Source organism: Perna viridis, chromosome 15 (assembly GCF_037379345.1).
Source record: "Perna viridis isolate PV_CMFRI_1.1 ecotype Kerala chromosome 15, ASM3737934v1, whole genome shotgun sequence".
NCBI lineage: Eukaryota > Metazoa > Mollusca > Bivalvia > Mytilida > Mytilidae > Perna > Perna viridis.
The window spans coordinates 6,075,602-6,198,120 of NC_142459.1; the positions used below are offsets into that span (position 1 = coordinate 6,075,602).

Sequence of the window (122,519 nt, forward strand, 5' to 3'; positions counted from 1 at the left end):
ATGCGTTTTTAGAGTATGTAAAAACAACTGCATCAAAACAGATCAACTGGTCCCAATTAGCCAAACAATACCAGGTATCATGTAATGGAAAAGCTGTAAATAATGGAGGTCAGGTCTTAAAAAAATATGCATATGATCAAGGAATTGACATCTCAAAGTTTAACCAACACCCACGAGTAAGTGGCAGAGAGTATAAGCAAAGAATTAGAAATTAAAAAAAAAAAAAAAAAATGCATAAACTACCTGTCCCATCAAGAAGATCGATCAAATTTTAAAAAAAATTCTAAAAAAGAAAATCCAAGACAACACCTATGATATTGGAGTGAACATTGCACCAAAAGCTGTTCAGCAAAACAAAATTGGGCCAGATGGCAACATAACAACAACAACTGTTCAAGTACCAGCCAGAAAAATTTCACTCAGAAAAATATTTACAAGAGAAATCAGGAGATTAAAACAATTAGGTGTTGTACGACAAAAAACCGATCGCACATTATTCTTTAAACTATGGCATGATCACTCTGCAGTATTAAATCACTCATATGTTAGTTTCATGGTAAGCTTATTATATGAAACCAGCACTTTTTTAACAAATGAGGAGTATAAAACAAGTTATCCACAAGGACAACCAGTTGATGTCCAAACAGCAGTCGAGCGACCTAACCTATACATTTTTGGCCAGTCAGGTAAGCATATAAATATACAATGAAAGTAAAAAAATTACCACTGATAAGATGACCAAGTATTCAAACAAAGTAAGCTCCATGTACAATCATACCAACACATATAAAAGAACAGCGTTCCAATGTCCCCCAAAAAAGTGCGGAAAACTTTAAATTCACTGAAATTTTCTATGTCCAAGAGCCATAACTTCCGTTAAAATCATTCAACAGTAACCAAAGTTGAACTTAATCTGAAACGCTTCATAATGGGGCCAAATACTAAAAACAAACTTGTTTGGTAAAAGCATTACATAAATAAGTGTGGAAAACGCGGACGGACGGGCAGGTCACAAGTAATAAAATGAGAAATGACTATATATGGTACACTCCTCGACACATTTACGTTTCCACTATAAATGCTCACCAAAATGAATGCTTCTATCGTGCGTTTAAACAAACGTTCCTATCAAAAGACGAAAATAATAATATTTACATATAATGTAGACAGAAAAAAATAAAAAATTAAAGTAATGAAATTATATAAATTAATAATAGCAAAAAATATAAAAATAACAGTTAAATCAAGGAAATAATCAAAGCACAAAAATAAACAAATGCTTCTATCTTGCCTTTTAAACGTACGCTCCCAGCATGCATTTGAACGAATGCTTCTATCGTGTGTTTAAACGAATGCAAAACTGAACTGTTTATCATAAGTTTATAATAACAAACATTGAAGTTGGGCAATTGTTTGCTATTTGGTATTATGAACAATCCGGAAAGTTGAAAATTATAAAATAACATTTGGACATTTACTGCCTGCCTGACCAAACATTTAGCTACACATATATTTTATAAGCATTAAGGTCCATCAACCATTAAATACAACCATGCTACATGGAGAATAGGAATATGTGCGAGCTTTCAACTGTAATGGTATTAATGCTGACAATCGAAAAAGTTTCCCCTTTTACATGCATTGACATTTAAATGTCATTGTCTTAAAAAAAAACAAAAAAGTAAACAAATTAGGAAAAATAAAAAGGTTTGCATAACCACTGATCATACACATAGGTTTTGTAGCATGTTCACTAGTATATGTTTGTTTGTTTGTTTGTTGGGGTTTAACGTCCGAGCAGCAATATTTCAGCTATATTCAGACGATGAACATGAAATGGATGATAAAATGAACATGAAATGAAAAAAAAAAAGGATGGGACACAAGGATAATAGGGTCGACAAACTTCGATTGCCACTGGAAAAAGGGGGTGGGTGGATAAGATCGGGCAATTTAGCCTCCTGTGGCGGAGCGCAAAGGTTCCTACTCCTATCGAATACCACAGCATTTTTCTTTAACGTGCGAGGAACGTGGCATCTTTCCCAACACGGGGCACCACTATGGTTTGTGGTCAGGTTTTCCGTATTATAGCCTCACAACCCCAGCATGCAACATGCCAGGGGTACCCCATTCCACCACCTGGGGCACACATCCCAGTTGCTCTGTGGGCAGAGCGCCTATCCCCCGGCTAGGTTTCTGAGCACTATTTAGTCGCCTTATACGACAAGCTTAGCGCTGCTGCAGGCCTATTCTTTTAACACCCGGACCTGCACGGGGCTGTTCACTAGTAGAAAAAAAATGAAACATTGTTCTTTACATTATTTCAAATAAGTCTCTGAGGGCAGTTATACAAATTATACTTTAATTTGAAATCCTATTGAATATACATGTAGACTTACAGCAATAGAATATACTACTGAGTAGTGTTCCCAGTTAGCCTACAATAGGAACACCATTAAATAATGTTCCCGATTTTCCGTTTGTTTGTTTGTTGGGGTTTAATGTGCGAGCAGCAATATTTCAGTTATATTCAGACGATGAACATGAAATTGATGATAAAATGAACATGAAATGATGATGAAATGAAAAAGGGATGGGACACAAGGACAATGGGGTCGACAAATTTTGATTGTCACTGGAAATAGGGAGAGGCTGGTAGGGTCAGGCAATTTAGCCTCCTGTGGCGGAGCCCTATTGTTCCTACCCCGGGAGAATACCACAGTAGGGTTTTTTAACGTGCGAGGAACGTGGCATCTTTCCCAACACGGTGCACCACTATGGTTTGCGGTCAGGTTTTCCGTATTATAGCCTGACAACCCCAGTATGTAACACACCAGGGGTACCCCATTCCACCACCTGGGGCACACATCCCAGTTGCTCTGTAGGCAGAGCGCCTAGCGGCTAGCGTTTCTGGGCACTATTTAGTCGCCTTTTGCGACAAACTTAGCGCTGCTGCAAGCCTATTCTTTTAACACCCGGACCTCCACGGGGAATTATCCAAAGAGATATTGAAGGCAAATTTGTAATGGTTCAGATTATATACACAAGAGATTACACATTTTATGGTCTAAACATTTTTTGAAAATGTCCATAGCTTCATTCAATCAATCTGTTTGGATATGGCAATAAACTTGTTCATTGGAATATATACTCCACTACAAACTTGGGACTATGGACTAGGTGCACCGGTAGGGTAAGCATACTCAAGTGATATTTCTGATATTCTTGAGCGGATATTTTCGCAAATTTCGAACGAGAGATAGCAAAATATGTGTGGACAATATTAAAAAAAGAACAATTCAGTGATAAATTGTAATATTGACCCGTTCCTTATTAGATTTTCCAATTGGGACTTTTATAAAAACAATAACTTGTTTGTTTGTTTGTTTGTTTGTTAGGGTTTAGCGTCCGAGCAGCAATATTTCAGCTATATTCAGTTTGCTTGTTTGTTTCTTGGGGTTTAACGTCCGAGCAGGAATATTTCAGCTATATTCAGACAATGAACATGCAATGGATGATAAAATGAACATGAAATGAAAAAAAAAGGATGGGTCACAAGGATAATAGGGTCGACAAATTTTGATTGTCAATGGAAAAAGGGGGGATGGGTAAGGTCGGGCAATTTAGCCTACTGTGGCGGAGCGCAAAGGTTCCTACTCCTATCAAATGCCATAGCAGGGTTCTTTAACGTGCGAGGAACGTGGCATCTTTCCAAACACGGTGCACCACTATGGTTTGCGGTCAGGTTTTCCGTATTATAGCCTGACAACCCCAACATGTAACACGCCAGGGGTACCCCATTCCACCACCTGGGGCACACATCCCAGTTGCTCTGTGGGCAGAGCGCCTAGCCCCCAGCTAGGTTTCTGAGCACTATTTAAGTGCCTTATACGACAAGCTTAGCGCTGCTGCAGGCCTATTCTTTTAACACCCGGACCTGCACGGCGCAGCTATATTCAGACGATGAACATGAAATGGATGATAAAATGAACATGAAATGAAAATATGGGTGGGACACAAGTATAATAGGGTCAACAAATTTTGATTGCCACTAGAAAAAGGGGGAAGGGTAAGGTCGGGCAATTTAGTCTCCTGTGGCTGAACGCAAAAGTTCCTACTCCTATTAAATACCACAGCAGGGTTTTTTTAACGTGCGAGGAACGTGACATTTTTCCCATCACGGTGCACCACTACGGTTTGCGGTCAGGCGTTCCGTATTATAGCCTGACAACCCCAGCATGTAACACACCAGGGGTACCCCATTCCACCACCTGGGGCACACAACCCAGTTGCTCTGTGGGCAGAGCGCCTAGCCCCCTGCTAAGTTTCTGGGCACTATTTAGTCGCCTACAAAACTAGATTAAGACAAAGACATGGTTTGAAAGATCATATCTATCTTCTTAAATACAGAAACCAAAAGAGAATACCGTATAGCGGGTTATTTTCGCGGGGGTAAATTTTCGCGGTTTCTGTATCAAAAAGTGTGGAAAAAATTTTTGCGGGTTTTATTTTCGCGGTTCGTGAATTTGCAACAAAATATTTTTGCGGTAAGTGTGTTGTGTACATATATTTTTTGTTGCATTTTTGTAGGAAATAAAAAAAAGATGTATCATTGCAAAAACGGAAATGTTCAGTACTAAAAGGAAATTGTTTTAAGTACGAAACACTAAAAGATAAAATATTTTATTGAATGACAAGAAAGACAAAGTCAGAATAAAACATATACAGATAATACGGTATTAAAATAAAATCAAATCATTTTGAGCATGACATCCTAGCAAGTGGTAGTTCGTCCTCGAATTCGTCCTCGAGAAGGTCACCCAAGACAACACTAATTCCGGTTTCTCGGAATCCACTTCGGACAATCTCCGGATTGTTTTTGATATGTTGAAACATCTTAACCAGCCATTTTGCGGAAAGCGGTTTTAATCTGCTAAGTGACAAATCCACAGGATTAATGATTTCCTCGTCTATTTGTTCCTTTTTATCTAATTGTTTGACGATTTCATTTGTTTGTTTGTTTGTTTGTTTGTTGGGGTTTAACGTCCGAGCAGCAATATTTCAGCTATATTCAGACAATGAACATGAAATGGATGATAAAATGAACATGAAATGAGAAAAAGAAAGGATGGGTCACAAGGATAATAGGGTCGACAAATTTTGATTACCACTGGAAAAAGGGGGAGATGGGTAAGGTCGGGCAATTTAGCCTCCTGTGGCGGAGCGCAAAGGTTCTTACTCCTATCGAATACAACAGCAGGGTTCTTTAACGTGCGAGGAACGTGGCTTCTTTCCCAACACGGTGCACCACTATGGTTTGCGGTCAGGTTTTCCGTATTATAGCCTGACAACCCCAGCATGTAACACGCCAGGGGTACCCCATTCCACCACCTGGGGCACACATCCCAGTTGCTCTGTGGGCAGAGCGCCTAGCCCCCGGCTAGGTTTCTGAGCACTATTTAGTCGCCTTATACGACAAGCTTAGCGCTGCTGCAGGCCTATTCTTTTAACACCCGGACCTGCACGGGGGCGATTTAATTTTAGTACCATTGTTCGAAAGAACCACGCATGTGATTTTTTACAGCCTTCTGTACACTAACATCCATGGGCTGCAGTCTGTCAGTACAGCAAGCTGGAACAAAGACTATTTTTTATATGTTTCTCCTCTAGGAAATCGAGAAAATCCTCTCCCATTTGGGCTTTGAATACATCAAAAATACATAGAGCCTTTTGATTTACTGACAAATTCTCTTTTCGTTGTATTTTTCGTATGTACGGCACAATAATGTTTTTTGCATAGTCCATTTGTGTATCAGAATTTGCCCAATGATTTTCGGAATGGGTTATGTCCCAGTCAGACGGGAATTTATAAACAGGGTGACACTTGTCAGTTTTACCTCCGTATATTATCTGGGGTGGTAGAAATTCACCTAAAAGGGAAGGTAATAGTAAGGAGTTAGGTCTATTTGTAAATATACTTTAAATGATATTTAAATGGACGAAATTATGTTTACATAGCCGTCTATCTATATCTACCGTTAGGAAATATGGAAAGTCCCCTTGCTATTTAGTTGAAAATGTGTATTCCGATAGATGGATATTTTCGCGGGATTTATTTTCGCGATTTCCGTCGCACCGCGAAAATAAGCGAAAATAAAACCACCGCGAAAATAACCCGCTATATGATACAACCGGTTTCTGATTTTTAACTATCCCTTCTTTTGACAGTGTGACAGCAGTATAGGTATTGCTCCTGACATAATTTCCTATTTACACATTTTATGTACCGCCAATAGTAAAGAAAACAGAAGAATACACAAGAACAACCAAAGAATAAGATATGCAGATAAATTACTATTTAATCAACAAATCACCAAAAGACAAAATGAACATAAACTGTTTGTTTGTTTGTTGGTTGGGGTTTAACGTCCGAGCAGCAATATTTCAGCTATATTCAGACGATGAACATGAAATGATAATGAAACGAAAGAGGGATGGGACACAAAGATAATGGGGTCGACAAATTTTGATTGTCACTGGAAATAGGGAGAGATGGGTAGGGTCGGGCAATTTAGCCTCCTGTGGCGGAGCCTTATGGTTCCTACTCCGGGAGAATACCACAGTAGGGTTCTTTAACGTGCGAGGAACGTGGCATTTTTCCCAACAAGGTGCAGCACTATGGTTTGCGGTCAGGTTTTCCGTATTATAGCCTGACAACCCCAGTATGTAACACACCAGGGGACCCCATTCCACCACCTGGGGGACACAACCCAGTTGCTCTGTGGGCAGAGCCACCTAGCCCCCGGGACCCGTGCAGGTGCGGTTGTCAAAAGAATAGGGCTGCAGCAGCGCTAAGCTTGCCGTAAAAGGCGACTAAATAGTGCTCAGAATCTTAGCCTTAAAAGGTTCTGAGCACTATTTAGTCGCCTTTTACGGCAAGCTTAGCGCTGCTGCAGGCCTATTCTTTTAACACCCAGACCTGCACGGGGCTGAATGTTATGGGGATACATGTGGTAAGTAGAAGATTTTATGTAAGCCTTTTATGTTTCACCCTACGGGTGCACCTGGTCCATGCTCCGAGTTTGTAGTGGAGTCAGAGTTGCTCATTTGCTTTTGTTACTTTGTATGTATGATTGTAGTTACTTTGTGTTCTTTGTTGTGTATGTCTGTTTTCCATGTCTGGTCTTCGTCCCTAGATTGCATTCTTTTGATTACCGCTATAACCGTGGTTTCCTTGATTACTCTTTCAATCAATGAACTATTGAATGTCATATTCTGTTCAACATTCGAATTCTATGGCAATTCTTATCTACATCTTCTACAGAACAGGGGTCTGATGCATCATGATCGCAGTCGTTACCTTAGTAAATATACCCCTTCCCTCGTAGGGAAAGCCTATATTGACATCAGTTTTAAAAAGGACTAAAATATAACTCATTAAATTTGTCTCCTTTACCTTTATATTACCTCGTCATGTACGCATAATTTTCTGGTAGGGAACAATGTTTTAGAAATACTTATATCTTGAAATGTGAAAAAGTTCTATATCTAAACCAAGACTTTACGTATGATATTCATACATTTTTGTAAGTTAAGTGCTAGTCTCTGTAAGAATCAGGCATGGTATGAAAGTTTAATTTGACTATTTGTGCGTTCAGAAACAAGACAAAACTTGCTATATGATTTTGGTAGATTGAGTTATAATTTCATTAAAATGCACTGAAAATAAACATTTCATAGTTCTATCATAATACTGAAAAATAGTTGAGCAAATTTAGAAATGAAAAGATCAAGTAATGATCTATTCTAATGGGAGAAGCATCCTTGAAAGAAATTTTCGGTGAGTTTGACATGCATATTTCTGATTTTTTCCATTTTGCAAGATTCTTACATCAACTGACCTTCAGAAAGTATCATTCTTGAATATACTGCTAGAAAGACTTTTCGTTTATTGAGCTTTACTACATTATCTATCGATATGAACCTGTATTTCGAATCTTTTTAATGTAAGTTATCAGATCTACCATACCCTGAAAGCATTTCAATATTATTGACTTTTTTTTCTTTTACTCCAAACTTTGTCCATTTAAATGTATTTATTCTATTGATCAATCAAAATAAAATACCTTGCACGGCACTAGGAGTTCTATAATACATGGATAAAAATATTAAATTCTTGTATAAAAAAAGAGTTATTTTAAATTGTTATTTTCACTTTTGATGACAGTATCTAGTTTTTTTACAAACAATAAACATCACACATGACGAAGTTGATATTCCATCTATACATTAAATGATTTTTAAATTAACTCATTTACATGTAAGTAAGCTTTTAACTTTTTCTTTCAAAGCCACACATCGAACATACGGACAGCATTATATATATATTTAAACTAGTTGATTCCTGTTTTTCTTTTGTTCTTTCTTGAACTACGAAACGATATTCCAATATTGATGGATTGATAGTTTGGGTTTTACGCCCAAGCAGCAATATTTCAGCTATATTTAAGTGATGAACTTGAAATGGATGATACAATGAACATGAAAGTATGATGCAATAAAAAGCGGAGTTGGACACAAGGATAATAGGGTCGACAAATTTTGATTGCCATTAGAAATTGGTAGAGTGGGTAGGGTCGGGCAATTTAGCCTCCTGTGGCGGAACCCTGTTTCTACTCCGGGAGAATACAACAGAAGGGTTCTTTAACCTTCGAGGAATGTAGCATCTTTCAACGGTTTGCTTTCAGGTTTTCCGTATCATGCCAGGGGTTCCCCATTCCATCACCTTGGGCACACAACCCAGATGCTCTGTGGGCAGAGCGCCCTAGCCCTAGTGAAGGATTTTGAACAATATTTAGTTGCCGTTTACACCAAGCTTAGCGCTGCTGCGGGCCTATTCGTATGACACCCGGACCCGCACGGGGCCCATATTTTTTAAACATTGTGTTTTTGATTCATCTTAATGGCGACAACAATAAGAAACTAATTCTAATCATGTTCCACTTAATTGTGAATTTCATATGGACCGGGCATTAAAACTAACACGTTTTAGGCGTACAAAAAATGTACAAAAGTTCTTTTCTACCGAAAATAAGGATATACAGGCGATAGTTTATTATGGCGGTTTTCTGTCAAAATCGGCATGGTTTTTTTTTGTGTGTTTAAATATGGTACATTTCGAGTTTTACGTGTTCCAGTTTTGCGTTTACTATACAGTCGAATCAACCTAATAGCTATCATTGTTCACTTCGATAAACCAACGGTCAGTTTAATTGCTATGTAAACATCGATTATTATGTTAATTGATTATCTCCAATTTCAAGATAGGTGAACATCCATGTGGATAATTGTAATTGTGGTCCGGCTAGGATGACCATTGTTGTCTTATTTCAATCAAATAGCCATAAGTATAATTAGTAACAGTTATTTTTTTCGCCAATAAATTTGTCAAAGCTGAAATTGATTACCGTGATAACATTTTGTGATGACTGTCGCATTGGCAATCATACCACATCTCCTTTCTATATATTGTTACACCTTAAGTAAAGTAGTGTCATAGCCAATAAAAAGTTTTATGAATTATAGATAAGAACCAAGTTTATACTTTCAATGATTTTAAATTACTTTTCATTCAAAGTTATTTAATTGTAGGAGTTTGCATTGGGTTTCCGAGTTATGCGAAATTTATGGACGAAATATAGGGGGAGTGACGCGGAAGATAAGTCGATATATCTGCAATACATTGCTTATCGCAGTTTTCTCCGTTTCATTACTTATATTTTACCGGTACACTTGTCCGCACGTGTTCGTATACACATAAGCATTAAACTTTCTCAATACGGACGAAACATACAATATAACTTAACAAACATTGCAATATCCAGGCTTAGACCTATAATACCAGTCCATGAAAATTTGGACACAGCCTATAAGGTGATTCATGGTGAAAATTACACTTTAACATCCCACTAAAATCAACCAAATCACACAAAATTGAAATTTCGTGTACAATTTACGTAAATTTCATCTCGAAAGCGCAACCTCCAAATGAAAAACTAAGACTGGATACATGATCGATAACAGTCTTTAAAGAAGAATTAAACTAATTTCCGTGTTTTTTTTTTACATACATGAATCACCTCCTGTCTGATTGTAATAAAGTCTGCTACTTAAATATGGCTATGTTGGTAAACTTGTAAGAAGTTCTTTTTTTATCATACAAAACAAGGTTAATCAATATGTACTGCAATAGGAATACAAGAACTTCCATTATGACACATTTTTTTCTGCTTTTAAATGCTGTTCCTGAAATGAAAACTATGGTTTGTTTGTTGGGGTTTAACGTCCGAGCGAGCAGCAATATTTCAGCTATATTCAGACCATGAACATGACATTGATGATAAAATGAACATGAAATGATGAAATGAAAAAAAGATGGGACACAAAGATAATGGGGTCGACAAATTTTGATTGCCACTGGACATAGGGAGAGATGATTAAGGTCGGGCAATTTAGCCTCCTGTGGCGGAGCCCTATGGTTCCTACTCCGGGAGAATACTACAGTAGGATTCTTTAACGTGCGAAGAACGTGGCATCTTTCCCAACATGGTGCACCACTATAGTTTGCGGTCAGGTTTTCCGTATTATAGCCTGACAACCCCAGCATGTAACGCACCAGTGGTACCCATTCCACCACCTGGGGCACTCATCCCAGTTGCTCTGTGGGCAGAGCGCCCTAGCCCCCGGCTAGGGTTATAAGCACTATTTAGTCGCCTTTTAGGATAAGCTTAGTGCTGCTGCAGGTCTATTCTTTTGACACCCGGACCTGCACGGGACTCCATTCTTGTTTGGCATGATGGTAATAATTATTAGCATATGACATACTGAATCTTACAGTATGCATTTTGAATAATTGCTTTGAGTATACTTCAACGGTAATAGAACTATTATTAAGTTTTAACACTTTACGTTTGTAATTTAAACTAAAATGTCTGCATACGTAATGAGACAAATTGAATATCATTACCTTACATTATATAACCTCAACAGGAGGGTGAGTTTATAATCAATAGATTTCTGCCGTGTTCTGCCGTTCATCAAATACCAAAATTCAGATATCAAATTCAATTCTTAAAACCCCTTAAATATATATTTAGTCTGATTGGAAAAAAGCAGGCAGGGATGTTCATAAGAAAACGCAATTAAACAAGATTTCAATATCAGACAAGAAATAATAAAAATTGGATATTTTTTAACCGTGGCACACTTCGACCCCTTATTACCCCAAATCTATATGAGATATCTGAAATATAATTAAGCATCGTACATATGGATTTCATTAGGAATCTAATATACCTTCAAAACCGTTCAATTCTGACAAAAAACACCATTTAAAAGGAATTTTAAAACATGAACACATTGCCAACAAATTAACTAAAATCAGAATTACAATAATTTATATCTATAAGTCGTATTTTAACACCGATTGTTTGGGTATAGACAGACCTTCAGCTATCCCAGGTTAAATTTGCATTTGAACAAATATTGAGTGATTGATTGGCTAGTGAGGTTTAACACCCGAGCAACAACATTTCAACTATATTCAAGCGATGAATATGAAATGATGAAAAATGGAATAGGACACAAGGATATCAGGGACGACAAATATTCGATTGCCACTAGATAAAGGGAGGGATTGGTAGGGTCGGGCAATTTAGACTCCTGTGGCGGAGTGCAAATGTTCCTCCTAACGAATACCACAGCAGGGTTCTTGAACGTGCGAGGACCCTGGCATCTTTCCCAACATGATGCACCACTATGGTTTGTGGTCAGGTATTCCGTATTATAGCCTGACGAACCATTCCACCAGCTGGGGCACACAACCAAGTTGCTCTGTGGACAGAGCGCCCTAGTCCCCGCCCAGGGTACTGAGCACTACTTAGTCACTTTTTACAAGCTTGGTGCTGCTGCGGGCACATTCTTTTGACACCCTGACCAGTAGGGGACCTGACATCCACGGAAACATCGCCTGCACAGGATTACGCGGAATCGATGCGATGCTGCAAATTTGCGATAGAAGTTTAACCACTTCCTCAGCAGGTTTCGAACGCTCCGACATATTTGGAAACACCACCTGCACTAAGTTCAACGCTATAGACACTAGAAATAAAGCTTTCAATTATCGAGTGATACTTCCTCGTTTGTTTGTTTTTTGTTTGTTGGAGTTTAACGCCCGAGTAGCAACATTTCAGCTATATTCAGGCGATAAAATAAATAAATAAATAAATTTAGAACGTGAATATTAGAACATGTATCTGGATAGCTTTTTACGATAGGACAACCTTTGATGGTATCGGGTAAAAATGTAAATGATCTGCAAGTGTATGAAGATACACCTACTTTAACTGATACATATATAAGAAGTAAAATGGGATGTGGAAATTCTACTATGTGCGTTACTTTACAGATACCTATCATGCACGGCGAAGATCTACAACCCCGTGCAGGTCCGGGTGTTAAAAGAATAGGCCTGCAGCAGCGCTAAACTTGTCGTAAAAGGCGCCTAAATAGTGCTCAGAACCCTAGCCAGGGGCTAGAGCGTTTTGCTCACAGAGCAACTGGGATGTGTGCCCCAGGTGGTGGAATGGGGTACCCCTGGCGTGTTACATGCTGGGTTGTCAGGCTATAATGCGGAAAACCTGATCGCAAACCATAGTGGTGCACCGTGTTGGGAAAGATGCCACGTTCCTCGCACGTTAAAAAACCCTACTGTGATATTCTCCCGGTGTAGGAACCATAGGGCTCCGCCACAGGAGGCTAAATTGCCCGACCTACCCACCTCTACCTATTTCCAGTGGCAATCAAAATTTGTGGACCCAATTGTCCTTGTGTCCCATCCCTTTTTCATTTCATGTTCATTTTATCATCAATTTCATGTTCATGGTCTGAATATAGCTGAAATACTGCTGCTCGGACGTTAAACCCCAACGAAGAAACAAACGAAGATCGACATAGTATGTATAGAATAAGGCATGTTCATTTCCTCGACGAAAACTCTAGTAGATGTATATACGATTAATTCAGCGTTCTTAAGTAACTATGGTATGTATTAAATATCAAATTCATAATGACTTGGTCGATGAGTTTTACGTTCGGACAAACTTTCTGAATCACTAGCCTGGAACTCGTGATATTTGTTATGAAATTTCTCATAGACTAAGGATAACAAGCGTATTAGGCCTGGGCAGCAGTACGGAAATCGTGATGTTAGTAAACAGTTTCAGCAATTTTCGACTCGTATTTACGTTTTCATGTGTAGTTCTTTTTCTAACTATAGTGATAGCAGCAGGTATGTACATGGGAAGTAAAATGTTGAAAAAACTAATAATAATGGAATACAAACATTCGTGTTAACTAATTAAAATTGCGGTTTCCAACAATATGCAAATGTGTCTTCTACCACTCCGATGTAGTATGGGTATATTTTTTTACACTTCTACAACATTTGCTGGGATTGATTGATTGATTGTTGGGGTTTAACGTCCGAGCAGCAATATTTCAGCTATATTCAGACGATCAACATAAAATGTATGAAAAAAATGGACATGAAATGAAAAATGCGCTGGGACACAAGGATGGTAGGGTCGAGAATTTTTCATTGCCACAAGTCAAAAGGGGGGATGGGTAGGGTCAGGCAATTCAGCCTACTGTGGCGGAGCGCAAAGGTTCCTGCTCCTATCGAATACCACAGCAGGGTACTTTTACGTGCAAGGATCGTGGCAACTTCCGCAACACGGTGCACCACTATAGAATGCGGTCAGGTTTTCCGTATTATAGCCTGACAACCCCAGTGTGTAACACGCCAGTGGAACTCCATTCCACCAACTGGGGCACACACACCCCAGTTGCTCTGTGGGCAGAGCGCCTAGCCTCCTGCTAGGTTTCTGTGCACTATTTAGTCGCCTTTTACGACAAGCTTAGCGCTGCTGCTGCAGGCCTATTCTTTTGACACCCAGACCTGCACGGGGCACATTTGCTAGGATATAAAATTCTTTAAGATTATTACCTTCTGTTGGTCATTAAACTTTTGTATGTGGTAGTTAATGAACCGAATCATAAATATATTAACTGATTTGTGAACGAGATTTTCAAATTATAGAACAAAATGAAAATGTTTGTTTGTTTGTTTGTTGTGGTTTAACGTCCGAACATCAATATTTCAGCTATATTCAGACGATGAACATGAAATAAAAAAGGGATAGGACACAAGGACAATGGGGTCGGCAAATTTTGATTGCCTCTGGAAATAGGGAGAGGTGGGTAGGGTCGGGCAATTCAGTCTCCTTCTCCGAGAGAATACCACAGTAGGGTTCTTTAACGTGCGGGAACGCGACATCTTTCCCAACACGGTGCACCACTATGGTTTGCGGTCAGATTTTTCGTATTATAGCCTGACAACCCCAGCATGTAACACGCCAGGGGTACCCCATTCCACCACCTGGGGCACACAACCGACCTAGCCCCGGCTAGGGTTCTGAGCACTATTTAGTCGCCTTTCACGAGAAACTTGGCGCCCCGTGTAGGCCCGGTGTTAAAAGAATAGGCCTGCAGCAGCGCTAAGCTTGTCGTACAAGGCGACTAAATAGTGCTAAGGACCCTAGCCCCCGGCTAGGATCCTGAGCACTATTTAGTTGCCACTATGGTTTTCGGTCAGGTTTTCCGTATTATGGCCTGACTATACCAGCATTTAACATGCCATGGATACCCCATACCACCAGCTGGGGCACACAACCCAATTGCTCAATGGGCAGAGCGCTCTAGCCCCTGGCCAGGGTTCTTAGCACTTTTTAGTTGCATTTGAGAACAAGTTTAGCGCTTATTGATTTGCTTCTTGATTGCTTACATAAAAATGCCTTGACGTATCTATTGTATATCATTGCAGACGATAGCACCAAAAGCAAGTCGAGAGAAGCTGATATCAAAACAAAAGGGGGACCTGAAAATGAACCGGGAAACAAATCGGAAAGTGAACCCGTGAACAAAGCAGAAAATGAATCGGAAAACAAACCACAAAGTGAATCCGAGAACAAACCAGAAAATCAACCAGAGAACAAACCCGAAAGTGATGCCGAGAACAACCCAGAAAATGAACCGGAAAACAAACCCGAAAGTGAAGCCGAGAACAAAACAGAAAATGAACCAAAGAATAAAACTGAAAGTGAAACCGAGAACAAACCAGAAAATGAACCAGAGGACAATCCCGAAAGTGAAGCCGAGAACAACCCAGAAAATGAACCGGAAAACAAACCCGATGGTGAACCCAAGAACAAACCAGAAAATGAACCAGAGAACAAACCCGAAAGTAAAACCGAGAACAAACCAGAAAATGAACCAGAGAACAAACCCGAAAGTGAAACCGAGAACAACCCAGAAAATGAACCAGAGAACAAACCTGAAAGTGAAACAGAAAACAAACCAGAAAACGAACCAGAAAAAGAAACCGAGAACAAAACAGAAAATGAACCTGAGAACAAACCAGAAAATGAACCTGAGAACAAACCAGAAAATGAACCAGAGAACAAACCCGAAAGTGAAGCCGAGAACAAACCAGAAAATGAACCGGAAAACAAACCCGAAAGTGAAGCCGAGAACAAACCAGAAAATGAACCAGAGAACAAACCAGAAAATGAACCAGAGAACAAACCCGAAAGCGAAGCAGAGAACAACCCAGAAAATGAACCGGAAAACAAACCCGAAAGTGAAACCGAGAACAAACCAGAAAATGAACCTGAGAACAAACCCGAAAGTGAAGCCGAGAACAACCCAGATAATGAACCGGAACACAAACCCGAATGTGAAGCCGAGAACAAACCAGAAAATGAACCGGAGAACAAACCTGAGAGTAAAACCGAAAACAAACCAGAAAATGAACCAGAGAACAAACCCGAAAGTGAAACCGAATACAAACCAGAGAATGAGTCAATGAACAATCAGAAGAGTGGATCGAAAAGAATAACACAAGATGAGTTCTATTTTAGCCAAGGGTATGTTTTGTAAAGAATTTGATTGCCATATATCAGATTTATCACAGATTTTTTTTTTTTAAATAAAAATAATTCAATAAATGAATCGATTGGAAAAATTAAAAAACAAAATTAAGTCTTAAAATCACGAAAGATATCAGTTGAGCCAAACACGTTTATACCAAAAATGTTGACAATTCAGTTCCACCTGAAACTCTTTATTTATTAAAATAACTAGATATTGTTTGAGTAAATTTTCTGTAAATTTTTCTATCTAATTGCATTGATATACATGCAAATTCACGATCAACCGTGAAGGAAGCGGGTGGATTTGCGAGCAATAAGACACAGTTTAACCAACCATTTCAATCGGAAATGCCTGTACCCAAGTCAGGACAATTACCAATAGCTTGATAACTCAGCTTTTGTAATACTATATATGTTATTCATTTTGACCATTTTATACCGTTTATTAGCGCGGAAATTTTCTCCTTACAGCTTATAATAGCAATTTTGTACTTTTTGTGTGATAATATGAAACACGTATCATAACTATACTAGAAATATATAAGGAAATCTCTTTTCAGAGAGAAGCTTGCCATCGTAGCAGTTACATCAGTTATGACGGTGTCAAATATAGTACTAATTTTCGTAGTGTGTAGGCAGTTTGTCTGTATAAGGTACAACAAAGGTACGTATAGTATCATTATGTCTAGTTGTTTGTTTGTTTGTTGGGGTTTAACGTCCGAGCAGCAATATTTCAGCTATATTCAGACAATGAACATGAAATGGATGATAAAATGAACATGAAATAAAAAAAAGGATGGGTCACAAGGATAATAGGGTCGACAAATTTTGATTGCCACTGGTAAAAGGGGGATGGGCAAGGTCGGGCAATTTAGCCTCCTGTGGCGGAGCGCAGAGGTTCCTACTCCTATCTAATACCACAGCAGGGTTCTTTAACGTGCGAGGAACGTGGCATCTTTCCCAACACGGTGCACCACTATGGTTTGCGGTCAGGTTTTCCGTATTATAGCCTGACAACCCCAGCATGTAACACGCCAGGGGTACCCCATTCCACCACCTGGGGCACACATCCCTGTTGTTCTGTGGGCAGAGCGCCTAGCCCCCGGCTAGGTTTCTGACCACTATTTAGTCGCCTTTTACGACAAGCTTAGCGCTGCTGCAGGCCTATTCTTTTAACACCCGGCCCTGCACGGGGATGTCTAGTTGTAAATGAACGTTCATTTGTTTGTTTGTTTGTTTGGGTTTAACGTCCGAGCAGCAATATTTCAGCTATATTCAGACAATGAACATGAAATGGATGATAAAATGAACATGAAATGATAAAAAAAGGATGGGTCACAAGGACAACAGGGTCGACAAATTTTGATTGCCGCTAGAAAAAAGGGGGTGGGTGGATAAGGTCGGGCAATTTAGCCTCCTGTTGCGCAGCGCAAAGGTTCCTACTCCTATCGAATACCACAGCAGGTTTCTTTAACGTGCGAGGAACGTGGCATCTTTCCCAACACGGTGCACAACTATGGTTTGCGGTCGGGTTTTCCGTATCATAGCCTGACAACCCCAGCATGTAACACGCCAGGGGTACCCCATTCCACCACCTGGGGCAACATCCCAGTTGCTCTGTGGGCAGAGCGCCTAACCCCTTGCTAGGATTCTGAGCACTATTTAGTCGCCTTTTACGACAAGCTTAGCGCTGCTGCAGTCCTATTCTTTTGACACCTGGACCTGCACGGGGCGTAGAGGGGATAGGGTCAGGCAATTAAGCCTCCTGTGGCGGGCTGAACAGTTCCTACTATTATCGAATTAAAGAGCAGGGTATTTTAACGTGCTAGGAACGTGACATCTTTCCAAACACGTTCCACCACAATGGTCAGGTTTTCCATGTTGTGGCCTGACGATCCAAGCATGTAGTTTGCTAGGGGTACCCAATTCCACCACCTGGGGCACAAACCCCAGTTACTCGGTGGGCAGAGCGCGTTAGCTCCGACCAGGGTCCTGAGCGTTACGTAGTCGCTTTTCATGTCCGTTTTATCATCCCATGAATATAGCTGAAATATTGCTGCTTGGTCGTTAAACCCCAACAATCAATCAATCATAGTCGCTTTTCACGATAAACTTAGTTCTGCTGCGGGCCAAATCTTTTGACATTCGGACCTTTTCGGGACGTTAGATATAATGTAAGATTTTCACAAAATAACAGACCTGAATACACTTAAAGCTATATAGCATAAGTAGACCGAAAAGATTAATTGATTAATTATTGGGGTTTAACGTCCTAGCAGCAATATTTCATGTATATTCAGACGATGAACATGGATGGGACACAAGGACAATAGGGTCGACAAATTTTGATTGCCACTAGAAAAAGGGAACTGGGATGGATAAGTGTCGGGTAATTTAGCCTCCTGTGACGGACCGCAAAGGTTCCTATTCCTGTCGAATACCACAGCAGGGTTCTTGAACATGCAAGGAACGTGGCCTCTTTCCCTACACAGTGCACCACAATGGTTTGCGGTCAGGTGACCCGTGCAGGTCCGGGTGTCAAAAGAATAAGCCTGCAGCAGCGCTAAGCTTGTCGTAAAAGGCGACTAAATAGTGCTCAGAACCCTAGGCGGGGGCTATGGCGCTCTGGCCACAGAGCAACTGGGAAGTGTGCATCAGGTGGTGAAATTCGGTACCTGTTTGTTTGTTTGTTTGTTTGTTGGGGTTTACCGTCCTAGCAGCAATATTTCAGCTATATTCAGACGATGAACATAACATTGAGGATAAAATGAACATGAAAATATGATCAAATGAAAAAGGGATGGGACAAAAGGACAATGGGGTCGACAAACTTTGATTGCCACTGGAAATAGGGAGAGGTGGGTAGGGTCGGGCAATTTAGCCTCCTGTGGCGGAGCCCTATGGTTGCTACTACAGTAGGGTTCTTTAACGTGCGAGGAACATGGCATCTTTCCCAACACGGTGCACCACTATGGTTTGTGGTCAGGTTTTCCGTATTATAGCCTGACAACCCCAGCATGTAACAAGCCAGGGGTACCCCATTCAACCACCCGGGCACACATCCCAGTTACTCTGTGGGCCCCCGGCTAGGGTTCTGAGCACTATTTAGTCGCCTTTTACGACAAGCTTAGCGCTGCTGTAGGCCTATTCTTTCAACACTCGGACCTGCACGGGTGGGCACAGCTCCTAGCCCCCAGCTAGGTTCCCGGGCACCATTTAATCGCCTTTTACGACAAGCTTAGCGCTGCTGCAGGCCTATTCTTTTGACACCCGGACCTGTCACTCTACCATAAGCCGTCTGAAATTTCGTTTGTTGACAAATTGAATGTTTTGGAATTTATTATTTATTATTATTATTTATTATTTATTATTTTTTTTTGGCAGGAAAATTTTCGGACATAATACCGTAGGAGACAAAGGAAACAAGTCAAAACAGACATTTACACTGGACTAATTAGACATTAGTTATATTTTGTGAAGCCTTAAAAATGACACATCGCATGTAAACATCAAGATAAGATTTATTGTGATATTTAACATGGGTCTTATTCTATCATATTTATTTATAAGCAAATTCTTCCACTTTATTTACCATTGATAACCGTCTGATATCGATGACATTTATATTAACAAAGAGCAAGTAACAAATATCGACTCCTGTCTTACTGCCATCGTCATTGCTAACTAATAGATTTCAGAATGATCTTATAATTTATGGCAAGATTTAATTCAGAATTGTCCGGATTTTTCAACAAATACTTGTATAGATACCGGATTGAAGTTTGGGTACAGTTCACTATTCATTATTCACTGTTGAAAAGTAGACTAGTTTACTATTCATTTTTCATAACTTTGAAGTTCGATAAAATTGTTGATGATGGTAATGGTGGTAAGAAAATTTTCTGATGGATGGATGGATGTGGAAACCAAATTAACTTTAAACCGTAACATTTGTTCACTTAAGTCATATGTTTGGTTTATACGGGAGATAAATGATTCCAGAAGAGGGTCAGGGATCGATTTCCCCATTCTTTACCACTTGCTAAAAAAAGACAAGCGCTGATTTTTTTCTACTTGCTAAAATAAATTTTCACTTGCTAATTTTTTTAATATGTAATTAAATAATTTAAACAGCTAAAATACAACAAACAAATATTCGTTAGGGCCATAAGGTACAGTTCGGAAGTTTGACAGATTTGCTGGTGTATGATTTTTGTCAAACCGGCGATGGGCCTTGTTGCGTTCTTCGATCGCTTTGTCGCACTCATCAGTAAACCATGGTTTACTAGGCCTTTTTGGATTTGTCGAGGTTTTAGGCATTGTTTTATTAGCAATTGATGTCAGTCTTTCATTAAATAATAAAATGGGATCTTCAACATCCTTCATCGTTTCTAATCGTAATTCTTCAAGACAGTGGGCTTCAAATGAAGCCCAATCTGCTTTCTCAAGTTTAAAACGAGGTTGACGTTCCTCCGTTTTGGAGGATAAATGCTCCAAAATAATTGGAAAATGATCACTCCCGCACAAGTCATCATGAACTCGCCATGTAAACTCTGAAAGTACGAGAGGATCACATATGCTTAAATCAATAGAAGAATACGATCCATTTCCTGAAAAAAGGAACGTTGAAGATCCGTCATTAAATATGCACAAATCTTCTTGCTGAAGGAGCTCCTCAACTTTTTTACCTTTATCATTCGTATGATTACTTCCCCATAAAGGATTATGAGCATTAAAGTCACCCAAAATAATAAATGGTTTGGCAACTGTTTAACCAAATCAACTAATTTATTTCTGCACAAAATTAAATTTGGGGAAATGTAAATGGAACAAACGGTTATGGTTTTATTCAAAGATAACGGAACGGCCTCTGCTTGTAGATCGGTAGTTAAAGGAACTGAACTATGTATTACTCTGTCCCTAATAAAAATGGTAGATCCACCAGCAGCTCGTTCATTTGCCTCAGCAAATGTACTATACATTGTATATCCTTTTACGGAAATTTGATCTGTTTCTTTTAAATGAGTCTCCTGGAGACATAATGCAACTGGTAAAATATACTGAACAAGAAGAGTTAATTCCAAAATATTAGCCTTTAAACCTCGACAGTTCCATTGAAGTAATTTGGCCATTTTTATAGGTGACGAATGGGGGATATTTTCTCTGACTTGGATCCGCGACCACGACTCGATGACTTTCTAGTACGAGTGCCACCATTAAGGTCAATTCGAATTGACTGAGCGCACTGCTTCTTGTATTTTTTCATGGCAACAGGATCTGTTTGGTCAATCTGATCAAGGTCGGGACCCAGCCAGTTTTCACTTGGACAACGTGCATGATCTGTTGTTTCCATGTCAGACTCGGAATCCGAGTCCGACACCACAGGCGACACAATCTGTCGCCTAGATTAGATTTCTCCAAGTCCTCCACACGGACGTTTTTGGGGGTTGGACATTCTTCTGTTGAGATTTGGAAGACGATGACTGTTGTGATGATGGAGATGATTTTGAAGATGATCCGGAATTTTGGGATGACTGAGTCTGGGAACATTCCTCTAAACATTTTTTGGATGGTTTCATTATTTTGGTGGATACCTCAGTAGGCAGTTTGGCAAGACCATTGATATCCTCTTTCCAACTCATGATCGTCTGCACCTCAACAGTCGAGGACAGACAAGCACGCTTTGCAACACTAGCATAAGATGTTTTGCCAGATGGAAGAAAATAGTTGGAAAGGGACCACTTCTGGCGAGCTTCACTATATGAAATTTTGTTTTCAGTTTTTATCTTTAAAATATCTTTTTCTTTCTTATAAAGAGGGCAGTCTTTAGATGATGACATGTGAGCTTCCTCACAGTTTCTGCATTTCAGATCTTTTTTGCAGTCGATTCCCTCGTGTCCTTCTTCAGAGCATCGGAAGCAAAACAGTTTTCCTCTACACTGGCTCTTTCCATACCCAAACTTCTGGCATTTAAAACACCGAAGTGGGTTAGGAATATACAGACTGACAGCTATCCTGTATGGACCAATGTAGACATGAGATGGCACTGAAGTGGAACTAAATGTTAACAGGATTGTTCTCATTGGTGTGGTTGCATCTGCACGTCGAGAAGTAAACCTTTTCACTGACTTAACGCCTTGTGATTTCAGCTCCTCACAGATCTCTTCATCAGTCAAGGCGTCGAGGTCTCGACCTCGGTATTTAAGGACACCCTGTGACTGATTTAGTGACTTGTGTGCAGATGAAACCACATCAAGGTCACCAATCCTGGTTAATTTTAACAAATTTGATGATTGGCCAGGTCTGAGGCATTCAATTAAAATTTCTGATCTTATTTTCTTTGTATCTTTAACATCACCAGCTACACCCTTGATAGTTTTCTGTATTAAAAAATGAGAAAGGTCATTAACATTTTTGTCTTTATCTTTTGCAGAAATTACAATAAATCTTGGCCAGTTTTTATCACTTTCGTCAGAAGAATTGCAGACATCACTTTTTCGTTTTTTTTTAATAAGAAACATTGGACTCCCCGTTGTTTTTTGTCGCCATGTTAAGTTTTTATAAGTTCCATCGTCTCTATTCCCCACCCGCCACCGAGTGCCAACACGGGCGATGCTAGGACTCTACGGATTTCCATCAGATAGCACCAGGGATTCCAGAGACGACATACTCGAACAGAGCGTATCTATCAATGGCGCATATACAGCGTACTACTCGATGGACACATGAGCCACCGCCTTCTTCATTTGCCATTTGTAGGCTTTTGATTGTTTGTTTGTTTGTGGGGGTTTAACGTCCGAGCAGCAATATTTCAGCTATATTCAGACAATGAATATGAAATGGATGATATAATGAACATGAAATGAAAAAAAAAGGATGGGTCACAAGGATAATAGGGTCGACAAATTTTGATTGCCACTGGAAAAAGGGGGGATAGGTAAGATCGGGAAATTTAGCCTCCTGTGGCGGAGCGCAAAGGTTCCTACTCCTATCGAATACCACAGCAGGGTTCTTTAACGTGCGAGGAACGTGGCATCTTTCCCAACACCGTGCACCATTATGGTTTGCGGTCAGGTTTTCCGTATTATAGCCTGACAACCCAAGCATGTAACACGCCAGGAGTACCCAATTCCACCACCTGGGGCACACATCCCAGTTGCTCTGTGGGCAGAGCGTCTAGCCCCCGGCTAGGTTTCTGAGCACTATTTAGTCGCCTTATACGACAAGCTTAGCGCTGCTGCAGGCCTATTCTTTTATCACCCGGACCTGCACGGGGGGTAAGCTTTTGAAAATCTTAGAAACACTGGATTAAACAAAATGCCATCAGTAAAGCAGGTGGACAAATGAAGGGCATGGCGTGACCAGCCGATTGATCGAACCGGGTTCATCCGATCTCCCGTTTAGATGACCTAAGAGCCGAGTAGCATATACAGCCGTATCCTCGATCATCCAGCCATCGATGACACGGGGGTTACGTCTCGACTGGAGTCTAGATACGACCTTCATCCACTAGGACCTCCTCGCCCACCAATAACTCACGGGTTGCAACTCACGGCAAACAAGTAGGTGAACCCACTTTTTATTTTAAACACCGGGCCCACGGTCAATGTTCGGATCGCTTTAGTCTGGCCTCTAACCTTTGACCTTTCCAACATGGGTAACCCTACCAGGAGAAAAAACTCCAGCTGGCATGGGATCACTGAGGCACGCAAGCCCCCCTACCACGACAAGGATAGCGATCTATAGGGGGGATGAGGAAATGAAAAATGGGATGGGACACAAGGACAAAGGGGTCGACAAATTTTGGTTGCCACTGGAAATAGGGAGAGGTAGGTAGGGTCGCTTGTCGTAAAAGGCGACTAAATAGTGCTCAGAAACCTAGCCGGGGGCACACATCGCAGTTGCTCTGTGGGCAGAGCGCCTAGCTCCCGGCTAGGTCTCTGAGCACTATTTAGTCGCCTTTTACGACAAGCTTAGCGCTGCTGCAGGCCTATTCTTTTGACACCCGGACCTGCACGGGGCAATATATTATTTGTTATTTTAATATATTATTTATTTATTATATTATATGTTCATTGTCTGAATATAGCTGAAATATTGCTGCTCGGACGTTAAACCCCAACAAACAAACAAACAAACGTATTTTTGAAAAATTAGTCATTACTTGACCACATTAACCGTTAAACTAACTCTTCACTGTTACTGTATGTTTCCAATGGGAATTAAATTTGATTAACTTTCTATGATTCTTTCCGACCAAAACCTGTATTGTATGTTGTTGTGTATGCTGAAGTAGTTATAGCAGATCTTCATTTTTGCATTATAAATCGGGAAATTCATAGCATATCCGGATACAATTTCGGCTTTTCATTTTCATGGAATACCCAGTGAAATACCAATTCATGATTCATTGATTGTGATAGGACATGAGGAAAATGGTGTCAAAGAGTAATCAAGGGAACCGAGATTCTAGCGAAAATCAAAAGAATGTAATCCAGGGACAACCATTAGACTTCGTACGAATAGGCTTTTGGAACAAGGTTATGTTACTACAAGATTGAAGAAATCTCTACAGCAGTTTAATGGTCGTCATCATTGGTCAGTACAATGTATCCATCTGCACCATGAGAACCGTGTTGTTCAACATGTCATAGTTTTCTTTCTTCTTTTGTCTATCCCGGACTTGACTTATATAAGCAACTCGGCGGATGTTTCTTGAAAAGTAGGGGACGCTTACCATATCGATGCACATGGTTCATGCTCCCAACTTTAAGTGCATCTCAACTTGCGTATTTACTTTTGTTTTATTTGTACGTATTATTTTTTTTATTTTATGTTCTTTGTTGTGGGTGTCTGAATTCCCTGTCTGGTATTGGTCCCTGGGTTGCGTTCCTTTGCTTTCTTTTAACATTTGGTTTCCCTTGATTACTCTTTCAAAAATTTCTCTGATTATAAACATTGGATGTAATGTATTTTGCTGACAAAAAACAAAGTTGTTTTGGGCTTTGTCTGGTACGACAACATACTTGTCATGTATAGTAGACAATGTTTTTGCTACATCATTGGCCCCGTGCAGGTCCGGGTGTTAAAAGAATAGGCCTGCAGCAGCGCTAAGCTTGTCGTAAAAGGCGACTAGATAGTGCTCAGAACCCTAGCCAGGGGCTAGGGCGCTCTACCCACAGAGCAACTGGGATGTGTGCCCCAGGTGGTTGAATGGGGTATCCCTGGCGTGTTACATGCTGGGGTTGTCAGGCTGTAATACGGAAAACCTGACCGCAAACCATAGTGGTGCACCGTGTTGGGAAAGATGCCACGTTCCTCGCACGTTACAGAACCCTACTGTGGTATTCGATAGGAGTATGAACCATAGGGCTCCGCCACAGGAGGCTAATTTGCCCGACCCTACCCATCTCTCCCTATTTCCAGTGGCAATGAAAATTTGTCGACCCCATTATCCTTGTGTCCCATCCCGTTTTCATTTCATCATCATTTCATGTTCATTTTATCATCAATTTCATGTTCACCGTCTGAATATAGTTGAAATATTGCTGCTCGGACGTTAAACCCCAACAAAGAAACAAACAACCTCTGTTTCGGAGATTGAGATATTTCATGCAATTTAGGACGATTTGATTAATCTTACAGGCTCCGCTTTGTTCTGGTCGAATACGCTGAATTGATGGATTTTATACGAGGATTATATTAGTCACCTCGCCCCGTGCAGGTCCGGGTGTAGAAAGAATAGGCCTGCAGCAGCGCTAAGCTTGTCGTATAAGGAGACTAAATAGTGCTCAGAAACTTAGCCGGGGGCTAGGCGCTCTGCCCACAGAGCAACTGGGATGTGTGCCCCAGGTGGTGGAATGGGGTACGCCTGGCATGTTACATGCTGGGGTTGTCAGGCTATAATACGGAAAACCTGATCGCAAACCATAGTGGTGCACCGTGTTGGGAAAGATGCCACGTTCCTCGCACGTTAAAGAACCCTGCTGTGGTATTCGATAGGAGTAGGAACCTTTGCGCTCCGCCACAGGAGGCTAAATTGCCCGACCTTACCCATCCCCCCTTTTTCCAGTGGCAATAAAAAATTGTCGACCCTATTATCCTTGTGACCCATCCTTTTTTATCATTTCATGTTCATTTTATCATCCATTTCATGTTCATTGTCTGAATATAGCTGAAATATTGCTACTCGGACGTTAAACCCCAACAAACAAACAAACAAGCAAACATATTAGCCACCTCACTCAGACACTTAATTCTGATTCTGTGCCAACCAATAGTCAATGTGCAGTTTGATTGAATGAGAAGCAGAGAATACTTATTTTAAAGTCTTTAATATGACGACCAGAGTTTGAGCAAATAACCAATAGACTTGTGATAGTACAATATATATGTTTACTTGACCATGCAAGCTTTCCCATATGTGTCTAGGTTTGCATCATCACATTTTTGTTGTTTGTTTATTATCAAACAGTATTTTGCAGGTTTTGTAAGCAGATGTAATTCATGGCGATGTAGGCAAAAAGGGGAAACGACGTCCAGGCGCTTTAACTTTTGAGGATGGTAAGTGATGTTAAAAAAATTGGTGTATGTCAAAGAATTGGAATTATAAAAATCAGGAGTCATTAAAACTTGTATCATACAGAAAACAGGGGAAAAAAACATGAAAAAGTATTCACTAACGTTATTGGACGATATAACATATTTAAAGGAAAATTTAATTTAATATTGATATAATCTTATCTGGCAAACAAAAAAAAAGATATCATTAAGAGTGACAAAATTCCGTGTTTCCGGTAATATCTTTTTCAAAATTAAGGTCGATAGTTAGGTTTTTCTTCAATTAGGGTTTTTATTTTGATTGATTGCTGACGTTTAACGCCCGAACGGCAATATTTCAGCTATATTCAGGCAATGAACATGGAATGATGATGATTAATGAAAAATGGGATGGGACACTTGGATAATAGAATCGATAAATTTTGATTGCCACTAGAAATAGGGTGAGTTGGGTAGGGTCGGGCAATTTAGCCTCCTGTGGCGGAGCCATATGGTTCCTACTCCGGGAGAATACCACAGTAGGGATCCTTAACGTGCGAGGAACGTGGCATCTTTCCCAACACGGTGCATCACTATGGTTTGCGGTCAGGCTTTTCGTATTATAGCCTGACAACCCCAGCATGTAACACGCCAGGGGTACCCCATTCCACCAACTGGGGCACACATCCCAGTGTGGTCCTCTTTGATTTCATCTGGCAGAAACCCTGAAGGTGCCTGGTTCCCAGAATAAATAATAATAGTAATAACAGCTCACATATTTAATATAAAGTCCTCTCTTTCTAAGAACTGACCATTTCTCTCTAAGAAACAATACTAAACTAACGTTTAAATGAAGTATCTCCAGAAACTACAAAAGAACAACACACGACAGACAAATAAAAAAATACAAAGTAAATACAAATAAAACACAGAAGAATGAACACAAATAAAACTCCTAAACACCTATGGTACTCTTGAAAGGTAAATGTAAACATGTAGAAGGATTGAGATTGTTGCCTGTTTAACATCCAGTCGCAAATATGATGACGAAAACAAGTTGAAAAAAATCAATAATAAATATAAAGTACAAATAGAGAGGAAAGGAATCGACCAAAATTACAACTGCCCTTTAAAAATGGACAAACGGGTAAGGGCGGCAAACTGTGCTTTCTATAGCGGCTCATGGGAACTTATTTCGAAAAATCACTGCAACTGGGGGTCTTTAACGTGTGTTAAGTGTGGCACTTTCCACACACGTTGGTCCTTTTTAAATGTTATAGTCGATCTAAATGATGGTATTATAGTATATTTTTACTGTAAGGTATATTTTAAACAGAAAAATATTGATATTCTAATTACTGATAATGTGTTATGACTTACTATGTACGTGTATCTTGTATTAAGTATACGATTGTGTAACCCCCGAAAATAGTTATCACAGAAACAGTACAGGTGATCGATATTTATTTTAAATATTTAACTTTATATTATAACTTGTTTGCCTTTTTATAATTTGAGAAAAGAATTAGAAGTCATAAACACCAGAACTTAAAAAATGTAAAGTGTTTATTAGTTTATTATCTAAAACGTTGTAAAAGTTAGAAACTCTGTCAACAAAGGATTAATGTCAGCTATGACGTAAACAAGCTGGAGCCGTATTTGATAAGGCCAAATATTCTATATTAGGGAAATTTCCTTTGTAATATAAACGTACCGTTTTCCATACTGTCCTTTTTAAAAATAATATCATATGAAATACAATAAGGCCCGTAGCAACGCTAAGCCTTGCGTAAAAGACGACTAAATTGTGATCAGAACCCTGGCCGGGGAAAATGCCTATTTCCTCGCACGTTTAAAAACTGCTGTGGTATACGATAGGACTAGGAACGTTTGCGTTCCGCCACTGGAGGCTTAATTGCCCAACAATACCACTCCCTATTTCCAGTGGCAATCAAAATTCGTGCCCAAAGTAGATGTAATAAAATTACCCGACAACTAGCCTGCAATCTGCTTTTTTAAATGAAGATTAAACTCGGACATTATGTAAAATTAAATGACGTTTTCTTCTACAAAATGATCGCTTTATTTCGATTTTGGACCATTTACAATACCCATCATATATTTACAAATATATATATATATTTATCAAATATTTACAAATGAAGGTTGATAATAAAGTACTGAACTGATAAAATCAAAAGGAATAGTCTAAAGGGATATGATAAGTGGAAATATCAGGGCAAAAAATAGAACATCGGAAAACCACTGCAGTGGTCCTGGCTTAGTACAGGCATTTCAAAATGAGAAATTGGTTAAACCAGTTGTATAACGCGCTAAACCTGCCGGTATATTATTTTCGATATATGTTAACAGTAATGGATAGCATCAAATTGCCACCAGTCAGTAACTTATAACAGTTATAACAAACTATAACGGCTGGATATAACTAATCATTCCGCTTTACCTCAATATTTCTAGCCCCGTGCGGCTCCGGGTGTCAAAAGAATAAGCCCACAGTAGCGCTAAACTTGTCGTAAAAGGCAACTGAATAGTGCTCAAAACCGTGGCCGGAATCTCTGCCCACAATGCAACTGGGTTGTGTGCTCAAGGTGGTGGAATGGGGTACCCCTTGCATATTACATGCTGGGGTCGTCAATCAATCAATTTGTTTTGTTTGTTGGGGTTTAACGTCCAAGCAGCAATATTTCAGCTATATTCAGACGACCCATGCAGGTCCGGGTGTCAAAAGAATAGGCCTGCAGCAGCGCTAAGCATGTTGTAAAAGGCGACAAAATAGTGCTCAGTATCCTTGCCCACAGAGCACCGTGTTGGGAAAGATGCCACGTTCCTCGCACGTTATACAACCTTGCTGTGGTATTCGATAGGAGTAGGAACCATAGGGCTCCGCCACAGGAGGCTTAATTGCCCGACACTTCCCACCTCTCCCTCTTTCCAGTGGCAATCAAAATTTCTCGACCCCATTATCCTTGTGTCCCATCCCATTTTTCATTACATCATCATTTAATATTCATTTTATCATCCACTTCATGTTCATCGCCTGAATTTAGCTGAAATATTGCTGCTCGGGCGTTAAACCCCAACAAACAAACAAACAAACGTCAATCAATCTCAATACTTCTAAAATCGTCAGTTCGAATCTTTGACCAAGTTAAAACATACTTGTATAGACCATCATCATTTACTTAGTTCCATTTGTTTACTTATTGCTGCATTACTGCTATGGCAATTAAAAGCTTTGCACAAGAATTTCAGGATTACAACAATGTATACATATGTTGATGTGTTTATCATTCTCTTCAACCTACAATCCTTTTAATATTTAAAATATTAAATCTCCCAAAATAACCATCTATTTCATTTTTAATAACTGTTTTTTTCTGTCAATTGAAATTTAAAAAAAACAGATGAATTAACTTATTAATTACATGGCCATTAAAAATATAGGTAAACAGTTAAAATACAAGTAACGGATACATTGTTTTAATAATTTTAATGTTATTGCTTTACTGATAGTCAGAGAATCGATATATATAGATGAATAGGAACTGTTTCATCCGTTATACATTTACTGGTTGCAAAGCGAGAATCGATCGAATTATTTCATAGTCTTACGCTAGAATAAAACGATTTATTTAGGCATAATAAACACAAAACCACAAGGGTAATATTTTCTTGTAGATTGAATTAAAGATACTGCGATTTCACTTAAAGTGCAAGTGTAAATATGACATTAAAATATAAAATTAAAATACACACGAATTTTCGCTCTTTTTGGGAAAATACCTATGATAAATCTGGTGCGAATGTTTGAAATGATACATGATATCTGATACAAAAGGGTCGGTGTTGATATATTTAACTTTACAAAAGTGATCGAAGAACCGAAAGAAAAGAAAACGGAGTGAAAATTTCCCGTTATACACAAATACATGATCTGATTAAGTGATTGGATTGTTTCTACAAAAAAGAAATATATCGCGACCAATGTACATGACAGAGTAATCAAGGGAACCAAGGTTCTAGCGGTAACCGAAAGAATGTAATCTAGGGACAAAGACTAGACATGGAAAACAGACATACACAACAAAGAACATAAAATAACTAAAATAATACAAAGTAACAAAAGCAAATGAGCAACTAACACTCCACTTAAAACTGGGAGCATGGAACAGGTGCACCGATAGGGTAGGTGTCCTCTTCTTTCTAGAAACACCCGCCAAGTTCCTCATAAAAGTCCGGGAGAGTCGAAAGAGGAAAGGAAAACTATGGCACGTTGAACCAATCAGTTTTAATGACGCAGATGGATACACCGTTAAGATCCACGAGGTCATGATGACGACCATATAACATCTGTAGTGATGACTTCAATCTTGTAGCAACATAACCCTGTTCCAGATGCCTACTTCTTAGATTGATTGATTGATTGTTGGGGTTTAACGTTTTGATTTTTGGCAATCAAAATTTGTCGACCCTATTATCCTTGTGACCCATCCTTTTTTTTCGTTTCATGTTCATTCTATCATCCATTTCATGTTCATTCTCTGAATATAGCTGAAATATTGCTGCTCGGACGTTAAACCCCAACAACAACAAACAGAATAGATTAATCCTACGAGGAGGAATGACCCGGCCAGCGAAATCTATATTTTTATATAGCCTAGCTGGCCGAGTGGTCTAGGGCGCTGACTTAGTGCAAGCGATGTTGCCATAGATGTCAAAGCGGTACGAGTTCGAGTCCCGCGGAAGGAACGACCAAAAATTTGCTTCGCAAATTTGACAGTTCTAACATCGTTTGGAATTTTTCAGACCTTTCTATATGTATATATATATACATATATATATATATATATATATATAGCTGTATCTGAATATAGCTGAAATATTGCTGCTCGGACGTTAAACCCCAACAAACAAACAAACAGACAGAACTTTCGAATTTTTCAGGGTCCACATTGAGTTAATACCACTACAGGAGTAACAAGTGTTGTGGTAGAACTGCAGGCCCTCTTTGACAGCTGTGAGCTTAGAAGTTAAGAGTTTTGAAAGAGGTTTGGTGGTACATTTTGCAGATCCAGCTGTGTAACGTTGTTTGTATGGATTCTTGTGGAGTTTAGGAATCCAGTACATAGACGGTAAACCACAATCATCGTCTCGCAACTATGAAACGAAGAAACTAGAAAAGTGTTCAGTGTGATTCAAAATTAACGATTAAAGAAATACACACTTCGTTAAAAAAAGAAAAACAAATAGCTGAAATTTAAATACATAAACGCCCCGTGCAGGTCCGGGTGTCAAAAGAATAGGCCTGCAGCAGCGCTAAGCTTGTCGTAAAAGGCGACTAAATAGTGCTCAGAAACCTAGCCGGGGGCTAGGCGCTCTGCCCACAGAGCAACTGGGATGTGTGCCCCAGGTGGTGGAATGGGGTACCCCCTGGCGTGTTACATGCTGGGGTTGTCAGGCTATAATACGGAAAACCTGACCGCAAACCATAGTGGTGCACCGTGTTGGGAAAGATGCCACATTCCTCGCACGTTAAAGAACCCTGCTGTGGTATTCGATAGGAGTAGGAACCTTTGCGCTCCGCCACAGGAGGCTAAATTGCCCGACCTTACCCATCCCTTCCTTTTGCTAGTGGCAATCAAAATTTGTCGACCCTATTGTCAATGTGTCCCATCCCGTTTTTCATTTCATCATCATTTCATGTTCATTTTATCATCCATTTCATGTTCAACGTCTGCATATAGCTGAAATATTGCTGCTCGGACGTTAAACCCCAACAATCAATCAATCAATCATTAAATACATAAACCAAATGTTAAATACGATTTTACTATTGTTTTAGTAAATAATTATGATGCTTTACACTGACGATCCATTTTTCTCAACCGGTTTATAATGATGAGACTAGTTGATTTCTGTGTCGTTTAATTAAAAAAGGACAATTTTGTCACCACGAACAACAGTTATAATTTTTCAAAGAAGGTTTTAACTTTAATCCTTTTAGAAATGGTTTTGCATCAGTATTCAAGCAAATCAAAATAGAGGCTCTTAAGAGCCTGAATTGCTCACCAGACTTGATAAAAAAACATTTTATTTTATGTAAAAGCGGCCATGTTTCTTTTTGTTTTTTTTTTTTATAAAAAATTCTAACACCCATACCTTAGTAATAATCACATCGATTTTCATAGAATTCTGTATATTCTGAGGAGAAAAGTTTTGAAAGTAATTACACTAAATATAGAGGGAAAAATGTCTTAAAGGCAATAACTCTGACATGGCTTAACAGATTTACAGGAACAATTTACAACAAATAAATTTCATCATACTTAACACTTTCACACCCCATGTCAGAATTTGGCTTAAACAAATGGTTAAAGAGATAAATGCAAAAACTGTCTGACCCCTATCATGCGCTATTTTAGTAACGGCGGCTATTTTTCAATGGATAAAAAATCCGTTCATTTGTGCTATGCAGAATACTCTAAGGAAAATTAACACCAAGTCCGGTTTTTATTTGTACAGTTTTGTCAGATGAGACGATTTTTGAAAGTACAAACAATGAAAATACCAAGACAACGTCGAAAAGGGCAATGACTCAACAGATAAATCTCATCATGCTTAACACTTTTTCTCTGTCAGATTTTGGTTAAAATCAGTTAATGGTGTTGAGATATATGCAAAAATAATTATGTTCCTATGTTCTATGTTTGAAAGAAATAACATTTAAATAACAAAAACAAATCAGAAAATGGGCAATAACTCATACATATTTTCGCGGACACCAAGTGATGGTCTTTCGGGCCAGGTGAGCGAAAAACAAGTTGGACGAGAAGTTTCTTGGGTTCATAATATCTTAGTCTTATAATATTATCGACACCGTCTTCAATTGACATGAACAATAAGGAGAAATAAAATAGTACAGTATTAAATATACATGTAAACCACACAGACATTCAATCTTTTTGACTAAGTGTGGAAAAGTACTATGGAAACATTAAGACGATTCCCATATTCAGTATTGTTAGCAATAGTCACTTCAGTAACTCACATTCACTGTCATGTGTCACGTGACTGTTAATGAATGAAAACCTCTATCAGGTATGCAGCGCTAGCTTTTGTACTTGCGAAATATGTATTGGATATGGTATGTGTTACCAATTATCTTGGTTTACATTCGTAAGTATATATATAAAAAACAAGCGTCTTAACCTCTTTGACCGCTTATGGTTAGAAATAATGTGAAAGTAGTAAAAATGTTGTCTGTAAGTAAATCATGAAATATTAGATCGTCAATCGAAAGCAAAATGTTCCGGATCCAAAATTTCATTTGATATTTTTTAAGGTATAAAAGATATACAGATGTAAAGCCTACTGAACGTTTTTAAATAAATGAAAATGTAAAAAAAAACAGTTATATAGATATGTTTATAACTATGAATAATTTAATTTCTATTTAATTTTAGGTCAAATCTACACATCCAATTTTGAACTACTAACAGGCTTCTACAATTGGAATAATGGGAAACAAGAGTGTTTGAATAGGGGGATGCAATACGTCATGATTAAAGATGAAGCCAAAATGATAGAAGTCGAGACGTATATGCTAGGCTTATCAACGTAAGTTTTACATGCTTTTTTTCTCTGCAGGGATATATAAGAACTGTGGTGCAAGTGGCATGGCGGGCTATAGGAATTTTAATCAAGATATGATTAGGAACATTTTTAAAGTTTTTTTTTACATTAAAGTCTTAATTAATCTGTGTTTAGAATAGAACTTTCTTAGTGTAATATGAAAACGAGGAAGGGAATACAAATTTACTTAATTTGATTTATGCCATTTTATGATATGCAATAACACCTGCTTAACCTAGTACCCCCAAATATCCCACAGCATTGGAAAAATTTCATTATCAGTCAAACTAATGGCTAAAATAATGTTAGTATTAAATATAAAGGTTACCTAATTCATGTATCAAATTATGACGTCTTATGATAGAAAAGAGCATTGCCGAGAGCCCAGAATGATGCAAACCAATGTCATACAAATACGTGATGGGGCAAATTTATATGACGGATGCTGGATGAAGACATATGCTGACGCTGCTGCATAATGAAAGCCTCATAGGGAAATATAACTTTTTTACTCTAAAAAGTTAAGGAGATATAGAACTGGCTCGATTATTGGTTAAACATTCTCTCTCATTCATGATAGCTAGTTTATACTTCATATTTCAATTTGAAAAAAGTAATCAAGGGAACCAAGGTTATAGCGGTAATCAAAAGAATGCAATCCAGGGACAAAGACCAGACATGGAAACAGACATACACAACAAAGAACATAAAGTAACTGGGAGCGTGGACCAGGTATTAATGATAGAATGATTAATTGGAAGTAGTGATTAACCATAATATGATCACGATTGTCGAAGAAAGCCCAGATTTTGTAAGTGCACGATATAAATGTTCAGGCGTTTCTGGCACAAGTAATTTAATTAGCACTCCAGATAAGAATCATGCAAAATGTGATTAATGGTTGGAAATATTTACTTCTATATTTGAGTTGTAGTTAACAGAAGTTAACATGGGGTTTTTTCATATAACCCGCTTCTAAGAAGATAAAAAATATATAAAATGCACTGTAGAATTCAAAATTAAGGTACATAACTCTATACATGACACTGAAATACAATAGAATCTATTAGTTTTCAATGTGAATTATATCCTAAGAGCAGACAGATTGGAATGAATAATTATACATTTCACCACATAGACCTATAACACAACTTAATAACAAAAAATAAAATGTAAAGCCTTTTTCAGGGTGTATCACATACTATGGAATTTCCTCGATTCTTACAAAGACTACTACTAAAATTTTGTTATTCAAGATATCAAATTCAATTATTCCAATTATATTTATTGCAAAATTCAATATGCTGCACAAGTGTTAACCTCCTATCAGCAAAACTAATTTAATAAATATGAAGATCCAAACCCAAAAATTAATTTCATAATAGAAGTACTCAAAACCCAAATTATAGAAATATGATGTCAAATCCATCTCCGAGAAGTTCTACCATGTGCATTTCAAGGTGTGAAGCCTCAATGTTTTAAGTTGTTTTGGAAATTTGTAATACTACAAATTTTAATAATTATAATAAATAAAATCTTATATATTTTGGGGTCAGACAAGTCTGAAGTCACGGTTGGTGAATACCCCCTATTTACAACAAACATTTTTCCGATATTGTTTTGCTACTTTGATTATAATTGTTTTTTTTTAGTTTTTTTTTTAAATTTGATATTCATGTTGAGACATTGGTGCAGAAGAAAGTCCAAGATTGAAATTGCCGAATATCAATTTACATGTGAAAAAATTAAGTAGGATAATTCGATAAATCACTTTTTTGTATAAACAAACTACACAATTTATTAGCTAGTGATAGATTTTTCTTCAGCTTAGTTTGTTTTGAATTGAAATGACCTTAAATGTTTAGCTGACCATGATGCTTTGATGAGACTAATCTTTATATATATATATATATATATTTCTCCTCGTAGGATTAATCTAGGGCTGTAACTTAGTACACGATGTATGGTAGTACGGGACAGTTCATCTAGATGTTATTATGTAGGATATATATATATATATATATATATATATATATAGCCTAGCTGGCCGAGTGGTCTAGGGCTGGACTTTGTGCAGGCGGTGTTGCCATAGATGTCACAGCAGTACGAGTTCGAGTCCCGCGGAGGGAACGACAAAAATTTGCTTCGCAAACTTGACAGTTCTAACATCGTTGGGGATTTTTCAGACCCTTCTATAAGTTTACGTTATCTTCCCTGTATCAATTTGATCCGATGGAGCAGTGTAGTGAATAGAGTCGTCACATTCTGAGACGTTGTATGTATATATATATATCTCACTGTAACATAAATGCTGATTCAATAAACCGTAGTTTGCCTTTATAGAAAAGAAGAATACAATGACATTCTGACCAAATCTATGGCATAGTGGCGATACTTCAACGATCTGTGTTGAGAATATTTTAAGTAAAACTTCAGTTACAAGTTAAGTCTTGCAGCAAATTTACCATGTTCTTATACTTCTTTGAAGCAAGTTCAGCATTTATCAAACATCGAAGGACTCTCGTTTAACATATTTTACATTAAGAAGTTTAAATGTAAGGAAAATAAGGTAACAACAAAATTTCCGAACACTTATCCAATCCATATTCAAGTCAAGTCCAAAAAGGATCTGCCAAAATTGATATTACATCACCCCAAAAGCTGGCACCGCAAGAATTTTGCAATACAGGCATTTTAAGCGAAATGGTAGGTTTAATCTAGGATTTACAGACCTACATTTACAAATTTATCTTTCCCTTTCCATTGCGGCCTAAATATACAGGTGGTGATTAAATAGCATTTGCATGTCATATTTGGTACAACAGTGGTCATATCAGTACAAAGAATCAAAGAAATCTGAGTAGATAGTACGTGCTATAGCGTAGCGAAGCAATTGTGAGATATAAAAACCATATGCAAGAGATAAGTATGCATTGTTGCACAGGTAATGATAATTTATAATTTTAAAACTAAAGTCGTCTTTTTTATCATAAATGTTATTACTGTCATGACCACTATGGTCAAATTCGAGGTGTAGGTTCAAGAGGATGCCGAATATGCTGTTTCTGCTGTAGTCCCCTTTATCGCAAGCTCTGGTGGATAAATTGAAGTTAACATTTTACCAAAAGATGGGTTGTTAATTGACAATATATCATCAATACAACTGTATGTGAAATTAAAGAATTTAGCATGTCATCTTTTTTTATTTTTATTCTTTACGAGATTTTGAAGAAATTCAGTTCCGAATGATTACAAGGAGAGGAGCACAGTTAGTGCAAATTGGAATGCCAACCTGTCACTATCTTATCAATGAGGAAATAAGCATGTTACAAACCTATTTTTTTCTGTGTAACACACTACCCTTCTGAGATATTTTAGACAAGTAGGTAGATTTGTAACTTTAAACAACATAATTTCTCGAAACAGTAAAAGGATTCTAGTTAATACCTTCTGATATTTTAAAATTACAAATATTATTGATAAGTCACGCTACAGAGCAGTGAAACGAAGAAGAACATGATGAGACGTGTATCGTTAAATTGATACTATATCCTACTCAACTGACCTATACTACCATGTATTCAGTTTCAATCACTTACGAGGAGGAATCATCCGGTCAGTGGTCTCACCCTATATATATATATAAGCAATATAAAGTGGAAAACTTGAGTCACATTTTAAAGAAATATTTTAAAAGCAAAAACATACTAACCTTTCAGGCATGTTTAAACTTGAATATGTTTTAGACCAAGCAACACCTGGATGGGTTTGTATTGGGAGCCTATCCCGTATGAGTTATATTGGGTCGACGGGTCTCTCCTGGGTGGTTACTCAAAATGGGATAACGATGGACAGGAACCAGATTGTATGGAAGGAAGTCAAGACAAAAAGGTACAGATCTGTTCAGCCTACGATGAAAACTGTGTGCGACTTTGGTTGTCCGGTGGCCAATTATATTGGAAAACAAGACGATGTTCGAGTTCCTATCGTGTCCTGTGCGAAACTCGTAAGATTGTTTTTTTTTGTTTTGTTTTGTTTTTTTTTTTTATAATAAATACATCCAAATTTTTGGTGATTGTTTTGTTCCTAGTGACTTCGAATGTTTCTTTCGTCTTGATTGTGTGTGTTTAATTTTTTTGTTTTGTTTTAAAATGTTTGTTCGCATTTTGTTTCATTTTTTTAGCTCACCTGATCCAAAGGATTATCTGAGCCATTACCATCACTACTACACACAGTTCAATGAAACTTGTTAGAATTGAACCTAAAGTCCTCTTGAAAAAGTTTTCGATTTTTAATCAGTCAAAATATTACCGCTGTTACGTAAGATGGTTCATTGGTGTCCGACACCAATTTTTGCCAATATTTTAGAAAACGTAACAGTAGAAAACTAAAATGAGAGGATTTTTTTATCCTTGATAAACGGGACTATTTTTTTGTTGAAGAACGATCGATATTGCTAACAGTGGAACATCATTTTGATTTTTATTTGTTTTCAATTGGTTCGCTTAAAAAAAAATTTTCCGCAATGACAAGGGCATGCTGGGTCGATATAAATTCCATAATGAGACTGATTCAACAAAAAAAAAAAAATTATCGGTTTCATCTATTGATAATATTGTTATTTTTTTGGTTATTTAACCCCATGCAGGTCCGGTTGTCAAAAGAATATGCCTGCAGCAGCGCTAAGCTTGTCGTAAAAGGCGACTAAATAGTGCTCAGAACTCTAGCCCTCTGCCCACAGAGAAACTGGGTTGTGTGCCCCAAGTGGTGGAATGGGGTACCCCTGGCGTGTTGCATGTTGGGGTTGTCAGGCTATGATACGGAAAACCTGACCGTAAACCATAGTGGTGCACCGTGTTGGGAAAGATGCCACGTTCCGCACACGTTAAAGAAGCCAACTGTGGTATTCTCCCGGAGTAGGAGAACCACAGAGCTCCGCCACAGGAGGCTAAATTGCCGACCCAACCCACGTCTCCCAATTTCCAGTGGCAATCAAAATTTCTCGACCCAATTATCCTTGTGTCCCATCCCATTTTTCATTTAATCATCATTTCATGTTCATTGTATCATCTACTTAATGTTCGTTGCCTGAATATAGCTGAAATATTGCTCCTTGGGTGTTACACCACAACAAATAAACAAACAAATAATATATTGCCCCGTGCAGGTCCGGGTGATAAAAGAATAGGCCTGCAGCAGCGCTAAGCTTGTCGTATAAGGCGATTAAATAGTGCTCAGAAACCTAGCCGGGGGCTAGACGCTCTGCCCACAGAGCAACTGGGATGTGTGCCCCAGGTGGTGGAATTGGGTACCCCTGGCATGTTACATGCTTGGGTTGTCAGGCTATAATACGGAAAACCTGACCGCAAACCATAATGGTGCACGGTGTTGGGAAAGATGCCACGTTCCTCGCACGTTAAAGAACCCTGCTGTGGTATTCGATAGGAGTAGGAACCTTTGCGCTCCGCCACAGGAGGCTAAATTTCCCGATCTTACCTATCCCCCCTTTTTCCAGTGGCAATCAAAATTTGTCGACCCTATTATCCTTGTGACCCATCCTTTTTTTTTCATTTCATGTTCATTTTATCGTCCATTTCATGTTCATTGTCTGAATATAGCTGAAATATTGCTGCTCGAACGTTAAACCCCAACAAACAAACAAACAATTGTTATTTAAGATTCTCTATTTTCTGTGTTTTTTCATCACTTAAGCGACAACAGAACCACCCACAACGCCAAATGTTCGGAGCACATTGTCCTTAGAAACAACTATGGACGAAGAAAGTACAACGAAGTTTTTATTCAAATCTACGACGGGGGATTTTGTTACATTACTATTAAATGGTAAGTCTCATTTTAAAGTTTCAATGCTAAACACTGTTGGTATTTAAAAAATCATGTACTATTTATGAAGGCTATTAATTTAGAGACGTATATTAGAAATTATTATCGTCTGAATATAGCTGAAATATTGCTGCTCGGACGTTAAACCCCAACAAACAAACAAACAAACATAGAAATTATTGTTTAGGTATTTTAAGGCTTTTATTGTTATTCTGCACCCTTTTCTCGACATATCACCGCATGACGATGAACTTTCGTTCTCATTATGTTGTATCTTAACAACTTCGTCATGTAACTTTACGTAAAGTTCTCTCTTCTTTGTCGAATCGCGAGCTTGTGTACCTTATTATTATACTAAATATAAATATAAAGTTTTTTTTCTTCAGAATCTATGTCGACATTTTCCTTAGAGACGGAAGCATCAACCTTTGTTTGCCACAATACGGTCACACTAAACTCTAATTGCGTCTGTACAGGGGACTACAATAGTACATATATTTATGATGCGTATTTATATAGAGTACCATGGAAGACCACAAAGTCTTACTACCGTAGTTTGAATTCAGCCTACGATAACCGTTTATCTGCCAAAGTAATGGGCGTATCAGGAGGAATTATTATAGCAGCCATGTTTCTGTGCGTTGTCGTGCTTGATATGACTCATTTAAATTCACGATTGCGTAAGATTGAGAAACGTGGGCGGCGACGAAAGACTAAAATCAAGCCAAAACAAGACCCTGATCTGTCGCTAGAGGACATGTCATAACACACCGTTATTTGTGCAGACTAGTATTTCAGAAATTAAATTACAAGAAAACAATAATTAATGCATTATCATATTTGTCAACTCTCTTAATGTCATTTAACTTACTTTTATGGGTGTAATTTCTGTATTCTATTGTACATAGGAAAACCGGGTTGTGGGTATTTCATATTAGGCTATGGAATAAGGACTGGGGGTTTGAATAGGGCAAAAGGGGAATTAGTTTTAAAAAAAAATTAAAATATATATTGATTTTGATAGAAAATTATTGTTTTAATGTCGAAGCATCTTAAACTATGAAATTTAAAGTTCAAAATGTAACAATACATTAATGAAAACTACCATGGGGTTTGATGCAGAATTGAGATTTTTCTAAGGGGTATTGGAAACGGGATGATGGTAAATGGAGTAGAAGGGTACTTTACCTTTCAAGAGCTGCAATAAAGAATCTTGACATAAAACATTACTTCAATTAACACTCGTAATTTGGAACAACCCATGTATATAAAATGTTATACTGTGGAAGTTTTTAAATTCTTGGATACAAATTTTCGTGGATTCTTGCATTCGAGGTTTTGAGGTTGTCAGTATACACATCAATGGAAATCTCCTTTTCGTTGGAAACAAAATTTCGTGGTATGGCCACCCCACAAAACCACGAAAATTGGTACCCGCACGAATAATAGTAACCAGAAATTAACATGTATTTTTTTCATATAAATCTTGTTCATTGGAGATAAAAGAAATATAGAATTTAATGTAGAATTCAAAAGTAAGGGAGATAACTCTGCAAATACTTAAATACAATATAAACTTTTTGATGTTTTATGTGGATTATCTTCTAACAGCTAATAGACCTATAAAGCAACTTAATAACAAAAAATAAAAATTTGCAGCCTTTTCTGACATGTATCACATTTTACAGAGTTTGCATCTTAGTTAATCAAGGGATGATCAGTTTACTACCTGCTGCTATCGTTATAGTATTTTGGAAAATAGTTTATTCTATAGTTTCGTTTTGTGTAAACACATGCAAGTAACATGACAACAATCAAATCAAGTTTTTTGTTCACTTCTATGGTTGGTTAGGTGCCCTGAAAATAAAGCAAAAGAAAATTATAACAGTCAGTGTTTGGATTTAGGTGGCAATATATTAACCAAAAAAAAAAATAAATAAATAAAAACAGACATCATCTGTGTTTTGGTTGCAATGACATGAAAATTAAGCAATAAAAACATTTTTTACAACAGTTATCATCAGCGTTTGGTTTTAAATACCTGAAAATAAAGCAATTAAAAAACTGAAATAATAGTCACAATCAGTGTGTGTTTGGGTAAAGGTGGTCTTAGTCAGTGTTTGGGTTCAGGTGAAAACCATAATAACGTTGAAAGAATGATAAAAAATCCTGATATTTGTACCAAATAGCAGCTCACTGCATGATACAATATTATGTGCAGTCCTTAGCGAGAAAATGAAAGTACAGTATCCAAAGCCGATTTCTCTGCGGTGACGAATGTTGACTTGTGTATAACCAATTTATGAAATATAGCAACTTTCGATATCAACAGTGTGACGGGATAAGTTAAGTACACTTTTATGTTTGTTTGTTGGGGTTTAACGTCCGAGCAGCAATATTTCAGCTATATTCAGACAATGAACATGAAATGGACGATAAAATGAACATGAAATGAAAAAAAAAAGGATGGGTCACAAGGATAATAGGGTCGACAAATTTTGATTGCCACTGGAAAAAGGGGGGATGGGTAAGGTCGGGCAATTAAGCCTCCTATGGCGGAGCGCAACGGTTCCTACTCCTATCGAATACCACAGCAGGATTCTTTAACGTGCGAGGAACGTGGCATCTTTCCCAACACGGTGCACCACTATGGTTTGCGGTCAGGTTTTCCGTATTATAGCCTGACAACCCCAGCATGTAACACGCCAGGGGTACCCCATTCCACCACCTGGGGCACACATTCCAGTTGCTCTGTGGGCAGAGCGCCTAGCCCCCGGCTAGGTTTCTGAGCACTATTTTGTCGCCTTTTACGACAAGCTTAGCGCTGCTGCAGGCCTATTCTTTTGACACCCGGACCTGCACGGGGCCACATTATTTATAAACCGTAAACATTATTTTTTCAGAAGTACTGTTTGATTTTAATCAAACCATTTACAAATGATGTTTTTGAAATGATATAACGTGGCCTAAAGTTTCAAATTGGAATGAATCATGTCTCGACCAGAAAACTGATGGTAGCTGGTTCGGAAAAGTTTCAATGTACCTGCTTATTCTCATAGAGCAGCTCTTCAGTGAGTAGTCCAGATTGTGGAAAGTAAGCCAAGAAATAACTTTCCCTGTTCCAGCAGGATATTGTCCTTGTTTGTATGGCCCATTGAGGTTAGTGTGCTGACAGCTATAGTACCACCAGCCACCTTCTGACATTTCAGCACAGTTCATACCGTTTAGAGCATCATTGTCTCTGTCATATGTTGAAAACTGATGTCCGTTGTGAACCAGAAAACTGTCGCCTACATAAAAGAAGAAACAGAAAGTCAGGGTTCTTTAAGTACATAGTTTTCCACAAGCTCATTGACTGATACTTGAAATTTCTGGTTGTTGATTACTCGTCGGGTTTTTCTAGAAACGTACAAGACTCTTACCCTACCGGTACACCAGGTCCATGATTCAAATTTTAGTGGCGGCCGTGTTGCCTATGTACTTTTGTTACTTTGTGTTATTTTAGTTTCTTTGTTTTCCTTGTCTAGTCTTTGTTCCTGGAGTACATTCTGTTGATTTCCGGTAAAATCTTGATTTCCCTTTATTACTGTCAACAATCTGATCGGTAAATATATGGAAAGGATTTGAGTGAAACATCTAATCCGGAAGTATATGCGCACTGTAGTATGTATAGCGCATTATAACAAGGTGAAGTAACCTGCGTTTCCAACGTCATCAAAGGAATCCACCGTCAATGTATAATTTGTTGATTCACACCCCACATTGAACACATAGTATCTAGCCGATGCTGTACAGTTCTCCCAATCTTCCAAATACACTTCTAGGATGTACGAATCCTGTGCCGTCAACAAACAGATATTATCATTCCCTGTAAGACGATTAGATGAATGTACACTAAAATTAAGACAAATATCACATGAAAACCAAGGAAAAAGAAAGTCCCAGGTGTTTAAACACTATTTCACTCATTCTGTTCAGCGAAAAGGAAAACTCAGTCTAATAAAACAAGTTTTAACGAAGAAATCTACCTTATGGCGACCGGACATGTAATTTCATTTATGCATAGGGTTTCTTTTAAATTTCCTGTGATTGGAGGAAAATGTATTTTCAAGCGAACCCGGTATAGCATGTCATCATACAAATTTGATTTAAATACAACATCATCGGCCAGCCTTCAAAAACTTTACAAGCACTGTACAGTTACCTTTCGAAGTGCCCCGTGCAGGTCCGGGTGTTAAAAGTATAGACCTGCAGCAGCGCCAAGCTTGTCGTAAAAGGCGACTAAATAGTGCTCAGAACCCTAGCCGGGGGCTAGGGCGCTCTGCCAACAGAGCAAATGGGATGTGTGCCCCAGGTGGTGGAATGGGGTACCCCTGGGGTTGTCAGGCTATAATAAGGAAAACCTGACCGCAAACCATAGTGGTGCACCGTGTTGGGAGAGATGCCACGTTCCTCGCAAGTTAAAGAACCCTACTGTGGTATTCTCCCGGAGTAGGAACCACAAGGCTCCGCCACAGGTAACAAAATTGCCCGACCCTACCTACCTCTCCCTTTTTCCAGTGACAATCAAAAATTGTCGACCCCATTGTCCTTGTGTCCCATCCCTTTTTCTTTTCATCATCATTTCATGTTCATCGTCTGAATGTAACTGAAATATTGCTGCTCGGACGTTAAACAAACAAACAAAGTTATACAAATGAATTTCATTAACTGAATATATTAATGGTGCTCTGCCCACAGAGCAACTGGGATGTGTGCCCCAGGTGGTGGAATGGGGAAACCCCTGGGGTGTTACATGCTGGGGTTGTCAGGCTATAATACGGAAAATCTGACCGCAATTTTTGATTTCAACTCGAAATAGGGAGAGATGGGTAGGGTCGGGCAATTTAGCCTCCTGTGGCGGCGCCCTATGGTTCCTACTCCGGAAGAATACCACAGCAGGGTTCTTTAACGTGCGAGGAACGTGGCATCTTTCCCAACACGGTGCACCACTATGGTTTGCGGTCAGGTTTTCCGTATTATAGCCTGACAACCCCAGCATGTAACACGCCAGGGGTTTCCCCATTCCACCACCTGGGGCACATTTCCCAGTTGCTCTGTGGGCAGAGCGCCTAGCCCCCGGCTAGGGTTCTGAGCACTATTTAGTCGCCTTATACGACAAGCTTAGTGCTGCTGCAGACCTATTCTTTTAACACCCGGACCTGCACGGGTTCCCGGAGTAGGAACAATTGGGCTCCGCCACAGGAGGCTAAATTGCCCGACCCTACCCACCTCTTCCTATTTCCAGTGGCAATCAAACTTTGTCGACCCCATTGTCCTTGTGTCCCATCCCTTTTTCATTTCATCATCATTTCATGTTCATTTTATTATCAATTTCATGTTCATCATCTGAATATAGCTGAAATAGTGCTGCTCGGACATTAAACCCCAACAAACAAACTAACTTATTTTATTTGGGATTCCCGCGATTTATTTCTTAATTTCATAATGAGAGAAGGTTTAGTATACCATTTTAGCCTAGTTTGAACATTTGTAGCACATGGCATTTTATGGATAGTCAGGTTTAGTTACGATGTGCATTGATATTTTGATAGATTAGGTAAGGTTACAAACTTAGTCATTGTACAAAAACATCTCATTTTACATCACTACCTACCAATCCAGTAGTTACCGACAACATCTCCAAAACCAATTTTATACTCCGACCAGCTCCTATAAAAATCCACAGAAGCATCTATGCGACTCTGTATGACCTAATAATTAGATGTTTGATTATTGATGTGTATATACAAGTTAAACAACGAATAAGCAGACCAGGATGAGTTTGTTTAAATATGTTAATAAGTTAAGTGTGTTTTATATGTTTTGAAAAATAACATTCTGCCAATGAAATTGGTCGTAGACGTCCCATTCTAGAGCTCTGAAAATAAGACCATTTTAGTCTCATTACTGCACATTCATCATAAAAACTATCAAGAAATGGATTAATAGAAGACGTAAGCTGAAGATAAAAATCAAATTAATATAAATAGTTTCCAGACTATTTGAAATCCTTTTCATTTTATTATTGTGTAAAAAACAATATTAACCGCACTAACGCGTACCTCAGCGAAATCACCCGCTATTTTTGTAAAAGTTTCAACCGTTCAAAAATTATGCATAAAGTAACATAATGCGTTGTATTTCTAGGTTGTCCAAGGAAATCTATGTTAAACAATGACATTCTTCTAAAGAAAATCAACGATGTATTTTCTGTGACGTCAAAGTTATGGTATAACAAAAAAATCCTTATGTTAGACCATGGTTTTTTTTAAAAGTGCACAGATTTAAATAGTAATGTAATCCAGGGATAACAACCGATAGTGAAAACAGACACACAGAACAAATAATATTAATAACCAAAATAATACGTGAACGAAAATGAAAGTAAATGAGCAACTCTAACTCGATTAAAAACTTGGAGTATGGATCAAGTGCACCAGTAGGGAAGAAGAAATTTCAACCGAGTTGCTCATACAAAAGTCAAGTCCGGGGTAAACAAAAGAAGAAAGGAATACTACCTTAAACAAATCGATTCTAATGGTGCAGTTGGATAAACCGTACCGATCAACGAGTTCATGATGACGACCATAAAACTTCTGCTGTGATGACTCCATTCTTCAAGCAATATAACTCTGTTCCAAGAGCCTTTCTACAAGAATTCACGCGTGGTACAAAAGTCTGCGTAGTTACGGCGGCAAGCACTGGCAAAACTTATGAGTTGTGATATGATTTTGTTTGTTGGGGTTTAACGTCCGAGTAGCAATATTTCAGCTATATGCAGACGATGAACATGAAATTGATGATAAAATGAACATAAAATGGAAAAAAAAAATGATGGGACAAAAGGACGATAGGGTCGAAAAACTTCGATTGCCACTGGAAAAAAGGGGAGGGTGAGTAAGGTCTGGCAATTTAGCCTCCTGTGGCGGGGCGCAAAGGTTCCTACTCCTATCGAATACCACAGCAGGGTTCTTTAACGTGCGAGGAACGTGGCATCTTTCCCAACACGATGCACCACTATGGTTTGCGGTCAGGTTTTCCGTATTATAGCCTGACAACCCTAGCATGTAACATGCCAGGGGTACCCCATTCCACCACCTGGGGCACACATCCCAGTTGCTCTGTGGGCAGAGCGCCTAGCCCCCGGCTAGGTTTCTGAGCACTATTTAGTCGCCTTTTACGACAAGGTTAGCGCTGCTGCAGGCCTATTCTTTGAACACCCGGACCTGCACGGGGCAGTTGTGATATGAAAACTCCATACGCGTTTGCTGAAGTGATGTTGCCACAAAAGAAAAGGAAAATTGACAATACGGAATGAAATGTCATCGTAATTATTGTATAGTTTGGACTTTAGTTTTCCTTTACCAACGATCTCTAAGTATAGGTCAAGATGTGAGGCTGTAGAGAAGCACAATTTGTTCCCAAAGAATGCCGACCGTTTGTTTAAAAAATCGTCCACCACACTTTTTGGATTTTAAGATCAAAAGAAAATTTCATATTGATGTAACAATGTATTGATATTGTATTCAGATCAGAAGTGGAAATTATGAAGATTGATTGATTGATTGATTGTTGGGGTTTAACGTCCAATCAGCAATATTTCAGCTATAGTCAGACGTTGATAAAATGAACATGAAATGATGATGTGATTAAAAAAAGAGAAGGGACACAAGAAAATGGGGTCGACAAATTTTGATTGCCACTAAAAATAGGGAGAGATGGGTAAAGTCGGACAATTTAGTCTCCTGTGGCGGAGCGCAAGGGTTCCTGCTCCTATCGAATTCCAAAGTAGAGTTCTTTCACGTGCGAGGAACGTGGCATCTTTCCCAACACGATTCACCACTATGGTTAGCGCTGCTGCAGGCCTATTTTTTAACACCCGTACCTGCACGGGGCGAAATTATGAAGAAGATAAGACAAAAATACTGATGTAAATTAACATAAATCTTTTGTGGAAGTTTAAGGACTGTTGAATGTGCAAAAATATTTCCTTAAATGATGAGAAATGTTGTTGTTTTTCTTTTTTGTCCGTTTGGTTTTTTTTGTTTATTTTTTAAACGTGCGTAATGAACAACAAACTTACCCACTGCATTAACGGAAGTCATTTAAAAGCATAAACGCTTGATAGTAGCACAAACCTACATTTTTTTTAGAAATGTAAAAAAAAAAGTTCACACAGGATTCGAGTTTCCTATTTGGATAGACTTACTGTCCAAGGACCCCACAAAGGATCAGTGTATTCGCAGTAGACACTGATACCATTTGTTCCTGTCGGGTATATTGTATGAACACCACTCTCTGACATCGGAATCTCGGCACAGTCTTTAGGTTTACCCATAACTCGATCAGTAGTAGGACTCAATGACGGGGTTGGCGATTCTACAAAACGGAACTGCTTTATTTAGTTTAAAGTGAGCAATACTTAACGAAAAATATCCAAAATATACGCAATTAAATGTATAAAATAGCGAAATATATTAAATATACTTGTTTTGGAGCAGGATATAGATGGATGCATTTTTGTAAAATTTTGACAGGATATAATTACTTTTTCCCAACATGATTTGATTAAAAAAAAGAAATGAATTGATTTGTCGTTATTTCTTTTTCTTTGGGTTTTTCACTTGGTTGTGTATGACAAGGTATTTGAACTTACTGCATGTAGATACTTATGTATGCATGCACAAACATAATTCTAAAATCCAAGGCCAAACACTATGAGACTACAAAGATAGTGCATAATTGGAGCTAGAAAACTGTAAGCAGAGCTCACTAGTTGATACCTCTGCTTTCCTCAAAGGAAACTTTAAAGGAGGTAGACCCAGGGTAAGGAACATAACTCATGAAATCAGTGATATATTTCTATATCACATTCAATTTCATTAAAGTCTGTCAAGCTTTCATTTGAAACAGAATGGAATCTCTCCAAGTTACATTGATGTTCACATGAGATTGATGTAAAATGCTGAATACAAACGTTCCAATGATTTGTTTGTTTGTTTGTTTGTTGGGGTTTAACGTCCCAGCAGCAATATTTCAGCTATATTCAGACGATGAAAATGAAATGGATGATTAAATGAACATGAAGTGAAAAAAAGGATGGGACACAAGGATAATAGGGTCGACAAATTTTGATTGCCACTTGAAAAAGGGGGGTTGGGTAAGGTCGGGCAATTTAGCCTCCTGTGGCGGAGCACAAAGGTTCCTACTCCTATCGAATACCACAGCAGGGTTCTTTAACGTGCGAGGAACGTGGCATTTTTCCCAACACGGTGCACCACTATGGTTTGCGGTCAGGTTTTCCGTATTATAGCCTGACAACCCCAGCATGTAACACGCCAGGGGTACCCCATTCCACCACCTGGGGCACACATCCCAGTTGCTCTGTGGGCAGAGCGCCTAGCCCCCGGCTAGGTTTCTGAGCACTATTTAGTCGCCTTTTACGACAAGCTTAGCGCTGCTGCAGGCCTATTCTTTTAACACCCGGACCTGCACGGGGCCCAATGATTTGTAAGAGTTGTTTCCCTTACCATAGGTCTACCTCTTTAAAGGAACTCCAAAACTTCGGATAGAACAACATAGAATGTGCATAATGGTATCATGTGATAACGAATTTTTGAAAGTGTAATCAAGGGAAACCAGATGTTAAAAGAAATTAAAGGAACGCAACCCAGGGACAAATACCAGACAGGGAATTCAGACACCCACAACAAAGAACATACAATAAAAAAAATAATACGTACAAATAAAACAAAAGTAAATACGCAAGTTGAGATGCGCTTAAAGTTGGGAGCATGAACCAGGTGCATCGATATGGTAAGGTCCCCTACTTTTCAAGAAACATCCGCCGAGTTGCTTATATAAGTCAAGTCCGGGGTAGACAAAAGAAGAAAGAAAACTATGACATGTTGAACAACACGGTTCTCATGGTGCAGATGGATACATTGTACTGACCAATGATGACGACCATTAAACTGCTGTAGAGATTTCTTCAATCTTGTAGTAACATAACCTTGTTCCAAATCACAATCAATTAATCATGAATTGGTATTTCACCGGGTATTCCATGAAAATGAAAAGCCGAAATTGTATCCGGATATGCTATGAATTTCCCGATTAATAATGCAAAAATGAAGATCTGCTATAACTACTATTCAGCATACATAATAACATACAATACAGGTTTTGGTCGGAAAAAATCATAGAAAGTAAATCAAATTTAATTCCCATTGGAAACTGAAAAAAAAACGAATCGGAATTCGACACATACAGTAACAGTGAAGAGTTAGTTTAACGGTTAATGTGGTCAAGTAATGACTATCTTTTTCAAAAATACGTATGAGTAATAACGACTTCGGATAAAGTACGAATTGAAATCATTTCTTAAGGTAAATCGTGTCCGCATTCCCTCCTCATGATATCATGGTTGCCATGACTTCGGTTGGATTTACACGCGATATAATTTTGCCTCTCGTGTGGACCTTTCTTGTTTGTTTTGTTTGTTTGTTTGTTGGGGTTTAACGTCCGAGCAGCAATATTTCAGCTATATTCAGACAATGAACATGAAATGGATGACAAAATGAACATGAAATGAAACAAAAAGGATGGGTCACAAGGATAATAGTGTCGACAAATTTTTGATTGCCACTGGAAAAAGGGGGGATGGGTAAGTTCGGGCAATTTAGCCTCCTGTGGCGGAGCCCAAAGGTTCCTACTCCTATCGAATACCACAGCAGGATTCTTTAACGTGCGAGGAACGTGGCATCTTTCCCAACACGGTGCACCACTATGGTTTGCGGTCAGGTTTTCCGTATTATAGCCTGACAACCCCACCATGTAACACGCCAGGGGTACCCCATTCCACCACCTGGGGCACACATCCCAGTTGCTCTGTGGGCAGAGCGCCTAGCTCCCGGCTAGGTTTCTGAGCACTATTTAGTCGTCTTATACGACAAGCTTAGCGCTGCTGTAGGCCTATTCTTTTGACACCCGGACCTGCTCGGGGCTGGACCTTTCTTGAAAATGTTTGGACAAATCTCTCTTAAATCAAACCGAATTAACATCTAATTATTGACAATAAAAATACATTTCCCCAGATTATTCTTGATGGCGGGGATTTCACATTCACTGGTCATTTTGATTTTTTTATACGCATATGAATATATATATTTTAAGCGTACACCAATGTTATGTTTTTCCATCTTATCTTCGAATTCGATCCGTGCAGGTCCGCGTGTCAACGGAATAGGCCTTCAGCAGCGCTAAGCTTGTCGGAAAAGGCGGCTAAATAGTGCTCAGAACCTTAGACGGCGCTAGGGCGTTTTGCCCACAGAGCAACTGGGTTGTGTGCTCCTGGTTGTAGAATGGGGTACCCCTTGTGTGTTACATGCTGGGGTTGTCAGGCTATAACACGGAAAACCACAGCGGTGCACCCTGTTGGGAAAGATGCCACGTTCCTCGCACGGTAAAGAACCCTAGTGTGGTATTCCCCCGGAGTAGGAACCATAGGTCTCCGCTACATGAAGCTAAATTGCCCGACCCTATCCACCTCTCCCTATTTCCAGTGGCAATCAAAATTTGTCGACCCCTTTGTCCTTGTGTCCCATCCCATTTTTCATTTCCTCATCATTTCATGTTCATTGTATCATCCACTTCATGTTCATCGCCTTAATATAACTGAACTATTACTGCTCGGGCATTAAACCCCAACAAACAAAAACAATACATATTCGAATTCTCGGTCCAAATTGTTTTGTTTCAAATTTTTTTTTGTGGACAATTTCGGAATATTTTTTCTGAAAGTTTTACAATTTCTTTTAATATAATTTGTTGACAAACAAAATTCAGTCATTTCGATTGCCGTCGAACTTTTTAGTCAGTAGTCAATGTGGCATAAAATGATAAGTCAATGTCATTTTTTTTTGTAATCCGCTAGGGTCAGTCAGTTATGTCATTAAATTTTCTCAAATTTTCTTTTGTCAAATTTTTACTTTCCCGCCAATTTGAATATAAACAATTAATTTGTAAGAAAAATAACTTTCAACAGGATTTCGGAATAGAAGTGCACAGGTTTTAGTCTAATAACAAAACAAAATAGAAAATCGCCTTAATAATTGCAAACATTGTGTTACTGGATTATAGTAAAACCAACGTTATGAATTAATTGGAGAAGTTGTTTCGTGATACGATAATGATCGTACTAATAGCTAACACTGGCAGGTTACAAAAAACTTCTAGACTAAATGTTACTCAAATTAGAATGGTGCGTTTTTTTATATGAAATAGTTTATAGATGTTAATACATTACTATGGAGTTGATCGGTTCCATAATTGTTCTTATTACCCTCCGTTGGCATGTACATAATTGGTATTGAAACTAAACAATCTGAAACCCGAGCCCTTGATTTTGGGTTGTAAACGTAATTGATAGACGAGATATTCCTGGGTTAGGGGGGCATAATTCTTGCAAATCATTGGCACGTTTAATTAAACCATTTTAAGTAAATATAATTCAAGAAAGAATCTAAGTAACTGCTTAATTCCACCCTGTTTCAAATGAATGTTTGACAGGCTCTGATGCAATTGAATATAATAAAAACATATCATTGAATTCAAGAGTTATGACCATTAGCCTAGGTCTGCCTCCTTAAAAACGACATTTGTCTTTCTTTATTTCGAAAGTAATGAATGATTTTGAATTGATCGGATTGATTAAACTTAGGAATTTTGTTTCTGTTTTGTCGGGTTTAAGATGTATATATACCATTAGATATAGGACAAACTTTCCGTCCGGGATGCGCGCTAGAATTCTAACAAATAGGGTTATGTTGTACAAGATTGAAGTCATCACTACAGAAGTTTTATGGTCGTCATCATGAACTCGTGGATCGTTACGGTGTATCCTTCTGCGCCATGAAAACTTATTTGTTCAACGTGTTATTGTTTTACTTTCCTCTTACGTCTAACCCGGACTTGACCTTTTATGAGCAATTCGGCGGGTGTTTCCAGAGAAGCGGAGGACGCTTACCCTACCGGTGCACCTGGTCCATGCTCCCAGTTTTTTAGTTGAGTCCGAGTTGCTCGTTTGTTTTTGTTGCTTTGTGTGAATGATTTAGTTACTTTGTGTTCTTTGTTGTGTATGTCTGTTTACCCTGACCGGTCTTTGTCCCAGGATTGCGTTCTTTTGGTACCGCTATAACCTTGGTTCCCTTGATTACTCTTTCTTAAGATAAGATTTATTATAATGCAATAATTATGCAAGAAGGTTTTTCATGTGCACAACATTTCGGAGACGATTCACAATTGTGCACGTATGAATATATCGGTCAAGTAAATTTGCATAACAATAAAAACAAATGGCTGACATAATTAGCAACGAGGATTATGACATCGCAGTTATTTAATGTAAAATGACGGATTATCTGTTAAAAGTAACAGAAATGCAAAAATAAAAGTATAAATTGATGTAAAAATCTATTGCATTATGTAAATATGTGTAAAAGTGACAAAGAAAACGACGAAAACTGTAAAATATAGTGACTGCTCTGTGATCACATGATGCGATCACCGGTTTAATGGATCGGTTTGATGAATCGATGACTGATCGAAAACAGAACGGCGATCGATGACCGATCGCGATTTTTATTGCATGGATCGGTTCATTATTGATTAATTTTATTGTTGGGGTTTAACGCTCGAGCAGCAATATTTCAGCTGTATTCAGGCAATGAACATGAAATGGATGATACAATGAACATGAATGATGATGAAATGAAACAAGGGATGGGACACAAGGATAATAGGGTATACAAATTTTGATTTCCACTAGAAAAAAGGGGATGGGTAAGGTCGGACAATTTAGCTTCCTGTGGCGGAGCGCAAAGGTTCCTACTCCTAACGAGACCCGTGCAGGTCCGGGTGTTAAAAGAATAGGCCTACAGCAGCGCTAAACTTGTCTAAAAAGGCGACTAAATAGTGCTCAGAAACCTAGCCGGGGGCTAGGGCGCTTTGCCCACAGAGCAACTGGGATGTGTGCCCCAGGTGGTGGAATGGGGTACCCCTGGTGTGTTACATGCTGGGGTTGTCAGGCTATAATACGGAAAACCTGACCGCAAACCATAGTGGTGCACCGTGTTGGGAAAGATGCCACGTTCCTCGCACGTTAAAAAACCCTACTGTGGTATTCTCCCGAAGTAGGAACCATTGGGCTCCGCCACAGGAGGCTAAATTGCCCGACCATACCCACCTCTCCCTATTTCCAGTGGCAATCAAAATTTGTCGACCCCATTGTCCTTGTGTCCCACCCGTTTTTCATTTCATCATTTTATGTTCATTTTATCATCAATTTCATGTTCATTGTCTGAATATAGCTGAAATATTGCTGCTCGGACGTTAAACCCCAACAAACAAACAAACAAACCTACTCTTAACGAATACCACAGCAGGGTTCTTTAACGTGCGAGGAACATGGCATATTTCCCAACACGGTGCACCACTATGGTTTGCGGTCAGGTTTTCCGTATTATCGCTTGACAACCCCAGCATGTAACACGTCAGGGATATCCCATTCCACCACCTGGGGCACACATCCCAGTTGCTCTGTGGGCAAAGCGCCCTAGCCCCCGGCTAGGTTTCTGAGCACTATTTAGTCGTCTTATACGACAAGCTTAGCGCTGCTACAGACCTATTCTTTTAATACCCGGACCTGCATGGGAATGGATCGGTTCAGGTGCTGTAACTTTGTATCAGGTAGTTCATTTGACCGCATAAAGCTACATCTTAAAAATAACAATCGCTGTATTCAGAGGTCAGCCCGCTACGATTTTTCTATAGAGGCTTTTGTAAAGTACATTAAATGCATAATCTTCGTTTTCATTACCTGCATTTGCGGGATGCTGTGCATCTGTCTTAACCATTGTTATCCATTCGGCATCTGGAACAATACGAAGCTCACACAAAGGAGATAAATCTAAATGACATTCTCCAGTTTCTTCAGTCCTATGATAACTAGCGAGACAGCACTGGTTGTTTGTAAAACATCTGCAGGCACAATCTAACTCAGACCTTGACTGTATAGTGACGACATCATCCAATGTACTTTTAATTTTAAAGTTGATAATGATGTCCACATACACCGACGAAAACGAAACAGTTGTTGACAGCGTCATTAACACAACAATTGACGGTAATATCGCTCTTATCATCACTGATCTGAAACCGGAGTCGTCTACGTTAAAGCTCTGTTTTATGCAATAAATTATATCGTAGACAAGTCACAGAAAACGCAAAACCTAATCAATCAACACATGAGTCGCTTAATGATAATTACATGAATACAGGTGTAGTTAAAATATGATATAACCGAAATAAGATGCAGCCGAAATTCCTGTAAAATTAACGAATATTTTGTTCAGTGGAATTCGAAAAGAGTTGGTGTAATTCAATTCACCCTGACTTCTGAATTATTTAACGTTACCGTCTAGGATCCCTTCAATGCACATTTTGACTCGGTTATAACTCAGAAAATCAGCAAAAACATGCTGTTATTCGAAAATATACAAAGTACAAAAAAGTAATGTAATTCTTCCTTGCCGTCTGCACAATGCAAACAAGTCGGTGGTCTTTAGATTACATAGAGCAGTGCTTCATTATACAATCATATTATTGAACAAAAAATAATTTGCTACTATTTTTCAAATGTTTGTTTTTCCTAACTAGAAAGACCAAAATACAAATATTAGCTGGACTTGTGAATTCAATATTTATTAAGTAGCACTCCAGATAAGCACCATGCAAACTGTGATTCATGGTTGGAAAGCCTACATATTTTTATTTTTGATGTTTTGCTTGAATTGCCATACTAAACAGAAGTTAACATTCAGTTTTTCATATAACCCGGCCCCGTGCAGGTCCGGGTGTCAAAAGAATAGACCTGCAGCAGCGCTAAGCTTGTCGTAAAAGGCGACTAAATAGTGCTCAGAACCCTAGCCAGGGGGCTAGGGCGCTCTGCCCACAGAGCAACTAGGATGTGTGCCCCAGGTGGTAGAATGGGGTACCCCTGGTGTGTTACATGCTGGGGTTGTCAGGCTATAATACGGAAAACCTGACCGCAAACCATAGTACTGCACCTTGTTGGGAAAGATGCCACGTTCCTCACACGTTAAAGAACCCTACTGTGGTATTCTCCCGGAGTAGGAACCACAGGGCTGCGTCACAGGAGGCTAAATTGCCTGACCCTACCCACCTCTCCCTATTTCCAGTGGCAATCAAAATTTGTCTACCCCATTGTCCTTGTGTCCCATCCCTTTTTCATTTTATCATCATTTCATGTTCATTTTATTATCAATTTCATGTTCATCGTCTGAATATAGCTGAAATATTGCTGCTCGGACGTAAAACCCCAACAAACAAACATCATATAACCCGTGTTCTTAGGAGATAAAAATTGTATTGAATGCACTATAGATTTCAAAATTATGGGAGATAACTCTGTAAATGACACTCAAATACAATAGAATCTGTTGGGATTGCAACGTTGATTATCTTCAACAGAGCAGACAGATTGGAATGTGAATAATGAGTATGGAATTCACTGGTAATTAAAAACAAGGTCCAATTTGTACCGTTATTTAAACATTGGTCAACACTGTAAGACTATTGACACCGATATTGCACAAAGCCTGTGCAAGATCTGTCATCCGGTCTTTCTCTGGGTGCTTAGACTTCCACTTCTGTAGCACTTTTCTGTTGATGTGGACAAATTTATTCCTATCATACCTCATTTGTAGCTAGAATGACGCTGGTTGGCCTAGATTTATGGACAATAGAAGGCTTTCATCTATTATCTTGCTACAGAATCAATGACTGTCCGTAACAGGTTTTTCTAACATTGACATGGACACAGCTTGAAAATAAATCAAAGTTTCTGAAATAATTGCAGTCCACCTTTGTAGGGTCAATACAGTTAGAAGGCACTAAAATGTGATTCATGAGTAAAAAGCCAGTATATTTTCATTTTTCATATTTTGCTTGAATTGCCATACTAAACAGAAATTAATATTCAGTTTTTCATATATCCCGTGTTCTTAGGAGATAAAAATTATAAAGAATGCACTGTATATTTTAAATTTAAGGGAGATAACTCTGTAAATGACACTCAAATACAAAAGAATCTATTGGATTTTCAATGTTGATTATCTCCTAAGAGCAGGTAGATTGAAATGAATAATTACACATTTCATAATATAGACCCATAAAACAACTTAACTACAAAAATAAAAATATGTAGCCTTTTTTAGGGTGTATCGCATTTGTCAGATTTTGCATGATTCTTACTACTGTGCAAGTAGTAAAGACTACCACTTTACAACTTGAAAACAAAAAGAACAATTCGGTACACTTGTTATACAAAAGCACTTGAACCAAATAAACCTTCGATTTTCTATCTTTTCAAAGAACACATTTTTTTCGAAGTGAACGATCAAGTATTTCCGATAGATTGAGATGATGTCCTTGGAAAACACAGGCAATGGCTGACACATGCCATATTTATATTTTGTTTTCATTCATAAGAGATAAAAGACTCATGAATGAATTTAATTTTGTAATTTTTGAATTAAAACTTGATATAAGTTTAATAATTAAGATATGGACTTTGGACTTTCTTTTTACAACAAATACGAAGCTCACACAAGGGAGATAAATCTAAATGACATTCTCCAGTTCTTTTTACACAAATTTTACTTGGAATCTTTTGAGGTCACCTCGGAAGCGGATATTAATTAACAAACCAATTGAGTATAAATAAATATTTACTATTCATGTGAAGCATTCAATTTGTCGTTATTGGCTATTATGAGTTTAAATATTTCAACAATAATATTGAATTACCAAGCATTGATCATAATTGTTATTAAAGAACCCTGCTGTGGTATTCGATAAGAGAAGGAACCTTTGCGCTCCGCCACAGGAGGCTAAATTGCCCGACCTTACCCATCCCTCCTATTTTCTAGTGGCAATCAAAATTTGTCGACCCTACTGTCCTTGTGTCCCATCCCGTTTTTCATTTCATCATCATTTCATGTTCATTTTATCATCCGTTTCATGTTCATCGTCTGAATATAGCTGAAATATTGTTGCTCGGACGCTAAACCCCAACAATCAATCAATCAACTATTATGAGTTTAAATATTTCAACAATAATATTGAATTACCAAGCATTGATCATAATCAGACTAAGTATTCGGATATGATCTTAGAATAAATCAAGAAACATATTACTTTAACTTTTAATCGAAATCCAACGCAAATGATTTATGAGACCCTCCCAAGTCTATTACGAACTGGAAACAAAAAAATTACAAACAATAAAAAAGTTCCTCATTGTTTCGCTTCAGGAAAATTAAGAATGAGTTAAAATTGCAATATTGGCTTTTTTTCACATCTAAAAGTTTTATATCATTCCAATAGGTAAAACGTTCCTCGCACGTTAAAGAACCCTGCTGTGGTATTCGATAGGAGTAGGAGCCTTTGCGCTCCGCCACAGGAGGCTAAATTGCCCGACCTTACCCATCCCCCTTTTTCTAGTGGCAATAAAAATTTGTCGACCCTGTTGTCCTTGTGACCCATCCCTTTTTTTATCATTTCATGTTCAATTTATCATCCATTTCATGTTCATTGTCTGAATATAGCTGAGATATTGCTGCTCGGACGTTAAACCCCAACAAACAAACAAACCAATAGGTAAATATCATTTATTTATCTATACTTCCATTTTATTGTTGACTAAAATATTTATGTTAAAGGATGTTAATGTTCAGTAATGTCAAAACGTGGTCAATTATTGGGCAAATACAAAACTTCGCGTGAAACATGCTTTATCATAGCGTTGTCGTCTGGTACCATCCTGTGTGATTCTATTTGTGATTTATATTACTAGATTAGAGAAACGCATTTAAATAAAAATTGCGGCTTGTCCCACTGTACGTTTGACCGGTCACAATATCCTGAGATACTTAACAAAATATACACAAAATAGACCAAATACTAAGATTCAATTCGTAATCAAAACGTACTAACTAGTAGTGTTCATGCCTTGTTTTGAAGTGCAGAACAATCAAAGTGTATTACATCATCATATCAAGCCAGAATATATCAAAAAACAGAAAGTTTGTTACAAATCAAATTGAACTATTTATTGATACCATGCCACGAGGTGACCAACTCGATGTTTTTTTTTATTTGGCTGAAAATATTACTTAACCTTATCTTTATGGGACTTGAAAACTGTAAAAAAATCAAGAAAATTCATTTATCCATTCTCAAATTATCATCTGGAAAGCGTCAGGGAACGGGAACAGACAGACAGTCGGACAGGCACATTTGTGGGGTATATAACTTAAAGACATTTGCATATGTGTAGCTGAAGTCAACAAAGGACTTCATTTGTAGATTCCCTTTATACGTTAATTAGTTTTCCTGTTGAAAAAGCTATATGAAAAATTTAGGTCAGGCTTTTTCGTTGTAGAGCAGAAAGATACCTTCACAACACAAAAGTACTTTATTAGGGATATAAAGATAAAAAGAGTCCATAGCTGCCCGTCCCTATGGTATTTGTAGCAACACATTCATAGCGACCAACATTCTCAGGCACAAAGTGTTTCAGTATTAATGTATTCCCGCTAATTTGTGCATTTGTAGGTAATGGTCCATCCTGAAAGGAAAACAATTGGAGTACAAATAACCAAAACAAAAGAAACAAAAAAGGAAAAAAAATAATTGTCAGTACGTTGGACAGATAAATGTACAAACGTTAAGATCACGTTACATTGAACAAAGTAAAAGACATTGAAGCCTGAGTGCTGTTTAAATACTGACTTAGTCGGATGATTATATAAAATATTCAGACACGATGGTCTGGTACTAGCTAAGCAATAGATACAAGTAAAATCAATAGATTAAAAATTCCATGAAGAAAATAAAGATAAAATGAACAATCAGAACACACATGAGAGTATGGACCAAATGAAACGGCAGGATAAGCTTCTTTTGTTTTGTTAGATCACCTACCAGTTGTTAAATCCGGCTTAAAACGAATGAGAAGGAAGAGAACTACAACACTGCGGACAATTCTGTTCACGTGGTTGAAGTGGTAAGATAAATTACGGTTAGGATTAGAGAATATCGACCGTAAATTTTCACGTGTGTAAACATATTCTTGTACTTATAGCTTATTTGTGAGAAATCACAACGACACAAATAATCTGAATACAAGACATCTCAGAGTGTTATTATGTTTTGAAAATACACTTACCCTGAATTTGAACGAATAAGACGGCGAAGGTGATCCGACAGCAAAACAAGCCACACGCACGGTATCCCCATAATGTATAGCGGCTGGAGTCTTGTTGACATGCATCACTATTGGGCTGGAAACTACAATAAATTTCAAAATATGGGGCATCTTATGTGACATGATGCAAACAAACTTCGCGTATAAAGGTAATTCAACATTGCCATCCTTTTTTCATAACCAATTCGATGTAATTAAGTAGCAGTCTTTCTAAAAATCAGACAGAAGGTGATTCACGCATGTCAAAAACACACCGAATTCAGTTTTAATTCTTGTTCAGATACAGTCATTGACCACATAGCCGGTTTAAGTTTTTCATTTGGTTGTTGCGCATTTGAGATAAAAAAAAATATATAGATTGTATATGAAATTGGTACTTTGCAAGAGTTATCGTTCTTGATTTGGTTCCATTTGGTTGATTTTGGTTGGAAAGGAATGTATGATTTTCTCAAAAGTGCAGATCTGCATACAGAAATAATCATTGTTACGTAAAAATATTACATATGTAGACTAAAAACCATTGTCTGATCGGTGGGTTTTTCTACATCATGAATCAGTTTACCATTGGCGGTATCTAAATTTTATTCTGGTACTTAAAGTTCGAACTTGATAGTTATTTTATGACCCTCAATAAGTGAGCTGTAAAAAAGATCTTTCAACATCTTTTAAAATTGTCATTTAGAAACCATCATGAGATGGACAAACAGACAAACTGAATGACACACAACCGTTCGGAGGACAAAATATAACACATTGATCCTTCGTTTGGCTGGGTATAAAAAGTAACAAGGCTATTTAATTGTATCCCCTTTACTTTTGAGTTGTTAATATTCTTTTGAATGTTTATTTCTTGTCTTGTGATCTTGTTCACTAACCCCATACTTCAAACAACCACTGAAGTGATTGAAATTCTGATCTTTATGCGGAAGTTTTCAAAAATTTTCAACGCAATTTAAAAAAAATATATTACTTTATCGCTATTAGTCAAAAACTAAGTATACATCGGTTCAGTGATTAAATACAAACTTACATGTACCAATCATACATATTGAACATGTTGCTATGCTTTACATGTGTTTCAAGGTGCTACATTCATCAGCAGCATTAGAGTCAAACAATTAGGAAAGTCTAAATCCAAAAACCAAACGTATACAAAGTACTCACAACCCAAATTATCAAAATAGGAAGCCATTTTATGGTATGGTTTAATTATTTGCACTTAAAAGTATATCCTTAAGACAAATATCTATTATCTAAAAAATTTGCGTATTTTGTTCATCTTAAAAACTGTGTTCACCTGTAGTTGGCAAAGCTGATGAAGATGGCAAAAATGAAACATTGTTCGTTGATGTCTTGATTTGTAGTGTCGTCTGTTGGCCAGGAGTTTTAGAAGATGTTCCGGTTGTTCCTAATGAAGTTGTCGTCTGTTGTGGGAGTGTTTTAGGCGATGTCCTTGTTGTTGTCGGTGAAGTACCTGATTGTGTCGACGTTGTCCCGACAGTCGATGAAGCATTGCACTTATAGTTACAAACGTTGTCATCACAACAAAGAGGACAAGATGTTGTAGACATTGGACAGAGCTACAACATGGAGTTCATCAAGTATATTTGGCATTTTCAATTATCCTCAATATGTGTTTATATAAAACATTATCCCTCAGTTTCAGCGTTTATTTTCCAGGGCTTGAAATTAACACATTATTTTGGTTTCATTTATAATTGCTGTACTTGATATCAAATTGTTTGTTTGTTTGTTTGTTGTGGTTTAACATCCGAGCAGCAATATTTCAGCTATATTCAGACGATGAACATAAAATTGATGATAAAATGATCATGAAATGATGATGAAATGGAAAAGGGATGGGACACCAGGACAATGGGGTCGACAAATTTTGATTGCCACTGGAAATAGGGAGACTTGGGTAGGGTCGGGCAATTTAGCCTCCTGTGGCGGAGCCCTATGGTTCCTACTCCGGGAGAATACCACAGTAGGATTCTTTAACGTGCGAGGAATGTGGCATCTTTCCCAACACGGTGCGCCACTATGGCTTGCGGTCAGGTTTTCTGTATTATAGCCTGAAAACCCCAGCATGTAACACGCCAGGGGTACCCCATTCAACCACCTGGGGCACACATCCCAGTTGCTCTGTGGGCGCAGTGCCTAGCCCCCAGCATAATAACAATATATTTAAGTTAAACAACTGGGCTGTGTCGTTTAGGTGGTGGAATGGCATCCCTGGCATGCTACATGCTGAGGTCGTCAGGCCATAATACAGAAAACCTGACCGCAAACTATAGTGGTGCACCGTAATTGAAAAAAATCATCGTTTTTCGCAAGTTAAATTAACCTGCTCTGGTGGTCAACAGGAGAAGACTCGTCAGCTTCGCAACTGAAGGCTAAATTGCCCGACCCTACTTACCTCTCCCAATTAATAATGGCAATCGAAACTCATCGCCCCTATTATCAAGGGTCCAATCCCATCATCATTTCATGTTCATTTTATTATCCATTTTATGTTCATCGCCCGGATATAGCAGACAAATTACTGCTTAGGCGTTAAACACATATCAATCAATCAATCCTTTAGTTTACGTTGAAAATTGTTACCTTTTTATCAAGACAACCAAGCTTCCATTTCTTTACTCCTAAAAGATTCTTTGTTTCTTGTACGGAACAAAGCTACAAGATAATTTGCATATTAGTTATTTATTTCTTCAACCAATCTGACATAATCTATTTGATGGAGTATTTAAGGGAACCAAGACTCTAGCAGAAATCACAAGAATGTAACCCAGTGACAAAGACCAGACATAGAAAGCAGACAACCATTCAAAAAAAACATAGAGAAATTAAAAAAAAAGATACATACAAAGTAACAAAAGTAAATGAGCAACTCGGACTTCACTAAAAACTATGAGCATGAATCAGGTAGGGTGAGCGTCCTCTGCCTTTCTACAAACACCCGCCGAGTTGCTCATAAAAAGCAAGTTTAGGGTAGACGAAAGAGAAAGGAAATATAATACGTTGAACCAATCAGCTTTCATGAATATGCAAAATAAACAGGAAATCAATCAAGTGAATATGGAACTACAAGAGTACGATATAATCACACTTGGTCATACTTTCCATATCATAATCCTGTGGTATGTTTATGCAGATCATTTTAAAAACTCATAGAGAAAATTGTTTGAAATATTCGTACATTAAATACAAATTATACACCCACTTAACCAGTCATAAACAGGAATCAAACCATATTGCTTAATTTCTTTGTGGACATCCGCGATTAAACCAACCACATTGTACAAACGAATAGTGATGTTAATTTAGATACAAAAATACCTGTAATTGAATTGCAAATTTCGATATTTCGGCATGTTGTACACGTGTTTCATGATTGATTGATTGATTCTTATCTTTTAATGCCGTTTCGGCGACTAGGGCCATATCACGGCAAGAACATTGAATGAAATGGAAATATTAAAAGCAAGATCAAAGTCTCTTCATAAAATAATGAAATTAAAACAAGCAGCTATGTACATATAAAAAGGTACATAAAAGGTGAACCTAAGACATAAAATACTTATAGAAACATAACTTCGATAAAACATTTAAAATATTGAAAAACTAAGGAAGGTATCAAATTTAGATTTTATTAAATAAACCGATGTCCCGCAAGAAATCGATGATGTTTTTAGATGAAACGGTCTTGAACAAATCAAACATATTGGCGCAGTCAAAATAATTTTGCCTGGTGTTGGCAAAATCCACACAATTTAGAAGAACATGTTTGATAGAGAAAGGGCAATCACATGGGATACACTCAGGTGGAGGATCACCAACAAGCAAATGGCCACACGTGTTTCAAGTAATAGTCTCTTAACAGTAGCAATAAAATCAAATATATAGGAAGATGTAAGTCCAAACAAATTGTATACCAGAAGCTCAAAACCAAACCTATCGAAAAAAGGCAAATCCATCAACGAGAGTTCTACTGTGTGTAATAGAAAAAATGTTTCAGTGTTTTAGATCTATAGAAATAATTACCCAATTGTTACTGAAGTAAAGAACGAACCTGAGTCCCGTTGCATACAGTAAGTGTTTTACATTGATCTGGACTACTTGCACTGACACATTCAAAACAAAACTTCGATCCGGTAGGTAGTTGTGGAGCTGGAATTTATAATATGAATGGAATTTCTTGTTAACTACTTGGAAGTCTTGTCGTTTACTCTGGTATTAATGCAAATATTTATCAATTGTAGTTGTCAGAATGCAGATCAAGCCGCATTCTTAATCAACAGATTGTGTTTTGATACATATTCCTTTACTCTTATTGATTTTCTTGTTTATGGGGTACCCCTGGCGTGTTACATGCTGGTGTTGTCGGGCTATAATACGGAAAACATGACAGCAAACCATAGTGGTGCACCGTGTTGGGAAAGATGCCACTTTCTTCGCACGTTTCAAGATATCTGCTGTGGTATTCGATAGGAGTAGGAACCTTTGCCCTCCGCCACAGGTGGCTAAATTGCCCGGTCCTACTCATCCCGCTATTTTTCTAGGGCAATCAAAATTTGTCAACCCTATTATCCTTGTGTCCAATCCCACATTTCATAACATCATCATTTCATGTTCATCTTATCTTCCATTTCATGTTCATCGCCTGAATAAAGTTGAAATATTGCTGCTCGGGCGTTAAACCCCTATAATTAATCAATCAATTTTGTTTATTGTAAGTTCTTAATTGAATGTGCATTCTGGTAATCGGAAGATGGTTTTTTGATACATGTTTCTCTCTTTTAATTAATATTGTTGTTTATTGTAAATTCAGGGCTCTGAGCACTATTTAGTCGCCTTTTACGACAAGCTTAGTGCTGCTTCAGAATAGGCCTGCAGCAGCACTAAGCTTGTCGTTTGTTGGGGTTTAACGTCCGAGCAGCAATATTTCAGCTATACTGAGACGATGAACATGAAATGGATGATAAAATGAACATGAAATGATGATGAAATGAAAAAAGGGATGGGACACAAGGATAATGGGGTCGACAAATTTTGATTGCCACTGGAAATAGGGAGAGGTTGGTAGAGGTCGGGCAATTTAGCCTCCTGTGGCGGAGCCCCATGGTTCCTACTCCGGGAGAATACCACAGTAGGGTTCTTTAACGTGCGAGGAACGTGGCAACTTTCCCAACACGGTGCACAAGTATGGTTTGCGGTCAGATTTTCCGTATTATAGCCTGACAACCCCAGCATGTAACACGCCAGGGGTACCCCATTCAACCACCAGGGGCACACATCCCAGTTGCTCTGTGGGCAGAGCGCCTTAGCCCCCGGCTAGGGTTCTGAGCACTATTTAGTCGCCTTATACGACAAGCTTAGCGCTGCTGCAGGCCTATTCTTTTAACACCCGGACCTGCACGGGGACTAAGCTTGTCGTAAAAGGCGACTAAATAGTGCTCAAAACCCTAGCCGGGTATAGCTGAAATATTGCTGCTCGGACGTTAGACCCCAAGAAACAAACAAAACAAACAATATTTCAAATTCAGTATTTACAAAGGGAACTGGTAAATGGTGTTGATTATTTCAAGAAGGCAAATAAAGATATTTTGTGTCATGTATAAACGTCTAGTGACATCATATGTCAAGAATTAATTGTGCATATAGGACATGAGAAGATGGATGAGAAATCAAGGATTCAAATAAAAATTAAAGAAAGATGTAATCGTAGAATAACGACTAAACAAAGAAAACAGACAGAGAAAGAACATTAAATAACAAGAAATAACAAAGATACAATGAGAAAAAATGATTTTTTTAAATACTAAAACCAATGGCAATTTCATCCTCTGCTATTTTAGAAACATCTGCCGAATTGCACACTTTCTATTTGTATGTTTAAAAACATTTTTAAACATGCAATATCTTTTGAATTATGTTTTTCTTGTACACGACGCACCTTCTTGTAAGCAACTAATAAGGCAAAATTGATTTAATCAAATTCAAAAGTAATGAAAGAGTAATCAAGGGAAACAAAGTTATAGCGGTAATCAAAAGAATGTAATCCAGGGACAATGACCAGACATGGAAAACAGACATACACAACAAAGAACATAAAGTAACTAAAATCATACATACAAAGTAACAAAAGCAAATGAGCAACTCGGACTCCACTAAAAACTTGGAGCAAGAACCAGGTGCACTGGTAGGGTAAGCGTCGTCTGCTAGAGTGGACACGGACATTGGTGCATTAACATGATATAGATGTTGGGCGGCAGGGAACAAACAATACCTACGTGACTGTCCACATCCGCCGAGGTTACATATACTGTTAGGTAAAGAGTCACAACATTCCTCACAAGTAACAGTATCACTTCTCTTGCCAAAAGCACTGGCAACCTTACATAGCTTAAAGTAAATATAAATAAATATCAAGACATCTGTATAACTTAACTACATAAACAATGATTTTTTTTTATAATGCAGTAAACTTTAACTTACACGAAACTACTTTTCAATGTAATTTAAACAATGCAGTAAATTTTCAGAATGGAAATTACTTGAGGTGGTTCCGATATAATAAGTGACTTTTTTGATGTCTACAATTTGGCAGATGTTTTGTGAGAAAGTAGGATACACCTACCCTGCAGGTACACATAGTCCATACAGAAGATATTTAGTTTGACTCTTGATCTCGGGAACATATTTTCTTGTTAGGATATGTTATGTTTTGTATGACGTTCGGATTTATCATGACCTCAAAAAATAAAATCATAGATCATATTTTATTTGAGTTTAATATTTAGTCATGTCACTATTTGACTATTGTGCTCATTGAACACATTTCAATATTAATTGTAAGTATTTGTAAGAATGAGGAAAAATGGGCAAAAATCAGAAACATGCATGTCAAAACCCACCGATCTCACAATAACATATCACTCAAGGATGCTTTCTCTATTTGAAAAGACCATTAGTTGATCTCTGCATTACTGCCTTTGCTCAGAATTTTTTCAATAGAATGTTAGAAAAAATAGCTTTTTGACAGATATCTGCCTTGAAATGTTCATTTACAGTGCATTGCATTAAAATTGTAAATCAATGGTCCAGCATGATATGAAAATCTTGTCTGTTTGCTTTGATTCTGATGGTGGAAATTGTCAAATTACGCTATCAAAGTGATGTTTGTTTTATACTATGTGTCACCTACTGCCTGATTCTTATAGTGACTGACACTTCATTATCAATGCGTTACAGCTAGTAGGACACCATCATAATTGTGTTATCATAATTGGTGCTTACAATAACCGGTCAGTCAATTACTCTTTTATTTAAGGCCTAGGGTAAGGCACATAACTCATGAAATCAGTGATATGTTTGTATCATATTCAATTTCATCAAAGCCTCTCAAGCTTTCGTTTGAAGCAAAATAAAATGAATCCAAGTTAATTAGATACTTACATAAGATTGATGTAAAATTCTAAATACAAACGCCCCGTGCAGGTCCGGGTGTCAAACGAATAGGCCTGCAGCAGCGCTAAGCTTGTCGTATAAGGCGACTAAATAGTGCTCAGAAACCTAGCCGGGGGCTAGGCGCTCTGCCCACAGAGCAACTGGGATGTGTGCCCCAGGTGGTGGAATGGGGTACCCCTGGCGTGTTACATGCTGGGGTTGTCAGGCTATAATACGGAAAACCTGACCGCAAACCACAGTGGTGCACCGTGTTGCAATCAAAATTTGTCGATCCTATTATCCTTGTGTCCCATCCTTTTTTTTCATTTCATGTTCATTTTGTCATCCATTTCATGTTCATTGTCTGAATATAGCTGAAATATTGCTGCCCGGACGTTAAACCCCAACAAACAAACAAACAAACAAACTGAATACAAACGTTTCAATTTTTTAAGAGTTGTTTTCTTTACCCTAGGTCTACCCCCTTAATGTTTGGCCTACCTGCTTATCTTTGCAACCTTGATCAAACAGCACTATTCCATCATTTGTTATATACTGCTCTACGTAACAAGTCTGCAATAATCAACAAAAATAATCTCAACGGGGAACAATTGCAGAATCTTGTGTATTTTACATTGGAATGGATGAACACTAAAAAAAATAATTCATAAAAACAAGTGAATTAAAACCATATTGTAATTATAGGTCTTCCATATGACTTAACATAAAAAGCTTTTATATAACTTAGGAAAACATGTCTCCATGGCAACTAAAAAGTGCTCAGAACCCTGACCGGGTGACCCGGACTAAGGCGCTCTGCCAGCAGATCAACATTGTTGTGTGCCCAAGAAGCTGGAATGGGGTTACCATAGTATCAACCTTACACGGAAAACCTGACCGCAAACCATAGTTGTGCACAGTGTTGGGAAATGCCACGTTAAAGAACCCTGCTGTGATATTCAAGTAGGAACCTTGGTGGCCCGCCACAGGAGACTAAATTGCTCTCTCCCTATTTCCAGAGGCAATTAAAACTCACACGCATTAAAACGCATTAATATATCTTACAATTTTCCTGCGTAAAAATGTAATCAATTAATCAGTTTGTTTGAGAGGTATTGCACACGTCTGTGTCGTAAATTAGACGGTTCATACGATCCAGGCTTTTCATAAGCTGATGTGTCAATGTTTTTTTTTATTACTTCCGCTGTCCTTATGGTTTCTGTAATATCGTTTTCGGTTACTTTATGACTCGTTCTTATTGTATGTCAATGTGTTTATATTTTTAGATGGTTTTGTATTTTTTAGCCTTGATAACTTATAAATACCTCATGGGCTCCACATCGTGTGACGATTGGACAATCATTTGGGTTTGAAATTCCTTTACATTCAACACAAAGTGTGTTGGCAGCTAAGAAAAGTATAAAGTACTATTTCTAGTATTAAAAGTATACTGTTATATTAAAAGAACGAATGTGTTTATTTAAAAATTCTAGCAATAGGATTATTCGTTAATAGTGCATCGAATAGTATTTTGACAGACAGTACAGTAGATGTTTAAAAATGGAATTATTGACTTGTAAATTAACATTTTTCAATGGCAAAACGTGGCATTAACTTGGAAAAGATGCATTGGAAATTGGGAGCGATTAAAGTTCTTTCCAAGTCATGATCTTGGATATATACACACAAATTAGACCATCAACATATTTATTAAAATGAATTATCAACATCCTGACAGTTCTCCATTTTACAACTTTCAAATCGCATTTTTTCATTTTCTTACAGTTAAGAGAGTAAAATGTGGTAATTGTGTACATATATTTTTGGTAATTTTAAATGATCTTTTTAAAAACTTTCACAGGTAAAGGATTCTATGGAAATAATTGAAAGTGCCAAAAAATGTGCAGGGAGTACATATTCTCAAACTGTAAATGCATAAAGGAAATATTTTCTATTTTGTCAATCCAATAAACTTCAAAACTCTGCCAGGGAGTAAGTGTCGTAAAATATGAATTTGGTCTGTGCAAAAAACCAATCCAAATCATATCATGTTTTTTGGGGGGTTGAACAGAATATATTGAGAAGTATGTATTGTATACAAGCGTTTCAGATGATTTCTGTCTATTATTCAATAAAAAAAATATTGGCAACTTTATATATGCATGTGTATGTCATACATCGTGACTTTGATGGAACTCTAAACAAGTACCACAAACCAATTAAAACAGTTCTTGTTAAGTCATTGAACGTTGAATTAGAGTAGTAAAGAACTACCTCGTGAACTATGATCGGTAACTTTTATTTTTTTATCGTACATTATTGACAAAATGATTTGTATAGTTGGCCGTCTTTTCCATTTCTTTTTTGCAAGAGGTTGTAAAAATATTGCTGAACATTACTTAATATGTATCAACATTTACTCACATATATAGCTTGGAAACAAAATAAAAAATCCTGAAAAGTAAAGTATCTAATTGAATGTGTTCCTATTAACCAACACTGTGTTACATATTCTAGACGATGATAATAGTACCTATACATATGACAAGCAAACCAGTATCAAACCCATGACTGATTATTTGGTTGGTTATTTGATAATGGTTTAAGACCTAGAGTAAGGGCCATTACTCTTGAAATCAGTGATATGTTTTTATCATATTCAATTTCATCAAAGCCTATTTAGCCTTTATTTGAAACAGAATGAAATCAGTCAAGTTACTCCGATGTTTACATGAGATTGGTGTAAAATGCTGAATACAAACGTTCCGATGAATTGTGGCACAGAAACGGTTCCAATTTATAGCATGCTTACCGAGATCACCAAAGCGGTCATATACACTTTAAAGAGACAGAGTGTCCATGAAACAAAACAAGTAGAATCAATAACCATGGTATTACTATCTTATCGTACATATCTTCTGACCGTACATTAAATTGGGCTCTAAAAATTGATGGTATATCAAATAAGATAAATTCGAATCAAATTTACTTAGAGAACCGAGTTAGTTACGTCTGTTAAAATAGGAATCTAGAATACATCTATAATGGATTAGGCAGGTCCATTTTAAAACGTCAAAATAGATCATCACACTTAAGGTTTTGTTTACATACCTATTACTAAAGTGGTCATTCTGTCTTATCACCTTCAACCTTATCGGTTGTTATAATTATACCTCATAACCCTTTATAGATGTTTAGGCCATGTGCGATCACTAAATTAGATGTTGAAATATTGTATTCTCATAGTAGATACAAGTCCATTTGAAATTCATGCAAACAATGGATCAAAAAATTTTTATTTCGTTTTACAAGTTGAGGAATCGATTGTTGTTAAGAGTAGTTTAATTTAGTACTTGTCTAAGCAGTAAACATTTAAATAAATTAATTGTGTAAAAAGTTAAATTGTGACAAATATCTAGTTCTACAGGTTAAAAGTCATAAAATAGGAGATTTTGCATTGTGGTGCAGCGTTTCGATTAACCGGATGTTAACAAAAAAATTAAGATCGGTCTTCGCATTTCAATACGTTCTACATTGGAAATTCCGGAAAAGAAACTGAAATTAGAACCAGACTTACAAACTCTATACATGCTAGTTGCAGAGGTCGTTATAACCTTGAACAACACAAAGTAACGAACAAATATAAAAATCCATAAAATAATAAATGCAACGTTCGGTATTGTAATCTAGTTATTTCACAAAGTGTTTGCCTGGTGTTGATCAATACGTTTGATTTATTTATCATAAATGTATAACGAGAATGGATACGGTGAATATATGCTGCAGTACGCCAAGTCCATGTTATAGTCTATTTAAGAGGATGTCCATGTAAAATGATATGGCACAGGGTAAAAAATATCATTTGTATATCAAATAGTGTAACCTTTTTTTTTTTAATCGACAATGAATGGCTTAGAAAATTATTGTAAAATTTCCAAACAAACAACAACCTATTTTTTTTTCAAATTAAAGAGTTATCTCCCTTCCTTCAATTAATTTCAGTGCTTTTGATGTAATTTACTCCTCTTTTATCATTGCAGTTAATAAAAAAAAATTATTAAATTTTGAGAAATAATGCATTTGTGATGTAAAATATGACATTTTTTTTTAAACAATAGACGGGTCCAAAATTATACTTGTCAAATTGGGTACCACTTCACTTTAGATCGAAAAATAAACACGATAGGTATGTTGTACTGTCTGTGTGAGACAGTATTGATAATCAAATCCTAGACATTGGAAAAGTGGCTGAAATGTGGATGGGAATCAGTACCAAGCACGGGATAGTGCACCTCAAATTAGGCAAACATAAGGAGTAGAAAGAGATATAATAATTTTCTTAAGGAGAAAGTCACTTTAAAATTCAGAGCCATCTTGTGTAAGTTTCAAGATATTTTGTTGATGGAAAAACTTATATAAAAAACCTTATATGGAGATATATGGAGTCGACCAAAAATACACAATTATTTGCAAGATGACATCAATAACCTTTCCACTTAAGTTTAAGCTTTTCTCTATGAAATTACTCTTCTATTGTGCAGGTTTTATAGAATTCGTCAATATAATAGAAATGTTCACCAAATAACGCCATATGTGTCCGTCAACACAGTAATACTATATTTCAAGAGTTTGTGAGAATATTATCGCCCATGAAAGAAGATGCATCATGAACAAGAGAGGACCTCTTAGACAAAATGTCATCAAATATTGATATAAGTTTTGTCCATTATGTGAAAATGTGTTGCAAAAAGGTGTTGTAATTTTTATTTTCAAATACAAAATAAATGTTGCGGATATAAATAAATATCAAATTTTCGTGGTTTTGTCGATCTTATTTGGCCCCGTGCAGGTCCGGGTGTTAAAAGAATAGGCCTGCAGCAGCGCTAAGCTTGTTGTAAAAAGCGACTAAATAGTGCTCAGAACCCTAGCCGGGGACTAGGGCGCTCTGCCCACAGAGCAACTGGAATGTGTGCCTCAGGTGGTGGAATGGGGTACCTCTGAAGTGTTACATGCTAGGGTTGTCAGGCTATAATACGGAAAACCTGACCGCAAACCATAGTGGTGCACCGTATTGGGAAAGATGCCACGTTCCTCGCACGTTAAAGAACCCTACTGTGGTATTGTTCCGGAGTAGGAACCATAGAGCTCCGCCACAGGAGGCTAAATTGCCCGACCTTACCCATTTCTCCCTATTTCCAGTGGCAATTAAAATTTGCCGACCCTATTGTCCTTGTGTCCCATCCCTTTTTCATTTCATTATCATTTCATGTTCATCTTGTCATCCATTTCATGTTCATCGTCTGAATATAGCTGAAATATTGCTGCTCGGACGTTAAACCCCAACAAACAAACAATCAAACGATCTTATTTGATCACGAATGCGATGGAAATTTAAAAGTAGCTGCTACTCTTTGCCTAAATCTGTGGTCTTTTTCACAAAAAAAGTCGTAGGGGTAAAATTAGTCGGACTTTTATTTACGATGACGTCATAACTTACTACTTACTTTACTCTTACGATTCTTGTGAAAGGGATCTCTGGTTATTTTGTTTATTTTTCCTGTAATATTGGTGATGCCATTAACATCGACCAGTCCACAGTTCGAGAATCAAATAATCACAAATAAATCAATGTTTTGTTTACCAATTCATTCGTTGGACTAATATCAATTTTAAATTAAATTATCAGGAAGTTTTGTTTTCTTTGTGAGCGGGTTTTTTTTTCAGAAAATCATGGTTTTGGCCAGTTAATACTTTAAAAATCGCTGTTGAGAAGGCCAACTGCCAATAACCAGATTTGTTTGGAAAATGAGAAACATTCCTTGAACAACAAGGAAGAAACTATCCTAATCCGATTATTTCAAAGTTTTCTTAACATAAGGTAACATTATCTTAATCGTAGAAAATGTATTTGTTAACTTCAGGAAAACTTCAAGAAATCGGACATGTGTTGCCTTTGAATAACTTAAAAGTATTTTCGTGTTCAAAAATTGGTCTCCATGGTACAAAAATGTTATTTCATTGTTTAAATATAGAAATGGGCATCTGCATTTATCATAGCTAACTACTGGAGAAAAATGCAAATCTCAAATGGGGCGTTCGTATGGGATCATGAAAATGAAGAATGAGAAAATATGTTTGAAAAGTTTTTTTTTCCAACTAAATAAAATGTTTGTTTGTTTGTTGGGGTTTAACGTCCGAGCAGCAATATTTCAGCTATATTCAGACAATGAACATGAAATGGATGATAAAATGAACATGAAATGAAAAAAAAGGATGGGACACAAGGACAATAGAGTCGACAAACTTTGATTGCCACTGGAAAAAGGGGGGATGGGTAAGGTCGGGCAACTTAGCCTCCTGTGGCGGAGCGCAGAGGTTCCTACCCCTATCGAATACGACAGCAGGGTTCTTTAACGTGCGAGGAACGTGGCATCTTTCCCAACACGGTGCACCACTATGGTTTGCGGTCAGGTTTTCCGTATTATAGCCTGACAACCCCAGCATGTAACACGCCAGGGGTACCCCATTCCACCACCTGGGGCACACATCCCAGTTGCTCTGTGGGCAGAGCACCTAGCCCCCGGCTAGGTTTCTGAGCACTGTTTATTCGCCTTATACGACAAGCTTAGTGCTGCTGCAGGCCTATTCTTTTAACACCCGGGCCTGCACGGGACGCCATAATATGAGACTTAACTGTTATTTGTGAATACAGGCCCTGGATTACAAAAGTGATTACTATCTTCGTTTTCGTGGAAACCCACAAGGAGTATGACACCGATTTCCACTTTTCTGTGATTTCGTTCGTCGAAATTTCTGTAGCTATCAATGTTCGATTGCCTTGGGTATGTTTTACTTCTATTTCCATATTCCGAAAGCCATTTTCTTGCTGCTTTTAACTAAAGTAGAAAAATATGCTGGTAAAATATACGGCGTCTGAAAATATATTTGACGTGCCGATATCATTTGAATGGGGATGTGGTAGGATGTAACAAGCTTTACAACAACACCAATTCAGTATTTTTAGTTTTTTTGCATAATGTAACATCGGTTAAATCGTAGGAGTTTTTTTTATGTGTACAACTCCATTACAAAATGAAATCAGTGTTTTAACATACGGTAATGTTGTAGTGTTTTTGTACTTCCTTAATACGAACCTGTTTTTTTCTATAAAATATTGTGTTTCCTGGTGTACATTTATAAAATTGAACGGCAGTCTTATGATGAAGTCCTTTGTAATAGCTAGTATTACAACTGTATGTATTGTAAACCTTGCATCTGGTTACGGATATTATACAAGGTAAGACAGAAAGAAGTTGGTTCGGTAAAGGCAAAATTTGGCTTCTAAAACAAAGACACTTTTATGTTGTTTCTCTAGCTCTTTGATGTGTTTTATAGTTGATTTGATTGGTTTATGGTACTACCAAGAAATCAGTTTTAATCAAATTTTCAAAAATGCCCAGCCCCGTGCAGGTCCGGGTGTTAAAAGAATAAACCTGCAGCAGCGCTAAGCTTGTCGTAAAAGGCGACTAAACAGTGCTCAGAAACCTAGCCGGGGGCTAGGCGCTCTGCCCACAGAGCAACTGGGATGTGTGCCCCAGGTGGTGGTATGTGGTACCCCTGGCGTGTTACATGCTGGGGTTGTCAGGCTATAATACGGAAAACCTGACCGCAAACCATAGTGGTGCACCGTGTTGGGAAAGATGCCACGTTCCTCGCACGTTAAAGAACCCTGCTGTGGTATTCGATAGGAGTAGGAACCTTTGCGCTCCGCCACAGGAGGCTTAATTTCCCGACCTTACCCATCCCCCCTTTTTCCAGTGGCAATCAAAATTTGTCGACCCTATTATCCTTGTGACCCATCCTTTCTTTTTTTCATTTCATGTTCATTTTATCATCCATTTCATGTTCATTGTCTGAATATAGCTGAAATATTACTGCTCGGACGTTAAACCCCAACAAACAAACAAAACAAAAATGCCCAACATTGTTAGGCCAAAGGGGTTCTAACCGAACCTCCTCCTCTCTAGGTAAACTTCAAAGGGTTTTGTAATATCGAGATACCACATTCACCGAATATGACATAAGCAACTAGGCATTTAGGAATCCAAAGTCTTAATAATGTGATATCGTACATATGCATTGTTACCATTTCATTGCTAATTATAGGATCCGGGTGTTGGAATAGACCGGAAGTAAACATAACCGTGTCATAATATGTGACAATGAGCATTTAAAAAATCTAGATTTTGATAAATACTTCGTTTAAATGGCTGAGTTTTTGTTTGTTTGTTTGTTGGGGTTTAACGTCCGAGCAGCAATTTTTCAGCTATATTCAGACAATGAACATGAAATGGATGATAAAATGAACATGAAATGGAAAAAAAAAAGGATGGGTCACAAGGATAGTAGGGTCGACAAATTTTGATTGCCACTGGAAAAAGGGGGGATGGGTAAGATCGGGCAATTTAGCCTCCTGTGGCGGAGCGCAAAGGTTCCTACTCCTATCGAATACCACAGCAGGGTTCTTTAACGTGCGAGGAACGTGGAATCTTTCCCAACACGGTGCACCACTATGGTTTGCGGTCAGGTTTTCCGTATTATAGCCTGACAACCCCAGCATGTAACACGCCAGGGGTACCCCATTCCACCACCTGGGGCACACATCCTAGTTGCTCTGTGGGCAGAGCGCCTAGCCCCCGGCTAGGATTCTGAGCACTATTTATTCGCCTTATACGACAAGCTTAGCGCTGCTGCAGGCCTATTCTTTTAACACCCGGACCTGCACGGGGCTTAAATGGCTGAGAGAAGACCGTGTAACCAAAGACGGAAGTAGGCTAATTTGTATTAAGAGAGCCACATTAAATGTACGATTGATTGCTATTTACCGCCAAGGCAGCAATATTTCAGCTATATCCGGGCAATGAACTTGGGATGGATGATAAAATTAACATGAAATAATATAGGATAGGACATGATGATAAAGAGTGGACGATTTTCGTTTGGGTCGGGCAATTTTGCCTCCTGTAGCGATGAAAGGGGCTTCTTATTCTATCGAACACCACCGCAGGGTTTTTATAACGCGCGAGGGACGAAACATCTTACTCATTAGGGTGCTCCACTATGGTATGCGGTCAGGCTTTCGGTAATGTCGTAACGACCCCAGCATGTAGCATATCATTGGAACCCCATTCCAACAGCTAGGGCACGCAACCTAGTTGCTCCTGGCTAGGGTTCTGAGATCTGTTTAGTGGCTTTCTACGACAAGCTTATCGCTGCTGTAGGCTTTTTCATTTGACACCCGGACCTGCACGGGGCCATTAAATAAACGTACAAGATCCAATCTGCAAAGGTCTTTCATTGGGGGTCTTTAGGGCTGTTAGTTACTTTTTTTGTTTCCATCCCTTATACATATTTCTTATATATATTTTATATATATAATTAAAACTGATTTCTATTTGCACTTGTTCACGGCCTTACAGTGACTTACTATAGCCAAAGCCCATCTAATTAGATGTTTATTTTCAATTTATTATTAATCCCCAAGATAATGTGGTAAAAGTATTGTATTGGAAAACAAGGCTGCGAACTATCATGATGTATCAAAATGATAATATAAGGGAGACAACTCAAAGTATTTGTTTAACCAAACAATTTTATTGCTCGTGAAGTAAATCAAAACGACGATCAACTAATCTTTGTACTTTTTTTCTCAAATAATTAATAATTAAGCCAGGTCTATGCGATTGGTTATGAAATATTTGCGATCAACTAATCAATTAGTAATGAACACAAAGAACACACAGATAGGGAATATACTTCTTTAATATCTTATGAACTTCGTACTTATACCATATTCCAACCCCCTCCCCCCCTCATTGCTTACTACCTATACCCCATACAATCCACATTGTAAATTTCTAATCAAATATTTATATTATCCAATTAAAATTTTTTTCAACATTTTAGCTTACTTTTTAGTTAAATTTAATAAAGGAGACTAAAAAGTGCCCAGAACCTTAGCCGGGGGCTTAGGCGCTCTGCCCACAGAGCAACTGGGATGTGTGCGCCAGGTGGTCGAATGGGGTACCCCTGGCGTGTTACATGCTGGGGTTGTCAGGCTATAATACCGAAAACCTGACCGCAAACCATAGTGTTGGGAAAGATGTCACGTTCCTCGCACATTAAAGAACCCTGCTGTGGTATTCGATAGTAGGAACCTTTGCGCTCCGCCACAGGAGGCTAAATTGCCCGACCTTGCCCATCCTCCCTTTTTCTAGTGGCAATCAAAGTTTGTCGATCCTGTTGTACCTGTTTTCCATCCTTTTTTTTTCATTTCATGTTCATTGTCTGAATATAGCTGCAATATTGCTGCTCGGACGTTAAACCCCAATAAACAAACAAAAGTTAAATTTAATACACTTGGCGTCCTTCGTCTATTACAACTTTTCAAAATTTGGTAATAATGTTTATTATTGTATCCTGCATAGAACTGATGTCGGGATTTTCGATCCGTCAAAACACATGGCCGCTGTTACTAAAAATTGAGCATAAGGGTCAGACGGTGGGTTTTCGCATATATCTCCAAAACCAGTTGGTTAGATCAAATTCTAACTGGATGAAAGTGTTCAACATGATATGATCTATCTGAGGTACAATTTTGGTTTTGATCTGTGATACCATGTTTGAGTTATTGCATTTTTTAAATTTTTTTTTGTTATTTTTAATGTTAATTCTTTCAAAAATATACTGACACTACTTGATCAATTGGAATCAAACTTGGTATGAATTTTCCTTAATGTATCCTGCATAGAACTAATGTGGGCATTTCTGATCCGTCGAAAAACAGCGTCGCCGTTGCTAAAAAATAGAACAAAGGGGTAAGACAATAGTTTTTTTGCATATATCTCCAAAACCGTTAGCCATAATCTTTCTATTGTTGAAATGATCCTTATCATAAGGTCTACATAAGTCTCCAAGGGATGACAGTTGTCTGGCGACTCCATGTAAGGGGTGAAAAATGACTTTTTTTTTTACATTTTTCAGCCATTATGTTGGATAAGGCCTACAAAAGTTTGCGGGAACTACTCCTTGCTTGAATTATTGCCCCTGAAAGGTAAAAAAATATGTTTTAAGCATTTTTCAGCCAATATCTTAAAAACTGTAATAGAATGAAACTTTCTATTGATGAAATGATTCTTATAATAAGTCTCACTTAAGTCTTCTTTGAGTCAAAATTGTCAGACAACTCCTTGTTTGAGTTCTTGCCCTTAAAAGGCAAAAAAATAATTAGGTGAGCGATTTTGACTCCTGGGAGCCTCTTGTTTTATCTTCATATGTACCTTTATTTTGGTCTTTGTGCGTAAGGTCATGAAGAAAAATACATTTTGAACCAACCATGTGCCGATATCTAAAAAGTTTTTAAGTAGGAGAAAAGTTTTTTCATTGAACTGGTGATTCTGTTGAACAACGTTTACATAAATTAAAGTTTTTGTCATAGTCTCGATGCTTTAGCCGTGTCTGTGTTTGACATGCACAATTCTCTCTAGACGCTGCAGCTAACCCTAACATAAAATGCAAGAATCTTGCAAAGTCGGAAAAAAGTGAATGATTTTCGATTAACAAACGACGTAAAATTTGAATTTTGTCCGAGAGTATCGTTTTGTCTGCAGCTGCAAGTAAAAGAGAAAATGAACATTTGCCGCTTCCTTGAGCTAGACAAAATACGTGAATAAGTCAGTTTTGTTTATTGTAATTTAAAACCTTCTGCTGATCAGCATTTAGAAACATTGGGTAATGTACTTGGGAGGAAAAATTAATAACTTGGTGTGTCTCCTCGCACGTGTAATATGGATTAAGTTTCCATGTACCTTTCCAGGAATGATGACACCAGTGAAGAAACAGATGGCACTTCTCTCAAAACAGGGTTTATGGCTGTTATTGTACCGGATTCTAATATTAAGATTTTCAAGGGCCATATTATTAAATTCGACAGGGTAGTCACGAATATTGGAAATTGCTTTAGTAAAATAACAGGGGTATTCACAGCACCTGAGGAAGGTGAATACCAGTTTGAAGCAAGTTTCATAACGGGCAGCTATGGCAGAAATTTTACTCATATTAATCTCATGAAAAATAACCAGGTTATTTGTAGAGCTTTTGGAACATATTATGCTAAACATGCAACAAGCTCTCTGCAAGCTGTTCTGAAGTTGAAGAAAGGTGATAAGGTATACCTAAAGAATAACTCCAAAAAGAAAGTGTCGTATGTATGGGGAAATATGAATAGCATGTTTTCAGGACATATGGTGTAGGCCGAACAAGGACTGTTAGCAAAATAAAGCATGACATATTGACGTTTTGTGTATTTTTTTCAAAGTTACAGGTTTGTAGTTAAATACAAATACTCTGGAATAAAAGTTGTGTAACAAATAATTCAGATGCATATGCTCTAATGATGAATTGTAGGAATATAAATGTAAGATCCAATTATTAGTTTAAGGCTGTAGCTAATACTAAATTTATTAGACTCGTTTTAATTTCTTGAAATTATATTCAGTGCTTTACGTTGATAAAAGAAGCAGAATATATAATTTTTAATACATTTTAGCCACATGTGTTATGGGATTAGTTTCAATATACATATAGTGGCTTCATCAACACAATTTTTTATCATTTAGGTGCTTTGAGTTTTATGTCAGAATGTCACAAAATATTTTTTTTTGCAGATTTTTTCAGAGTGTTTTCCCTTAGGTGTTGTGTACCCTCTTGAAAAACAAACTGGTTCGTAATTTATTTTCGTCCAATACAGCTGTTGGAAAATAAAAATATAGCATTTTCACTTTAAACTATTCAAAACAAATGTAATCATTTTGCAAAAAGTTTAACAATGAGTATCATTGATGCTTTTCATTAAAACAGTAAATGAACTTAACCAAACTTGCATTATGATGTTGATTTGGAGTCAACATCACAAGTATTACCATGAATTAAATTATTCTTTTTATAGTAAATCGTCCCGAGAATCATATCATTCCCAATACCACCATTTCTTACAATAAATAAAAAAATAATAATCGCTTCCGTTTAGAAACCGCAAAAAATAAATGAAATAAGTCATTTGTCGTTTTGGCAAAAAAGGACCTAACATTTGAACAACGTAGTTAATCTTCTTCAGTTAGGTACAACTCTGCCTTAAAACCAGGCAAAAGTTCAGGATTATAAATCATAAATCTATGCATATATTTATCTCAGCAATCTATTGATTGGAATCCTTCAGTTGGTCTCATAGAAATTATATTCGACATCAAAAGAGCAAAGGAAGTTGGTTAATGGAGATATTGACACTTACGACTCGGATACCTTCCACTATATAGAAAAGTGCGGGAAAAATTCCAGCCAGATTTTTGCACTATGACCATTTATAAATTATTTCACGATAAAGCAGATACAATGAAATGAAAGCAGGAAGAATTGTTTTAGGACATAACAATATAATATGTTTGAATGGGTTCATAGATCATCTTTACTTATGACAGAGCCATACTTAACTAATTTGGCGAGAATAATTTCAAAACCAAAACTTGAACAGAAGAACAATTGTGTGAATACAAAGTTCAATCATTGTCATACCATTTAACATAAGTTATTATATTCAGTATTTACACCATAAGCAATTTGAAGTTTTTTAAGTCAAGAAAAAAAGTAAAATGCGCCTGCCAAATTAAAAAAAAAAACAAAAAAAAAAAAAAACAGTCAAACATTAAAATTCCAGTCCAATGTTTTAATGATTATAAACAACTAATGATTGCTACTTTGGCGTCACTTGCTTGCTGTACTAATTTTTGTACCCAAAGTTTTAGGAGTTTCTCAAAATGAAAATGTAATTGGTTTATTTAATTTACATTTGTTTTCTGCATTTCATGATAAAAATGCAAATTCTTATAAATATCAAACTTACATGTACATGTACGTTAACAATCTAATAGTAATGATAAACCTAAGTCTCATGTTACAATCCTAGAACTATGCAGTCAAATATAACGGACTAATTAGCTGATGTCTGTTTAACGTCCGTTCAAAAATATTCATATTAAGTCTTCTTGGTTGCTGAGTATTGCGTCAAGTCTATTATTAAAATCCATAAGACCCAAACTAAGAAACAGTCTCTGAATATGAGCACCGGGGTACATATCATAGAATCGAGGCCAAATATGTTTGTTTGTTTGTTGGGGTTTAACGTACGAGCAGCAATATTTCAGCTATATTCAGACAATGAACATGAAATGGATGATAAAATGAACATGAAATGAAAAAAAAAAGGATGGGACACAAGGACAATAGGGTCGACAAACTTTTATTGCCACTGGAAAAAGGGGGGATGGGTAAGGTCGGGCAATTTAGCCTCCTGTGGCGGAGCGCAAAGGTTCCTACTCCTATCGAATACCACAGCAGGGTTCTTTAACGTGCGAGGAACGTACACATCCTATTTAACCTTGATAAAGCTTATACTTTATAATAGATTTAGAATAGCCGTCTTCATCAATATCTTCCAAAATAAAAACTATGCGACTCATTTGAAGTAGATACATACGCATGTCCATATGTTAGCAGAGAAGTTACATATACAAAATGTAAATCATTAAAATGATCGCGCAGCAAAAATTTCTAAAATTGTCAGTATTACAACGAATCTATGAACAAGGCAAATTCAACAAATTAATAATATAAGGAAAAATACACGAATCTGTTGACAACTTTAATTTTCATTGAATAATATTTAACAAAAACATAAATATTAAAATATTGTTTTAATAATTATACAAGTAATAAACAGTTGAGTCTTTTTAAGGAGGTAGACCTAGGGTAAGGGACATAACTCTTGAAATCAGTGATACATTTCCATCATATTCAATTTTACCACAGCCTATCAAGCTTTCATTTGAAATAGAATGAAACTAAGTTACTCTGATGTTTACTTGAGATTGATGTAAAATGCTGAATACAAACGTTTCATTGATTTGTAAGTGATGTGTTCCTTGCCTTAAATCTACCTACTTAAACCGAAACTTTTATAAACTGAAACCCTTTCTACACCTTACACATTTTGAAACCTGTTGTGCAGTACGATATGATGAACAATATTGTGCCTAAATCTGTCTATGTTTGGGATGGTTTAGGCAACGAGATGAACTGTGATAAACAGACTGGCGGGCGTTGATCATTAGTAGGTCCATCCGATGCTATGCGTCGGAGAAAAAATTGGAATTCCCCTTTTTACCATACGCAAGTTTGCTTCGTACATTTTCTTTATGAGAGAGGAAAAAGTAGACTTTCAATAGAAGTGTCCTCTACAAAAATAAGAGTATGTGTTGTTCCAACCCATTAATTAACCTTTCATCTAAGACCACTTTTGGACATATATTGTAAATTGAAAAATAACTTTATATTCTATTGTGGTTGTATCAATGAATGGTTGGTCAGATGATTTCACAATACTAAGATAAATTACTTTTCAGTTAGATCAAGAACAGTATTTTGTAAGATTGACTGTCACATGTCTAAGAATCTGGCAAAATGTGTACAGCTTTAGAATGGTATAAACTTCCCACTTACAAAATATACAAGCTCCAAACTCGTAATCCCTATTCTAATTCAAAAATCCCCACACCCCGTAAATCTGCTTATTGCTGATCGGTTGTTGGGGTTTAACGCCCGAGCAGCAATATTTCAGCTATTTTCAAGCTATGAACATGAAAAAGATGATAAAATGAACATGAATGATGACGAAACGAAACAAGGGATGGGGCACAAGGATAATAGGGTCGAAAAATTTTGATTGCCACTAGCAAAGGGGGATGAGTAGGGAATTTAGCCTCCTGTGGCGGAGCGCAAAGGTTCCTACTCCTATCGAATACCACAGCAGGGTTCGTTAACGTGCGAGGAACGTGGCATCTTTCCCAACACAGTGCATCACTATGGTTTGCGGTCAGGTGTTCCGTATTATAGCCTGACAACACCAGCATGCAACACACTAGGGGTACACTATTCCACCACCTGGGGCACACATCCCAGTTGCTCTGTGGGCTGCAGGCCTCTTCTTTTGACACCCGGGTCTGTACGGGGCATATTTATACCATCAAATTGTATTTTACCTTTTCTTTAACATATTAGCTCTAATTTTGAACTTCATTTTTGACACACTTTCATGGCAATTTTTTTTTTAAATGCAAATGCACTTTCATAAAATGCCTGTCAAAAATATCTACATCACAGGATAAATTTAAAAAAAATGGATCGTTTATGTATTATGTTTATGACAAAAAGAACAGATTCTTGCACAGAATGGTACTCAAGTTTCCTCATATCCAATCTCTTCAGGGTCGGGAAACACTGTAGTTATATTAAACCCTACATTACAAAGCGCCTGGGCTAAATCTCTCATATTATGTCGCCTTTGCTCCTTTTTCCACTTTTCCAACATCTGTTCGTTGATCTTAACAATTGGATGTCTGTCTGTCTGCATCCTCTGCCAGAACGCCGCTGGTATGCCCAAATGTATGCACAACAGAAGACTTTCTGAAATTACCTTACTTGAAATTCCATCTAGTATTCTATCTGAGACCTTTTGCTCTTCCAATATTTCATCTTGAATATCTATAAAAATAGTAAATTATCATATTTTACCATCTAATGAAATTTTGTGCATAATGAAATTGCAGTAAGGAGAATGTAAAGCAGTATTTTTTATGTGTTCTTGCATTTAATACAATTACCCAACACAGCATTTAAATAGTTTTCTCTACTGAAAAAACCCCCGTGCAGGTCCGGGTGATAAAAGAATAGGCCTGCAGCAGCGCTAAGCTGGTCGTATAAGGCGACTAAATAGTGCTCAGAAACCTAGCCGGGGGCTAGGCGCTCTGCCCACAGAGCAACTGGGATGTGTGCCCCAGGTGGTGGAATGGGGTACCCCTGGCGTGTTACATGCTGGGGTTGTCAGGCTATAATACGGAAAACCTGACCGCAAACCAAAGTGGTGCACCGTGTTGGGAAAGATGCCACGTTCCTCGCATGTATAAGAACCCTGCTGTGGTATTCGATAGGAGTAGGAACCATTGCGCTCCGCCACAGGAGCTAAATTGCCCGATCTTACCCATGCCCCCTTTTTTCCAGTGGCAATCAATTTGTCGACCCTATTATCCTTGTGACCCATTCTTTTTTCATTTCATGTTCATTATATCATCCATTTCATGTTCATTGTCTGAATATAGCTGAAATATTGCTTTTCGGACGTTAAACCCCAACAAACAAAACAAACAAATCTACTGAAAAACTCTCTACAAAGCAGTAAGGCATTCATGCACTTTGCCACTGAAAGAAGTAAGTAGTCCCAAATTTCAAAGTAGCGTTTATATACCAATGTTCGCCTAGAAAAAATGATACGGTAAACAGTTATTAAACTGTCCCATCCGCAAGGTTCTTAACTTTACTTTACCTCGAAAACGTTAATATACATGTTGAAGTAATTTGTTAAGTAATTGCCCTGCGTGTAATTCCAGGAGTGAACGATGTACGGTGGTACCATGACAGAAAACAAAATGGACCAGTCAGTACGTACTTAAATGCAGTAAAAAATGCAAAATAGTCAGTTCGTCGTTCAATCCCATTTATCATAGCTAAACGGTAAGGTCAAAATATTAAGGATTGTTTCTGCAAAATATCAGTAAGATGGCAGAAGAGAAATTTATTGCTGGTAACAATTCACCAACACCGATACCCTACCGGTACACCTGGTCCATGCTTCCAGGTTTTAGTGGAGTTGCTTATTTGCTTTTGTTGCTATGTATGTATGATTTTAGTTACTTTATGTTCTTTGTTGTGATGTCTTTTTTCCATGTCTGGTCTTTGTCTCTGGATTACATTATTTTGATTACCGCTATAGCCTTGGTTCCATTGATTACTCTTTCTACCAAATCTCACGATCACATAAACTCATGAGACTTACTTGGAATAAGGAATTATGATTCTTTAGGAGCATTTCATGTTTCCCCTGTTCTATAATATATATATACTTACACATTGGTCTGTGTTTTGTCATCTGTAAATAACAAATTAATTTCGTTGAATTTATGAAAAAACAACATTAAGGTTATTAAACTCAACAGTTTTTAAATACAAAGTACACGATCAATACTTCCAATGTGTTCAGCATTTTTGTTTTTATCTTGACATCGTTCTTCCATTACATATTTGCATGTACAACGTGGCATTTACTTCATATTGTTGAAAAAGAAAATACGGTATACGTCGTTTACATCGCTTGCATTACGCATTATTAACGGAAACAAAAGCCTAGAATATTACATAACTTTACTCTGTCCGATAAATATTCTAAGGAAGAAGTTTGATTTGCTTTGTCTTATTTTATTTATTTAGTTTTGACTGTTAAAAATACGTCATTCTTCTTACAATAGAGGATAAATAATATAGAAGTCGTTGTTCCTTAATCTCATGTTGGTTCATGAATTATTTAACTACAATATTCCAAACCCTGGCCCAAAGTCTTTATTCAATTACCGTGTAAATTAAGTTTTACTTTACCTGGCAGGCTTTGTGAACAGGGATCTCCGATCTCTCCATAGCTCTGATAATGTCACCAAATGATCCATTAGTCTTCGTTTTCCATTTCAATAAACAAAGAAACTTGATGTTTGGGAGCGATCTATTATCATATTCTATGGCTTCTCTTTCGTGTTGTTCTACGCCAAGTTCTAGTGCTAGTGAGAACAGCTCCCCCCTTTCTAACTGAGAAGACAACTTTGCTAAATGAACTTCAGATGGTTCTGCCTGTTGATCTAATTCAGTGAAACCTTCAATTCAAAAACACAAGTTATAACCACTACTTCACATTATATACTAACAGAAAAAAACTGTGCATTTCCGTTTTAATTCCTTAGAAAAAAAACCTCAAATGCGCATAAGATCATTCGAATTGCACATCTTTGCTTAAATCTTAACACAATGTCTAAGGAATGGTGTAAATCTTTTTTTCGAAAAAACCGGAAATTTGTGAATTCCAATTCTTGAGATTCAAGGAACGAGTTTTTAACTTAAAAACTGAAAAAAATCGATTTTATTGCAAAACTTATAGTGTAAACTCTCAATTGAATAATGATTAAACGTTTTCTTCTGTAATTACAATCACTATTCGGTATTTACAAATGTACTTGTAAAAAAAAAATTGAATTGTGAAATTCACCACCTACCTTTTTTTTTTCTTTTATTAGGAAAGTTCACAATCATGAAAAATTGTTTGTTTTTTTGTTGGGGTTTAACGTCCGAACAGCAATATTTCAGTTTGTTTGTGTCACCAGTGCAGGTCCGGGTGTTAAAAGAATAGGCCTGCAGCAGCGCTAAGCTTGTCGTAAAAGGCGACTAAATAGTGCTCAGAAACCTAGCCGGGGGCTAGGGCGCTCTACCCACAGAGTAACTGGGATGTGTGCCCCAGGTGGTTGAATGGGGTACCAATTCTTTTAACACTCGGACCTGCACGGGGCGCAATATTTCAGCAATATTCAGGCGATGAACATGAAATGAATGATGAAATGAACATGAAATGATGATGCATGGATAATAGGGTCGACAAATTTTGATTGCCACTAGAAAAAGGGGGGATGGTTAAGATCAGGTAATTTAGCCTCCTGTGGCAGAACGCAAAGGTTCCTACTCCTATCGAACACCACAGCAGGGTTGTTTAATGAGGAACGTGGCATCTTTCCCAACACAGTGCACCACTATGGTTTGCGGTCAGGTTTCCGTATTATAGCCTGACAATCCTGGCACGTAACATGCCAGGAGTACCCCATTCCACCACCTGGGGAACACAACCCAGTTGCTCTGTGGGCAGAGCCCCTAGCCCCCGGTTCTGAGTACTATTTAGTCGCATTTTACGACAAGCTTAGCGCAGCTGCAGGCCTTTTCTTAACCCGGACCTGCACGGGGACCTCATACAGGTAAATATTAATTAAACCTTTGGCCCTAGAAACACTGAGTCAGATTTAGGCTGACAGGAAGTTAACCTGTTATACCGAATTCACTTCACTAGTGTTGGGAAAGATGCCACGTTCCTCGCACGTTAAAGAACCCTGCTGTGGTATTCGAAAGGAGTAGGAACCTTTGCGCTCCGCCACAGGAGGCTAAATTGCCCGACCTGACCAACTTCCCCTTGTTCCAGTGGCAATCAAAATTTGTCGACCCTCTTATCCTTGTGACCCATCCTTTTTTTTTCATTTCATGTTCATTTTATCATCCATTTCATGTTCATTGTCTGAATATAGCTGAAATATTGCTGCTCGGACGTTAAACCCCAACAAACAAATAAACTTCACTAGTTTCGATTTATAACAAAAACGAAAATAAATAAATAAAAAATAAAATAAATAAATAAATAAATAAATTGTAATGTGTTTTTCGTTCATATCATAACTATTTGTAATTTTTTTTAAAACATCCTAAGTGTCCTACAGATCTCACCTGCCTCGTATTATTAAACCGACGGAAAAGGAAGTTACATTACCTTGACAATCAGGTGCACAGTTTTCATTTGCTTGCTAAAACATTCATAAAAGTTTAATTAAGAAGCAGACAAATTATGCACGTTATCAAAGCAATAAATTTGCTTTCAAGCTATGTATTGAATGATTCAGCTATACATTAAATCTCTTCTTCTTCCTAATATTTGCGTAACATAATTTGGGAATCATTTGTACTGTTTCCCAAATATTCGGTTAGATTTTAAAAATATTTCAATAATAAATATCATCTTGTATTGCACATGGTCAATGCTCCCAGTTTTTAGTGGAGTCCGAGTTGCTCATTTTCTTTTGTTACTTTGTATGTTTTATGTTCTTTGTTGTGTGTATCTGTTTTCCATGTCTGGTTTTTGTCCCTGGATTACATTCTTTTGATTACAGCTATAACCTTGGTTTCCTTAATTATTTGAAAGAATAATTCTTGAGTAAACTTTATATTTTGTCAATTATTATTTTATACACACCAGGTCACGATCGACAACGTAAGATTAAGGTTCCGCTAAAGGAAAATGTCAGTTGTTAATTTGTTCATTATTACACCATAAAAGGACTTGAAACTTGGCAAAGAAGTTAATTTTGTTACTATCTTCATATTTTTAATGTTATGTTGATATGCCACTTATCACAAATAGTGTAATTACGGAAAACATGTAGTTATTTTGAGAATTTAAAAAAAAAGTAGTCACTACAGTACACATTTAAATAATACCAAATAGTTCCCAGTAATTCATTAGACCTTTATCTAGTGCAAGTTACCCCTTACATGTAACGAATTTCTGTATTTCACGCCCTTCATGGTTACTTTCACTTTCAAGTCAGCATGACAGAAGTCGTCATTTTTTAAACCTTGGTGGGCAATGTAAAAATAATCTAAAATCGCGGGTGATACTGAACCGATCTGGTCAGTGCCGACAACATTTCACCCAAAAAATATGTTATATTTATAGCATAGTATTCCGAGTTAGACAAATAAACTTTCGAACGCGCAGCGTTGCTATAAATGATTTGTAACATGAATGACACGCCCATGACAGTCCGTGCAGAAAAAAAATAACGTTTGGCGGGAAAATCTAATAACCCGCACAGTAGGCAGTATGGCAGACGCATTCTCTCTACCAGATTGGCTTGCCATTGAAAATGTAGAAAGCGATGATTTGGTTCTCTCTCAGGTGTGTATTTTTTAATTGAATTAGACTGATTTACGCTAATTGTCTTTTTGAAGGCTTTTAAACACAACTTTTCGGGGCATGGACCCCATTTTTTGGCCCAAATGTAAAAAACATCTATTTATTTTTCCATATTTACAATTTTCTACAATATGTAGGCATATAACAAGTCTCAAAACTCCATAACCAGTCGATTACAATACCTTTTCTACTATCTACACGATCCGCAAGTGAAAAGATTTTATTGTTTTATCTTGGGACCCAAAAAGGGGGGGTCCATGCCCAAAATACCTGTGCTTTTGATCGGAAATCGGTAAAATTTTTCTCCGATGTGGTCATTTATATGCCCTATATTGGCCCTTAATTTTTGGAAATATAGATATTTCATTTTTTTAAAACGATTGTTTACTATTTTGCAGGTTCTTCAAGATGTCGAGGAAGATATATCATTAGCAGATGCGTCGGCAACAATAGAGGAGAATATTAGATTGTCGCAAATTCATCAAAATATTGAACCATTTTATGACATGAGTGTTTCGCAAGCTGTGGATTATTACCACTTGGGCACGTTTGGGCTTGGAGATTTCTTACTAACCGACTTCAAAGATGAGAATGTCGAACCGGAGCGTTTCATCGCACCCGTTTCAGATGAGGATATAGAAAAGCTGATATCGTCTCAAACGAACGCAAACACCAAAAAGAACACAAAGTGGTCTATTGGTGTTTTTAATGAATGGAGAATCGCAAGATCTAAACATGGCGATAATATTGCTGACATACACATGCTTGAAGCTGCCGAAATGAACCACTGGCTACAACGTTTCGTGATTGAAGTGCGTAACAAGAAAGGCGAGGAATATCCCCCAAAATCACTCTATAGCATAATATGTGGATTATTGCGCTATTGCAAGGATATGAACGTGAATGATAAGAATTTTCTGGATGAAAAAGACTTGAGATTTGTTACTTTCAGACGCGTCCTTGATTCTCGGATGAAAGAACTGTTATCGAAAGGGTTCGGAACAAAAGTGAAAAGAGCCGATCCCCTCAGTCTACAAGACGAAGAAAATTTGTGGCAAAAAGGGATTTTTGGGATGACAAATTCTGTATCGCTCCAGCATACTGTTTTTTTCTATGCATGCAAACTTTTTGGTTTGCGAGGACGAGATGAACACCGTAATCTAGACTGTTCCCAATTTGAAATTGGTACTGACCAAACTGGAAAATACGTCCGCTTCATAGGGAGGAGTACAAAAACTTTCAAAGGTGGTTTATCCCATCTTAGTCTGGATAACAAGGATATCAAACATTACTCCGAAGAAGGTAAGAAATATCAATTTGTATTTTTTTAAATGCTTCTTTGTGATAAACATTTATAAAAACGCCTGTTCGAAATTCTAACTACATTTTTGTGTTTTGAAGTATTGACAATATACTTGAAAACTTGTAAGGTAATTGTATATAGTTTTATTTAATAATTTGCCGTAAATGTAAAGCAAAATATTCAAGGGGCGAGATATTTTCGTCTACTTTAATTTTTAAATCATCTCTATCTGTAAAGTTTATTTTCTATTTTCATTGTAGGTCCTCGATGCATTGCTACACATTTTACCTAGCCGGGGGCTAGGCGCTCTGCCCACAGAGCAACTGGGATGTGTGCCCCAGGTGGTGGAATGGGGTACCCCTGGCGTGGTACATGCTGGGGTTGTCAGGCTATAATACGGAAAACCTGACCGCAAACCATAGTGGAGCACCGTGTTGGGAAAGATGCCACATTCCTCGCACGTTAAAGAACCCTGCTGTGGTATTCGATAGGAGTAGGAACCTTTGCGCTCCGCCACAGGAGGCTTAATTGCCCGATGTTACCCATCCCCCCTTTTTCCAGTGGCAATCAAAATTTGTCGACCCTATTATCCTTGTGACCCATCCTTTTTTTTTCATTTCATGTTCATTATATCCATTTCATGTTCATTGTCTGAATATAGCTGAAATATTGTTGCTCGGACGTTAAACCCCAACAAACAAACAAACAAACAAGCTACACATTTTCAGAAATATTTAGAGGCGCTCGGTAATGATGGCATCTTTTACCGTAAACCACTCGAGGGAAATTCTGAACAAAATATTAGATATGGAAAGCAGCCAGTTGGCATTAATAAATTGGACCTTTTCATGAAGGAAATTTGTCAGAAAGGTCGTATTCAGGGCAACTTTTCAAACCATTCAGACAAACGTACATGTGCGACTCAACTTTACCAGGCAGGGATCGAGGAACAGGAGATAACGGGCAGAACGGGGCACAGATCAAATGCTGTCCGCAACTACAAAACTTCAAATGAAACAATTCAGAAAAAGGTTTCAAATGTCCTTAATCCGCCTCAAGATTCCACCGAAATTGCAGTGGCGCCCATTTTCGAGGAAAATGCTAGCGTTGAAGCGACTAGTGAAAATTCGAGCGTGTTGGCCATCCCACCGATAAAACGTCAACGGACCACACCAGAAATCCTTAAAGACGTTACAAATACTAAAGGGGTAGTTCAATTTTCAAATTGCAACTTCAACTTTCACTAACTTTTAGCTCTGTATTTGAGCAAAATTTCATTTCGATACATTATGTTCAACTTGGGGGTTGTTTTTTTTTTGCTAATATGTTTCAAAAGTAAAGAAATGTGTACTTTTTCGGTTCTATCTTTAAATTAATGAGTAGACATTATATTTTTTGTTCTCTGTCTGGCAAAGAAAACCTGCAGAGATTTAACGATTTGTATTTTATTATATGAAACCTAATAAAATTGACATTTGTATGTGTGCTTTTTTGTAGGCGTAATCTTTTCCCAAAGAGGCGGAGCTTACCCATGCAATATTGGTTTTAGTGTTTTGGTTATTTCATGGCTGTTTCCTTATTGCATTATATAGGCCCATGTGACCTTTCATGCAATATTATTTGGTTGCTTCAATTTAGAGCATACATTTTGGTACATGCTTGTCGTCTCTTCTTATTCCATAAAAAGATCAAAGGAAAAAAGAAGATTCATGTTACAAGTTTGCATAACTGTAACTAAAAAGTGTTTATGATGATAGTCGCTTTCATCAGGAACTGCTGTTTGCATCCTGCACAACTAAATCTGTCCAAATCGAAAGTAGATTGATGTATTTCTTTGCTCGTAAATGTATTGTTAACTATTTTTAATTTTACAATGAAGTTAAGATTACCCTTCTAAATTTGAACATGTCTTAAATAGAAAAAAATATTCATCTTATTTACTGTCACGTGTATTTATACTACATTGTACAACGTTTCGCTGTCGGTTTATTTTACAGCGTATGACATCCGGTTACGTGTGAGTTGTTATTCGGTGAAGCAAAGGATGTACACACAGAGACAAAATGTTTTATTATTTAAAATCGGTGAGTGTATGCCGGTATTCATCTACTTTTTTATTTACAATTGACTTTTATTTAAACTTTTTGTCAGGTTGTCAACACAATCAGTTGCGAATATTCAACCCTTCTCGATCATTTAAATGTTCAAATGGTTTCATGCCCCATCATCGGCCATATTTACCACGCTTTTTGGGGCAACTTATTTACTTTATTTAAACATTTTTTAAAACTAAATTGTTAAGGTTTCAGTCGTAAATATGTATATGATTTTACTATAAATGATTAAAAAGTATTTTTATGATTATCTGTGATATTTTTCGTATGGACACATAATGTATGGAGGGCATTTTCTTACATGTCCTGTCTTTAGCAAAACACCACAAATTAGGCTAAAACTCCTGTTTAGGGGATCCCTTAAATAGTGTTTTTTTTTTCATTATTGAATAATATGGGGTAGGCATTGCCTAAATCAGTGAGCGCCTTGAGCTTTACCAAACATGTACTGTCTGTGCGATAGTCCGAATTTCCTCTGATCCTGCAACCGTTCCCTTTTTTATTTGGATATTGATATGTCGGATTAGAGTTAGAACGATGTGCCATACAAAACGTTGGAGATTTAGCGGTACCGCGGAGTATAACCCTTTAACCGCTTGTAACGACTTCCAAGTTTTGAAATTGTGCATGTCACACCTACCTAGTTCGATTTCGGAATCATTTTCCTGTATGCTGATACCAAATTTGCTACAAAAATTACATTTATTATTGACGTTTCAATAAATTTCCACGAGAGACCCTGTTTTGTTGACATTTTGAACCGTAATAGAGAGTAGGCGGAGCTTGTTACCTTTGGAAAGGAACGGAGCAGAAACGATTTTTAAAACCGGAATCTAACAGAATATTTCAAAATTCCGCTGAAAAATTACGCGCCCGCTACCCTTCCGTTAACAATATTAACCTGAAATCCTAATTCCTTATTTACCCTGAAAAGTCTGTAAATCAAATCAACAACATTGTCCTTATTTTAAGGGTTGCAAAAAGAAATTTGTTTAAGGTAATGTGTACATTTTTCACATATATACATCATCATTTCAGCAAACTTTTTTTAACTTGCAAAGCTCTATTATGTTTTTTTATAACATTGTAGTAGTTGCTTCAAGTAGTTAATTTAATTTCTATCATATAATCTGAACACATTGAATTAGATCCAAATGGCCTTCCATATTTTTCTCACTAAAGAGAAAGTGAAAGTAGCTATAAATAGAATAGAAAGTAGTCCCAATATAAATGGCTTCCATTTAAATTCATTTTTAGTAATTTACTTGTTACAATTAAGTATGGTTTTAAGATTTATAATCGGTTAAAAAGGTTAACTTGCACTTGATACATATTGACTTTTTTTAAAATATTTTTGTTTACTTTTTATAGGTAAATGTGGACTTACAAAAGATGTGTATTTAATGGCAGTCTTGCACCTTTATATACAAGATTCAAGGATTACAGTAATGGAAAAATGTTTTAAATGGCTTAGAACGCTTGTGCTAAATGAGAGGAACATTTTGGTATATGATATGATGTTATTTTGGCATACACTAATAAAATATTGGACTTTCAATTTTTGGTTTGTTTTCCTTTAGCGGAACCTTAATCAGGCTGGGTCTAACATGCTAAGAATAAATACTTTATAAAGAAGCTTAGTAACAAGAATAATTAAGGAGGTAGACCTAGGGTAAGGGACATAACTCTTGAAATCAGCGATATATTTGTATCTTATTCAATTAATTACTAGTCCACTTAAAATTCAGACACTGCTTATGGTACAGGTGATTCATGGCGCAGAAAAACCCACGGAACAAAGAATTTTTTTTTTCGATCTTCAGATGCTATAATTTAAGGGAATATAGTCTTTTTTGTATTCATATCTGTACTTCTTGGAAAAGCATGCATTTATTTCCCACTAAAACTAACAAAATCAAACAAAATTAAGAACAATAACTCTCGAAAGTGCCAATTTCATGTACAATCTGTCTGTTTTTAGAAAGACTGCTACTTAACATAAACTCACATTGCTTTTTGTAAACCATTTCTTTTTCAAACCACTAGTTATGTTGTAGTTATGCTGTGGGCATTTCCAGTTCTTCTTGTCCTGGTCATAGCATGGGGATGAAATTTCGAAACATGGAAATTCTATTAGGAAAGGAACTTTGTTTTCCATTTTTCCCTCAACTGACATGACTTGATAGCTTTCAATGATACTAACAAGAACATTATGAAGACATTCATAAGTGCCAGCAGCAGTGTCTTCGAAAATATGAACCCTGGCAGTCTTGTGGACTAGATAAATATCGACCCTATCTTGTCTAATCTTCACAACCAAATCTAGACCCTTCTTTACAATGACAACCACCATTCCACAAAACAGCATTTTCTTTCCCTTGTAATCTTTGATCTCATACATTCCTAAACAGGACGCAATAAATCTGTACCCTATTGCAGGTGGAAGAACGTCGTTACAAAATTTGAAAGACAAACCCATGGCTCTGGATGCCATATTCCCTTTCAAAAAGTCTGTATCGTCATGAATCTTGATCAGGCTTGGGACATAGTATATGTCAGTTTTCATTAAATCTCCACTTTTCTTGTACTTTTTTGGAACAGCTAAAATATCTAGATGCTCCATTAAACTTAACAGAAAACTTTTGTGTTTCAGGAAATTTGGGTTCCCTTTCCAGATGGAATCAATATCTGCTTTTTTCAAAACTCCGTTTTCGTTCATGGACTCGATTGTTTCCAACCTCGAACCGTCACAAAACGTCTTATGAGTGATTAAAGATCGTAATGTATCAACAAGAAACTTGGGGGATATAACAATTCGATCTTTAAGGCCACGGGTTGGGAAGAAGATGATATCACCTTGAGAGTGATGCATTTTGAGAAATACTTCTAATTCTTCTTTTGGGAGTTCTTGTATTGGATTTTCTTTATTTATCTTTTTCATGTCTTTCATTTTCATAATTGTTTTGCCCTTTTCTGCTCTTCTGTCTATTTCCATTTTCAGACTTATCCAGGCTTTCGGTAGTTTTTCTCCCCATGACGGCTGGTTGCAGAGTAAGTTGACAATAACGGCTCTCAACTGTTCATAACCAGGATCTTCGGGGTTCATGGCATTTAGGAATATTCTTGGCTCTAGGACTAAATGGTTCATTGCCGTTGTGTTTTTGAACATCTTTTCGATTTCAGAGAAAATTTCTTTTGTCCTTTGATCAGCCTGACCCTATAAAAACAAAAGTTAAGTTTAAGTAAAACCCGCGCAATATGTGAACAAATTAGAACATCCATATCAAGAAAACCCACTAATCAGACAATATACTTTAGAGTATTTTTTCTGTTTGTAATGACAACTATTTGATAACTGTACTACTGAATATGCTTAGGGAAAAAGGTGTAAGACTATCAATTCTTTCAATGAAATCGTGACTCATTTGGCCAATCGGGCTCTTAAATAAATAAAAAGCGTAAACATAAGCGCATGATGTATAGCTGAATAGCGATTTCGGTAGGACAATCTCTTATGGTATCGGATAAGAAATTAGAAGATCTGCAACAGAGTAGAGATACAACAATTAACATACAAATAAGAAAACTAATGGGATATAGGAAGTCTACAATTTTGCTATATATGCATATAGCACGCACGTCTAGGATCAACACAGAATGTTGATGCAAGGATGTACATATGGTACGAGTAAGAGTCCAACGGAGGGAACGACAAAAAATTTGCTTCAAAAATTTGACAGTTCTAATATCGTTGGAAATTGTTCAAAATTTATATGTTTACTTTATCTTCCCTGTATCAATTTTATCCGATGAAGCAGTGTAGCGAATAGAGTCGTCACATTCTGAGACGTTGTAAGATATTGTTTTGTTGCATCCTCAATTTGATCCTCTATCCTACATAATTACACATAGATGACCTGTCCCGTACTACCATACATCGTGCACTAAGTTACAACCCTAGATTAATCCTACGAGGAGGAATGACCCGGCCAGCGAAAGCTATATTTTTATAAAGCCTAGTTGGTCGGGTGGTCTAGGGCGCTGGACTTAGTGCAGGCGGTATTGCCATAGATGTTACAGCGGTACGAGTTCGAGTCCCGCGGAGCGAACGACCAAACATTTGCTTCGCATATTTGGCAGTTCTAACATCGTTGGGAATTTTTCAGACCCTTCTATAAGTTTACATTATCTTCCCTGTATCCATTTGATCAGTGTAGTGGGGTTGATATGTACTTAACAACGCCCGAACGTAGTCCGACACTCTAAACCACTTGCCTAACTAGGCTATATAATAATGCAGCTTCGTTCACCTTGTGATTATTCGTCGTAAGTAATTTATATTTATATAAACAGTTGATTTATGGGAACAATTTATCATCATAGTTACCGCTGGAACTTTATCTTTGTGGGTACAGACAATTAGTATCTTGGGATATCCATCAGATGCACCTTTTGAATACGACTGTATTGAGCTCACCCAGAAATATGTAAATGCTGCAAAAAGAAATGTTTATATGAAATAAACCGAGAAAAAAAAACACTGCACAGATATTATGAAATTTAATTCAGTAGATTTGTGCAAACTTCTATAAAGCTACCTACTTTTCTCGTATGGAACGAGTCCATCCTAGCAAATTTAATATGCCAGGGGTCTGCCAAAAGTACATACAAATTTATTAAATGCATTTCTCATATATGAGATATTTAAGTAAAGTTATGTTGCCATTAAACCAACACTTACACTTTTAATGATTTAATTTTGCCATCAGTTACTCATTGAAATTTGAATGATGGAGTGGTGTTTAACGCCTAACCAGTAGTGATTCACATATATCACGGGGATACACATGAAATGGATGATAAAATCTATTCCATCACCTGGAACACACAGATCTGAGGGCAGTGTGTCCTAGCCCTGGGCTAGTGTTATGACAACGTGTTAGTCGCCACAAGCTTAGCGCTGCTGCGGGCTATTTTTTTTACATCCGGTGCCGCGCGGGGCCGTTGATTTTTTTTTAGGAGTGACTCTCCATCGTTAACAAATTTTACAATGTTGTAGGTTTTATCATTTATTGTAAAATAGATTTGACAGCCAATTGAACTGTTTGTTCAGGAAAAGCAGACGTTTATAACCGTACTGGTTCAAATATTACTTTAACTTTACTTCAAGCGAAATTCGGGTTGTTCATTAATTTTACTATCAAAGCTGAATGAAATTTAAGCTAATAAATTTGTATCTGATGATTTCCCGTTTTTCTTTCTTACTGAAGATTTGTCGTTTTATGGATATCCCCATTAATTGCAGTTATCTCCCTTACCTCAGGTCTACCTCCTTAATTGCAGTTATGTCTTTTTACCCCAGGTCTACCTCCTAAATTGCAGTTATGTCCCTTAAGCCTAGGTCTACCTCCTTATTTGCAGGTGCCTTGTGCAGGTCCGGGTGTTAAAAGAATAGGCCTGCAGCAGCGCTAAGCTTGTCGTATAAGGCGACTAAATAGTGCTCAGAAACCTAGCCCGGGGCTAGGCGCTCTGCCCACAGAGCAACTGGGATGTGTGCCCCAGGTGGTGGAATGGGGTACCCCTGGCGTGTTACATGCTGGGGTTGTCAGGCTATAATACGGAAAACCTGACCGCAAACCATAGTGGTGCACCGTGTTTGGAAAGATTCCTCGCACGTTAAAGAACCATGCTGTGGTATTCGATAGGAGTAGGAACCTTTGCGCTCCGGCAATTTAACCTCCTGTGGCGGAGCCCTATGGTACCTACTTCGGGAGAATACCACAGAAGAGTTCTTTAACTTGCGAGGAACGTGGCATCTCTCCCAACACGGTGCACCACTATGGTTAGTGGTCAGGTTTTCCGTATTATAGCCTGACAACCCTAGCATATAACACGCCAGGGGTACCCCATTCAACCACATGGGGCACATATCTCAGTTGCTCTGTGGGCAAAGCACCCTTGCCCCCCGGCTAGGGTTCTGAGCATTATTTAGTCGCCTTTTACGACAAGCTTAGCGCTGCTGCAGGCCTATTCTTTTAACACCCGGACCTGCACGGGTCGTTAATTATTAATATTGAGGAGAGTATTTCCATCTGTAGAAGCTTTATGGAGGAGGTTTTTTGTAAAACAAAATTAACGTTTGCGGCCTAATTCATGACCTCTTTTCTCTATAATACAAAAATGTAAGTCTAAATACAGGAAGAATTAAACATATAACTTATGTAGACCTAAAATGCAGTGTTTCTTCATTGTATTTATTTACACAATGAATAACTTCCACCATAGTCAGAAATGATTTTTTTATGGACTGGTACTTAAATGCTCTTTTGGTTACCTTTGAAAACAAAATAAACTGTGTCAAAGTCCAAAAATACCGATTAATTGTCTTTTTTGGCAATTTGACATTGAAAGCATTTACCTTTTGATGTTGGAGGGTCATTTTGCCCAGGAATGATCGGTTCAGTGTCAATCTGTTCTTCAAATCCCTTGCTGCCGTTAACAACTAATATGTAAATCCCGCGATAAGTCAAGAACGACTGATGAGTTGAGTAGAAAGCCGCTTGTCCTCCAAAATCCATCATGTTAATAGGTGCCAATGCTATATCGAGAAGGCCATCCTTTCCTTTCCGTAGTATTTGCCTTTGCAGTTCGTCAATTCTCAACGGTTTAACTTTAAATAAATGAGAAGGAAGTTTTGGCATCTTCGGTAAACACCGTTTGTCTCGTTGATTTTTTTCTGTATCTAACGTTACAGTTGAAGATCTGCTTCCATCTTTGTTTTTATAAAATTCACATCTATCGATTACATCAGCAGTTCTCTGATTTGTAACATTTTGATTACGATTCAAAACATGCACATATTCTGCAGACGTTTGAAAAATTGAAGCATCCTCGTCACCGTCCAAGGTAAACCTTGAAAAGTCACTTATTTTCGTTTGATCATTTTCCAATTGGATACCGTCAGAGAAGGATTTTTGTGTTTCGTCCTTAATTTTGAAGGTATTTACTAGATTTCGTCTATCATCTAGGTCTTCGTTTGGCATATTAGTTCCTGTTTTTCTCTGTTCTTCTTCTACAAGGCATCTTACACTAGATGCTTTAAGGTCGGAAACATGTTCATCTGTTTTCTTTCCTGACCATTTGTGTTCATTTTTTGCAATTGCATCTCTGCCGCGATTTGACTTGACACTTTTTGAATTGCAAATATTTTTAACTAAAGGATCATGAGTAGAATCTGTGAGTACGGTATTGCTATTATCTATTTCTTCAGCAATCGTCGAGTAGTCGATATTTTCACGTTGATCATTAGCTTGTATGTTTGATAAAGAACTTTCGCGTTCGGAATCTTCAAATGTAATATTTTCTTTGGAGGTTTTCGATGTTTTGACGTATTTATCATGTTCAGAGTATTTGCTATTTCTCCCTTCATTCGTGCTTCGAGTTGTCTCAAACCCGTCTTGATTATAAGTTCTGGTGTCCGTTTGAAAGATATCTTTAACAAGTGCCTTTGGAGAAATAGTTTCAAACTGTTCGCAATTGCTAGTTTCCTTTTCTTTATTAATGCCTTGATTAGAGATAGAGGTGTGATCTGGACGACTTGATGGGATTTCATCAGCAGAAATTCTAAGTGTTAAGGTATTTTTATCGACATCTTCACCGTCCGTTAAGCCATCTTTGTGCTCTGTTTGGTCTTCTTTTCTATTAATTGATGTGACTTCTTGTTCCGGTTCAGAGCTTCTTGCTAAAGCATCCTTGTCATCCATCTTCAACGAAGTACAGTGAACTACCACAGCTCCCTCAAATTCAGTGTCGTTTGTGTAATTTTTGTCGTCTTTTTGGCTTGACCTCGACCGATCGTATTTAGAGTCGCTAAGTGGATTGTCATTTTTTTTCTGTTTAGATTTCTTTTTGCGATTTGTTCCGTAATCTGCTATGTCCTTGTACAATGATATATTTTCTAGTACGTTGGTGTCAACCCATGATAAGTCTTCACTTTCGTTTTCTATTGACGCGTCAAGTGTTAGCGAAAATTTCTTTGATTTGTATACAAGATCTCTTATAGCAACATCTTTCAACTTGAGTTCTTTCAATAAAAGAAACAGTTAAAATAAAAGATGAGTATTTTTTTGAATAAGAAGCAAAAACAGGGGTAAATTAATTACTAACTGGAGACACAAAAGAGACTGAATCACTGACCTAAAAACCATCTTATCGCCTTTTAAAAGTTTTATTTCAGAACTATGAGGAAAATAAATATTCCAGCATTTAAAACATTTTTTTACTTGTTTAAAATTAAGCTAAAAATGCAAAACTGTTTTTTTTTACCTATAAGAACCTAACTGGAGTATTTCACTACCACTACTTTGGTGGATCTTTTGATTGGCTGATTATCGGCGTCATTCTATCAATTGTTTTCCTAGATATTCATGGTCAAACTCTATTAAACGTCATTCAATGGCAATATATCAATAAAGGAGACGTTCTTAACCTATGACCGTGTGGACACTTTTAAATCACTCTTTAAAGTTAAGAAGAGTGGACATTTGTCTTTCTATGTTCCATAGTTTTAGATATAAACTTTGAAAGAAGTGACTTTACATTGTGTTCTACAACTAGACATTTCGTCAATGTTTGCCGTTGGATCAACTTTTTTGACACAATTTTGAAGAGGACACAGTTCTAATGCAGATGACTAAACTTGATTACAATCCATCAAGTATTTTCACATTATAAGAATTTCTAACGAGGAAGAATATGGTGACGGACGCAATGATGACATAAGATCACATGGACCCGCAGCCAAGTTCAGCTAAATTATAAAAGGTATGCCTCAAATTTTATTGTTTTTTTTTTCATTATTATAGGAGTATAAATATCACGTCAAAGGTAAACAAGTATACAGAAATTGGTCGACTGATTGATTCTAGTTTCTTTTGCTACGAAAGATAACTCATGTATTTCAGAACAAGAAGGACTAACCAATAGTTCAACCCGTCTTCGTTTTAGTCCGCTCGTTTTTAACAGAAGCAACAACCCCAAGTAGGGTATACTACTCCCAATCGGACACATTTTTCTGACTCCGAGCCAACTAGTCGTCACACCACATCCTTAAATACCGCATGCTAGTAAGAGAATCAGCGACTACCAATATTAAAGTCTTTATTGTGACTCAGGTAGAGATTGAGCCACAAACTTCCACACTTTAGGTGAGTACCGTGGCAATTTCGATACAACGACAACAAGAAAAAATAAGTCGATATTTTAATATTCATGAACATTACATGACCACATACCTCGTGGAATCCATTTTTTAGTACTCATGTTGACAGCTGCACGATAAGTATGAAGTTCGATACCCTCCGTAGATTGTCGTTCTGTGCTTAGTTCTTTATTGATCAAGACTGACGTAATTGCTGTTTTTCCCACTGCCTCGTGTCCAACACACATGATGTTTCCAACGTATGAGAAATATGAACCAGACTTAAGAGTGGACGAAAAAGTTTTCTCATCTTGGGAAGTAAGGTATTGGATTTCTATTGGTAACCCTATTTATTATATAAATATGAAAGTAGAAGGAGATAATGTGGAAAAAACAACTTATGTATTAAAAACAAGGATTAGTTTTATACTGTCGCAGACGTAGAATGAAGTTTTACTTTTGTTTTCAAGTATTAGTGTTGGCATTGAACTTGATAATTACGTTATAACACTGAAGCATCGTAAACGTTTTGTTTTCATATCGAACTTGATTACTACGTTAGGCCCAAAAAAAAAAACGTTATTGTGACCAGGTTTTTAACGTACTTTCGGTATTACCGGAAATGACCCGTATTATACCGGATATTGGCGGAAATTACCGCTTTTGTCAATTTTGGAGAAAAATGTACTAGGGTCGGTCGGGAAACCCGAAACAGACATATTTTTATGGCCTTATAACACTGATCTCCATTTTGGAATGAGGTAATAGAAGAACGTCAGATATAAACCATTCAATTATGCTACTTTTCCAACAAGATTTTTTGTCTACGAGTGAAACTTATATTCATTCATTTTTCGACATCCGTTAGCCAAACCCATGTTTCTGCTCCTTCAAGCTACACAAAATATATAATTCAGTTCTGCAAAATACGACAAATGTAGACCGGAAAGTAGACCGGAAAGCACATCCGCTGACATTTGTTAGATTGGCCGTCATCATAAACTCTTAAATCGTTACGGTGTATCCAATCGCACCTTGAAAACTGATTTGTTCAATGTGTTATAGTTTTCCTTTTCTCTTTCATCTACCCTGAGACTTGATATTTTATCAGCAACTCGGCGGGTGCTTCTAAAAAAGCAGAGGACGCTTACCCTACCGGTGCACCTGGTCCACACTCCTAGTTCCTCATTTACTTTTGTTACTTTGTATGTATTATTTTGGTTATTATACGTTCTTTGTTGGTTGTCTATTTTCCTTGTCTGGTTTTTGTCCCTGAATACTATTTCGGTGGGGTTTTCTGCATCTTGAATCACGCTATTTGTATTGAAGGCACTGGCTGGAGGACTTCCTTACACATTTCCTCTTACCTGATCTCTGAAAGAGAAAAACAGATATAATAATGAAGACGATTCTATATTTTTTCTATGAGTTAAGGAGATAGACCTAAGGTAAGGGACATAACTCTTGAAATCAGTGATTTGTTTGTATCATTTTCAATTTCACCAAAGATTATCAAACTTTTATTTTAAATAAAATGAAATCAGTCCTAAAAACTTTTATGAATTTCATGTAAAATGCTGAATACCAACGTTCCAATGAACAGTTAAGAGTGGTGTCCCTTACCTTCGTTCTACCTCGTCAATTGCCTACTTAGTCGGTTTCAATTGAATGAAATCTCAAAAAAAAAACAACGATATCATTGTCTTAATGTAGCACTCCTGATAAGAATCATGCAAAATGTGATGCATGGTTAGAAATATTTTTATTTTTTCGATATTTTAAATTGTTAAAAAAGTTTTAATAAACAGAAACTAACATGTGGCTTTTCATATTAACCTGTAATCTTTTTAGAAAAAATATACAGAATGTACTGTAAAATTAAGGGAAATATCTCTGTAAATGACATAGAAATACAACAGAAACTGTTGGATTGTCTTCTAGATTGGAATGACTATTTATACAATTCATCATATGGACCTATAAAGAAACTTAATAACAAAAATAAAAATGTGTAGACATTTTTTGGGGTGTATCACATATTACAGAATTTGCATGATTCTTACAAAGACTGATATTTGACAAGGGTACAACCTAACAACCTAAGTTCAAAGGCTACATGAGATTATCCCCACTTTAGAATAAAAAGTAAACACTAGGGAAATATCACATTAAAATATTTTAAACATAGGAACATATTCAATTAACAATTTGGTGATTTGAATGGTCATCGTTTTGTACGGAGTAACTTCTGATGGTTGATTGATTGTTGTTCTTTTTAAAACCAAGCAGCACGATTACAGTAATATCAGGGCAATGAACATGATTAATTGATTGACTGATTGATTGTTGTTTAATGCCGTTTCGGCGACCAGGGCCATATCACGGCAAGAACATTTCATGTAAGGAAAATATTAAAACCAAGATCAAAGTCTCTTCTACCTCGACAAGGATAGCGATCCACAGGGGGGCAATGAACATGAAATGATAGTGAAATGAAAAAAAAAGTAGATGATGAGCCATAATAAAAAAAATAGGGTAAGCAATTTTGATTGCCACTGGAAATAAGGAGAGGTAAGTTAGTTTCCTGTAGCAAAGCCTTCTATCAATAACCACATCAAGATTCTTTAACTAGCAAGGAACGTGGTCTTTTTCCAAACACAGCAACATTTTGTTTTAAGTTAAATTTTCCGCCCCCGTGCAGGTCCGGGTGATAAAAGAATAGGCCTGCAGCAGCGCTAAGCTTGTCGTATAAGGCGACTAAATAGTGCTCAGAAACCTAGCCGGGGGCTAGGCGCTCTGCCCACAGAGCAACTGGGATGTGTGCCCCAGGTGGTGGAATGGGGTACCCCTGGCGTGTTACATGCTGGGGTTGTCAGGCTATAATACGGAAAACCTGACCGCAAACCATGGTGGTGCACCGTGTTGGGAAAGATGCCACGTTCCTCACACGTTAAAGAACCCTGTATTCGATAGGAGTAGGAACCTTTGCGCTCCGCCACAGGAGTCTAAATTGCCCGATCTTACCCACCCCCCCCTTTTTCCAGTGGCAATCAAAATTTGTCGACCCTATTATCCTTGTGACCCATCCTTTTTTTTCATTTCATGTTCATTATACCATCCATTTCATGTTCATTGTCTGAACATAGCTGAAATATTGCTGCTCGGACGTTAAACCCCAACAAACAAACACACATAAATTTTCCGAATACAGCCTAAAACCAGGGCATGCAGGATGCAAGTGTTGCAACATTCAGCCACCTTGGGCACAGCCCAATTGCTCTGTGGGCAAAACGCCCTTACCCGCATTCAGTTTTCTGAGTGCTATCTATTTGCCTTTTACAACAATAGACACTGCTGTCTATCTAACCTTTTGACACCCAGACCTGCACGAAGCATCTTTTGAAGGAATCTTTTAATTGTTTGTTTGTTGGGGTTTAACGTCCGAGCAGCAATATTTCAGCTATATTCAGACGATGAACATGAAATGGATGATAAAATGAAAATGAAATGATAAAAAAAAGGATGGGTCACAAGGACAATTGGGTCGACAAATTTTGATTGCCACTAGAAAAAGGGGGGGTGGGTAAGGTCGGGCAATTTAGCCTCCTGTGGCGGAGCGCAAAGGTTCCTACTCCTATCGAATACCACAGCAGGGTTCTTTAACGTGCGAGGAACGTGGCATCTTTCCCAACACGGTGCACCACTATGGTTTGCGGTCAGGTTTTCCGTATTATAGCCTGACAACCCCAGCATGTAACACGCCAGGGGTACCCCATTCCACCAGCTGGGGCACACATCCCAGTTGCTCTGTGGGCAGAGCACCTAGCCCCCGGCTAGGTTTCTGAGCACTATTTAGTCGCCTTTTACGACAAGCTTAGCGCTGCTGCAGGCCTATTCTTTTAACACTCGGAACTGCACGGGGCAGGAATCTTCTGTACTATACTACATTAAAGTATTGAAAATAGGCACAGATATTTTTTTAGAAAATGAGGTCAATTTTTCAACAATAGGGATACTTAAAATTTGGAATTCACCAATTGTATTTATTTTAGGAAAACGCATGATTTTAGAGTGACTGATTACCTTAAACAGATTTAAGATTTTCTCACTATTCTCCTTCTCAGCAACATCAATGGCCGTCAAACCCTACAACACAATTATGTTTATTGTTTGTTGTTGGGGTTTAACGTCCGAGCAGCAATATTTCAGCTATATTCAGACAATGAACATGAAATGGATGATAAAATGAACATGAAATGAAAAAAAGGATGGGTCACGAGGATAATAGGGTCGACAAATTTTGATTGCCACTGGAAAAAGGGGGATGGGTAAGGTTGGGCAATTTAGCCTCCTGTGGCGGAGCGCAAAGGTTCCTACTCCTATCGAATACCACAGCAGGGTTCTTTAACGTGCGAGGAACGTGGCATCTTTCCCAACACGGTGCACCACTATGGTTTGCGGTCAGGTTTTCCGTATTATAGCCTGACAACCCCAGCATGTAACACGCCAGGGGTACCCCATTCCACCACCTGGGGCACACATCCCAGTTGCTCTGTGGGCAGAGCGCCTAGCCCCCGGCTAGGTTTCTGAGCACTATTTAGTCGCCTCTTACGACAAGCTTAGCGCTGCTGCAGGCCTATTCTTTTAACACCCGGACCTGCACGGGGCCAATTATGTTTAAATGCACAAATTTCGAACGTCAGACGCTGCACGGAGCTTGCTGTCTTAATTGCTTTTTTTACTAATTCGAGTTTGTGTTGTCATGAATCATTGAATCATTAACCAGTGAAGACACCATTTACGAAGATATAACATAAATTTCAAGATTATCGCCTTTGATGTACAATCGATCCGAATCGTCATACTTTGTCCTTTTCAAAATATATTTTGATGCTCGTGCAGCAGTAGATGGACCTTGAAGAAAAACTATGTTTCATTTTGTGCAATTATGTTTAAATGCACAAAATGAAACATAGTTTTTCTTCAAGGTCCATCTACTGCTGCACGAGCATCAAAATATATTTTGAAAAGGACAAAGTATGACGATTCGGATCGATTGTACATCAAAGGCGATAATCTTGAAATTTATGTTATATCTTCGTAAATGGTGTCTTCACTGGTTAATGATTCAATGATTCATGACAACACAAACTAGAATTAGTAAAAAAAGCAATTAAGACAGCAAGCTCCGTGCAGCGTCTGACGTTCGAAATTTACTCTAGCCGCAGCCGCCAGCCAGAAAATGCAAGAATCTTGTAAAGTAGGGAAATGTGAATACAGTTGTATAGATTTGATGAATTTTCATAGAGGGATCGGAAGAAATGTTTTATTATACTGAACCATTTTTAAAATGCGACCACAAGGGCATCAGCATATTTATTTCTACGAGGAACTTGTTAATACTTGCTGTATCGTGGATGGTAGAAGTTTGTGTTAACGAAAGATAATTTACTTCCAGAATAAACTGCGGAGAAATGTTTTTTCTATACAAAATCAAAGAATGTCTGTGTAGACTTTCTTCCTTTAAAAAGAGAATTGCGCGACCGTAATTGTTGATTGTCGACTACTCACGCTAAAACAGGTTTTTCATCTTCTGCTATGAAAACCCTGTTGACACCTAAATTTGTTTGAAGCTAATGAGAATTGGACAGTAAAAAAACGCAAAATATGACTTCGGGTCTGTTTTCCCTGATAACTATAAAATACTAATTACTTGGTAGACCTGCAAGCCACGCATCTTGGTGTAGTTAGATCATGTGTAACACTTGATTTACTAAATACAATACATGCTGAAATATAAAAACTCTTAATACAACCTCTTTATTCCTTATTTCTAGCGACGCTCCTTTACTCTGTAAGCACGAAAATACATGTTCGTGATCCTTCTTCGCTGCTTCGTGGAGTGGTGTATTTCCCTGGAAAAATGATCGGTAATGATGTCTCTTGACATTGTTATATTCATAAGGCTAAATGTATGGTAAGCTTACTTGAAACATTTTGAAATGCAAATAAGAATGTTACAACTTGGTCAGTGGACAAAATATATATGTCAGATAGGAAGTTAGTTATTTCAGAATGCGATAAAAGAAACAAGACAACTCGGCCAAGAACCACTCTAAATTTGACATCGGTTATAATATACGTTTGACTTAGTTGCAATGACAACTATTTACATAAAGTAAACAGTGGAGTGTTTCACTTCCACCATATAAAAGAAGCACTATCCTTCTTATTAAACGTTGCACGTAATAAACGTAGCTCATCAGTCGATGCAGTCGAATACCACACTACTTACGTTTCTAATACGGCACACTTACCAAAGCGTTTTGAATGTTAACTAGTTGATTACCAGGATCATCCTGTTGATTATCTGAGTCAATCAAGTGGCCAACATTATCCAACAATTTTTGTACTACAGAAACAGCACCACTTTCAGCCGCTGAATGTAGAGGTGTGCCCCCCTGATAATAGAAAAATAAAGCACGATTCCGTGGAAGTATAAGGGGTGTTAAAGGCCCTTATTTGCCTAAATTACAAATGAAATTTAATCATACATTGTTGAAAGATTTAATTGTAAACTTGGCAACATGAATCCATACCATATGAGAAAAACAAAAATACGTCTGATATTTTTTTTATTTAAAGAAGACAGACATAAGCTTGACGTTTATCACAGTTCTGATATTCTGTAAATTTTGTACTTTTTTGGCCATTTTCCAGTCATAGTTTTGGCAAGGAAATGGTATCCACATATACATTTATAATATTATAACATCTTTTATTATATGTGATTGATTGTTGCTCTGTAGGCAAATCGCCCTTACCCCGGCCAAGGTTCTAAGCGCTTTCGCTTTTAAGTAGCCTTTTACGACAAACTAAGTTCTACTATGGGTTTTTTATGTAGACAACCGGACTGGCAAAGGGCTAATTTGTATGTAAAATGATTTGCTTACTACGTATTTATTTTGGAAAATAGGATAATATGAAATCAAGCAAAATGCCTTCTTTATCAGAAATTATGTTGCCCCGTGCAGGTCAGGGTGTCAAATGGATAGGCCCGCAGCAGCGCTAAGCTTGTCGTAAAAGGCGACTAAATAGTGCTCAGAAAGCTAGCCGGGGGCTAGACCACAGAGCAACTGAGTTGTGTACCCCAGGTGGTGGAATGGGGTACCCTGGCGTGTTACGTGGGGGTTTTCAGGCTATATTTGTTTGTTTGTTGGGTTGTAACGTCCGAGCAGCAATATTTCAGCTATATTCAGACGATGAACATGAAATTGATGATATAATGAACATGAAATGATAATGAAATGAAAAAAGGACAATGGGGTCGAGAAATTTTGATTGCCACTGGAAATAGGGAGAGGTGGTAGGGTCGGGCAATTTAGCCTCCTGTGGCGGAGCACTATGGTTCCTACTCCGGGAGAATACCACAGTTAGGTCGTTTAACGTGCGAGGAACATGGCATCTTTCCCAACACGGTGCACCAATATGGTTTGCGGTCAGGTTTTCCGTATTATAGCCTGACAACCCTAGCATGGAACACGCCAGGGGTACCCCATTCCACCACCTTGGGCACACATCCCAGTTGCTCTGTGGGCAGAGCGCGCTGGCCCCCCGGCTAAGGTTCTGAGCACTATTTAGTCGCCTTTTACGACAAGCTTAGCGCTGCTGCAAGCCTATTCTTTTAACACCCGGACCTGCATGGGGCTTTTTCTTGTGGCAATCAAAATTTGTGGCCCCTATTATCCTTGTGTCCAATCTCATTTTTCAATTCATCATCATCATTTCATGTTCATTTTATCGTCCCATTCCATGTTCATCGCCTGAATATTTCCGAAATATTGCTGCTCGGGCGTTAAACCCTAATAATCAATCAATCAATCAATCAGAAATTATGTTTGTTATTGTTTAATAAAGTATCAAAATGATCTAGTTTGAAAAATTGCTATCTCTTTATGTGGATGCTCGTTAGTCATCCGTTTCAACTTACCCAAAGATTTCTTGAACTAATTTCCGCACCGTTAGATTGTAAATAGGTAGCAACGGAATCGTGACCATTTACAGCAGCTAAATGAAGTGCAGTCTGACCCTGTAACAAAAAGACTGAAAATAATATTATATTTAAGGAACGACCATTTGATTTGAATCCGAAATCTATTTTGAAATGCTACTGGAGGCCAGTATTTTTATTTACATTTTTTCCTGGTTATTCATTTGAAGAAAAAAACTACCTACCCCATTTTTCCTCTTCAAAATGAAATGGTTTTCCTCAGTGATAAAGAAGAAAAAGTGAAAAAGTAGTGATAAATATTTGTCATTATGTCTTGCACTCAATATTGATAATCTAAACCAAATGAATGAACATCGTTTAGCAAGATTCTTTTATTTCAGTTTCCGCTATATAGATAACGTCTTATCGTTTAAACTTGATATAAAGGATACTACAGACACTATGAAGTCAGCCTCATACGCCCCGTGCAGGTCCGGGTGTTAAAAGAATAGGCCTGCAGCAGCGCTAAGCTTGTCGTATAAGGCGACTAAATAGTGCTCAGAAACCTAGCCGGGGGCTAGATGTGTGCCCCAGGTGGTGGAATGGGGTACTCCTGGCGTGTTACATGCTGGAGTTGTCAGGCTATAATACGGAAAACCTGACCGCAAACCATAGTGGTGCACCGTGTTGGGAAAGATGCCACGTTCCTCGCACGTTAAAGAACCCTGTTGTGGTATTCGATAGGAGTAGGAACCTTTGCGCTCCGCCACAGGAGGCTAAATTGCCCGACCCTACCCACCTCTCCCTATTTCCAGTGGCAATCAAAATTTGTCGACCCCATTCTCCTTCTGTCCCACCCCTTTTTCCATTTATCATTTCATGTTCATTTTATCATCAATTTCATGCAAGCCTATTCTTTTAACACCCGAACCTACACGGGGCTGCATAGTTACGACAAATTAATGCATACATATGAATTGTGGTAAGAAAACTCAACATGCAGGTGCTTAAGGGTTTGTTTTTGTTTGTTTGTTGGGGTTTAACGTCCGAGCAGCAATATTTCAGCTATATTCAGACGATGAACATGAAATTGATGATAAAATTAACATGAAACAATGAAATGAAAAAGGGAGCGGACACAAGGACAATGGGGTCGAGAATTTAGATTGCCACTGGAAATAGGGAGAGGTGGGTAGGGTTGGGCAATTCAGCCTCCTGTGGCGGAGCCCTATGGTTCCTACTCCGGGAGAATACCACAGTTAGGTTTTTTAACCTGCGAGGAACGTGGCATCTTTCCCAACACGGTGCACCACTATGGTTTGCGGTCAGGTTTTCCGTATTATAGCCTGACAACCCCAGCATGTAACACGCCAGGGGTACCCCATTCCACCACCTGGGGCACACATCCCAGTTGCTCTGTGGGCAGAGCGCCCTAGCCCCCCGCTAGGGTTCTGAGCACTATTTAGTCGCCTTTTACGACAAGCTTAGTGCTGCTGCAGGCGTATTCTTTTAACACCCGTACCTGTACGGGGAAGATTTGTTCAGAATTGCATAGGTTTTCTTTCTTTTGTCGTCTTGACTTTTCATCGGGAGTTTCTAGAAAAGCATAGACGTTTACCATACCGATGCACCTGGTCCGGATCATATTATTTTGATTTCGGCTATAATCTTGGTTGTCTTTATTACTTTTTAATACATATAAGGTTATTTCTTTCACGAGATGTCTTCTTGGAATATTTTGATAACTTACGAATTTCTTATTTTTGAAATTGACATCCGCGCCTTCTTTAATATAAAGCTTAACCTTCTTTAAGTTCCCATTCCAGGCTGCCAAGATCAGTTTCTGAAATAAATTATTTACAAAATTACCACCCGGGAGCTTTCTCGATCACATCCCACCCCGTGCAGGTCCGGGTGTTAAAAGAATAGGCCTGCAGCAGCGCTAAGCTTGTCGTATAAGGCGACTAAATAGTGCTCAGAAACCTAGCCGGGGGCTAGGCGCTCTGCCCACAGAGCAACTGGGATGTGTGCTCCAGGTGGTGGAATGGGGTACCCCTGGCGTGTTACATGCTGGGGTTGTCAGGCTATAATACGGAAAACCTGACCGCAAACCATAGTGGTGCACCGTGTTGGGAAAGATGCCACGTTCCTCGCACGTTAAAGAACCCTGCTGTGGTATTCGATAGGAGTAGGAACCTTTGCGCTCCGCCACAGGAGGCTAAATTGCCCGACTTTACCCATCCCCCCTTTTTCCAGTGGCAATCAAAATTTGTCGACCCTATTATCCTTGTGACCCATCCATTTTTTTTCATTTCATGTTCATTTTATCACCCATTTCATGTTCATTGTCTGAATATAGCTGAAATATTGCTGCTCGGACGTTAAACCCCAACAAACAAACAAAAACGATCACATCCCTTTATATGCAAGTCATGTAGGAATTATACAACTATTTCTCAGTTTCGCATGAAATAGACCCTTTTGTGCTAACTGGTGGATAGTCGATAAGCATGCACAGAGCATGCTCAATATTTATTTCCGCGATTAAAATTCTTTCGTTCGACCCAAACCCTCCCTCGAGGAAATCTATATTGAGTATGCTCATCAACTTACCACAAAAGGGTTTATTGGACGCTTTCTCATAGCCTACTTATATGTTTGTTTGTTTGTTTGTTGGGGTTTAACGTCCGAGCAGCAATATTTCAGCTATATTCAGACGATGAACATGAAACATGAACAGTTTTTCCGTATTATAGCCTGACAACCCCAGCATGTAACATATCAGGGGTACCCCATTCCACCACCTAGGGCACACATCCCAGTTGCTCTGTGGGCAGAGCGCCCTAGTCCCCGGCTAGGGTTCTGAGCACTATTTAGTCGCCTTCTACGACAAGCTTAGCGCTGTTGCAGGCCTATTCTTTTAACACCCGGACCCGCACGGGGCGCCTACTTATATAGTAAGTTTATATCAGACAATCATATTGATATGATCATTATTGAGCCACAAACTAAATAAGAAATCAGTCTCTTCAGTGAATTTTATGACGGAAGCATGAAGTGATTCTAATATACCACCTATGCATTGAGTGTAGATATAATAAAGGTTTAAAGTTTAAACCAAACTTATATTATTTTTGACACTTTTTAGCCTCCATATCAATTGAAATGTATTTTGAACATTGGTAAACAAAACACATGACCAAAATGAACCAATCAAAACACACAAATTCTGTAATATGTGATACACCTTTAAAAGGTTACACTCTTATCCATCTGCATAATGAAAACTAATTTATTCAACAAGTCATAGTTTTCCTTTCCTCGTGTGTCTACCCCAGACTTGACTTTTTATGAGCAACTCGGCGGATGTTTCTAGAAAAACAGAGCACGTTTAAATTACCGGTACACCTGATCCATGCTCCGAGTTTTTAGTGGAGTCCGAGTTGCTAATTTACTTTTGTTGCTTTGTATGTATGATTTTTGTTGCTTTATGTTCTTTTATGTATGTCTTTTCCATGTCTGGTCTTTGTTCCTGGATTAAATTCTTTTGATTACCGCTATAACCTTGATTACTCTTTGATTTTCTATGGGGAAACGGGCAGACGTTTTGTATCGCGCTAGAATTCTAACAAATAGGCTTCTGGAACAGGGCTATATTGCTACAAGATTGAATTCATCAATACAGAAGTTCTAAGGTCGTCATCATGCACTCGTGGTTTGTTATGGTGTATCCATCTGCGCCATGAAAACCGACATATCTGGTCTTTGTTCCTGGATTACATTTTTTTATTACCGCTAGAACCTTGGTTCCGTTGATTACTCTTTCATAACGAGAACGATTGGCCTATCGAAGATACCCTGCTTTGTAACAGTCTGATACGCTAAGCCGGTTCTTTATTATGCCAGTTTTCAGTTGCAACAGCCTAAATGTAGGTACTTATACACCCTCAAATCCGACAAATTCAGAATACAAGCCAAATAGTTGTCACTATCTACTAATTACCGCGTGCATGGCGGATAAGTAGTGACTACCATGCAATATTAAAGTCTGGTTTGACTCGATTGAGGAAGTGTCTATTAAAATAGAATATGGTGCATATCAAGTAACGCTTATCTGGTTTATAGGGAGATATGGAATATCCACAAATAGCTGTGTTTTAAGAAGTGACAAACAAAAACTTCTCTTCGGTTATGAGTGCTTTTAAGAATACAAACTTGGTTAGAAATCTAGACTAACATGCCTCAAATTACATATATACCTACCTCGTTAATGGCTGACGTCATGTTGAACCACTAAGCTCCATCATATTTAAGTTGAAGACCAACCATCGCTTAGATACCCAAATCCAACCTGAAACAAAATATTTCAGAAAGATTGTGTGTTTGTTTGTTGGGGTTTAACGTCCGAGCAGCAATATTTCAGCTATATTCAGACAATGAACATGAAATGAAAAAAAAGGATGGGTCACAATAATAATAGGGTCGACAAATTTTGATTGCCACTGGAAAAAGGGGGGATGGGTAAGATCGGGCGAATTAGCCTCCTGTGGCGGAGCGCAAAGGTTCCTACTTCTATTGAATACCACAGCAGGGTTCTTTAACGTGCGAGGAACGTGGCATCTTTCCCAACACGGTGCACCACTATGGTTTGCGGTCAGGTTTTCCGTATTATAGCCTGACAACCCCAGCATGTAACACGCCAGGGGTACCCCATTCCACCACCTGGGGCACACATCCAAGTTGCTCTGTTGGCAGAGCGCCTAGCCCCCGGCTAGGTTTCTGAGCACTATTTAGTCGCCTTATACAAGCTTAGCGCTGCAGGCCTATTCTTTTATCACCCGGACCTGCATGGGGGATTTCAGAAAGTGAACCAAAAACTATTCTTCAATGACGACGATTAACAAGAGTCAATGATAAATAATATATGAAATAAACAAATTTTATTGATTAACTGTTGGGGTTTAAATATCGAGCGGCATTATTTCAGCTATATTCTGGCAAAAAACATGCAATGGATGATAAAATGACCATTAAAAGGTGACGAAATGAAAAATCGGATGGGGCACAAGGATGATGGTCGACAAGTTTTGAATACCACAAAAGGGTTTTTTAACGTGCAAGGAACGTGGGATCTATGGGTAGAGGTCAGGTTTTCCGTATTATGGCCAGGCGACACCAGAATGAAGCATGTGTGCAGAGTGTCCTAGCCCCCGGCCAAGAGGGTTCTGAGCACTATTTAGTCGCCTTTTACAACAAGTTTAGCGCTGCTGCGGGCCTATTCTTTTGACACTCGGACTCGCACGGGGCTAAAATAAATAGATAAATTAAATACATTACGTCAGTAACAAGTTTTTAAACTTTATCCTCGTTGCCTTTAGTTGACATGGTTCAACTCTAGCGGCTTATAGATTCAGGGTGCCTTAACTGTTTTAACACAATATTTGTTATTCATATCAAACTTTACTATGTACCACAAGACTGGGCGTGTACATGTACAAAATCCCTCAACCCCATCCAATTATAATGTATGTTTTATGAAGTTAACAGGCATGATATATAACAGCTTAATATTAATAAACTGATTTATTGATTGATTATTGGTGTTTAGCGCCAAAGCAGCAATATTTCAGTATATCCGGACGATGAACATTAAATGGATGATAAAATTAACATGAAATGAATAATTGGATAGGCCACAAGGATAATAGGGTCGACGAATTTTGATTGCCACTTGAAATAGGGAGAGGTTGGTAGGGTGGGGCTATTTAGCCTCCTACGGTAGAGCCAATGTCACCACTAGTTCCTGTCGAATACCACAACAGGGTTCTTTAACGAGTGAGAATCGTTACATTTTTGCCAACACGTTGCACCACTATTGTTTGTGGCCAGGTTTTCCGTATAATTGCCAGACGACCCCACCATATTGCATGACAGGGTAACCCTATTCAACCACCTGGGGCACACAACCCAGTTGCCCTGTTTGCAGAGTACCCCCTGGCCTAAGCAAAGGTTCTGAATGCTTTTTAGTTTCTTTTTACTTTTTTTTAATGAAAATAAAGCAAGAGCATATCATTCACCATCTAATACTTACATTTTTTTCGAATGCAACTTAGATTTCTGATAGCGTTAAAAGGCATATGGGAGGATTAACTTAGTATGTGTTTTCAGCTCTTCCTGAACATAAGAATGATTTTATGCAACTATCAGGAGATGATACGTTTGTCTATCGTGCATTCGTTATTTTAATAGTTGATCGGAATTAACTTGTCCATTGCAATGACCTAGGATGTAGGAAGTACCCACTCTTTATGGGCAGCTAAGTTTATTAATGGAGATTAACAAAACGTTTAAGATGACTATCAGGTTTTGTTATTGTAAAAATCTACCTTAGTTAAAAATCTTAATAAACCTTTCCTGTTGTTATACTTCCGGAGCCACTGATGTCTCTTTGGGTTTTTTTGTGGAAGGTCGTATTTCTAATACTTTAGTTTGTCTGTGTATGATGTTTTGTTAGCCTTTTCTTCAGTTTTATGTGTAATTTTTTTTCAATGGACTTGCTACATTCAGTTTCGAGTGTTTACATTTAGGCCATGTTTTTGGATTTTGACGTATATGAATCATCCCAATGCTGACAAATGGCTCAGCAATGTATTAATTCTGTACCGGAGTATATTTGATCTACTGCGCAGACCCTGCTTTATACTAGTCCGTCACTCTGAGCTACATTAGATCACGGAAGTAACTACGAGCAAGTAGGCATGTTAGTCAAATGTGTACATACGATGCAAATATTCACAACTCTCTCACTTTGTCGTTTGCATGGATTGATTGTTGGGGTTTAACGTCCAAGCATCAATATTTCAGCTATGTTCAGACGATGGAGAAGCAGGGACTGCAGATAAGGAAGTCGTTAGGAATAAATAACCAATGATTGAACTAACGACCTTATGCGCTCAAAGTGAGCGAGCTACTTAAAATCTTCCCACGCACCGAAAGAAATTAAGGTAGTTTGAAGTGAAATTTTGTTATTCTATAGCTGCAAAATTTAACAATCATTTCCCATAATGATTGATTGATTGTTGTTGTTAAATGCCGTTTCGGCAACCAGGGCCATATCACGGCAAGAACATGTATTATAAGGAAAATAATAAAAGCACGATCAAAGTCTCATAAAATAATGAAATTTAAACAAACAGCTATTTACATATTAAAAGGTACATAAAAGGTAAACATTAGACATAAAATACACCTGGACAAAGTCCATGATGTGTTTAGGTGATTTAGAACTGCAGTACCAGTTTTACCTAAGTTTGTTTGTTGGGATTTAACGTCCGAGCAGCAATATTTCAGCTATATTAAGACGATGAACATAATATTGATGATAAAATGAACATGAAATGATGATGAAATGAAAAAGGGATGGAACACAAGGACAATGGGGTCGACAAATTTTGATTGCCACTGTAAATAGGGAGAGGTGGGTAGGGTCGGGCAATTTAGCCTCCTGTGGCGGAGTCTATGGTTCCTACTCCGGGAGAATACCACAGTAGGGTTCTTTAACGTGCGAGGAACGTGGCATCTTTCCCAACACGGTGCACCACTATGGTTTGCGGTCAGGTTTTCCGTATTATAGCCTGACAACCCCAGCATGTAACGCGCCAGGGGTACCCCATTCAACCACCTGGGGCAAACATCCTAGTTCCTCTGTGGGCAAAGCACCCTAGCCCCCGGCTAGGGTTCTGAGCACTATTTTGTCGCCTTTTACGACAAGCTTAGCACTGCTGCAGGCCTATTCTTTTATGTTTGTTTGTTTGTTAGGGTTTAACGTCCGAGCAGCAATATTTCAGCTATATTCAGACTATGGCTATGATACGGAAAACCTGACTGCAAACCATGGTGGTGCACCGTGTTGGGAAAGATTCCACGTTCCTCGCACGTTAAAGAACCCTGCTGTGGTATTCGATAGGAGTAGGAACCTTTGCGCTCCGCCACAGGAGGCTAAATTGCCCTACCTTACCCACCCCCCTTTTTTCCAGTGGCGATCAAAATATTTCGACCCTATTATCCTTGTGACCCATCCTTTTTTTTTTCTTCATTTCATGTTCATTTTATCATTCATTTCATGTTCACTGTCTGAATAAAGCTGAAATATTGCTGCTCGGACGTTAAACCCCAACAAGCAAAAAGTACCCCATTCCACCACCTGGGGCACACATCTCAGTTGCTCTGTGGGCAGAGCGCCTAGCCCCCGGCTAGGTTTCTGAGCACTATTTAGTCGCCTTATACGACAAGCTTAGCGCTGCTGCAGGTCTATTCTTTCAACACCCGGACCTGCACGGGGCGTCTTACATAAGAATTGGGCAGTGATTACAAAGAGTAATCAAGGGAACCAAGGTTATAGCGGTAATCAAAAGAATGTAATCCAGGGACAAAGACCAGACATGGAAAACAGACATACACAACAAAGAACACAAAGCAACCAAAAACACACATACAAAGTAACAAAAGCAAATGAGGAAAGTAATAATCCACCAAATCGACACTGTAACTTCATTGGATGTGAAGATAATTTCTGAGCCTGCCACATCTGTCAGAAACCTAATTTATGACATTCCAAAGAAAGAATTCCCAAAATATCCAGTGATGCAGATTTCAAAATATGGCTATATCAAAAGAAGAATACTTTCTTCAGCGAAAATGAATTGTCATATCGTTGGGATTTTGTCATGTACGTTTCAAAATTTCTTTTTCCTTTTGCCTGCTTGTTATTCATATTATCCCAAGCATGCAAACAAATTCATATAAAGCTTACCTATACGTAACTACTTCATTGTCAGCCATATCAAGGCAGACTGCTTAACGTATGTAATTTACTTAGAAAATAGCTTAACCCTTCTCCTAAAATAAATCAATGTGGGGATCTGTACATGTAAGGGTTAGTTTGATCAGAAAAAAAATGAACATATATAAATTATGTAAATATTTTTCAAATTAAAACATGTTCATTTAATTAAGGATATTTAATCGCTTTTGAAAATCAGTCGAGTTGATTGTTCTGTTTTGAATTATTTTTGTTATTTTTTCATACTCCTTCAATGAACCTCATATGCGGACATATACTTACACAAAGGAGGAAGTAAAACTTAAAACTACTCGACAATTAGAATGCTTTTATTAGTGAACATGTAAAAGGAAATAACGCGGCCTAATGTTAAGATTTTAAGTAGCTGTCTTTGTAAGAATCTTACAAAATCTGAGAAATGTTATACACCCCCAAAAAAGGCTACATATATGAAATGTGTAATTATTCATTCAAATCTGTCTGCTCTTAGGAGATAATCAACATTGAAAATCCAATAGATTATATTGTATTTGAGTGCCATTTACAGAGTTATCTCCCTTAATTTTGAAATCTACAGTGTATTCTATACAATTTTTATCTCCTAAGAGCACGGGTTATATGAAAAACCATATGTTAATTTCTGTTTACTATGACATTTCAAACAAAATATCAAAAATAAAAATAGGTAGGCTTTTTACCCATGAATCACATTTTGCATGATCCTTACCTGGAGTGCTACTTAAGTATTAATTTAAACCGACTATATTAAGTTTGTTTGTTTGTTGGGGTTTAACGTCCGAGCAGCAATATTTCAGCTATATTCAGACGATGAGCATGAAATGGATGACAAAATAAACATGAAATAAAAGAAAAGGATGGGACACAAGGATAAGAGGGTCGACAAATTTTGATTGCCACTGGAAAAAGGGGGAATGGGTAAGGTCGGGGAATTTAATCTCCTGTGGCGGAGCGCAAAGGTTCCTACTCCTATCGAATACCACAGCAGGGTTCTTTAACGTGCGAGGAACGTGGCATCTTTCCCAACACGGTGCACCACTATGGTTTGCGGTCAGGTTTTCCGTATTATAGCCTGACAACCCCAGCATGTAACACGCCAGGGGTAGCCCATTCCACCACCTGGGGCACACATCTCAGTTGCTCTGTGGGCAGAGCGCCTAGCCCCCGGCTAGGTTTCTGAGCACTATTTAGTCGCCTTATACGACAAGCTTAGCGCTGCTGCAGGCCTATTCTTTTAACACCCGGACCTGCACGGGGCGACTATATTAAGAAAAGTTTAAACTGGTCTACATTTTTACACATGTATAATATTGTAATCGATTATAAAATAAAATTTGGTAGTGATCATAGGATGAAAACAAATGGTGATTATACTAAAGCTCCAATAGAAGCAAGATTTATTTCCGACAAAAACCTTGAGTATATACTACAGATTGCAAGTAGATTGAGGGATGACCATTTGGTATACACGAGCAATTTCCAACCGAAATAGAGGCTGAGTGCCGGAAATTACTTTACAATTCCTCACACAATTAATTTTTTTTTACAGATGAACGATGGCTGCGCCACTATTAACTCTTCACTTTTCTTATTCCCTTTTCTAAATTCAACCCTGCAAAAAAAACGCCTATTATCCTTTCTCCCAACTTTGGACAGTGCAATGTTTTGGTGCAGAATCATTTGATTTAAGTGATTTTACAACAGCATTCTTCCATGACTCATCTACAAAAATTAAGTTCTTTCGGTGGATTTCAAATTTAATAATAGTGCCCTGGTAGACATTGTTAGGCTCTCTCGTTTCGTAAACACATCTGTTGAGGATTTACAGATTATTTTGGGTGATTTGAAAAATCATTTATCTTACCAAGATGGAAAGGAATACGTACCTTTCTTTCATGTTTTACTTACAAATGGTTATGCTTACATCATCGAAGTTTTCCGTCGACATATGCAAATGCCGTCCTACTTCATTGTTGATGAGTACATTACATATAGAAAATTCAGAAAATTGCATCGGGACGAAGTTAATTTATTTAATTATAAGTTGGCAGTGTTTCAATTTGTGCAACCGATTGTCTAAAATCACATCGGCGTGAATTACACTTTAAAGAAGATAATAAACAGTTTCCAATACAAACAAAATTTAGACAAAGATCTTATTTTAATCCCTGGATAATAATTGCTTTCTTTATGCTCTATCCATACTAAATCGTGGTTGGATACCCTTTGACTACCTATAATTCAGACATCATACTTTTCCTATGTTGACATCCTCATGATATAAAATAGACTTGCAACTAATTGTACATACACAAGCAACGATAATCATTCTTACGCAAACTTATGACCCGTGCAGGTCCGGTTTTCAAAAGAATAGGCTTGCAGCAGCACTAAGCTTGTCGTAACGTCCGAGCAGCAATATTTCAGCTATATTCAGACGATGAACATGAAATGATGATGAAATGAAAAAGGGATGGGACACAAGGACAAAGGGGTCGACAAATTTTGATTGCCACTGGAAATAGGGAGAGGTGGGTAGAGTCGGGCATTTTAGCCTCCTGTGGCGGAGCCCTATGGTTCCTACTCCGGGAAAATACCACAGTAAGGTCCTTTAACGTGCGAGGAACGTGGCATCTTTCCCAACACGGTGCACCACTATGGTTTGCAGTCAGGTTTTCCGTATTATAGCCTGACAACCCCAGCATGTAACACGCCAGGGGTACCCCATTCCACCATCTAGGGCACACACCCCAGTTGCTCTGTGGGCAGAGCGCCTTAGCCCCCGGCTTGAGTTCTGAGCACTATTTAGTCGCCTTTTACGACAAGCGTAGCGCTGCTGCAGGCATATTCTTTTAACACCCGGGCCTGCACGGGGCGTCCATTAATGGGCCCATTCCGAGTAGGTTGTATGGTACTCTGTTGCACCGCGACTCGTTCAATTGTAATTTCATTGATAACAACCAATTTATTTTATTGTATATATTTTTGTTTGCCTATGCGACATTATTACAAGTATTGCGTATTCTATGTATATAACTTGTTAACTTGTAATTCTTTTATACTAAAAAAAAGAACGTCATCCAAGACCAAATTACAGATGTGTCTTTTTGTCATTCCTAAATTTATCGCTCAGTACTTCTTACCATATTAGTCTACCTGATTCAATCGACAATTTTCAATTAACAGAATTCATTCACCCAAGACTTGGCCAAATTTTACAATTAGCGATAGGACATCCGGTCGTTCGATACGTGTTCCATCAATAATTAACATTTCATATTCAAATTCTAAAAGAATCAGAACCATACTGTCCCGTCCATTAATCGCCTATATACTAGTAACACACAAT

General features: G+C 37.8%; 8 protein-coding genes and 1 long non-coding RNA gene across 9 annotated transcripts; 5 read left to right on the top strand and 4 right to left on the bottom strand.

Moving 5' to 3' along the window:
• The first annotated feature begins 13,200 nt into the window (after positions 1–13,200).
• Positions 13,201–20,368, top strand: LOC148596703 (uncharacterized). Its single transcript, XM_088564194.1, has 4 exons — positions 13,201–13,348; positions 14,942–16,043; positions 16,610–16,713; positions 19,434–20,368. The coding sequence occupies exons 1-4, from the start codon at positions 13,264–13,266 to the stop codon at positions 19,457–19,459; spliced, it is 1,317 nt and encodes a 438-aa protein (XP_088420320.1). The 5' UTR covers positions 13,201–13,263; the 3' UTR covers positions 19,460–20,368.
• Positions 20,369–33,698: 13,330 nt separating this feature from the next.
• Positions 33,699–41,344, top strand: LOC148596704 (uncharacterized). The gene is made up of 5 exons (XM_088563523.1): positions 33,699–33,785; positions 34,073–34,226; positions 37,988–38,247; positions 39,954–40,085; positions 40,472–41,344. The coding sequence occupies exons 1-5, from the start codon at positions 33,740–33,742 to the stop codon at positions 40,849–40,851; spliced, it is 972 nt and encodes a 323-aa protein (XP_088419649.1). The 5' UTR covers positions 33,699–33,739; the 3' UTR covers positions 40,852–41,344.
• A 183-nt stretch (positions 41,345–41,527) lies between these two features.
• On the bottom strand, positions 41,528–43,453 carry LOC148596705 (fibrinogen-like protein 1). Its single transcript, XM_088563525.1, has 2 exons — positions 43,129–43,453; positions 41,528–41,942 (listed from the first exon to the last, which is right to left on the bottom strand). The coding sequence occupies exons 1-2, from the start codon at positions 43,302–43,304 to the stop codon at positions 41,924–41,926; spliced, it is 195 nt and encodes a 64-aa protein (XP_088419651.1). The 5' UTR covers positions 43,305–43,453; the 3' UTR covers positions 41,528–41,923.
• A 309-nt stretch (positions 43,454–43,762) lies between these two features.
• Positions 43,763–55,294, bottom strand: LOC148596706 (microfibril-associated glycoprotein 4-like). Its single transcript, XM_088564307.1, has 4 exons — positions 55,006–55,294; positions 48,337–48,506; positions 45,742–45,838; positions 43,763–43,953 (listed from the first exon to the last, which is right to left on the bottom strand). Exons 1-4 carry the CDS (start codon positions 55,292–55,294, stop codon positions 43,763–43,765), a joined length of 747 nt encoding a protein of 248 aa, XP_088420433.1.
• Positions 55,295–58,903: 3,609 nt separating this feature from the next.
• LOC148596707 (uncharacterized) lies at positions 58,904–71,059 on the bottom strand. The gene is made up of 10 exons (XM_088564308.1): positions 71,041–71,059; positions 70,354–70,383; positions 69,255–69,337; positions 68,431–68,502; positions 66,774–66,885; positions 64,553–64,650; positions 63,085–63,156; positions 61,775–62,057; positions 60,439–60,560; positions 58,904–59,838 (listed from the first exon to the last, which is right to left on the bottom strand). The coding sequence occupies exons 1-10, from the start codon at positions 71,057–71,059 to the stop codon at positions 59,689–59,691; spliced, it is 1,041 nt and encodes a 346-aa protein (XP_088420434.1). The 3' UTR covers positions 58,904–59,688.
• Positions 71,060–75,106: 4,047 nt separating this feature from the next.
• LOC148596708 (cerebellin-4-like) lies at positions 75,107–80,282 on the top strand. The gene is made up of 2 exons (XM_088562886.1): positions 75,107–75,226; positions 79,805–80,282. The coding sequence occupies exons 1-2, from the start codon at positions 75,147–75,149 to the stop codon at positions 80,238–80,240; spliced, it is 516 nt and encodes a 171-aa protein (XP_088419012.1). The 5' UTR covers positions 75,107–75,146; the 3' UTR covers positions 80,241–80,282.
• Positions 80,283–82,671: 2,389 nt separating this feature from the next.
• Positions 82,672–119,202, bottom strand: LOC148596709 (uncharacterized). Its single transcript, XM_088564309.1, has 16 exons — positions 119,123–119,202; positions 114,574–114,661; positions 112,061–112,153; positions 110,311–110,409; positions 108,638–108,781; positions 108,137–108,235; positions 106,267–106,466; positions 103,688–103,694; positions 102,415–102,670; positions 99,540–101,204; positions 97,509–97,615; positions 95,130–96,338; positions 88,502–88,535; positions 86,527–86,795; positions 86,002–86,023; positions 82,672–84,582 (listed from the first exon to the last, which is right to left on the bottom strand). The coding sequence occupies exons 2-16, from the start codon at positions 114,592–114,594 to the stop codon at positions 84,278–84,280; spliced, it is 4,530 nt and encodes a 1,509-aa protein (XP_088420435.1). The 5' UTR covers positions 114,595–114,661; positions 119,123–119,202; the 3' UTR covers positions 82,672–84,277.
• Positions 89,512–92,317, top strand: LOC148596710 (uncharacterized protein KIAA1958-like). Its single transcript, XM_088562888.1, has 4 exons — positions 89,512–89,686; positions 90,103–91,006; positions 91,268–91,288; positions 91,728–92,317. The coding sequence occupies exons 1-4, from the start codon at positions 89,612–89,614 to the stop codon at positions 92,252–92,254; spliced, it is 1,527 nt and encodes a 508-aa protein (XP_088419014.1). The 5' UTR covers positions 89,512–89,611; the 3' UTR covers positions 92,255–92,317.
• Positions 92,965–94,679, top strand: LOC148596711 (uncharacterized). Its single transcript, XR_015918914.1, has 2 exons — positions 92,965–93,091; positions 94,493–94,679. It is a non-coding gene; the product is annotated as an uncharacterized LOC148596711 (long non-coding RNA).
• Positions 119,203–122,519: the final 3,317 nt, after the last annotated feature.

Coding starts and splice junctions, on each gene's coding strand:
- LOC148596703 (XM_088564194.1), top strand. CDS start 13,264: ATGTTAGTAAACAGTTTCAGCAATTTTCGACTCGTATTTACGTTTTCA. Junction 16,044..16,609: donor GAGTTCTATTTTAGCCAAGG/GTATGTTTTGTA, acceptor ATCTCTTTTCAG/AGAGAAGCTTGCCATCGTAG. Junction 16,714..19,433: donor CTGTATAAGGTACAACAAAG/GTACGTATAGTA, acceptor TTTTTTTGGCAG/GAAAATTTTCGGACATAATA.
- LOC148596704 (XM_088563523.1), top strand. CDS start 33,740: ATGTATTGGATATGGTATGTGTTACCAATTATCTTGGTTTACATTC. Junction 34,227..37,987: donor TATATGCTAGGCTTATCAAC/GTAAGTTTTACA, acceptor AATATGTTTTAG/ACCAAGCAACACCTGGATGG. Junction 40,086..40,471: donor TGTTACATTACTATTAAATG/GTAAGTCTCATT, acceptor TTTTTTCTTCAG/AATCTATGTCGACATTTTCC.
- LOC148596705 (XM_088563525.1), bottom strand. CDS start 43,304: ATGAACTGTGCTGAAATGTCAGAAGGTGGCTGGTGGTACTATAGCTGT.
- LOC148596706 (XM_088564307.1), bottom strand. CDS start 55,294: ATGACGCTGTCAACAACTGTTTCGTTTTCGTCGGTGTATGTGGACATC. Junction 48,507..55,005: donor ACAGCATCCCGCAAATGCAG/GTAATGAAAACG, acceptor TCCGTTTTGTAG/AATCGCCAACCCCGTCATTG. Junction 45,839..48,336: donor CTTTGTGGGGTCCTTGGACA/GTAAGTCTATCC, acceptor TCTAATTATTAG/GTCATACAGAGTCGCATAGA.
- LOC148596707 (XM_088564308.1), bottom strand. Junction 68,503..69,254: donor CACGATGTGGAGCCCATGAG/GTATTTATAAGT, acceptor TGATTATTGCAG/ACTTGTTACGTAGAGCAGTA. Junction 66,886..68,430: donor AAGGTTGCAAAGATAAGCAG/GTAGGCCAAACA, acceptor ATTTACTTTAAG/CTATGTAAGGTTGCCAGTGC.
- LOC148596708 (XM_088562886.1), top strand. CDS start 75,147: ATGATGAAGTCCTTTGTAATAGCTAGTATTACAACTGTATGTATTGTA. Junction 75,227..79,804: donor GGTTACGGATATTATACAAG/GTAAGACAGAAA, acceptor GTACCTTTCCAG/GAATGATGACACCAGTGAAG.
- LOC148596710 (XM_088562888.1), top strand. CDS start 89,612: ATGGCAGACGCATTCTCTCTACCAGATTGGCTTGCCATTGAAAATGTA. Junction 91,007..91,267: donor CAAACATTACTCCGAAGAAG/GTAAGAAATATC, acceptor TTTTCATTGTAG/GTCCTCGATGCATTGCTACA. Junction 91,289..91,727: donor TCCTCGATGCATTGCTACAC/ATTTTACCTAGC, acceptor AACAAGCTACAC/ATTTTCAGAAATATTTAGAG.
- LOC148596709 (XM_088564309.1), bottom strand. CDS start 114,594: ATGACGTCAGCCATTAACGAG. Junction 112,154..114,573: donor TGACGTCAGCCATTAACGAG/GTAGGTATATAT, acceptor AATTTATTTCAG/AAACTGATCTTGGCAGCCTG. Junction 86,024..86,526: donor CTGTTCACAAAGCCTGCCAG/GTAAAGTAAAAC, acceptor TGTTATTTACAG/ATGACAAAACACAGACCAAT.